The 129166-nt window shown below is 60.4% G+C and overlaps 14 protein-coding genes and 1 pseudogene across 40 annotated transcripts in view; 6 read left to right on the forward strand and 9 right to left on the reverse strand.

Annotated features, from left to right (window-relative positions):
- Nucleotides 1–1335: 1335 nt before the first annotated feature.
- On the reverse strand, nucleotides 1336–16337 carry UBE2J2 (ubiquitin conjugating enzyme E2 J2). Of its 3 annotated transcripts, none has more exons than XM_027060775.2 (7): nucleotides 16178–16337; nucleotides 11587–11717; nucleotides 9215–9255; nucleotides 4152–4254; nucleotides 3928–4066; nucleotides 3500–3580; nucleotides 1336–2940 (listed from the first exon to the last, which is right to left on the reverse strand). In XM_027060775.2, the coding sequence occupies exons 2-7, from the start codon at nucleotides 11715–11717 to the stop codon at nucleotides 2656–2658; spliced, it is 780 nt and encodes a 259-aa protein (XP_026916576.1). In that variant the 5' UTR covers nucleotides 16178–16337; the 3' UTR covers nucleotides 1336–2655. The 3 variants fall into 3 exon arrangements, with proteins under 3 accessions (XP_026916576.1, XP_026916580.1, XP_026916579.1); XM_027060779.2 differs by lacking the exon at nucleotides 16178–16337 and adding an exon at nucleotides 16020–16160; XM_027060778.2 differs by lacking the exon at nucleotides 16178–16337 and adding an exon at nucleotides 15866–16013.
- Nucleotides 16338–19654: 3317 nt separating this feature from the next.
- SCNN1D (sodium channel epithelial 1 subunit delta) lies at nucleotides 19655–35540 on the forward strand. Of its 2 annotated transcripts, XM_027060763.2 has the most exons (16): nucleotides 19655–21730; nucleotides 23563–23939; nucleotides 24458–24665; nucleotides 24775–24965; nucleotides 25138–25226; nucleotides 25302–25465; nucleotides 25565–25663; nucleotides 25942–26059; nucleotides 26477–26555; nucleotides 26641–26698; nucleotides 26811–26938; nucleotides 27052–27127; nucleotides 27246–32316; nucleotides 32901–34505; nucleotides 34727–34907; nucleotides 35004–35540. In XM_027060763.2, the coding sequence occupies exons 1-13, from the start codon at nucleotides 21695–21697 to the stop codon at nucleotides 27546–27548; spliced, it is 1926 nt and encodes a 641-aa protein (XP_026916564.2). In that variant the 5' UTR covers nucleotides 19655–21694; the 3' UTR covers nucleotides 27549–32316; nucleotides 32901–34505; nucleotides 34727–34907; nucleotides 35004–35540. The 2 variants fall into 2 exon arrangements, with proteins under 2 accessions (XP_026916564.2, XP_053061232.1); XM_053205257.1 differs by having other exon boundaries at nucleotides 25138–25465.
- Nucleotides 29898–44547, reverse strand: ACAP3 (ArfGAP with coiled-coil, ankyrin repeat and PH domains 3). 2 transcript variants are annotated; one of them, XM_027060758.2, is made up of 24 exons: nucleotides 43780–44547; nucleotides 40076–40133; nucleotides 39259–39378; nucleotides 38996–39049; nucleotides 37807–37865; nucleotides 36883–37066; nucleotides 36361–36405; nucleotides 36133–36228; nucleotides 35974–36048; nucleotides 35019–35030; nucleotides 34300–34412; nucleotides 34160–34211; nucleotides 33813–33913; nucleotides 33624–33735; nucleotides 33117–33325; nucleotides 32967–33036; nucleotides 32739–32833; nucleotides 32452–32654; nucleotides 32199–32303; nucleotides 30995–31093; nucleotides 30649–30869; nucleotides 30379–30488; nucleotides 30166–30276; nucleotides 29898–30045 (listed from the first exon to the last, which is right to left on the reverse strand). In XM_027060758.2, exons 1-24 carry the CDS (start codon nucleotides 43824–43826, stop codon nucleotides 29898–29900), a joined length of 2499 nt encoding a protein of 832 aa, XP_026916559.1. In that variant the 5' UTR covers nucleotides 43827–44547. The 2 variants fall into 2 exon arrangements, with proteins under 2 accessions (XP_026916559.1, XP_026916556.1); XM_027060755.2 differs by having other exon boundaries at nucleotides 32199–32306.
- Nucleotides 44533–47804, forward strand: PUSL1 (pseudouridine synthase like 1). The gene is given in 9 exon segments (XM_027060772.2): nucleotides 44533–44745; nucleotides 44919–44976; nucleotides 45114–45301; nucleotides 45470–45619; nucleotides 45708–45878; nucleotides 46689–46740; nucleotides 46822–46984; nucleotides 47114–47176; nucleotides 47179–47804. Coding segments are annotated over 9 exon segments (1086 nt in total). The 5' UTR covers nucleotides 44533–44674; the 3' UTR covers nucleotides 47349–47804.
- Nucleotides 47711–60382, reverse strand: INTS11 (integrator complex subunit 11). Its single transcript, XM_027060768.2, has 17 exons — nucleotides 60200–60382; nucleotides 57217–57314; nucleotides 56605–56678; nucleotides 55132–55360; nucleotides 51782–51880; nucleotides 51664–51698; nucleotides 51278–51416; nucleotides 50696–50760; nucleotides 50213–50402; nucleotides 49804–49887; nucleotides 49313–49402; nucleotides 49044–49206; nucleotides 48746–48853; nucleotides 48597–48658; nucleotides 48382–48524; nucleotides 48174–48303; nucleotides 47711–48046 (listed from the first exon to the last, which is right to left on the reverse strand). Exons 1-17 carry the CDS (start codon nucleotides 60225–60227, stop codon nucleotides 47981–47983), a joined length of 1803 nt encoding a protein of 600 aa, XP_026916569.1. The 5' UTR covers nucleotides 60228–60382; the 3' UTR covers nucleotides 47711–47980.
- LOC106988770 (40S ribosomal protein S23-like) lies at nucleotides 53768–55141 on the forward strand (annotated as a pseudogene).
- Nucleotides 60383–60460: 78 nt separating the features above from the next.
- CPTP (ceramide-1-phosphate transfer protein) lies at nucleotides 60461–64710 on the forward strand. Of its 6 annotated transcripts, none has more exons than XM_027060749.2 (3): nucleotides 60461–60595; nucleotides 62628–62784; nucleotides 63038–64710. In XM_027060749.2, the coding sequence occupies exons 2-3, from the start codon at nucleotides 62663–62665 to the stop codon at nucleotides 63558–63560; spliced, it is 645 nt and encodes a 214-aa protein (XP_026916550.1). In that variant the 5' UTR covers nucleotides 60461–60595; nucleotides 62628–62662; the 3' UTR covers nucleotides 63561–64710. The 6 variants fall into 6 exon arrangements, with proteins under 6 accessions (XP_026916550.1, XP_026916551.1, XP_053061259.1 ...); XM_027060750.2 differs by having other exon boundaries at nucleotides 60474–60595; nucleotides 62650–62784; XM_053205284.1 differs by having other exon boundaries at nucleotides 60491–62327.
- A 139-nt stretch (nucleotides 64711–64849) lies between these two features.
- On the forward strand, nucleotides 64850–70475 carry TAS1R3 (taste 1 receptor member 3). 2 transcript variants are annotated; one of them, XM_027060743.2, is made up of 6 exons: nucleotides 66180–66538; nucleotides 66643–66943; nucleotides 67040–67819; nucleotides 67939–68142; nucleotides 68298–68418; nucleotides 68565–70475. In XM_027060743.2, the coding sequence occupies exons 1-6, from the start codon at nucleotides 66354–66356 to the stop codon at nucleotides 69551–69553; spliced, it is 2580 nt and encodes an 859-aa protein (XP_026916544.2). In that variant the 5' UTR covers nucleotides 66180–66353; the 3' UTR covers nucleotides 69554–70475. The 2 variants fall into 2 exon arrangements, with proteins under 2 accessions (XP_026916543.2, XP_026916544.2); XM_027060742.2 differs by having other exon boundaries at nucleotides 64850–67819; nucleotides 68301–68418.
- Nucleotides 70437–82263, reverse strand: DVL1 (dishevelled segment polarity protein 1). Of its 3 annotated transcripts, XM_027060746.2 has the most exons (16): nucleotides 81985–82263; nucleotides 77262–77331; nucleotides 76998–77119; nucleotides 76656–76759; nucleotides 76273–76411; nucleotides 75570–75663; nucleotides 75419–75488; nucleotides 75009–75148; nucleotides 74851–74927; nucleotides 74705–74772; nucleotides 74388–74540; nucleotides 73559–73690; nucleotides 73308–73475; nucleotides 73023–73229; nucleotides 72318–72357; nucleotides 71650–71788 (listed from the first exon to the last, which is right to left on the reverse strand). In XM_027060746.2, the coding sequence occupies exons 1-15, from the start codon at nucleotides 82152–82154 to the stop codon at nucleotides 72347–72349; spliced, it is 1725 nt and encodes a 574-aa protein (XP_026916547.1). In that variant the 5' UTR covers nucleotides 82155–82263; the 3' UTR covers nucleotides 71650–71788; nucleotides 72318–72346. The 3 variants fall into 3 exon arrangements, with proteins under 3 accessions (XP_026916546.1, XP_026916545.1, XP_026916547.1); XM_027060745.2 differs by lacking the exon at nucleotides 72318–72357 and having other exon boundaries at nucleotides 70437–71788; nucleotides 74463–74540; nucleotides 81985–82261; XM_027060744.2 differs by lacking the exon at nucleotides 72318–72357 and having other exon boundaries at nucleotides 70437–71788; nucleotides 81985–82261.
- Nucleotides 82264–85478: 3215 nt separating this feature from the next.
- MXRA8 (matrix remodeling associated 8) lies at nucleotides 85479–89804 on the reverse strand. 2 transcript variants are annotated; one of them, XM_027060739.2, is made up of 10 exons: nucleotides 89670–89804; nucleotides 88475–88498; nucleotides 88081–88386; nucleotides 87884–87985; nucleotides 87333–87803; nucleotides 86994–87152; nucleotides 86795–86834; nucleotides 86623–86699; nucleotides 86429–86509; nucleotides 85479–86290 (listed from the first exon to the last, which is right to left on the reverse strand). In XM_027060739.2, the coding sequence occupies exons 1-10, from the start codon at nucleotides 89716–89718 to the stop codon at nucleotides 86265–86267; spliced, it is 1335 nt and encodes a 444-aa protein (XP_026916540.1). In that variant the 5' UTR covers nucleotides 89719–89804; the 3' UTR covers nucleotides 85479–86264. The 2 variants fall into 2 exon arrangements, with proteins under 2 accessions (XP_026916540.1, XP_026916541.1); XM_027060740.2 differs by lacking the exon at nucleotides 86429–86509.
- On the forward strand, nucleotides 88386–95050 carry LOC113599605 (pre-mRNA 3' end processing protein WDR33-like). The gene is made up of 2 exons (XM_053205302.1): nucleotides 88386–92380; nucleotides 94703–95050. The coding sequence occupies exon 1, from the start codon at nucleotides 88882–88884 to the stop codon at nucleotides 89803–89805; it is 924 nt and encodes a 307-aa protein (XP_053061277.1). The 5' UTR covers nucleotides 88386–88881; the 3' UTR covers nucleotides 89806–92380; nucleotides 94703–95050.
- An 8497-nt stretch (nucleotides 95051–103547) lies between these two features.
- On the reverse strand, nucleotides 103548–105260 carry AURKAIP1 (aurora kinase A interacting protein 1). Of its 3 annotated transcripts, none has more exons than XM_027060738.2 (4): nucleotides 105156–105260; nucleotides 104585–104674; nucleotides 103813–104258; nucleotides 103548–103714 (listed from the first exon to the last, which is right to left on the reverse strand). In XM_027060738.2, exons 2-4 carry the CDS (start codon nucleotides 104634–104636, stop codon nucleotides 103613–103615), a joined length of 600 nt encoding a protein of 199 aa, XP_026916539.1. In that variant the 5' UTR covers nucleotides 104637–104674; nucleotides 105156–105260; the 3' UTR covers nucleotides 103548–103612. The 3 variants fall into 3 exon arrangements, with proteins under 3 accessions (XP_026916539.1, XP_026916537.1, XP_026916538.1); XM_027060736.2 differs by having other exon boundaries at nucleotides 105077–105229; XM_027060737.1 differs by lacking the exon at nucleotides 105156–105260 and adding an exon at nucleotides 104916–105070.
- Nucleotides 105261–106837: 1577 nt separating this feature from the next.
- On the reverse strand, nucleotides 106838–116018 carry CCNL2 (cyclin L2). 7 transcript variants are annotated; one of them, XM_027060735.2, is made up of 11 exons: nucleotides 115663–116015; nucleotides 115243–115317; nucleotides 114869–114978; nucleotides 113945–114065; nucleotides 112906–112970; nucleotides 110331–110430; nucleotides 110023–110127; nucleotides 109797–109938; nucleotides 108181–108289; nucleotides 108015–108107; nucleotides 106838–107854 (listed from the first exon to the last, which is right to left on the reverse strand). In XM_027060735.2, exons 1-11 carry the CDS (start codon nucleotides 115966–115968, stop codon nucleotides 107500–107502), a joined length of 1581 nt encoding a protein of 526 aa, XP_026916536.2. In that variant the 5' UTR covers nucleotides 115969–116015; the 3' UTR covers nucleotides 106838–107499. The 7 variants fall into 7 exon arrangements, 6 of the variants coding, with proteins under 6 accessions (XP_026916536.2, XP_026916535.2, XP_053061301.1 ...); XM_027060734.2 differs by having other exon boundaries at nucleotides 108181–108292; XM_053205326.1 differs by lacking the exons at nucleotides 113945–114065; nucleotides 114869–114978; nucleotides 115243–115317; nucleotides 115663–116015 and adding an exon at nucleotides 110841–112315 and having other exon boundaries at nucleotides 108181–108292; nucleotides 112906–113858.
- Nucleotides 116019–118846: 2828 nt separating this feature from the next.
- MRPL20 (mitochondrial ribosomal protein L20) lies at nucleotides 118847–124090 on the reverse strand. The gene is made up of 4 exons (XM_027060733.2): nucleotides 123930–124090; nucleotides 123730–123840; nucleotides 120634–120711; nucleotides 118847–119242 (listed from the first exon to the last, which is right to left on the reverse strand). Exons 1-4 carry the CDS (start codon nucleotides 124014–124016, stop codon nucleotides 119069–119071), a joined length of 450 nt encoding a protein of 149 aa, XP_026916534.1. The 5' UTR covers nucleotides 124017–124090; the 3' UTR covers nucleotides 118847–119068.
- A 555-nt stretch (nucleotides 124091–124645) lies between these two features.
- Nucleotides 124646–129166, reverse strand: part of ANKRD65 (ankyrin repeat domain 65) — a 6286-nt gene continuing 1765 nt past the window's right edge. For 2 of the 6 annotated variants that reach the window (XM_053205357.1, XM_053205355.1), the window contains 4 exons: nucleotides 129022–129121; nucleotides 128644–128864; nucleotides 127967–128501; nucleotides 124646–127474 (listed from right to left, as the gene is read on the reverse strand). In XM_053205357.1, coding sequence (XP_053061332.1) covers nucleotides 127034–127474; nucleotides 127967–128501; nucleotides 128644–128864; nucleotides 129022–129075 — 1251 coding nt within the window. In that variant the 5' untranslated portion in view covers nucleotides 129076–129121 and the 3' untranslated portion in view covers nucleotides 124646–127033. Of the gene's footprint in view, nucleotides 127475–127966; nucleotides 128502–128643; nucleotides 128865–128986; nucleotides 129122–129166 lie in introns of all 6 variants that reach the window. The other 4 variants (XM_053205361.1, XM_053205370.1, XM_053205363.1 and 1 more) reach the window with 3 other exon arrangements.

Genomic DNA, 129166 nt, shown 5'->3' on the forward strand with positions numbered 1-129166 from the left:
GAACAAGCAGGAAGCAGGAGCCACTTCCTCGGCCCACTGGTCCAGCAGTCTCGGCCAAGTCATGCTCTGCGGGAGGTCACTGCCCCCTTAGACTTGGGTCCAGTGTCAGGGAACCAGCTCTCTGCTTTCAGTGCCCCCTCCCCCACATCCCACGGGTCCTCCCAGGGCCCAGCGCCCCCAGTGAGCACGGGGGCTGCCGGGAACCACCAAAGGGACCCTGCTCTCCAGCGTCCACGCCTCCCTGCCGCAGACATCAACTGCCTGCACAGGGGAGGCTCAGGCCAGCTGCCACACAGCCACAGCCCAGATGCTGGGTGCCGTCCCTACAGCGGGCTGCCTGAAGTCATGCCCTTGGCACCGGGAGGGCCACTCCAGCCTCAGCCCAGACCTGTCGGCTGCCTGGGAAGTTTCTCGGGGGAGAAATAAATGTCGGGTATGCCCTTCTCTGGGACCACAGGGCACACCTCCGGGACTGTTTCACCGGCGTCCATACAGGACCAGTTTTCTGGGGGGCTTCTCCCCCTGGATCCAGAGACTTCACAGCACGGCTTACACTCAGGGGTTCAGCCGGGCCAGCTGGGGAAGCACACGTCCAAAGGGTGGCCTAAGGGGGTCCAACTGCCCTCCACCGGGGACCCCACACAAGAACGAGGGGCCAGCGATTCCTCCGAGAGGGAGCGACACGTGTAGCCCCACAGGACCAGTTCATCTTTGTTTCTTATTGTTTTTTTATTTATTTGAAGCAATCTCTACACCCAACGTGGGACTCAAACTCACAACCCCAAGATTAAGAGTCGCACGTTCTTCCGACTGAGCCAGCCCAAGTGCATCTTTTATCTCGGGTCACTTCAGACAGCACACCGCCTCGGACCCTTGGTGAAGGCTCTGTACTGCACGGATCTACCTCTACTGCTGACAAAGGGTTTTTGATAGTTGAGATTTCGCATACAGCAAAGAAATAACCCGCGTCGAGTAAAATGTTTGCTAAGCCATCTACCTCCTCAAAAACCTCAGGAAACACTAAGTGTTTGATCAGATGCCCACCTCCACAGACGCACCCTTGAGCCAGGTGTGGACAGAGGGCGAGGCCCAGCATCCAGCACAGCAGAGCCTCGCCACTGCCCAGCACCGCCCACGCAGGGACCCAGGCCCAGCAGCATTGCCACCAGGGCCCGCGGTTATTCCTGGGGCACCACCGAGCTGCAGGTGCGGCAGCTCCAGCCCCCCCACCCCTCACAGGCCCAACCGCTGGCCTGCCCATGGGCCAGCGGCTAGCCTGGCACCAGGCTGAGACGGACTTGCGTTTCCGCCAACAGAGACTCAAACGGCACAAAATTTAGGAACAAAGATATAATGAAAGATTTTTTTTCACACGAGTGGGTTAAATACACACAAGTGGTAAATTATAGGGCAATTTTAAATAAACTGATCAAAACCCAAAGTCGAAGATGTACAAGCACGTGGCTGCACCTGAAGCCCCCTCTGGCCTCTGGAGTGAAATCACAGCACCTCAGCCCATGACTCACAGACACAGTGCTTCCAAATAACGTGCAAGGGAAACGATCAAGCAGGCGCTTAACGGAAGACATCAGTGACCCAGGGAGCCTGCTTAACCCCACCAGCCCCGCCCGCAACTCAGGGCAGTCCTCCCGGGGCAGCCTTCACCTCCTCTTGATGCCCAGTTGCGTGTGGTCTTCTAGGGGAAGAGCCCACACCGGACAGGGAGCAGCTGTGAAAAGGAACACAGGAGCCTATCTTCAGGGTACACCCAAGATCTGGGCCAAGTGTGAGGGGAGCCTGTCAGGTGCAGAACTCCATGGGGCTGCTGGGGTCAGAGGAAATGTCCTGTGGGTACCAAAGGTCACCCCTGCAGTAGCCAGGAACCTGGAGGTGGCAGTGGGGAGCCCAGCCTGGCATAGGTGTGGAGGAAAGGGGGTGGGGGGGGGTAAAGTGAAAGCAGCCTTCGGGACCGCAGAGGCTAGGGTGGCTCTTTGGACAAAGGACGCCACCTTGTGGTCAGACATCAAGCAGATGTGGAATTTCAACTTCAGCAAAACAAGAACCCACTTTCCTAGGAAGGATTGTTTCTTTCCAAGAGAATGCAAACACGTTTCAAAGGCTGAGGCCAAACCCCCACGTCTCCTGGACCCCCATCCGTGGCCGTCCTTGGCCAGCCCCTGGGCCCCCTGGCCAGGCCCCTGGGCCCTCTGGCCAGGCACAGCTGTGGGAACTGCTCCTGCCTGGTGAGCCAGGGCTCCACTGGACCAAGAATTGCACGCAGAGTATTTGCTAATCGAGTTTTGTATTTTTAAGTGACCAAATCTAGTAAAATGAAAAACAGGTTTACTAAAACAGGTCCGAAAGACGATACAGGAGATTAAGCTATAAAACCAAAGCATGAGGTCCCTCCTCGACACCCAAGCTCCATGGTTCCCAACAGACCCCAGGGCGAGGACAGGGAGCGGAGAATCTTGCACCTCCTCTAAATCCAAATTACACGCTTTGGTTTTTGTTTTCCTTTTAAAGGTTTTTAAAAAGCTAACCCCAGAAGTCAGGCAGGTCCACCCTGCGCCTGGCGGCACGTCCAGCCAGCCCATGGTGAGCTCGGGCGCGGTGCCCTCGGTTCAACCACCTCTGCCGGCTGTGGCGCGGGGCTCACTCCTGCGCTATGCTTCTCAGCACGTACTTGACCGTGTAGGCGAAGGCTGCAAACCCAACTATAACAAACAAGTTCGCCAGGGCGCCGCCCAGGAGTCCGTGGTGCCGGTTGGCCTGCTGGAGGCCCGCGAGGTGCGGCCCGGCCCCCGGCGCGTGCCCGTTGAGGAGCTGAAGCCCATTCTGACCGTGGTGTGTTTCCCCGTCTGGAACCACGTCTGGTAAGGGGAGAGCCTGGGGTCGGCTACTGAGTTCGTCTTGAGCTTTCTGTTTTTGTTTTATTTCCTAAGATAAAAACAGAAAGGAACAAGGCTTGGTCGAAATAAACTGCTTCCTTTAGGACAAGGGAGGGTCCTAAGATCCACCACAAAGATCCTGCCTGGGAGGCCAGTGGTCACCGGCCCGACACTCACCCTCGGAAGCGGGAGGCGCTCTTAACTCTGTTTAACAGATGAGGGGACCCAGGGACTCGTCAAAAACACCAAGCCTGCGCCGCTCAGGGCCTAGACTGAGCAGGTCCAAGCGACACAGAATCACTGTGGCCTCGACCTGGGTGCGGCCTACCCTGCTCCAGAGCAAAGATGAGGGTTCATGCCAGCCCCTCTTGGCAGGCCCTTCCCCACAGCCCAGCAGCCCACCCGAGGAGCCCTGCGCCCTGAGGAGGGGGGCAGGGCTGCACCTGCCAGTCAGCACCTACAGGTGCGTGTGAGAACAGGCGCCCTGTGTGCTGTGCGTGTGCAGCAAAGGGACACACAGCAGCACAGTTCTCTCTCCGGAAGAATCAAGTCTGGAAGCGCTCCTGGCGAGGGCATCGCAAAACGGACCGCCAGCATCTGTGCCTTACCTCCACGACTTCAGGGAATAATTCACAGAAGACTTTGTCTTTTAAATTAAACACTAAACTTTGTGCCGCCAGCTGTCTTTTCTAGGAAGAAACAGAAGAGAAATATCAGCCTGAAGATTAATTTCAACTCTTTCACATTCTACACGCATTTTATCCTCAAAAGCTGTTGTCTTCGTGTTGCTGAAAGCACTCGATAAACTTGCCGTTCACCACAAACTAATTCAGCCTCATCAAGGCTTATTCGTCTTTCACTATCATCAATTAACGCCATGAAACTTAGTTCCCACTTAGACGATAAGAAAATAAAGACCACTCGACAAGGACCAGACACCGTGCTGTCCCTGGAGGGAAGCCCGGCCTGCTCTTCCCACTGCCGAGGACATGAGCGGGAGCCCCCCAACATGCGAGCCGTGCTCTCCACCCCTCACCGTGAAGTCCGACGTCTCTATACTGCCCAGGGTGGGGCCCTTCTCCACCATGAAGCTAAGGAGCCCAGTCAGGATGGTGGAGACGGACCAGGCCGGGTTCCACGTGTCTGGGTGGAAATCCGTGATCGAAAGACACAGCCTGCAAGACAGGGACCCACTCAACAGAGCACACACACTCGTCATGACCACATTCACACTTGAGAAGCACGGCAGAAATGCCTTACCTTGTATTGCACTTGAATCTTCCATTGGGTGTTATCATATAAATACTAGGAGGTTTAAAAGGAAATTCTCTGGGAAAAACTAGTTTTCCATGGTAATAGCCACCTATAGCAAAACAGAGAAAGAGCCTTGTCACAGTCTACAGTGCACCCCCTGTGGGGGCAGCCCCAGGCACCAAGCTCCGCTCCAGCCCTCAGGCTGGTGCCACGACCCTCAGTCTCCCACTCTGCCCCCACCCTGCCAGTGCCGCCCCCCTCATCCCGGGCCCAGCGGCTGACCACCCCCGGAACACGAGCATCTTACTGGCAGTCTCACTGGGGGCTCATGACCACAAATCAAGAGTGGCCCTTGCCCCACATGCACAACCCTGCTCACCCTTCCCGGGCCCCCTGTCACTGAGAACAGAGCCTCAGAGGAAAAGCCATACCCAGCTCCTCACTGGGTCCTCTCGCCCACCCCTGAGCAGGTCGGCTGAGGTCACCCCTATTCCAGACCCCTCTCCCGCACTCCTGGTCTCTCCTTCTCCACCGAATGACACCCTGCAGCAACCAACTGCCATCATGTGATTCTCCCATCTCAGAAAAACAAAAACCAGGGGCGCCTGGGTGGCTCAGCCGGTTAAGCATCTGACTCCAGCCCAGGTCACGATATCACAGTTCGTGGGCCTGAGCCCTGCAACGGGCTCTGTGCTGACAATGTGGAGCCTGCATGGGATTCTCCGTCTCCCCCTGTCCCTGCCTCTCCCCAACTCGTGCTGGGTCTTTGTCTCTCACAAATGAATGTTTAAAAAAAAAACAACACACCTGACCCCACCTCACTCCCCCTCCTGCCAGCCGCTCACCCTCCTTTATGTAAAACCCCTTGAGAGCTACATCCAGGTCCACCCTGCCGAGGTTCCTGCCCCCACCGCGGTCCCCCAAATCCGACACGGAGATCAGCAGAGCCCGCCCCGTACCTCACAACCACGCCCCCTGCCTCCTTGGGCACCACCCCACCTTGGCTCCCCACTCCCGTCCCACTGCCCCGAGCACTGGCCGCTGGCTCCTCTGGTGCCCTCCCTGACCCCTCACACTTCTGGGTCCTCAGGCTCACGTGACACGGGGATATCTCCAACTGGCACCTGCACCTGGCCGTCTGGGGCTCCTCCCACCACTGCTGACCCACGGGCCGACCATCCGGGCGACACTGCCCGGACAGGTCCAAGACACAATACTCATTTCCCTCGAACAGCAACTCCACCCTCTTAGCCGCTCACACCAAAATCTGGGAGGCCCCGCTGCCTCCCTGCCCCCACCCACCGCCATCACCTCACACCTCCTCCACCAGCAAGCCCTGTTGGCCACGCCTCCAAACCGATCCAAACTGCTCACTTGGGATGACCTCGCGGGCCTCAAGGCTCTCGCCCCTGCCCACTCGGCTCCCGGTCCCACGGGCTACCTCACCTCACACCCTTCTCTCGGGGCTGCACCTGGGGGCCTACTGGAAACGCAAAGCCCCGGGCCCAATGCAGGCAGGCGACACGGGACATGACTTGACCGGACACCCAGTGATGCGCGTGCACGTGCGTGCTTGCGCAGCGAGGCTTCAGGAATGCCGCCCTGTCCTCCACCCGGGCCCCCTGCCGTCCCCAGCACCCTGGGTGGGGCCCCACCTCAAGGACCGGGACGCACCACACACGTCTGCTCTCACGCCACTCGGGTCGGGCCTCCCCACGTCTCGTACGGGTCGTAGCGCCCCGGCCGCCTCACGTGAGTGCCGTCTCCCACTCCAAGCTCTGCCAGGACCGGAGGGATGACGTGAGCGAGTGTCCCCCGTGAGGCCGACTCAACAGCCAGACGGGCCCCCGAGCGAGAAACTAGCACTATGAACGACACTCGAGGCACAGTCAGCCGAAATAGCTGAGAAAAGCCCAACTGGCAAATAAGCAAGAGATACCAACAGGTGCTTTTCTCAAGAGGAAGCAGGCTCGGCCGACGTGCACTTGGAGCTGGCCGCTCAGGAAACGGCTCCGTCCGCAGCGCAGCGGAGGGCAGGTGGGCAGGAGGATGCGGCCTCGCGGCGAGCCCGTGAACGTCAACACCCACACTGACCCGGCAGCCCCGCCTCCTGCGTCCACCCGAGAGACGCCAGGTGAAAGCCGGCCAACGCCTGCTACCCTCCGAGGGAAGGGCTCGCTCGGCAGGAGCCGCGCAGAGAGGCAACCGCACAGGGAGCAGACGGCTGCCGCGCAAACGCACGCAACCCCCACGGCCAGACGTGCAACGTCAAGCGTACGAGATGAAGTCCGGGAGGGTCTGTGGGGGAGGCTCATCCTGAGAGGTAAGGAGGCAAAGCAGGGGACGTGGGAGGGCGGAGCCTCACCCAGAGGTCAAGCCCTTGGGGAGTGCAGAGAAGAAGCGCACGCACCCCCACGCCAGCAGCTCCCACATCCTTCATTCCAAGCGTCCACAGGCAGACGAGCGACGAGCACAGCCCTGACCGAGCCCTGGGGGCGGAAACCCCAGAGAGCACGGTGGCCCCGGAGAGAGGCCAGGGAGGACGGTGCCCGGGAAGGGACGATGTTGCACCAAGCACCTCCTCCACTGAACTGCTTCTGCAACTCCGTTGCAACAACAACAAAAGATCCGTGGGCCACCGCGGTGCCAAGCAGCTCCTGGGTTCTCTGTTCCACTGACCCGCATTTCCCTCCACACTCGGCTCACCAAAGCTCAGGCATCTCAAAGCCAGGCAGACTGACTCCTCCCACTCTGTTCTTGTTTCAACTGCTCTGGGTCCTCTGCCTTTCCGTGTACGTTTTACAATAAAAATCTCAGAATAAATTTGTGTACGTCTACAAAAAACTGTGCCAGGACTTTGACAGGATCGGGTAAAATCCACAGATCGATTCAGGGAGAATCCTCAGCAACGCCTGTACCAGCGGAAAGCCACTTCTGAACCGTCAGGATCGGTGCACCTGGAATCTGCCAGCAGTAGCGTGGGCGCAGAGCCCAGAGCAAGGACAGGGTCGGTGCTCAACCAATGCTGAGCCGAACGGACATGGCCAGGGTGCAGGGCCATGAGAGACTGAGAAGGAGGGGTCGGAACATCCAGAAGCCAGAGAAGGAGCAAGTGTGGAGGAAGGAGCCCACACCATCAAAGTCCACAGAACCCCAGACACCGAGGCCGGAGAGCCATCCCTCGGATTGACAATTCAGGGGGCCCCTCATCGACCCTGAGGAGAATGGTCAGCAGAAGGCAGGGCTACAGAGTGCGGCCCTGAGCGCAAGAGAGGATGGGCAGCAGGGGAAGAGACAGGAGCAGGTGCTGAGGGGCAAGAGGGAGGCAGGCAGTGGAGGGAGAGAAGGCTAAGGACGGGCAGGGAAAGAAGAAAGAAGGGGAAGGAGGAACAGCAGGAAAAGCTGGTCTCTGAGGAGACAGCCTGAAGGCCATGACCAGCAGGGAGATACACAGGGCAGGACCACACATAAAGAAGCCCTGGTGACAGGGTTGGGTCTGGGAGTTGGGGGGGGGGGGGGGGGTGGTCTCCTGCGGTCCCAAGCCCTGCAGCCTCCACTCAGGGCCTGCCCTTTCCTCCCCCTGCCACCTCCACCCCTGTCCAGGTTCACTTCCAGCAGCAACAGGCCTGGTTACAAAATTACTAAATGTTCACAATTTATTGGAAAAATATTAAAACTATTAAAAAAAAAACCTTAAAATCCCACTTGTGAGAAAAAAAAATGCTCATTCCTAGTTTGTTAGAAACACACATGTATTTAACAAGTATTTTTTTTTAATGTTTATTCTTTTTGAGAGAAGGAAAGATGGAGTGCAAGTGGGGAAAGGGCAGAGAGAGAGGGAGACACAGAATCTGAAGCAGCTCCAGGCTCTGAGTTGTCAGCACAGAGCCCGACATGGGGCTCAAACTCACGGACCGTGAGATCATGACCTGAGCCGAAGTCGGACGCCCAACCGACTGAGCCACCCAGGCGCCTCCTTAACAGGCATTTTAATTATGACCTGTCCAGGCTGCCCTGAAGCCCATCTGCTGCTGCTTTTCTAGGAACCCCACCACAAGCCCATCAAGCCCACACCCCGCTGCTGGACACTCGGGCGGCCCCCAGTGTGACACTACACCCACCCTACAGAAAGGCTTCTGCACCTGTTTCCCCAGGACACGTCTTCCCAGAACAGAGACTCCTGTGTCAAAGGAGAGTCCTCATAAGGCTGGTGACACACATGCCAAACCACCTTCAAGAGAGCCAGGCCAGTTCCACTCTTAACCACCCACCCACACCCACAGCTTTCCCCTCATGGTCCAGAGCAGTGGGTCTCGAATGTGCTTCTCCAGCAGCCGGACTCTTTTCCAGTGAAATCTTACGCAAAACCCCCATGTGGAAGCAGATGCCACTCAAAGTGAGGACCCAGTGGCTGGGGAGCTGAAGGTACAGCCCGGCCACAGCTCTGCCCTGGGCTTGCCCCACCACGGCTCATCCCTCGACCTGGCCTAAACCCTGGGGCTGGTGCCAGGCTCCCTGTGGGCCCCCGACCCGCTGACTGAAAAATCCCAGGTCTACTTTGTAAATGACACCAGAGGACACTGGGCAGCATCACCAGGTCAGCCCCGGCATAACAAGGAGAGCAGGGGTGCCCGGCTGTGCCAGGGCAGACCCTGCACCCTCCCCGTGAGCCTCGGGGCCCCATCCACACGAAGGGGCTACCATGTGGCTCAGAGGGCTCGGCAGAGTGAGTGCTCGACAACCACGGCTTTCTTTCCCTACAACATTCGTGCGGGTCTGAACGCAGCAGGAGAAAATGGCTGCACTGCACGGCTTACCCGGTCTGTCTTCCGGCTCTGGCCCCACTCACGTCAGAGGCTGGGTACCCTCTGAGACCCACAGAAAGCCCCTGAAGACTAAACCGCTTTAGGGTCTGAAGCAACGAGGACAGACTCCAAGCAAGTGCAATGTTACTAATGGACATGCAGACTAGAGCGTGAGTCACAGACACGGAGTGCTTGACAGGAGAGGTCTGTTCAGAAGACAAAAAGGTCTCTTGTTCCCCTCGCTCAGATTGAAGACTGACTTACCTTCATAAGGAGTCATCTCTGGGCCTCGGACCACATAGTGCCTGAGGGAGAGAGGAAAATGAGCTGGCTTTAGGGACGGCAAACACTCCGAGTTCTGAGTCCCTCCGCGGCTGGGGTGTGGGGTCCAGCCGAAACCAGACGTGCGAACATCCCAGGTGAACTTGTGCTGTGGTCTACGGCACTCCTAACGGGGTCTTAGGAACTGTGTCTTTCACGTCCTCCACAAAGTACTTTCGTGCCTGCGACACCTAAGAAACTAACACTCTCTAACCATGAAAGTCCAGTAACAAATTTTCAAATGCTAATTTCACACGCATTCTTGAGATGTACTTAGAAACTTGCACTTCTCAGTGTGCCCAAATATCACGAAGTAGGCCAAGCGGGGAACGGCTGGTGACATGAGGTGGCTCTGTGTCCCCCAGTGTTGATGTTCTAGAAGAAGCAGACGTGTGACCTCAGAGCAGCTGGCCTCACGCAGGAGAACAGGGATAGCCTGTAACTGTCACTGAAGTCCTCACACAGAGCCCAAGCCCAGGTGGACCCACGTGCTTCAGACCACGAGCGGCGGCACTCACAGATTCCACTCTCCCATGCAAATAAGGAGCTTCGGCCGCACGTCAAGAGGTGCGTGGACTTAAGCATTTTCAAATATAAGAGAAAAGCACGAAAGAGAACGCAGAGCCAATCAGACACAGCTGTTAGCACGTCACTAAGCATCCCTTCGGAAACCCCTCTTCCCACAAATGCCACTTGAACATCGTGGATGAAACACATGCCAGCTGATATGTTTTACTCCACAAACACTGCCATCCTGTGTTGGGGGACCAGGAACAAGCCTCAGACCTTAAGCACGTGACACACCCAGGAACGTGGCCTTAATTTGTCACTGCTCCCAATTCCGGGGTCCAGTTTGGCAACACTGGGTAGGGGCAGCGAGCAAGAGCAGAGAGCCCAGCGGCCTGAGTGGCCAAGCAGCACAGCACTCGGGGGACACCCCCAGCAGGTGATAGAGCCCAGCCAGCAGGCCGGACACGACTGTCCCCAGCCAGTCTGGGAACTGGATTCCAGAGTGGGGAGAGGGGCTCACCACCCTGATGCAACATAAACTGTTTATGCCAACGATACAACATGGATCGTGCTAGAAGGAAGGCAGCCTCCCTGCTAGGGGTCTGGAACACTGGGAGGTGCCGGGCAGAGGCACATGACCTGCTCCAACTGGCAATCTTGCGTCCTGGGTCTCTGATAGGCTTCCCTGGGGGACAGCACCTCATGTGTGTGGTCACAGCAGGGCTGGGAGGGGCTCGTGTCGGTCTCCTATGGACTCCGACTCCAGCGCACTGTCTGTCCCTTTGCTAATTTTGCTGGTTTTCCATGGAAACAAACCTCAGCGATCGATCCTCCTTGTGAATGACTGAACCTGGAGATCTGAACTCACAGGCAGAGAGGCTCCCCAAACAACGAGGACGACCCTGCGACTGCTGTGGGAGCTGTCCCTCCATCTGCCAATTCAGGGGGCCGGGGAAGCTCTGTTGTAACCCCAAAGCCTCAGTCCCGTGCGGCCCTTTTCACCCTGAAAACCCTCCCTCACCTGCCAGAGCAGCCCCTCCTCCCCAAGCTGAGGAAGGTAGATCCAGAACCCGTGAACACCTGTCCAAACACCTGTCCAATCTAAAAAACAGCTTTTAACTCAGTTAAATTCCTTTTCTCTGGACAAAATACCCTTCACACAGAAAATGCTTACTATCTCAACCCTACACTTTACTTCCCACAGAACCGATAAATCTGGTAAGGGCAGCATTTCCGTAGAAGCACGTAACCTCCTAAGGCCACACCTGAGCACAGCCTGAAAGTCACTATATAACAAGTGTGCGTGAGGCTCAGAGCCTGTTACGTCAGCCAGGGCTACCAAGCACTTGCCCCAGCCAGCGCCAGGAACCCAAGCATCAGGGCCCCTGACCCTCTGTTACAAACTCTCTAAGACAGGACAGGCCACTCTACAGCACCAAGATGCAAAGAGCAAAAGGAGAGTCTAGAAATGCAACTTCTCCACCAACAGCCGTGAGACCTATGACGTGCCCCAAAGCCTCCCCTATGGATCCCACAGACCCACCTGAGAGGCGCTCCCCAGCGTGCTCTCTCCAGACCCAGGGGACAGAGGTCAAGGAAGACCCCATGGTAGCCCCAGCCACCGCCCATCAGGAAGACAACCAGGCCTCATCCGTAGGCCTCAGCCTGCCCGCGTCTGAAAGCGGTACAGACAGATGCACCCTTCCCAATGCCACAACAGACAGGAGCACCAGGGCCTCCCCATCAAGTGAGCAGAGAACCCAGGTGACAGTCGGCGTGGGGTGAATGGTCACGTGGAGCCTTACCATTCAAGGATATTGGAAGGGAGGGGCTCAGCACAGATGTAAGGCACCGGGTCCTTCTTAATGCGAAGATAGTCCTGTTTCAGCCTCTGGGTCGCTGTCGTCGGAGCTCTTTTATTGCTGCTGCTGCTCATCTAGGGAAAGCAAACGTCTGTTTCCAAAGAACGACAGACACGCCCTGCCTCCTCAGCCACAGACAGCTTCAACGGTCCCACGAGGTTAAGCCCAGCCACCCAGAAGCCAGGCCTGCGGGCTGTCCTGACTTGCCGCCCACCCCCACACCAGCAGGACTCGACGAGTCTCCTTGGGGGTCTGCCCCCCACAACCTTCGTTTATGTGACACCAGGTCAAAGATAAAAAAATGAAACAAAACCAAAGCCCCGCTTCCGTCCTCAAAGAACCTACCCGGGAGAAAGACCTCGAATTTAAAGGGTCCTAAGGACCGGTGTGCTGAGGCCAGCATGGCCTGGTGCTCCTGCGCTCTGTGCTAATGAAATGTTTACACCACAGAAATCAGGATGCACCCCAAACCAGCCCCCAACAAAAGCCTGTTGTTAAACATTTTCCAACATATCTACTACTGCTCAAAAGTCGATGGGAGGACGGGGGACCTGGGTGGCTCAGTCGGTTAAGCATCTGACCCTTGATTCGTCTCAGGTCATGATCCCACAGTGTGAGCCCCACTTAGGATTCTCTCTCTCTGTGTTGTGTGCCCCTCCCCCACCTGCATGAGTGCTGTCTCACAAAATTACTTTAAAAAAAAGTAACTAAAAAACAAAATGGATGGGAGGAACAGGGGAGACTGGAGAAAGATGGGGGGCCCTGAAAGTCTGACATTCACACTGGGAAGAGGCAAAAGGAGCACCCTCCTGATCAGAGCTAAGGACACGGGTAGAGGCTTCAGACAGCATCACGGGTCCAGGGAAGGGCACTGGGCCACTGTGTAAGGAGCCACAGCACAGTCAATGGTGGCTGACAAGGCTGACCAGGGAGGCAAGGCCACGCAGCCAATAGCACTGCAGAAAGTTTTTAGGTCCAAGTCTTAAGAGAGACCAGATTTTCTGTTGGATCACTTGGGACAGGTTAGCAGAGCTTGAAGGGGACAGCATGAGACAGATGAGATGGCACGGGAGGGACTGGACAGCACTGAAGGCTGAGGACCAGGAGTGAGGTCGCAGCCATCATTCAAGAGAAGAAACGGCCTGGCTCAGGGGATGGGGGGGTGGAGCCTGGGACACCTCAGTGATGCTCGGAGGCAGAGGGGAGCGATGGTGAGAGAGAAGACAGAGCTCCCCACCCTCACAGGCATTGGAGCAGCTCAGCCTGATGTGCTCTGCATGCAGAACTTTCCCCTAAGACAGCAAGGCAAAAAAGTTCTGCTGCTAAAAATAAAGTGTGAAAGCTGCCAGTCTAAAATATGATAGAGACAGAGGACACATGGGGGTATGCGGGAATGGGAAGGGACAGCAGCTTCCAGGCTAGAGTGGTGGCAGATCGAAGCCATGCCTGTCCTGCTCTCCTCCACGCCACTGACGCTGCCACTCAGCCATCTCAGGCCATCTTGCCAGCACACTGGACATCAGCGGCCAGGATCTCGACCCTGACCTCCAGCCTGCACAAACCTGAAGTCACTCTCCGCCCCCCATCATCTCCACCTCAGGGCCTTTGCTTGCTCATTTCCCTGGCAACAGCCACAGCTCCTTCCGATCCGTCAGGTCAGAGGTCTCTGGACTCCTGCCCCTTTGCTGGCTCGATTCCCCTCAGAGCACTAAACCCACTGCACTACAGCCGGGGCTTGGTGTGCTTCCCACACCCCAGGGCCTGCAGAGTGGTCCTCCTGCACACGTCATTGCCCACCCTTTCCTCCTGTTCCCACTCCACTCACCCTAATGCAGGGTCGTACTACCTCTCCCATCAAGCACCACCAGACTCGCCACTGGCCCCCAGCTTCCATTCTCCCCTTTTCAGTGCACCCCGTACACTTAAATCAGATTAACTTTCTCCACCCACAATTCTGATCATAGCATTTCAAGATCTCCCCACAGCCAAACAGACAAACTACAACACCTCCCCCTTCCTGCCAAGCCCCCCACAAAGAAGCCCAACGAGCCCTCCTAGCGTGTGACTCCCAACCCCCTCCTCACCCTAACCCTACGGCTGTCTCTCAGCCTGGTCTCTACTGGCAGAAAACCCACCTGTGCCCTTCCTGGCCTAGCTCAAAAGCTAAGTCCCTCAAGAGCCTCCCTCATTTCCCTAGTCAAATGCCCCCACAGGCCTCCCTGCGACCCAGCTCCACACCACACAGGTGCCCTCCAGGCGCCAGCAGGAGCAGGAGCAGGAGCAGGCTGCAGACAGCCTGGGAAGGGAGTGCTCTCCCGCGCAGCACTGCCCCCAAGCTCCTGGCCAAGCCAAAGGGGCCAGGTGGCTCACCTCACCGGAAGCAGAACCGCCACACCGGACTTGTTGGGTGTCTTTTACATGTTCACCCTATGGCTCAGCCGGTTGAGCGTCCGACTTCCACTCAGGTCAGGATCTCGCAGTTTGTGAGTTCGAGCCCCGTGTCGGGCTCTGTGCTGACAGCTCAGAGCCTGGAGCCTGTTTCAGATTCTGTGTCTCCCTCTCTCTGCCCCTTCCCCGCTCATGCTCTGTCTCTGTCTCTCAAAAATGAATAAACATTAAAAAATTTTTTTAAATGTTCACCCTAAAATTAACACTCTGTAATACACAAAAAATTCCCTGGGCAATTCAAACACCACCGTGTTTGTGCGTAATTATGTGGCAAGGCTGGGTGCTTAATGAAGCTTACAGGACAGACACACAAAATAAATAGATCCTGCCGGGTCAGTCACAAACTTTTCGCTCATTCTTGCTCTCAAAGGTATCAACTTTTTTTTAAGTTTATTTATTGTTGAGAGAAAGAAAAAGCACAAGTGCAGGAGGGGCAGAGAGAGGTGGAGAGAGAGAGAGAATCCCCAGCAGGCCCCACACTGTCAGCGCAGAGCCCGATGCGGGGCTTGAACCCACAAACTGAAAGATCATGACCTGAGCCAAAGTCGGGCGCTTAAGCACCCAGATGCCCCTCAAAAGCATATTCTTTAAAGTCTCATTTATGACTCAACTACTCAGTTCAGGACAAAGAAAAAGTTCCCTGAGGACCCCTCCTTCGCCCCACTCAGTGCCCTCAGGGGCCCCTCTGGTCTACGGCACCTGCACAGACCCGTGAAGCAGGTCTCAGGTTCCCTGCAAATCCCCACAGATGGGGAACATGAAAAGCGTTATGCTGGAAGAAAAAGGGTGCAGCATGAAAACAAATGTCAGGAGTGAAGTGTCAGCACACGGGAGGTAAGGGAGCGCTGCCTGGACCAACGCCCGGCAGGCCGCGAGTCCCGCCAGCCTCACACGGACACACCTGTCATCTGCCCAGCACCCAAACACCCTGCTCCTCTCTTCTCCGCACCTCTCTCCCACTCTGAGTAAGCGTAATTCAGGTGACAAAGTGGCATGAGACCTTGGCCTGACCGACCAGATGGGCACGTGACACTCCCAAGCCCGAGCCTTTCACGGAAGTCTCTCCTTTCTCCACCAGGATTGCTTCACAGGCTGGATAGGGGCCCAGGGCCGGTGGAGACAGTCCCACTACCACTCAGGCACCTGCCACACAGGTCAACACTTCAGAAAACAGCAGACTGCTGACCGCAAGCCCGAGGCACCATGCCCGAAGTCTACACAGCAAGTGTTCCAATGATGCTCCTTTCTACTAAAGCCAGATTACACCAAGTCTCACTGACCTGGAACAAACACAGTACCCACCTGGCCCATCGCTGCGCTGTGTTCTCACGCGCTTAGTAGCTCTACTCCCACCAGGCTTTACCCCTCTTTGGCTGTTCCATGCCTGGGCCCAGAAAGTGGCTGGGAACTGGACTTGAATTAAATACAGACCAGCTAGGTGGCATCCAGTGAAAAAGGAGCTACAAGTTCACGTCTCTTGAAGCTGAGAGGGTGCAGGTAACCGGCAGAGGTGGAAAGTGGGCCGGCATAGACGAGGAACTGGCCCAGGGCCCAACGTGAGCGCTAGTCGGCAAGGCCCACGGTGGAGCCAGCCGACTGGAGCTTCCCAGTCTTACGGCCTGAATTTTCTCTCAGCTACTACCCCAAGAGGCATAACCCTAAGGACACTCATTCCTGCTGGAATTTACGAAACAGTTTGGGTACTGATTACGAGTGAAGCGGCGGGCTCGATGGCAGCCACCCCAACACCAATTCCCAGGATACATTTACAAACCAAGATCTATGCCGGCTAGTTCTGGAGGTGCCCGCAAGCGTGCCACTAACAGGAGGGCCTTCCGTGGGAGCCCCAGCCGTGAGGCCAACCAAATCCCCAAGCTGGCCGCAGGACCACCCCGGCCCGGAGCCCCGGGCGCCCCGCCGTAACCGACCTCAGGTTCCGCGCACGGAAGCTCCAGGCCCGGGCCCCTCGAGCGGCAGATCGAACGGCGACAAGCCTCGCGGCGGCCCCGTACCCTCCGCGCGGGCCGGTTCCAGCGGGGCGGACGCGCGGCCGAAGCCCCGGTTCAGGCCCGCGCCGCTCGCTCACCTCTCCCCGTCGCCGCGCGTGGGCCGCCGCCGCGCTCAGGCTCGCCGTGGTCGAGACCGGAGCAGGGAAGGAAGAGCGTGGCCCGCGCCGGAGAGCCTCACCGCGCCGGGAGCGAGCCCACCGCACCGCTGCAGCGCCTCCGCCACCGCCACCGCCGCCGCCGCCGCCTAAGCTTGCAAGATGGCCGTTCACGGGGCGGGCGGGGGAACTGTGCTCACACCCACTTCCGATTCCGGTGCGCCGTGCCCCGGGGTGGCCGCTCTAGCCGGCCGGGCGGACCTCGCCTGCGTCTCGCTGCCGCCTCGCGGCCCGCAAGGGAGAGAGCGTCGGCGCGTGCGCACTAGCGGGCAGCTCCTTGGGGCGGGGGCCGCGGGACGGTGGGCGCATGCGCTTCGGCGGGCAGCTCCGGGCGGTCGGACCTCCGGTGTCTCCGCTGATCTGGTCAGGCCGCCAAGGCCCTCCTGGGCATCTTTCCGCTACAGCGTTGTCGGCGGGCGGCCCCAGGGGTTGTCAGCGGCCGCAGGGGTCCCGGATCCCCTCACTCTGCACACTACCTCCCCATGAACCCTGGCCGAGAGCGGGGCGCGCCAATCCCAGGAAGACAGACAAGCTCCGTCAAAGGGTGTCTCCGGAGGTGCCGGCATGAACTCCGCCTTGAGTTCACTGGGACCCCGACCCTCCCACCATGCTACCCTCCACGGAATGGGAGCAATCCGGCCTGGGGAGCGCAGTCCTTGTGCCCACTTAACAGGAGAGAGCTGGAGGCGCTAGAATCCTCCGGCCCCATCAGTAACTGAACCTGCCCAGGGCCCCTGAGAGTCACGTCCTGAATCTCCTTGTCTGGCCACCAGTGAGGCATGGGGATGGGGAGCACTGCCAGAACCTGGGCCAGGTGGGGTCTGCCATGGGCAAGCCTGTCCAGCCCCTGCCTATGGGGAGAGCTGGCGTCATAAAAATAGTTTCACTGTTTCCCCAACTGAATTTTCCACCCAGCCCATGAATGGGGTCATTATGCAACAGTGGACACTGCACTGAGGCTTGCTTTCTGCTCCCACAGTCCCTCCCTGGCCCTGGGGGGGCGGGGGGGGGGGGAGGCAGAGCCTGGCCACTGTGAGTATGCCTGAAGCAGTTAGGTGCAGCTGCTGCTCCCAGGGCCAGCATCAAAAGGGTCCTGATTGCAGAGGCCTGGGGCTGGCCCTCTCTGCTCCTCAAGAGTGCCGTGGGGAAGGCTTGGAGGGACGTGAGCACACAGGAGGTAGGAGAGTTGGTGTCTGAACGCGGGGTGGGCTGGGCAGCTGAGTAAGCCAGCATACGTACTCCTACTGCCCTCCCTGGAGAGAAAACCCGGGACAGGGCCAAGCGGGGGCTCGGGTATCCACTCACAGGTTGTTTCGGGGAAGTGCTGCATATCGACTATGAGGCAGGTGGTAATCATCAGCCTGGACAGGTCTGGAAACCACGTGCCGGACTGCATGGCTCTGTGGGACAACGCTGGTGTTCCAAACCCTTCACCAAGCCCCTGAGTGCCTCTTGGTACAGGCCACAAGTCAGCGAGGTGACTGATCACACAACCATTAACAGATGCCAGCAGAGGGCAGGCAGCCATGCTTACCCTTGACCCTGGCCCACCCGGGGCATCTCAGGCAGGATCTGGCCCCAGGCCCTGGGCAGAACCCAGAAGGAGTGCCCATCGTCCCCCAGTCTGCTGCCAGGTGAGTCGACCCGTGGGAATCCAGCCTGCTTCCGCTTTCTACCACGTCACCCAGTCCTGGCCTGCCTGCCTGGTGGGGAGGCTGGCAGTTTCTGGAGCTTGGCCTCCTGCTGCGACACTGCGCATCGTGCCTGTGCCTTCACTCCTCTGCCTCCTCCGAGAGCTCTGCCGTCCCCACGCAGGGCGGACCCAGCTCTTTTTAGCACATGGAAAGTTATGTAAGGGAGGCTACCCCAGGGCACCTGGGGTTCAAGCACAGGTGTGTCTGGCATGCACCCACGCGCACCTGCAGAGCATAGGCAGTGGCGGTATGGGCCTGGGTCCTCGGGCAGGTAGAGGCACTCTCCTGCCTCAGTTGGTCCCTGTGTAAAGTGGGGGAGCCAGTGGGGTTGCATCTTGATGGAAAAGCTCAGCTCAGAACCCCCCAGCATCAGTCCCAACCTCCTGATCACCAAGCACCCTTGAGTCACACCTGAGGAAGAAGGTTCCTGAGACAGATGTGGCCACCAGGTCCTGCCAAGACCCTCGCCCACCGGCCCCACCTATGCTGCCCTCCGGGCCAACAAGGCCCACGCTGCCCAGGCCTCTGGCCGTAGAGCTGGTGGCCTCAGCAGTCAGGCAGGAGTGGGCAGCTAGGCTGGCAGTTAACGACAACTGAGACCTTCTCAAACCCCAAAGCCACCCTTCTGGAGAAGAAGCTGGAGCTAACCTTCCTGCCAGACTTCCTTCCAACCACTGCCACTTCCGCCAATGGCCAAGCTGCAGGGAGAAGATGGCCATGCTCACTCCTGAGCATCTTGGGTCCAGGATCCATGCTCCGTCTCAGAAGAGCTGCCAGGAAGCCAAGAGGGTTAGAGCCAAGAAAACACTCCCCCCCCCCCCCCCCCCCCACCACCACCACCACCACCACCACCACCACCACCACCACCACCGGTTGCCACCCCCGCCCCAGGGCAGGACCTGAGGGTCTCAGTTGCATGTGACCAGTAGGGGACCATGGGACCAGGGCTCAAGAGAGGGTACCAAAGAGCCAGCCTGGAGGTGACCAGGCAGGAAGTGTGCACACCCCACCCCTTCCAGTGGGAACACTGGGCAGACCCTGAGCTCCACCCACCCCCAACTGCCCGGAGGCACCTCAGGGAGCCCCCTCTGTGCTGGCCAGAGCCTCTGCTTAACACTGTGGTCAGTGCTTCGGGGAGTGAGGGGACTCTGCATTTGCACCGGGAAGGCCCCTCACCCTCCTGGAAGCAGGTGGGCCAGCCCCCAGGCCCAGGGAGGATGACCCCCACCCGCCCATGCCCACCGGGAATCCAGCACACATACAGAGGCCGTGGGCTCAACTTCACTTCTGTCACACCAGAATCTCCTAGGACCGACTCTGAGCTGCCCGAGGGTAGGGCCACCCACAGAGGAATGAGCTGAGCCTGGGGGCCCCATGCAACACCAGCACCGACAGTGTCCAGGAGAGCCCCAGCCTGGACGGGGACTCCTTGGCACCCCTAGACCCAGCCTCAGTGGAGGCTGGCTCTCAAAGTCCTGATGGGGGGTGTACTCCAGGTGGGGCCAGCATCCTACTGTCCCGCGGAGAGGGTGGAGTGCGTGGGGCCTCTGAGGCGTCCACACATCCCTTCAACACACAGCTATAGAGGAGTGACCGCATGGGCCCACACTGTGCCAGGGGCTGGGGACGCCCTGCCTGGCCCCAGCCCTCAATCCTGCTCCTCGGGGGGCCAGTGAGGCTGGGGAGGCAGGAGAAGGGATGTGCCCGGAAGAGAGGCGGGGCTGCTGGCCTCACGGCCACTAGATGCAGTCTCTGTGTCCTCTCTGGCCTCTCAGAGGTGGGCTCTGGGGTGGCCTCCTCCCCTCCCCACTGGTTGCTGAGCCTTGGCCCTGGCACCTTCTGCTGGCCCCTTGGCAGTCCTCAAGGTGTTTCCCCAGGAGGAGGGAAGGAAGGTTTGTGCCTTCTGCCTGGATGAGCTCAGGGCACTGAGCTTCCTCGGGGCACTCGACTCGAGTCCTTCAGGGCACTGGGCATCGATCGGCACAGGCGTGCCTCTGTCCCTGGCCAGGGCTCTGTCTCCCACAGGAACGCAGGGGCTCCCTCCGAGCTCCCTCCACGCTGCCCTTGGCTGGCAGGGACTCTGGCCAGACCTGAGCCAGGGCCTCCAGGGCCGTCCTTCCTGGAGGCTCGTTTCTTCAGCCTCCTGAGCCACAGGTTACCCCTGTTCTCATTCCAGAGCACCTGGGACCTTCCCGTGCTGCTAGGAGGCCTCCCGCAGGACAGTGTGTGCCCCACCCCCTTGGTAACATCGCCTACCCCATGAAGGGAAATTGCTTGCATGGTGGCAGAGGCCTGAGACACCCCAGGCCCGTGCTGAGGTTAGGGGCTATGATGCTTGGGGAGGGACCAGTGATATCAGCTGGTCCCACCTCTGAGCCTTGTGCAGGAAGAGGAAACAAAGGCCCATTCTGCACTTGAGGAAATGGGCTCAGAGAGGTTGAGTAATTTGGGCAAAGCCCCACAGTAAGTGACAGAGATGTGATTTGTACCCACACCCGCGTGAGTCCAAGGCCTGCTCTCCCCAGGCGTGAAGGCATGACTTCCCTCTCTAGGCATCACCAGTGGCCATCTGCCTCCTTCCAAAGCCACAAGGCTGATGACCCCACCCCTCCTCAGAGCCCAGGCGTCCCAGCAGGGCCTATTGGAAGTGGGGCTCCCTCCTTCATCCCCGCCGAGGGCCTCAGCACCCATTGGGGGCAGGGTGTAGAGCCTGTCCTGGGGAGGGGGCAGTGGGGCCTGAGCTACGCCCTCAAACCCGGGATCAGGCTGAGGATCTGGTCGCTTGGGACGGTGAGGCCTCTGGGTCATCCTGGGGACATGCTAGACGCCCCCTCCCCCCAGCTGGGCCAGAGGGGTGGGGTGTCCTGGGTTGTCCTGCCTCTGGTGCACCGTCCGGCCTCACACAACGACAATGAGGCCAAGGACTTCAACCCCCCCCCAGACCGTGTGATTTGGCCTTGAGTGTGGTGTGTGTTGTCAGCATGTGGTCTCAGCGCATATGTGGCCAAGACACGTGGTGTCTCATCTTCGTGGGAGGCGTGTTGTCTTAGCATGTGGTGTGGTCAGCGGTGGCCATGTTATATGGTAGGAAGGATGAACTGTGTGCCACAGGCCACCAGGTGCTATCTCCACACGCAGGCCCTGGGTTGTTCCCACAATTAGAGCCTGTCCCGGCAGCTGGGCGGCTGGCCCTAGACACCTGAGTTCTGGGAGCGGAGGCCCCTGCCCAGTGCCCCTTGGCCACAAATACCTGTAGTCGGTGCTCGCAGTGTGAGCCAGGCAGGCGGTGGGGAGCAGGCACCCCTCCCGGGCCCGTCAGGAGGCAAGCGGGCAGACAGGCGAGGGGCCAGGGCACTGCAGGGTCTGCTGGGAGTCAGGTGTCTGACCCAAGAGAGATCTGAGCATCAGGAGCTGGGGGAGGGGAAGGTCTGCTCAGAGAGAGGCAGGGCAGCCATCCAGGGGGGGCTCCTCTCCCTCCAAGAGCCCTTTACCCCTAGGCCTGGCGCCCAAGGCTCTGGGCAAGAAAGGCTCACCCAGGGGGAGGACCCCCATCCCTGCCCTCATGGCTTCCCCTTCCAGGTCCAGAGTGGGTGTGCCTGCCCCTGCCAGCCAGGCCCCTCCCCGCCTCACCCCACACCCAGCCAGCCTGTTATAAATAGGAGGCTGCCTGGCCAGTGTCGGGCCACATCCCACTTTGCCTTGTTACCCACTACAGCGTTGTCATCAGGCCACCCACCACGGGAGAATGGAGGCACCTGCACAGGAAGGCTCCAGCTTCAAGGTACCCAGGGGCACCTGATGTGCCCATGCCGGGGCAGGGAGGGAAGGTCTTCTCTGGGGGTCTCTCTAGCCTGAAGTGGAGGGCGCTGTGTCCCACGTGTCACCTGGAGCACCAGCATGCACAAGGGGCGAGAGATGAGGGTCGTGTAGTCCCCACTGAGGGCTTGGTGCGTGTGACAGGAGAACGTGTATTTGCACACACACGTGCGTGTGCAAGTGTGTCCGAAGGGGCCGTCGCCCCTGCTCCTGCTGTGTCTGGCTCGAGGCTTCTCGGATCCCGAGTGCCCACGTTCACCCCAGTGCATCCGGGGCCCTCTTCCCAGGTGGCTGGACCCTGCCCCTATCTCAGGAAGCCCTGGGGGCTCTCACTGGTCCTCCAGATCCCCATCTTCAGGGCTTCCCCTTTTCCTGCCCTGATAGCCCCAGCTGGGGCAAAAGGGGGCTGGTCTGGGCTACATGTGTGGGGGAGGGTAAACATGGTTCCTGGATTCAGAGAGAACCTTCTGGAGCTCCTCTTGCCTAACCTATAACACACTGCTGAGGCTCCTACCTCACCCGTGAAGGCCCGCTCTGATCATGGGGGACACGCATGTAAGCGGAGCTCTGTGCATGTGAGAGCCACCATTAGCACCCTGTGCCGGTACCTGCTCCTGGCCAGGCACGAGGGAGGCCCGCAAACCTGAAGCTGGGAAGGGAGGCCAACCTACCCGCACCTGTACCTATGGCCCTGCGAAGCCGTACCTACAGCCTGCTCCAACATGCAGGTTCCCGGAGCTCACGGGAGCAGCCTGTTTGGGTGTACCGGGCCGGGCGTGTGCTGGCAGATGCTTATCCGCTGCCCCTGGCTCAGCCCCCTCCCCAGGTGCCTCAGGAGGGGGCCAGAGCTCAGGAGGCCATACCCTGGGTGCAAGAAGGCCTAGTGATTCAGATCAAGATGCGGACAATGTGGAGAGTCCACCGGAAGCCCATGCGGTGACTCAGCACATGTTCAGGGCTCACAGGCCTGGCCTAATCAGGGTCCCACGTCCCTGTGTGCCGGAGGAACTGGGGGTCTGGGGGCCCTGGTCTGTGGCTCTCCTTCTCTGGGGCCCTCAGGTCCCCACCACTGGCTGGCCCACTGACCCCTGCCTGCTCTTCCTGAAGCCCAAGGTCCACAAACAGGGCTTCGCTGGGGACACAACTTGGTAGATGACGCCTTGCCGTGGGCCCACGGCACTGAGCGACACTCAGGCCTGACCCTTGGCCCAGACGTGGCCGAGCAGCCTGCTTCTGTCCGTCCCAATCAAATGTGGCCGTACTGGCCACTGAGGGTTGGTAGAGGCCGTTGGGGCCCAGAATTTGGTCTTTCCAGGGCCCCAGACTTTCCACATTGGCTCTGGGCCAAGGACACAACCCAGACAAACAGGCCACCTGGCCTGCCCCTCCCCCAGAGGCCCCTGCCCCACTTGGGGGACAGTAGCAGAGACCCACCCAGCCTCAAGCCAGCCTGCAAACAGTTTCAGGCAGGGCTTAGACACCATACCCTCCACTGTCCCCATCCCCACCAGCCAGACCCAGCTCTGGCTGCGATGAGGCATGCCTGAGGAGGCCGCCTGGTGCCTGGCCAGGGGTTGGGGGGGGAAGGCTGCAGGACTGGTCCCGAGCCTCTGATAGGGACCTCTTTCAAGCATCAGCAGGCTGGGCTGTGCCATAGGCGGCCGAGGGACACAACTGTCCCTAGAGTTCCCGGGGACAGAGAATGGAAGTCCTCCCAACCTGGGGTGAGGAGGCCTGAGTGGGAGTCAGGCCAGGCACCAGGCAGGGGCCACACCAAAGCTTGCTTCTTGGGCGCAGGCAGGAGCTATGGCCCAGGCATCCGGTGGCTCCCCAGAGTCCCATGATGCCCAGCTGCCACCGCCACCTCAGCCCGAGGACGAGGAGGGGCAAGGGGAGGGGCTCGTGGAGCTGCACACCTCCTTCCGGGAGCTGTTCACCTTCTTCTGCACCAACGCCACCATCCATGGCGCCATCCGCCTCGTCTGCTCCAGCCAGAACCGCCTCAAGACGGCATCCTGGGGGCTGCTGTTCCTGGGTGCCCTGGGTGCACTCGACTGGCAGTTTGGGCTCCTCTTTGAGCAGTACTGGAGCTACCCGGTCATCATGACCGTGTCCGTGCACTCGGAGCGAAAGCTCTTCCCGTCGGTCACTCTGTGTGACATGAACCCACACAGGTGAGGGTTCCTGACTCCTCACCTCTGCAGCCCGCGGGTGTCTCCCCAGGCGTGGTCACAGTGGAAGCTCCACTGGCTCAGGAACCCTGAGCCTCTGGTTGGGGAGTGGGGGGTGGGACGGGTACCAGACAAGGAAGAGCCAGTTGGAGCTTGCAGTGGTCAGTGTCACCCAGACACCCAGGTGCTGGGCCGCCTGGAGCAAGGGTTCGGGTCGGGGGGTACCGGAGAAGAGAGCAGGATAACATTCCAGGTGGGGAGGCAGAGGGGGCAAAGAGGGGGGGAGCAGTGGCTGTGCCGGAAGGTTGGTGGAGTGCACACCACGGGCTCCAGGCCAGGCTGGGGGCGGGGGGGGGGGGGGTGCTGACCTCACTCTGCAGCCCAGTTTGAAGCTCAGGCTTCCCGAGGATGGGGCGAGGCCGCTGTCCCCAGCGGTATCCCGTGACTGATGCGGGGGACTTTAGGGGGTGGCCCTGGCTCAGCTCACCCCTCTCCCTCACCCTGACCTCTCCACCCGCCAGGCCGAGCTCAGTCCGCCACCATCTGCAGGCACTCGATCGGTTCGCCCGGGAGAACATCCGCTCTCTCTACAAATTCAACTTCAGCGAGGACGGGGATGTCCCCTTTGCCGACGACCAGGGCCCACGGCCTGCCTTCTACCTGGACCACAGCGTCCGTCTGCAGAGGCTGAGCCACCCAGGTGGCCAGAGCAGAGTGGGTTTCAGACTGGTGAGTGTCCCTAGGCCTGAAAGGTCCTGGCAAGCCGTCATTCTGCAGGGCTCTGCATTGGGCGTGGGCAGGCAGGGAGGCTGTGCTGTGCTGACCCCATGCCCCTCAGTGTAACAGCACAGGCGGAGACTGCTTCTACCGGGCCTTCTCGTCAGGTGTGACAGCCGCCCAAGAATGGTACCGCTTCCACTACGTGAGCATCTTGGCCCTGCTGCCCGCTGCCCACGAGGACAGCCACCAGAGCCACGGTGGCCACTTTGTCTTCTCTTGCCAATTCGACGGCCGGGACTGCCAGGCCCGGTGAGTAGGGGTGGGGCGGGCGGGTGGCTGCTCCCCTCACTCCACCCTGCAGATATGGGTGCCACCCCTGAGTTTCCTCCAGAGATGACGCAGGTCAGAGTCCCTCAGGCCACATGCAGTGGGGTCATGGGTCAGAGGAGGGTGCTGGTCTGAGTGTGGCTCCCGGCTCCAGGCACTTCCAGACATTCCACCACCCCACCTATGGCAGCTGCTATACCTTCAATGGTGTCTGGGCTGCGCAGCGCCCAGGCATCACCCATGGTGAGTGCCAGCCGCAGGCGGAGTGGGGGAGAAGGCATCCTGGCCAGCCTGGCCTCACCCCGCTTCTTCCCCCAGGAATCAGCCTGGTCCTCAGGACTGAGCAGCAGGACCACCTCCCGCTGCTGTCCACGGAGGCTGGCATCAAAGTCATGATTCATGAACGTGACCACACACCTTTCCTGGAGCACCAGGGTTTCAGCATCCGGCCAGGGACCGAGACCACCATCGGCATCCGAGAGGTGGGTGCGCCCCGTCCCCCCACTCCCCACTTGCCTGCCCAACCCTGGGGCCTCAAGGGCCGGGACAAGAGTGGGACTGTAGCGTTCTCCCTCCCCCAGGACGAGGTGCGCCGGCTGGGGAGCCCCTATAGTCACTGCACCCACGGTGTGGAGGGTGTGGGTGGGCAGCTGCTGTACAATGCCTCCTATACCCTGCAGGTGAGTCTGGGGCCATGGGGTGGGAGGAAGGGAGCGTCTCAGGGAGGACCCAGGGGAGGCCGGGGGAGAGGACGGTCAGGAGAGGAAGTTGGGGGGGGGGGGGACGAAATAGGGAGAGGCGGGGAGGGCTGGGGGAAGGGGGGAGGGGGTGATGGAGGAAGGCCCAGGGAAGGCAGGTGCGCTGCTGAGAAGGAGCTGAGCCAGGACCTCCTGCACGCTCTGGCGGAGGGATGGTTGCCTCTGGAACCTTCAGCCCGTGTCCCCTGCTGTCCCCCCAGGCCTGCCTGGTATCCTGTTTCCAGCAGCTCATGGTGGAGACCTGCTCCTGCGGCTACTACTTCTACCCTCTGCCGGCAGGGGCCCAGTACTGCAGCTACTCCCGGCACCCAGCCTGGGGTGAGACCCGCCCCGCCCCGTTCCGCCCCGCCCCGCTCGCGCCCGCCCCGCCCCATTCCGCTCCGTTCCGCCTTGCCCCCTCCGTCCCGCCCTGCCCGCTCCTCCCCCACACCCGCCCGTTCCACTCCGCCCCGTTCCGCCCCGCCCCGTTCCGCCCCGCCCGCTCGCGTCCGCCCCGCCCCGTTCCGCCCTGCCCGCTCCTCCCCGCCCCACTCCGCCCTGCCCCGCCCAGTCCGTTCCACCCCGCCCCTTTCCGCCCGCTCCGCCACGCCCCCTCCGCCACGCCCCCCTCCGCCACGCCCTCCCCTGGGGGTGGAAGGAGGTCAGGCCTGGTCAACCTAGAAAGCTCTCCTCCACGCCACCCTGGGTCGGGGTGATGGGTTCATCTGTGACACCCCCCCCCCCCCACCTCTGCAGGCCACTGCTTCTACCGCCTCTACAGGGACCTGGGGACACACCGACTTCCTTGTGCCTCCCGCTGCCCCAGGTCCTGCAGGTGAGTGGCAAGTGTTGGGGTTCAGGGTCAGGGGTCACTGCCATAGCACGACAGCAGGAGTGTTATGGGGATCTGCCTCTCCTAGGGAGTCTTCCTACAAGCTCTCTGCCGGGACCTCGAGGTGGCCTTCCTCCAAGTCAGCTGTGAGTCCGCTGAAGGGGTGGGGTGAGGGGCTGACAAGCTGGTGGGCCTCACAGGTCCCAAAGAGCCCACCCTGGACCAGGCTGTACCCCTGCTCTTACCCCTGCCCCACAGCACCCTGAGGGCTGGGAGGAGCAGTGGCCACAACGAGGCTTCTGTGTGCAGGACTGGATCCTGGCTGTGCTGGGCAAGCCAGGCCGCAGGAGCTCAAGCCAGAGCAAGAGCCCAAGCCCAAGCCTCAGGTGGGTGCACTCCTCCTCCTCCAGAGGTCTCGCCCGGGCCCCTCCCCCTGACAGCCTTGCCCTTCTGGGCCCCAAGGAGGAGCCCTGCCCCTCACACCTGTGCCTTGCCCCAGGAGCAACATGGCCAAGGTGAACATCTTCTACCAGGAGCTCAACTACCGAACAGTGGAGGAGACACCCGTTTACTCGGTGAGCCAGCCAGGAACCAAGAGCTGTGGTGGGGGCAGGACCAGCCCTGGTCAGACCCCCTGGGGCCCGGCCATGGCGCAGCCCTGTGCACCTGCTCACAGCCCACTGATGCCTGCAGGTGCCCGAGCTGCTCTCAGCCATGGGCAGCCTCTGGAGCCTGTGGTTCGGCTCATCTGTCCTCTCTGTCCTGGAGCTGTTGGAGCTGCTGCTCGATGCCGTAGCCCTCACACTGCTACTGGGCTGCCGCCGGCTCCGCAGAACTCAGGGGTCCCAGACAGGGGCAGCCACAGTGGCATCCCACGCCAAGCCGGAGGCCAGCCAGTTGCCCACTGACTGCAGGAACGATGTTAATCATTTGGGGGGCCCTGCTGGCCTCTTCTCCCATGCCGCTTCTGGGAGCTGTGGCAGGAATCTTTGCTGAAGAGTTAGGCCAAGTGAGAGCCCCAGCCTCCTGACACCTGAACCAGTCTGAGCTTGTTCTGACCCTGAGGAATATGGGAGCGGTGGGCTCTCCTGGCTGCCCAGAGTGAACCAGACCAGCCCCACGGAGCCACCACCAGGCACCCAAGCCAAGCCCAGGGCCCAGGAAAGCAGCAGCACGGAGCCCACAGGCAGGCAGGCAGGCACCAGGGTGCCCAGCCCATTGGGCCCTCTCATCAGCCCAGTGGTGGCCCAGGGGTGGCCTCACTCAAGGAGGCCCAGGCAGGGGGGAGGGGAGTGTCCCCACCACTCTGGATCCCTGCGTCTAGTCTGTACGTACCCGTGAGTGTGTGCATGCAAGGGGGTGGGGGGTACCTCCACATGGGAGTGTGCCTGTGTTTGGTGTCACTGTCATGTAAAAACGTACGTGTGCTTCTGAGTGTGCCAACATATCTGTCTACACCTATGTGTAGGTGTGTGCGGGCATCAGGCAGAGCCTTCCTTAACTCAGGACAGGTGGAAGGAAGGGTAGGGCCAGGCCAAGGTAACCTTGGTGACCTTGGGCTGCTTTGTAATAAAACTTGTGATCTCACCTGGTGGCCGAGTGTGTGCACCTCCCCAGTCACCCTTCCTGAGTAAGCTGGAACCCCCAGGCTGCACCACCACACCCCTCAGAGCCACAGACATGCTGTGGGGGTCAGGGGGCAGGAGGGCAGCTGTGCCCACAGCTAGCTTGCAGAGCCAGGGCTTGCCCAGGAGACAAGACCAGACCCAGATCACCCCCACCGCTTTGCATCCACTCCTACTCCCTGCAGGGGCCACAGTCCAGGCCAGAGAAAGGCGGAGGGCCCAGGGAATGGGGCCTGTTGGTGTTGGGAGTCGGTTTCCATCAAAGAGGCCACAGGTCCCCAGCAGGTCCCCAGCAGGCAGAGGCTGGGTTCTGACTTACTGTGTCCTTTGGGGGCACTGGTGCTACCCCACTCAGGGCCACCCCTTGGAGAAGGCAGGTGACCCGGAGACACCCCCTCCCCAGCTGAGACAGAGTGGAGTGAGGCGGGTGAGCCAATGACAGGCAGGGGTGCAAGCAGCAGTTTATTAACTGTGATCTGGAGCAGGGGGCGGGTCCTGCCAGCCCGAGGCCCTGATGCAGGTGGTGGGGTGGGAGGTGGGGGCAGAGCTCAAGCAGGGAGAAAGGAGGGAGTTAATTCTGCTCTGTAGGGGTCACGGCCAACAGGCAAGGGAGATGGGAGGGCACTTAGTCAGCACCCACCTTGCCGCCAATGGAGCCTCCCTGGACAGTTTTTGCATAGTGACCGGCCAACTGGCCTTGGCCTGACCAAGGATGTAAGTTGGGGAGAGGCCCAGCCACTGCCCCAGGGCTCCAGGAAAGGGGAATGCAGAGTGAACACCTTGGTGGGCCCTGGGGAGTGAGCTGAGGGACCCCTGGGCCCATCCAAGGGCCCAGCTAGAGGAGCGAGGCAGGTGAGGGGCAGAACAGAGCTGCAGGAGCCCCCCCCCCCCCCAGCAGCAGGCAGAGCCGGGCCCGTCCAGGTGGCCCTCAAGAGTCCACAGAGAAAAGACACAAGACAAAGTGAGAAAGAGATCGTTGTAGAAAATCCGCTCGGTCTGTGACAAAGAATGTCAGGTGCAGGGGCGGAAAGTGCCAAAGTCCTTTATGCACCGGCTCTGGGCCAAGCGCCTCTGGAGGAGGCAGAGACAGGTCTTGGGCTGCCCAGGACTGGGGCCTGCGTGGCCAGCCACATGGCCTCGGGACGCCCGCGTCCAGCCAGGGCTGAGGCCCCAGGCCACAGCCCACCCCCCCCCCCCCAGCACCCGAGAAGCCCAGCCTGGATGCCGGTCACTAAGTGAGGTACACGGGTTGATTCCCTGGATGGGCTGTCCCCTTCTGCCCTTGAAAGGCGCTGGTGGCCAGCCACCAGCCCCAAGGCCTAGCAGAGGGGCTCTGGGGGTGTGTAGGAGGGACCCAACTAGCAGGTCAGTGTTCCATGGCAGTAAAGGTGGGGGCACGAGGTGACACCGGCCCCAGAGCGGGGGAGGGAGGGTGGTTCTGAGGGGCACAAGGTGACACGGGGCCTTGAGAGTGGTTTGTGACATGAGCGACCCGGGCTCCCGAGGAAGGGGCCACCTGAAGACGGAGGGTCCCCGGGTGCGGCGAGGGGCATCAAATGATGCAGCACCTCCCAGGGGGAAACGTGGGGCTTCAGAAGACCCCGTGCTGGGGTCCCTCTCACGGCCCTGGGGGTCGGGCAGCTCCCGGGAGGGCAGAGCAGGCAGCTGGGGCTCCAGGGAATGGCCGGGGCGTCCCGGGCAGGGCAGGGGCCTGGCCGCCCTAGCTCTCCTCCAGGTGGAGGCTGATGAACTCCTGGATGCACCTGCGGTACTGGAGCTCCGTGGGGCTGCTGCCCGCCAGGGGGCCCGGCTGGCCCGGGGGCGCCTCCGCCTCTCGCATCTCCTCAGCCATGCGGGCCAGCCGGAGCCTGGGGGAGGCGCGGCGGCGTGAGGTGTGGAGGGGCGGGGAGGGCGAGAGCGGGACGCGCTCCTTCCCCCAGAGCCCCCAGCCTTCGCGCCCCACCCCCGACGGCCCCGTCAGCGCTCACAAAGTGACGATGTCCGCGTTTGCCTCCTGGATCGCGATGCTCAGTGGGTCCTGCTGCTTGTGGTCCAAGGCGTGCTGGTCGGCCCCCCGCTTCAAGAACAGGCAGACCTGACTGAAGAAGGGTGGAGGGGACGGGTCGGGGCTGGCCAGGGGCGGGAGGAGGTGGCTCCAGCCCCCCTTCCCTGGGCGGGCAGGAGGGGCGCCAGAGACTCACCCCGTGCGTCCCAGGAGTGTGGCATGGTGCAGCGGCGCCCTGCCCCGGCTGTCTCTTTGGTTCACATCTGCTCCGTTTTGCAGAAGGAATTCACAGACAATCAAGGAGCCCTGGGGAGCCGAGTACAGTCAGGTTAAGCTGAGGAAATGGCTCCTCTCTGATCTGGGGGGGGGCGGGGCACGGGCACAAGGGGCCCTTGTGTGGGCGCCAGAAGAAAGCGGGCTCTGAAGATGCACCTGTGCCCTGTGCCACCCCCCTGCGCCTGCTCACCCCCAGCACAGCCTGCACCAAAGGCGTCTTGCCCTCGTCCTCCGCGTCGGCCCAGTTGACCTCTGCCCCGTGCGCCAGCGCCATGGCCAGCGCTCGGAGGTCTCGGGTTCGCGCCGCTCGGTGCGCCAGTAGACCAGGGTGCAGCTCGCGCACGTCCGCCAGGCCCCAGGACTCTGCTTCTCCATCCGCCTCCCCGCTGGACTCCTCTGACTCTGCACCCTCTACGGGGAGAGGTGCTGCGGTCAGGGGCTGTGACCAGGCCAGGGGTGCGGCTGGGGAGGGCCGGGGCGGGGACGGGGGGGGGGGGGGGGGTGGGGTGGGGAGGGGGGGGAGGGGGCACACCCACCCTCCTCAGTGACGCTGTCCACAACAGAGCCTCCGCCAAAGGCTAGAACGTCAGAGCTGCCATCAGAGCTGCCTCCTAAGCCACTGTCGCTGCTCAGACCTGCGGGGTCCGGGGACAGAGGGGGTCCTTAGAGCTCCTGACTCCAGCTGGAGCCCTGTGGGAAGGCTGGAAGCCCCATCCATCCTCCAGGGACAGGATCTGCTGCCACGAGGGGAGGGGAGCCCTGCCTAGGATGGGGGGTGGGGTGGGGAGGGGAGAAAACCAAGGAAGGGCTCAAAGGAGCCAAAGTAACGCATCAGAGAGCACAACTCCAGGGGAAGCCACCCCCCACCCCCCAGCAGGTCAGCCCTGGCAGGATGGATGGGCGGAAGCATGACCATGCACAGAGGATATTCAGCCCTGTCTGTGCTGAGTGCACCCTGGGAGGTCACTGTGCAGCAAGGGGTCTTTGCCAAGCCCTGGGACACCCCCACCTCCTCTCCCCCTCCCCAACTATGCTGAGTGAAATCTCAGCTGGCTTACCCAAGGGCAGCCCCAGGCTTAGGAATGGTGAGGCAGCGCCCTCTGCCGCCTGAGGGCACGCTCTTGTCACCCCCAGCACCCCTGTCTGTTCTTGGCCTGGGTCCACGCCTTCTGCCTACACTGCCCAGAAAGGCTCTACAAGTGCTCCAGACTACTGGGTGCTGGTAAATCGTTAACAGGAAGCCCTTGGCGGGAAACCCTGCTTGTAGCATGTGGCCCCCAACTCCAAGAGGGGCTGGGAAGGGTGCACAGTTCTCTCACGGGCTGGCTCCAGCACACAGCTGTCCAGGCCCCCAGCATGCACATGCGCGCGCGCACACACACACGTACCTATATGCCTATGCGCACATCCAGCCACACGCCCACATACACTCCAATGTGCGCACCGCGCACACAATTCATACACATCACTCTCGAGGATCAGGACCTTGGTCTCCAAGTGGGTGGCCAAGTAACCCCAGACCCTTGAGATGCTATCTCAACCTTATCCCTGCTTGACCCCTAAATTCTCCCCAGCCCCAGCCCATTCCTTCCTGCAAAAAACGCCTGTCCCTCTGGTCTCCGAGCACATGGCTAAGGCTGTCCACACTCATCCACCTCAAGATGAGCATGCCTGGCCCTGCTCTGCTGGCCTCACTGAGGGGAGTCGGGTGACAGGGGCCAGGGCCCTCACGGCACTTACTCCGTGGACCGGCTGCAGCAGCTCCAGCATCGAAGTAGGAGAAGAGGGAGTCCAGCTCATCCGGGCAGAAGAGAGAGTCCCTCCGGAACTTGCGCTCCACAGCACCTGCTGCGGGGAGGTGGGGAGACTGAGACCCAAGGCGAGGTGGGGTGCCCAAGTCATGCTGGTAGTCCCTGCCTCCCTCCTCCTCCCTGCTGGAGCCCGTCCCCAACTCTGCGTGGGCACATGAGCTAAGGGAGCAGCCTGCTGGCACCTGAGGACAGAGCAGCCACAGAGGGCAGGATGGGCTCCAGCCGGACCTTGCGGCGGGCAGCAGGGACCCGGGGGGAGCTGTGGTGGCGCTGGCACTTTTGCGCCCTCCAGGGCCGGGGGACGTCCCGGGCTGGTGCCGACGGTGGCTTCCGCAGGAACTTCTTTTCCACATACTTGTCCTTGATCCAGGCCTCCTTGTCCTGCCTGCACCAGGGATGGCCGTGAGGCTGCACCGCGTGGGTGGGGGCTGACCTGGCCCCGTCTAGGCTGCCCCCCACCCAACCTCACCTAGGGCTGCTGGCTGTGGGCTTCCTGCCACCTGGCCCCTCACACTGAGCCTCGTAGATCTGGTTCACGGTGCTGTTTCCAAGCTCACACATCAGCTAGCAGGAGAAGGGGTGTGCAGCATCAGCCCCAGGTCACGCCCCTCCTTCTCACCCCCACCCCCAGGCTTGCAGACCCGGCTCCTGCAGCCACCACCCCCTGCCAACGGTCTGAGGTGGCCTCCATACATACCTTCAGCAGCTCTGGCTCCCATGAGTCCAGGGTCAGGGACCGCACCTTGGAGCAGTGGACACCCAGGCTCCTGGGAGGTGAGGAGGCAGGGGTGAGTCAGGGCGTGGCTCTACCCCAGCACCTCAGCCCCTGCCCACCCAGTGGGCGCACCTGTGGATGCCAGAGCACTCGATGCAGAGCAGCACCCCCAGGTTGATGCTGGCCCAGCGGGGATCCGGCTGGCCACAGTCCCCACACTGGCTATTGCCAGCCACGTTCTGCACACGCTGCAGCACGCTCTCGCCCTTGACGCTGCGCTCCCGCGAGTCCGTAGCAGAGTCGATGCTGCTCGTGGACGGAGACGCCGTGCGGTCCAGCCTCTGGGGATGGTGTGAGGGGCCACTCAGCCTTCAGGAGTTCCAGCCTCGATCACCCCGGTGGGCCCCCTCTCCCCCGCCACCCAGAGATGCCGGCACAGGCTAGGACGCCTGAAGCGTAAGCCTGCGTGTCCGTGTGTGCACGCATACTCACACGCACGTACACACGACGCGCACACCTACGTGTGCATGAGCACGTGCTCACACTCACATGCACGCTTGCATGCAGCCTGCAGGGGCTGCCTCTCTGCAGCATGCAGGCACGTGTGCACACACGTGGAGGGTCCCGAGAGGGCCGCACCTCACTGTAGCAGCTGTCCGGGCTCTCCCGGTAGGCAGAGGCGATGCTGGCCTGCACAGCTTGAACCCAGGCCTGCCGCAGCTTCTCTGAGTCGGCCTGCAGCATGCAGCTCCTAGGGGAAGGGGACCATCAGGCCGGGTGGGCGGAAGGGCTCCCTCCCCCACCCCACCCCGGGTTGGGCCTCCTCACTTGGTGGGTGACACGACCTCAAAACAGAACCTCCGTTCGATGTCCTCACATGGCTTCACGGAGCACAGACGGAGGTCATCCACCACCACGGTGAGCACGTCCTGCGGGCAGCACCACCAGGGCCCTTGCGCTCAGCACGCAGGCCTGGCCCTGCACTGACCACCCATTTATCGTTCCATTTTAGAGACACAGACCATCTGAGACCCAGGTGGTCTCTGCCCTCGGGCGGCCCATTCAGGCTCAGTGTCCTCAACCCTGTGCAACCCCCGCCGCCCAGCCCACCCCGGGGTCCAGGCGGGGAGGGGCCCGGCTGTCACTGACCCAGCCCCAGCAGCCCTGAAGCGCACCTTGAGTTTCTTCTGGTAGACCAGCTGGCTGTTCTGGATGGAGAACCAGCGCCTGGGCAGGTGGATGGGCCAGGAGGGGGTCAGGCAGGGCCAGTCCCCTGTCTAACCCCACAGACCCCCTGAGCAGGCCCCTCCCTCACCGGTTCCACGTCTTGAAGGCATTACTGGCCCTCTTGAAGAGGTAGCCCTCCATCACCACACCGCTGGGCGCGTCCACATCAAACTCCACTTTGGGCTCATCGTAGGAGAAGTCCTGGGGGTGGTTGGAGCCCAGCCCCCAGTGAGTGCCCGGCCTGGCTGCGAGGACACTGCTGCCCTGCCAGGCTCCCCCAGAGCCAACGCTGAGGTGGGGCACTCCTCTGACCCCAGCACGGACCTTCACCCTGAAACCCCACTGAGGGCAGACGCCTCACACTACAGCTGAGGGCCCCAGCCCACACCCCCAGCCTTGTGGGGCCAGCGGGCTCTGAGATCAGGAAGGAAGCTTCCTGCCCCCATCCTGAGTCCCCCATTCATGTTGCCAGCTGGGCCTGCTCCAGCCAGCCTGACAGAGAGCTCCATTCACAGAGACTGAGGAGACACTGGGCGTTGTCCTGTGTGTCCGGCGGCAGGAGAGGAGGCCCGGCCACCTGCTCCCCTGGCTGAGTGGGGGCAGAAAGGGACAGCTGCTGCTGTTCCCGCGGGGGATGCAGTCCAGCTCAGCCCAAGTCCCCGCTGGTGCCAGCCGCCGCTGCATGCTCGCAGCAAAGTGAGGTGTCCTTGGTGCTGAAGCTCTGCAGGGCGGGGGAGGGCAGAGGCCCCGCCCTGCCTGCTCAACTGCTCCCCCCCCCATTCCCTCCCCCAGGGCACTCCCACTCACCTGCAGCAGCGTCTGAGGGGGCCAGGAGCAGGAGGGGGTGCAAAGAGGGAGAGAGAGCCGATGAGTGGGCTCCCAGTGGTCTGGGAACAGTCACTCCTACCTGCAGCCCACCTCTACCCTGGGGCTGTCTGGGCAAGAGCCAGCAACTGAGGCCTCAGAGACCACCACTGGCCTCAAAGGAAGGAAACCCCGGGTCCCCGCTCTAGCCCCAGCCCCAGCATCTGGAACCCGGATGGGCTGGCTCCCCTGCCCACCCAGGCCTGGCCTCTAAGTGACCCCTAAGTGACCGATGCCCCTTCTACTCTGCCGTTTGAGGCTCCTAAGAATGGAGACCTCTCTGAAGAGAGTGGGCAGCTCAGTCAGCTCAGTCGTTAAGCATCCGACTTCAGCTCAGGTCATGATCTCACGGGTTCGTGAGTTCAAGCCCTGTGTCAGGTTCTGTGCTGGCAGCTCGGAGCCTGGAGCCTGCCTCGGATTCTGTGTCTCCCTCTCTCTGCCCCTCCCCCACTCGTGCTCTGTCTCTATCTCTCAAAAATAAATAAACGTTATGGGGCGCCTGGGTGGCGCAGTCGGTTAAGCGTCCGACTTCAGCCAGGTCACGATCTCGCGGTCCGTGAGTTCGAGCCCCGCGTCGGGCTCTGGGCTGATGGCTCAGAGCCTGGAGCCTGTTTCCGATTCTGTGTCTCCCTCTCTCTCTGCCCCTCCCCCGTTCATGCTCTGTCTCTCTCTGTCCCAAAAATAAATAAACGTTTAAAAATAAATAAATAAATAAATAAATAAACAAACAAACAAATAAATAAATGTTAAAAAAAATTAAAAAAAAAAAAAAACAGAGACCTCTCCTTCTGAGCACACATTTGTAAGCGAAGCAGCGTGGGCAGGCCTGGGGGAGAGGGGTACTGGCTTCTTGGGGTCCCCCTTCCATGCACGGAGGTCAGGGGGTGCAGGGCCTCACCCGCTGCTGGATGGCAGCATGCTTTCGCTCCATCTCACGCTTTTCCACTGCCGAGTCGATCACCAGCTGGTCTAGCTGTGGGGGAGGGGCACCAGGGAGGGGCATGAACATTCTTCCTGAGACCCGGGTCTTGGGTCTCGCCCCACCCCGCGGGCTCACCTCGGCTGCCAGCTTCTTCATGTAGGGGTCCAGCTGGTGCAGCAGGCTATAGCCCTGCTGGAAGAAGCTGTGCTGGGCGTGCATGAAGGACAGCATCTGTAGGCAGGGGCGGGGGGGCACAGGTGGGACCAAGCCCCCAGGGGCCCAGCAGGTGCACTCACATCCCCTGCACCTCACGGCCTGTACTCAAGGCCAATGCCCCCCCACCCCTACCAACCAGTCACTCACAGAATCCAAGATCTCAAACTTCTTCTTGGCCTGGAGTACGTTGATCTGCAAGGGGAGGGGTGAACGGGTGAAGGGTGTCAGGGACGAGGCAGCCCATGGACTGTCCCTTACCGCAGAGTCCTCTCAGGCTTGCTTGTGGTTCCCTGAGACCCCCAGCTCATCTTCAGCTCCCTGCACTTGTGCCAGCCTCACCCTCCCGTGGTCAAGGAGTCCCTCCCCACGTCAGGACCGTGGGTTCCTCCCACGGGCAAAGCCAGAAATTCTCAGACCTGCTCCCAGGCCTTCCAAGGCCCCCTCCGCAAGATCTTCAAGGCCTCAGCCCCACCCCTGTCCCCGGCCCACCCTTGCCTGGGCACCCCGCCACCCTGTCCGTTCCCAAGATCTGGCACCTCGGGTTTTCTGGAGGCAGAGGGGCCCCTCCGAGCAACAGCTCTGTCTGTCTGTCTGTCTGTCTGTCTGTCGGAATACAGAGCGGCCTCCACCCCCTTCCAGGCCACAACTGCTCTGTGCCCAGCCGCTAACCTGGAGCACATAGTCTAGTGCCAGGTGACGGAAACACTTCCGGGTGAGGGTCAAGGCACCTGTGGCCTCCTCCACCTCGTGGGGCCGGTGCCGTGGGGCCTGGGCATTCCTCACGAGGGACAGCTCCATGTCCTCCCGAACTTTGTCAAACTGTTTCTTGGTCTCCTTGAATTTCCGCACGTCCCTGAGGGCCAGCAGGTGTCAGGCCAGGGTCTTGGGAGGGGTGCATGTAGGATCTCCCACGTCCGTGAAATGCTCTCCCTCTACTTGTGCCCACTCTGTGCCCCCAGGCAGGGCCTCCCTTCCCCACCTGCCAGTCCCAGCACCCCATGCCCCCCCCGCTACGGCTCTCCTCCTCCTCCTCCTTCTCTCCCCTCCCCTATTCTCCTCCTCCTCTTCCTCCTCTCCCACCAGGGCCCGTCCCATGATCCAGGGCCTCCCCCTGCCCTTTATCACCTCACTCCCAGGACCAGTCCAGCCTAGGGAGACCCTCTGCCTCACCCTGGACCCCAGACTCAAACTCAGATTCAATTCTACAACTTCACCTGGGGGTGCCACAGGCACCCCAACCGCACATGAGGCATAGAGGTCAGGCCTCAGTGCAGCCCCCACCCCTCCCACAACCTTAATGCCTTCCATAGCCCACCCTCACTCCTTGCCTGAGGCCCTCCTGGCTACCCTGTGTGCACCTTGACCCCTCACCCTGCCCTCCAGGCACTGTTTCCTTGACCCCAGGCCTGTCCTGCCTCCAAGCCTTGGCTCCTGCCGAGTCCCCCACCCACAGTCTTGAAGGCAGGCCCCAGGATCCCCCCTCCCAATCAGGCGTAGCTGTACCTGCTCCCTGTGCTACCACAGGTGCCACCACCAGCCCCTCCCAGGGCCAGCAGAGGCCAGGCCTCCCACAGGGCTCTGGGGGCCACTCACTCTTTGACGAAGTTGTGCAGTTGCTGCCGCACAGACCTCTGGGCCTGGTCAAACAGGATCTGTGGGCCAAGGTGGGGGCGGTGGGGTTAGGGCTCCAGGGACCAAGCCCCTGTCACTGCAGATGAGGACCAGGGAAAGCCCCGCCCAGCCCTGCTTGGGCTCCAGCTGTTTGCCCCCCCAGAGCCAGCCTCACAGGGTCCAGGGGACTGGGCGTGGCCCCAGGCCTGGGTTGATGCCCAGAGGCCACAGCTGTGCCCACCTGCCCATCTCCCCCACTGGGCTCTCAGCCAGACTAGAGACCAGAGCACCACCCCATGCCAACTCAGGGCAGGCATACACAAGACACGGCCTCCCGGCCCTGGGAGGCCACCTCAAGGATGGCCAGGCCTACAGGAGAAAGAACAGGATTAGAGCCCAGAGCTTCCAAGGGACTCGACCTAGGAACAGGTCAGGGGTCCCTACAGCGCTGACCAGACCCATAGTCAGATCCCTCCCAACATGGGAGGAGGGCTGGGCCCTAAATGGGAACAGACAGACTGACAGACAGTGCAGAATGAGCTATCCTGAGCTGGTTTATTTCTAAACTTCCCCTGCGGGGGTGGGGCTCCTTGTTTAGTCTGGGATCTGGTTCCCAAGCCAGGGTCTGACCACCCACATGTGCCTTGGGCCCTATTCTGTGTGTCCTGTGCTGGGGGCTCTGAGGGGCTTGAGGTCACCAGACCCAGCCTGGGTAGCAATGAGATTGGCAGTTAACCAGGGGACGTGGGGTCAGCCTAGGAGATACTTCTGCCGCCTGGCCAGAGACCCCTGCTCAACTGGGGGACCCTGGACCAGCCTCTGAGACCCCATTGCCCTCAGGCCTCGACTATGCTGCCACCTCCTCCCACCCCCCAGGATCCAAATAACCTCCCCACTGCCTGGCCTCACCTGGGACACAGCAGAGCACCTCAGTGATGTTCCCCCCACCCCCACAGACTGGAAGAATAGGAATGTGGCTTCCCAGCAGCCCGCCAGCTCAGCTCCCTCTGAGCCAGCTGACAGCCGTTCCAGGCTGGGCGGGGCCTGCGGGGAGCCGGCGGGGGGGGGGGGGGGGGGGGGGGGGGAGGGAGGGGGCGCCTGGGATGGGAAGCCAGAGGGATGTGCCCTTGGACAGGCCCCCATACATCACCGCACTGTGGCCAGGGCTTACCATGTGGTAGTTGACCATCTCCTGCAGGCTGTCTCCAAACCTCTGCAGACATTCCTAGGGGGAGGAGGGGCAGGGGAGACCCCTTGCTCAGATGAGACAGCTGTGTTCCCAGGGTGGCTGGCACCTCCACCCACAGGTATCCGAGCCGCCAACCCCTGCGGCCCAGCACAGATGCCCACCTGTTCCCAGGGCCTGGGCACAGTCAAGGGGCTGCCTGCCTGTGCCACCCCTGTCTAGAGGTCAGAGATCAGCCGCCCCCTCACCGAGATGACGGTGTCGCCCTGGCACTGCTGGGACAGGTCTCGAACACCACTCACGAAGAGCCTGTTGGTCGTGACATAGGCCTTGCCAGCCTCGATCATGCCACTGCACAGCTTGACCAGCTACGGATGACGGAAGGAGCCACATTCTCATGGCCTGCAAGGGGCGGCCCTCGCCTCCTCCAAGAGATCAGGCCACAGAGGCGGGAGCCCCCCAGGGCCCATCGGGGCCCGGGACGCAGCCGTGCGAGCCAGCCCTCCCTGTGACCCACCTGGAGCCGGGAGGGCAGCAAGGTGGCGGGTGGGTCTTGGCTCCAGAGCAGAAGGCTGGAGCAGGACAGCGAAGCCCAGACTGGGGAACCCAGGGCCCAGGTGGGCATGTGGTCCTAGCCAGGGGGCTGGCAGGACCAGCCAGTGAGGGTGCTCAGGGATGCTACCCCTCCCTCCTCCCTCTTCTCCTCCCCTGCCCCTGCCCTCGGGCCCCCAACCCAGCCACTCAATAGCACCCTCCCCACCCCGTCCCTAGTAACAATCCCCACCCCTCGCCCAAAAGATGGCAGAGGGGGACTCACCAAGGCCTACCCCCTCTTGACAGGAGACACACGTGTGCCGCACGCGCCCCCTGGGACAGGTATGATAGGTAGGGTACAGCCGGGGAGAACGAGGCACAAACCCAGAGGGAGGGGCCGAGCCCTGATCACACACGCACACAGACACACACACTCATACACGAGCCTGTGTGTGAGCCAGGTCAGGGCCAGGCACGGGGGCAGAGAGAGCAGCCCAGGACCCTCCATTCACCCCTGGGCCCCGCCTTCACCTTGTCTAGTTTTGCCTCGATCTCCACCACGTCTGTTTCCACCTCGTCAATAGTAGCCCTGCAACAGGAACACAGGTGGCTGCAGGCCCGCCAAGCCACAGCGTCCCCAGCCCCACGCACCTCTCTGTGAGGGTCTGCAGTGAGAAGGGGCCACTCGGCTTAGGCCACCCGCTCCCCTCAGCCCACTCGCTGTCCTACGCTCCTCAGACATGCAGGAAATAGAAGCTGGCAAAGGCCGATGCCCCCTGGGCAGAGGGTGTGGGACTGGGACCCAGGTCCAGCTGACTCCAGAGCCGCCCAGCACCCACCACCACTCCCATCAGAGAGAGGCCCAGTCGGCTATGATGGCGGCTGGCTGCTGTGGCCCCAGGGAGAGAAGGTCATCAAGTCCCTGAGGACAGAAAGAGGGGCTGCTGGTCACCCTCCTGGCCCGGCCACTCCAGGGCTGAATTGACCCCAGATCCCACCTAGGTCCTATGGAGCCTGGGGCCAGCCAGTCTCAGGGCGCGTAAGCATGGGCCAGCTAGCTGCTCTCTCCGGTCCCGGCAGATTATGAGACCCCAGAATAACTGTTGGACGGGTGCCCCCTGACTCCTCCAACCTCAGAATACCAAACAGCACAGTCTGCTCAAAGGGAGTGGTGGGTCAGGCCTCAGAGGAGCCCACTCCCACCGGGACAGCCTTACAATGGGGCTGCCTCAGGGAGGGAAGAGTTAACGAATGACATCACCAGAGAAGCCACAGACGGGAGAATCCCCGGAAGGCAAGGCAGATGGATCTGGCACGTGACCCCTCCCCGTGTTCTGGGAACAGGAAACAGGGAAAGAGGGCCAGGATCCTGGCGCCCCCCCCAACCCACTCAGCTGGTGAACTGGGCCCATCTGGCCTCCAGGGGATGAAGGACAACGGAGAATCAGGGCCGGGGCTGACAACAGGGCCAGAGGTGAGAGGCAGAGCTCCAGGGACAGGTCTTAGGTCAGGGTCAGGCAGAGCAAAGGCCATCCAGGTCTAGTGTCCCCCCCCTCACCCCCCCCCCCGCTGCCCTCATGGCCAGCCGGGGGGGGGGGGGGGGGCGCTGTGTTCCAGTGTTTCCCAGTCCCTCACATGCCTACAATTTGGAGTTGTGGGGAGGGTGCCAGGCAGCCCCAGCCAGCGACTTTGGAAGTTCCCCACCGCACTCACTCACTCCCTGGCTGGACACGGGCTCCTCTCTGAGCGCCATCCCTTCCAGTGGGGCTAAGGGGACTCTGAGTTCCAGAGAAGGTACGAGACACGCACCGGGAGTGGATGCTGCAGCAGGAACCCTGGCTGCCCCAACTGTCCTGAGCCGCTGCACAGAGAGCTGCTGCCCTTGGGCAAGGCCGGTGGAGGGTGGGGGGTCCCCCACAAGGGTGGGGCTGCACCAGATGCTGATGAGTGTGCTCATGGGAGGCAAGTGGGTGCTCAGCAGAGAGCAAAGCACCAGCACCCTGTCCTGGGAGCCCTGGCCCCCAAGGACCCGAGACCTCCTTTCCTGTCCACCCCCTCCAGGATTTCTTCAGCAGCTTGTATGACAAGGAGGAGGGTGAGGCAGGCTCTCCCACCAAAGCCATGACTCAGCGCCTGAAGCCCCACCCAGGGGAGGGGGCACTAAGAACTAGGGGGCTGCGCCTCCAGGCCTGTCTGGAAGAGTCTGGACTCTCCCACGTGCATCCCAAGGCTGTGGGGCTCTCCCGAGGCCAAGAGCATGTAGGCACGGTCCTTCTTCCCAGGTCTGAAGCCACCTGGCCTCACATCACTGGCCACAGCCTCCCACCCAGCCCCACTCTGGCTCATCTCAGGCCTGCCACTGGAAGTCCCTGTGGGGGAGGAGACAGTGGACCCCCAAGAGAACCTCAACGCCCTGTTAAATCACAGCCCAACCGCCAAACCAACACGGTGTAGCTTCTACGATCCAAGGTTCAGATGAATCTCCTCAGCCCCCCTCCCAGGCCCAGCTGGGCACTTTCCAGGGGTAGCCCCTCCCTGCCAGAGGAAGCATGGCAAAACCCAGGCAGCCACTGCACCCACTGTGTGCCACAGTGGTGGCAGACCAAGCTAGTGGGAGGGAAGGCCAGGAGGTGAATGGGATGCCAGTGCCCCCAGTCCGACAAGGCAAGGTGGGCCTGGACCCCTCCACTCCGGGGGAGAAGGACCATGAGGTTTCTGAGCAAGCGGGGGGCGGGGGGGGGGGGTGGTGGTGAGGCTAGCGTGCCTCAGCCAGGACCAAGACCCTGGCTATGTCTCCCCCTACAGCCTGGGTCCTGGAGGGCAGTGGGTGGTGGTGGGGGCCCACGACTGTAGGTGCCTGAGCTGCTCACACCCCCTCCCTCAACCAGTCAGCAACAGAAGATGGGTGAACGCAGAGGATCCCCCAGCCCCTCTGCCTGGGGCCCCTTCCTGGACCAACCCCTGACTCCTCATCCGTAGCCTCCCCAAGCCTTTGTGACTCTCTGTCCCTGTGTGATGGTTGTGCAAGGGACACAGGGGGAAGAGCACCAGGGCTGAGGCTCACCAGTCCGTCCACACACAGGTCCTCATGCCAGCACACCTAAGACCCAGCAGGCACACACACGCATGACCAAGGACACATGTACACAGAAGCATGGTAGAAACACTCACGTGCAATCAAATGTGCATGCAGGCAGTGACACAGAGTACACACACACACACTCAAATATGTATACACGATACACACAGATGTACAGATACATATGCCTACTGTCAGAATACACGTGTGTTTAGTGCCAGAACTCATATGTGCGTGATAAACACATAGTACGTGTATACATCCGTGTACATATCCACACAGAGAGGTTACAAAGTGACACGTGCACACGCACTCACGCAGGCACGCACCTATCCCTGGTCTGCATGTACACATCAAACATGCCAGCCCAGGGGTGCGGCCCACCCACACATTCACGTCCAGGATCTGGCACCTCAAGGGAGGGTCCAGAGGAGCAGAGCTCACGCACATGCACCAGAACACAAGCATATGCACCTGCCACACAGAGGGTGCTTCGTGGTGCACGTGGGTGAGCCCACCTGCACTACCAGGAAGGACTAAACAGACAAGCCCAGGGCTGGGTACAGGGCAGGACCCCCACCCGAAAATCCCACCCAGTCTGCTCAGCCTAGGGCCCACACCTCCAGGCCCCTAGGTCACCCCTGCCAAGCAGCCAGCCCTAGACTGAAGCGTGGCTCCTGCTGCCTGACCCCCATGCACTGCTTTGGGCACACGGACCAAGACACATTCCAGGGACTAACGCTCCTGGCACCCAGGCCACCCCGGCCAGGGAAGGACCGCAGGGCCAGGAGGGCCTCAGCCCCGTGCAGGTGGCCAGCTCGATGGTGCAGACACAAAGCGGGGGTGGACACTCCCACGGAAAGGTGGCTGTACCGGCGGCCACCCCACCCCCACGCGCGCACTCTCCGCGCGAGGTGACCGGCACAAGGGGCATCTTTTGTTCAAGGCCTTTGGGCCCGGGGCTGCGGGCTTTGTCCGAGGAGGGGTCCTCCAGCTCCCGCGCCCCCCCACCCCCGGCTCCCGTGCCCCGGCTCAAAGGCGGCAACGACGCCCCCCTCCCCCCGCCCCGTGCGCCCACCCACGGCGACCCCGGGTGCCCCGAGGGGGCGGCGACCCCCGCCGACCACAAAGGGCCGCACCGCCCCTGGGGGCGCACCTGAAGCGCGGCGAGTCCTTGATGCACTCCTCGAACTCCACCGTCATGGCTGCGGCGGTGCGCGGCGCTCACTGACACGAGGACCGCTGAGCCCCGAGCGGCATCCCCGGCCGGCCCGCTCGCTCCTCCGTCAGCCGGCCCGCCCGCGCCGCGCTCGGCGCCCGCCCGCCCCGGAATGAGGCCGCCGCGCCGCCGCCCCGCCCCGCCTGTCACCGCCGGGGAATGTCGCCAAAGTCCGCCGCCCGCGCGCGCCGCCGGCTGTCACGGCTGGGGAGCGTCGCCAATGTTCGCCGCCCGCGCTCGCCTCCCGCTGTCACTGCCGGGGAGCGTCGCCAAACTCCCCTCCCTGAGGCCACGGCCACGCCTGGCTCCGGCCCGGACGCCCCGTCGTCCTGCCGCCCCGTTCCCAGGCCACCGCGGGCTGGGAAGAGGGTCGGGCCCAGCGACAGTCGCCGGTCCGCGAGGGGCGGGGAGGGCGCGGGACTGCCCGCTCCAGCGAGGCGGCCGTTACGCAAGTCGGGGCGTTTGCGAAAACCGCTTGCGCGGATCGTGGGCACGGACCCACTCCAGGACGGTGGGAAGTGGGTGAGCGGGCGAGAGGACGGATGAAAGAGCGCCCGTCCGCGGGAGCCCCTCCCTGGTGCCACTGTCCGAATCCGATCCACGCGCTCCTCAGCCCGCTGGCACTTTGCACCCGCTCCCTAAGTCCGGCCGCTCCCCTGCTCTGGCCTTCGGCGGCCTTGGGGCGAGCGAGTGCCTTGCAGGGAGGAAAGCTAAGGCGCAGGCGCAGCCGGGGGGCGTGGCCAGGCTGCTTCCGTGCGCGCGCGCAGGGCACACACGCGGATGTGCTCAGCCTGGCCCTTCTCGACCGGCTCTGGCTCTGCCGACTCCAGCCATGGGCCCTGCCGCAGGCTCGGTGAGGGCGCGCTACCTCGTGTACTTCCAGTACTTGGGCACGGAGTTCAAGTACGTCTTCAGGACCTCCCATCCATGCCCGCGGCCCCCAAGTGTATCCCGGCATCCTAGGTGGGGCCGGGGAGGTGGCGGGGGAGCTAATTTAGTACTCGACGCCTGGGAAGGGAACGGGCTTGTGCGGGGCGGGCCTCCGTCAGCTAACCTGAGCCCGCCTCTGCCCGCAGCGGGGTCGCGGCCATCAGGGGCTCCCAGCGCGCCATCGGGGTCCAGAACTACCTGGAGGTGAGCTCCGCCGGTCACCCCCTCAGAATGGAAAGAGGGAGACCCGGGGAATGGGCAGATGAGAGCCCCCGGGTCTCTTGGGCTCCGGCCTTCGCCCTGCGCTGCCCACCCCGCCCCAGGCGGCTCTGTCCTCGCAGGAGGCTGCAAAGAGGCTGAATTCGGTGGTGCCGGTCAAGTTCACCATCTCCAGCCGCACGGATGCTGGAGTCCACGCGCTGAGCAACGCCGCTCACCTAGACGTCCAGCGCCGCTCAGGCCAGCCCCCCTTCTCCCCCGAGGTCCTGGCTGAAGCTCTCAATGCCCACCTGAGGCACCCGGCCATCCGGTGAGCACCTGTCTGCTGTCTCCAAACTGGCCCGCTGTGGGTGGAGACCACGAGTCAGGAAGGACTTGGTGTCTGCACAGAACTTGGGAATGATGGAGATACCAAGGGGTCACTTGGGTCCGTGGGTGCATAGGGGTCATTCTGGTATGCCTGATCGTGCTCCCACAGGGTACTGCAGGCCTTCCGAGTACCCATTGACTTCCATGCCCGCCATGCTGCCACATCCAGGACCTACCTGTACCGCCTGGCCACCGGCTGCCACCGGCCCGATCAGCTGTCTGTGTTTGAACGAAACCGATGCTGGGCACTACGGGCAGGGTGAGCGTGGATGTGAGGGAGCACGAGAGGGTTGCCAGGCACACCTGGCTGGCTACTCCCTCCTGACCACTCACCTGTCTCCCTGCAGCTGCTTGGATGTAGAGGCCATGCAGGAGGCTGCCCAGCACCTTCTAGGGACACATGACTTCAGTGCCTTCCAGTCATCTGGCAGCCCAGCCACGAGCTCAGTGCGCACATTGCGCCGAGCTTCTGTGTCCCCTGACCTAGGCAGCCCCTTTGTCCTCCCCCAGGAGAACAGGTAATGAAAGGCACCTTGCACACTGGCCAGAGGCTGGGGGAGCTGGATTTAGATTTAGCACCTTCCTTGCTGAGGGTGGTGCAGGACACAGCTGGAGTTGGGTGCCCATCAGCAACCTCACAGGGGAGATGCTAGTCAGCTAAGTGGCATGGCCCCAACAACCATGAACCTACAGCTGTGCCCTCCCCGCCCTGGGCTGGGGTCCTGCCACACTGGGAACAGAGAATGCTTTCTCCAAGGGCTCCCAGCCCTGTCCAGCCACGGCTCATGGACTAGTAGATGGATCTTGGCAGCTGCTGAAAACACTTTGCTGGAAGAGGAGCACCAGGCCAGTGGTCCCAGCGCTACCTGGCAGGCGGTTGGTTCCACTGTTCCTGGGGCCTCTGGCCAGATGTCAGCTGTCGGCTTCCCAAACCTTCTCAGTCTGAGCCTGCACTGAAGGGAGGAGGAACTTCTGCATGATCAGCTGAAGAACCCCTACCCTGGGCCTTGGGTTTCTGGTAGAGGAGTTGGTCATGCTCACCTCCCTGCCCCAGAGCTGCCCTAGGACCTGTGCCTCAGCAGCACCTCCACCTGAGAGCCCTGTCCCCACTGCCTAGGCCTCTCAGAAGGCTCTGCAGCCCCTCCCGTTCAGAAGGTCTCTCCCAGCAGCTTCACTTGAGGGCAGGGTGGCCAATGGAAGCCCCTAGGGTGGAAGAGAGAGTGGAAACCAGTCTTTCCTAGCTCCCTCCCCCTGCCCCCCTCCTCTGGGGCCACAGTGCAGACTGGGGGTTGTCCTGGCCCAGGTGTCACAGGTGCCTCTATCTCTAGGTTGCAGTTCTGGAACCTGGAGTTTGAGAGCCAGTCCTTTCTGTACAGACAGGTGGGTTTTGCCTGGGCCTCCAGGGATGGGGGCGGACCCGAGGAGCTGGGTCACTATGGCAGTCTTGGCCTCGGATTGCAGGTTCGGAGAATGACAGCTGTGCTGGTGGCTGTGGGGCTGGGAGCTCTGATGCCCGCTCAGGTGAAGGTGATTTTGGAAAGCCGGGACCCCCTCGGCAGACACCAGACACGTGTGGCCCCGGCCCACGGCTTATTCCTCAAGTCAGTGCAGTACGGGAGTCTCGGTAAGGGTAGACAGCCTGGAAAAGTCCCTGCATGCACCCCAATGACTGAGCCCCTCCCAAGGTGGGGTGCTTGATGGGAGGAGGGGCTCCTGGTAGCAGCACAGCTGCAGCTCTCCTCTGTCCTAACAGGTGGGAATCCAGCCTGTGTTCAGCAGGAAAGCCAGGGCCCTGGAGGCAAGGAAGCCCCAACCAGGTTGGACAAAAAGTCTCCAGCTGCTCCCAAGAGCAGGCAGCCTGGAGTGAGGGGTCTCCTTCCCCTGGGCCCTTAGACCCAAGCCATACTCCTCACCCGGCCCCTGCGATCAAGTTCCCAGTAGGGAGGGAGGCTGAGGGGGCTCGCCTTAGGGAGCGGGGAGGGCCTTGACAGGCAGAGGCTCTGCAGCCCAGAGGAAGCTGTGGCCTGGACAGGCACAGCCCCTGTAGAAAACCTCCTGTGCCCTGCAGGATTCACCACATGGGAGGCACAGATAATCCCCAGATGCCCAGCTGAGATCAGGGCAGCTGTGACATACTAGGCCCTGCCACTGGACCCTGCCCAGCTCTGCATGCCATGGAGCAGCAGGGACCAGCACTTGCCCATCCGGAGCCACAGCAGGCTTCCTGCCTCCCACTGGCCCGTACCTTCCAGAAGTCCCCACCTTCCTGGGTACCCCGGTCTGCCCCAGGTGGGCTGCTCTGGGTAGACCACAGGAAAAAGGTCTGGGCATCAAGAAGGGAACACCCATGTGGTCTTTGGTTCTCTTTTTACTGGACAAAATACTTCAGGAGCAACCACCCATCTCTTGGGGGCTCAGGAATAGAAATAAAGGGTGATGAAGTCCCCAGGCCTATTTCTTTCCTCAGCGAGAACTGGCCAATCACGTAGGCACATAATGCTGGTTGTGTCCTCACAGACAAGTGCTGTGACCAGCCGTGGGCTCCACATCCAGGGACACAGGGAAGACCTGAGGCACAGACATGGCTCTAGAGGGAAGCCTAGGGCCCTCTGGCTGGTGATCAGCTGGCGGCCTGGGGTAGGCCCTTCTTGAGCAGTGACGTGAGGTGACTTCCCAGCTCTTCATCCTGTAGCCAGATGCAAGAGGGGGCAGTCATCTCACCTCCCCTGACCACCATACCTGGGCAGAGCAAGGTGATGGGGTAACCCCGCCTATCCTGACCTGCCGGCTACAGGGCCCTGGAGGCCACTCACCTGGTAGGTCCAGGAGACCAACAGCACCTTGGTGCCTGGGTCCTCGGAGTGGGCCGCGGCTTGGATAAGGATGGACTCCACGGTCACGGACCCGTCGGGAAGGTGCTGCACGCAGTGCTCCTTGAGGACGCTGTGGGGAAACACTGTGAGACCTGCCTCGTACCCCTCTTCTTACCCGCCCCAGGGCCGGGAAGGGTCGGGTACCCACCTCTTCAGGTGGCTGTAGACGCGCACGGCTGTCTCCTGCTCCTTGCGAGGGTCGTGCAGATGGACACGGCAGGTGAAGCGCAGCTGGTGCTCGGCGAGACCCAGCTCCTTGAGGGCCTGCTCTGAGGACACCAGCCGGAAGTTCTGCGGGACAGGGGCAGGTCAGGGGGCATGGAGCGCCCCGCCCCCGCCGTGCCCCCGCCCACGCGCACTCACACTGTCTTTCATGATCAGAGTGCCATGCAGGAGCCGGGGCTTTTTGGCATCAGGGAGAAGCCCTGTGGAGAAAGGGGCGAGGACGGGAGCTGCCATCGGGTCCACCCGCTGAGCCGCTCCCCTGCCCTGCCCTGCCCTGCCCTGCGTACCCTGTGCCATCTCCCGCTTCAGCAGCCCCAGCGAGATGCCTACAGGGATGCTGGGGCTTGTGGGCAGTGTCACCGTCTCACCGTTGGCTGGCATGTAGCAGCTGACCCCTGGGCCGGAGGGGGAGGGGCAGAAAGCTTGTCAGGATCAGCTGGCTCTGCCCATGCTGACCCCACGGGCAGCCCGCGCCCCCCATTCCTCCCACATCCCGTGGCAGCCCACACCCCCCTGTGCCCCCCCAAGCCCTCCCCACACATCCCGTGGCAGCCCGCGCCCCCCCACCCCCCACCCCCAACCTACGGAACTCCTGCTCAATCTTCTGCTTCAGGAACTCCATCTTCTTGGCCTCCCCATGCACCAGCAGCACGCTCTCAGGCTCCGCCTGGCCCACCAGCTGCATGATACCCTTGGCATCGGCATGGGCACTGAAGGACATGTACTCCACCTGCATCTTGACCTCCAGCTGCAGAATCACAGTGCGCACAGGCCCTTACCACAAGCAAAGGCTCAGAGGGCTCCCAAGCGAGCCAAGGTGGGGCCCGTGGAGCTATCAGGAAGTGGGGACTCACCACCTGCCGCCCCTCCATCTCCAGCTTGCGTTGCCCACTGAGGATCTTATGGCCCACGGTTCCCTGCACGCAGTAGCCAGGCATGATGACCTGTGGGGCAGTGAGGCGTGGAGCCGGTGGCCACCCTGCAGATGACACCAATCCCCCCCCCCCCCCATTCCTGCCTCGGGCTTCCTCTCTGTCTCTCCACCCCACCCCTGCTGCCTGTCTAAACCTGAACCTTTGATGGCCCCTTCCCCTTGCCAGCAGTTCCCCATCCCAGGCCTGAGTAGCACGTCAGCTACGGAAGCCAGAAGGCTTTACTGCCCGATGCAGAGAGGCCGACACACAGCAAGGGTGGGAGCTGCCTGGGTCAGACACAGGGCCCTGGGATACTGAGCCCCGTCCTGACAACAGCAGTGCCCCCAAGCCGGGTGGAGCCCCTGCTCCCCCACCTCTGCCCAACCTCATAGGCCCTCCTGGGAGCTACACCTGGAGCCCAGATCCCTCACCATGTTCTTCTCATTCCCTGCCCACTTCCGGAAGATCTGCAGGGACTGGCCGGCATGCAGCATGCCTGGTGTGGCAAAAACAACCTGCAGGGCAGGCAGGGGACAGTCAGGGCAGTGGACACCCACCTGCCAAAGAACCAGCCCTGGACACGAGTCCAGCCCCTCCTCTGCCCTCAAGAGTCTTTGACCCTGCACCCACCACCGGCCCCATCTTCTGACCACCCCCCCATCTTTCCCTCAGCACAGTGCACCCCACTCCCTGAGGGAGACCTGCAGGCAGGGACCACTCACACGTCCCAGACACGGAGAAGGTGCACACATGTAGACAGCCAACGCTGGCTGCCTTGGCCCAACTTGGCTACCATGGGCACAGGACAGCCATCCCCACCCCTCCTGGCCAGGGCCTCACCATCGGACCCGGGTTGTCAGCAAATGCTCGGTCGAAAGCCTTGATGTGCTTAAACTCAAACATGTTCCTCTGGACAAAGGTCTTCCGGATCTTCTGGTTGGTCCAGGTTATGAAGAGCTTGTAGTAGTGGTTGGCCTTCTCCGTGAGGCCCGTGGAAAAGTAGATGGGGGCCTTCAGGTTCATGCGCTCCCTGCGGACCGTGCCAGGGCCACGGTGGAGGAGCTGCCGGGGCAGGGCTAGCCCGCGTCCCCCTCACACCCCAGCCCAGGCTGCATCCGTGAAGGAATCACCCCCTGCCCGCTCCCTCCTATACATCCAGGTCCCACAGAGGGGACGTAGGCACGTGACTGGGGGGCCCGGTACAGGCAGGCGCCCCAACAGACGTCAGGTACCCTGACTATACTCTGCCTAGAGCTGGACACGGACATGCCGCTGGCACCCACGCAAGCCAGGGCTCCCAGAAACCGACTGGCTACCACCTACCAGAAGGTCTCCAGCAGGATGCAGAGCTCCTGAGCGCGGCCCAGCGCAAACACAGGGATCAGCACCTGCAGGGGAAGGGCAAAGCTGGCTCAGGCAGGAACCCCTGGCCATGCTGCCCACCCAAGTTAAAGCCACCTCTGATCACAGTGGGCAGGCGGTGGTTCCCTGTGGCTGCCTTCTCAGGAAGCGGCTACTATAAACACTGGCCCTGCTGGCAGCTCTGATGGCCAGGGCCTGCATCCACTGAGAGGGCATGGCCAGGTATCCCCGAGAGTCAGAGGCCCTTTGCAGGCCACAGGTAAGGCCCCCGCGCTCTGCCCTCAAGTCCTGCTCCCAGCCACAGTACATCCCAAACTGACTGCGTGGATGCTCTGGCCAGCCCTGGGCTGGGATCTGAGATAAGGGATGAATAAGAACCCCCGTGGTCTTCAGGGAAGTTTTTCTTCCTAATGCTCAGAACACATTCCTCCCCGCATGCCCAGAACACATGGCACCCGTCCCCTGACATGCCAGAGGTGGCGAAGGACCGTGTAGCACGGTCGGGGTGGGCACAAGGCCCAGAGCCCCGCCTGCACCAGCTACCTTCCCGCCACGCTCCACAGCCTCGTGGACCTTCTTCAGGAAGTCTCGCTCCCGGCAGCGCTTGGAGTCCCGGATGGTCGTGGCATATGTAGACTCTGTGATGAGTAGGTTGGGGCGGCATTTGTCAATCCAGGCAGCTCTATGACAGAGGTGGGCGTGGGCCAAGGTAGACAATCCACATGGCTGCAAGGCTAGACTTCAAGGCTTAGGAGCAAAAAAACGGACCCCAGCCATAGCCTCCCTTGACCCTCTGACAAGCAGGAGGAAGAGACTCTGCCACGCACAAAGGACACATGGTGGACGCTGAAGGCACCCAGCACACCCCTGTACATTACTGTACTCCTAAGGGGTCCACACAGGAAGAAACAAACACATAGCCTACTCACCCCAAATGCCGGTCCGGGGTCATATTATAATCACCCTGGCAAAGAATGTGGCAATAAGGCAGGTGCCTCCTCTCCCCGGCCAGGCAGTCCCTCCTGTGCCCCAGGTGCTTCCACTGACCGTGTAGACCACAGACTCTGAGCCCACTTTAATCTGGAACATGGCTGCCCCCAGCACGTGGCCTGCATAGTAGGCCTTGATTTCGAGCTCATCATCCACCTACAGAGAAGAGGCCTCAACTCAGGTCTGCAGGCTATGCTGGGTTGAAGACGATGGCAAAGGGGCCAGGGAGGTGGACACTGGGGAGGCAGAGGGCAGAAGGGAACATGGTTCTCATCACGTTTCATCATGTTTCATCATTTCCTGTTTCTCACACACAACGTCCAGTTCTCAACCAAGAGCAACCAGACATAAGAGACGAGACACCACCACAGAAAGCAAAACAACAGTCTAGAGAAGCAGACTCAGAGCTCCTAGAGTTTTCAGACATGGACTTTAAGAGGGCTGTGACTAACACATTCAGAGACATAAAAAGGACCCAGGATGTTGACCAAAAAACTAGAAACCTTTTTTTTTTTAATGTTTATTTTTGAAGGGAGAACAAGCAGGGGAGGGGCAAAGAGAGAGGGGGACAGAGGATCTGAAGCAGGCTCCATGCTTCAGCAGAGAGCCCAACAACGGGCTTGAACCCACAGACCATGAGATCATGACCTGAGCTGAAGTCAGATGCTCAAACAACTGAGCCACCCAGGCACCCCCTAGAAATCATTTTAAAAAGTGGAAATCTAAACCAAAAATCATAATAACTCAAAGAATTCAATGTATGAATTTAACAGCACATTGCATATAATCAGAGTACTAATGCGCTAAAATATATAGAAAACACTATCTAGCACGAAGCACAGAAAGACAAAAGCGTCAGGGAAGGTCTGAAGTGAGAGGCCTAACATTCTGCCATCTGGAGCCCTGGGCTGGAGGAGAGCAACAGGCAGGAGTAACACTGGAAGAACCTGATGAAAGACATCAGGTCACAGATCCAAGAGGCTCCACACCTGGGCAGATTCAATGAGAACAGAACAACATTCAGGCCCATCGTAGCATCCAAAAATCCACCCCCCCAAAATCCAAAGAGAAGAACACAACCCTACAAGCAGTCTAAGATTAAAGATGCTCTTCCAAACAGTGAATAGAAAGACACATCCAAAGTACCAAGAAAAAAATGACAGCCAAACTAGAATTCCACACGTAATGAAAAAAGTCCTTCAGGAATGAGGGTGAAGCAGACCCATCTGCAAACAAATAAAAGAGATTCGTGGGGGTGCCTGGGGCCTCAGTTAGTTGAGCATCCAACTCTTGATTTCGGCTCAGGTCATGATCCCAGGTCGTGGGACTGAGCCCCATGTTGGGCTCTGCACTGAGCATGAAGCCTGCTTAAGATTCTCTTTCTCTTTCTCTTTCTTTCTCTTTCTCTCTCTCCCCCACGACCTCTAAAAAAATTTTTAAAATAGAAACAAAAATAAGAATAAATAGAATTCATTACCCACCGATCCACACTGGTGTTCTCTAGCAGGAAGACAAATTAGAAAGTGAACAACACAAGAAGTAGAAACGGTAAACACAGAGAAGACTTTGTCGGAATTAGTCAAGAAGTCCTGCTGAGTTTCCTGTGTACCGAGCAAATCAAAGTCAAGGCGAACGGCAGCCTAAGTCAGGGAAGGGACAAGCAGATTTACGACATTCTGAGAGCTTTCCAATACATAGAGGCGAAAGCTCCAAGTACCTTAGAGCGTTGTCACAAATGCGTTTTGTAGCCTCTACCACTACGAGAATGAGAAGAGCATGAAGTTACTAACCAAATAAAAGAGAAGCAGAAATTTTAAAAAATTAATCCGAAAAAGGCAATAATGGAAAGAAGAAACACAGAACAGACAAGTCAAATAGGAAGCAAATGGTAAGAAGGTAGAGCTAAGCTCAAAGTTATTAAATGTGGAGTCCAAACGCTCCATCTGGACAGGTTATCAAGCTAGATTTTTTAAAAAGAAAAGAAAAAAAAAAGGGAAGAAAGAAAGAAAAAGAAAGAAACCAACACCTCTTTTGCTCAGGCCCATGGTGCCGGCAAGACAGGCTAGTGTCAGTCCTCACACTGCCAGGATGCTCCCCAGCCACAGACAAGATTAGAAGCAGCAAAGCCAACAGGACAAGGAGGCCCATGGGGCCTGAAGGCCAACCCTTGTGGAGGCGCTTCCCATGCACACGGAATGTGCTGGAAAAAGTAGGGGTTGAAACCAGACAGCCAAATTCTGCCATCAGGAAGTGTATCAGGGTCCAGCTGATCAAGAACGACAAAAGAAATCTCAGCCTTTGTACCCAATGATGGCTGTTTGAATTTTATTGAGGAAAATTATGAAGTTCTGGTTGCTGGATTTGGTCACAAAGGTCATGCTGTCGGTGACACTCCTGGAGTTCGCTTGAAGGTTTTGTCAAAGTAGTCAATGTCTCTCCTTTGGCCTGACACAAAGGCAAAATGGAAAGACCAAGATCCTCAATTTGATGATGAACACATGACAGTAGGAAATTTTCATACACAAACAAAAGCAAAAACAAATTACATGCCACTTAAAAGAGCTACATTTAAAACATGATGCAGGGGCGCCTGCATGGCGCAGTCGGTTAAGTGTCTGACCCTTGATTTCGGCTCAGGTCACGATCTCACAGTTCATGACATTGGGCTCTATGCTGCCAGCACACAGCCTGCTTGGGATTCTCTCTCTCTCTCTGCCCCTCCCCACACACACATGCGCGCTGTCTTTCTCTTTCTCAAAATAAATAAACTTAAAAAATAAAAACAAATTAAAAAAAACATCTGAAACGTGTTGTAGTAAAGTTGAAAATAAAGCAATGGAAAAAGCCATGCCATGCAAACAGTAACCAAAGGTGGGAAAGGCAGGGATGGTGTAATGTTACCAGAAACACAGACTTTAAGGTAAGAAGCGTTATTAAAGATAAATACACATATTTGTATTGACGAGAGGTTCAACCAGAAGGATAAAACAACCCAAAATATATAGACATCTAATAACAAGCGAAACCCACTGACTCTAAGGAGAAACAGACAAATCTACAATCCTTGTGCTAAGTTTTACCCAATTTGATTGCATTTGCCTGCTTAAAACCTTAACCTTCCTCCGTGACCCACATATGACACTTACCGAGACAAAGCCCAAGCTCCACAGCTAGTACTGGGTGCCCTCCAGGGCTTGCCCATCTCACTGTCCGGTCTCCACCTTCTTACATGTGTTCAGACGCACGGCTGGGTGAGCAGCAGAAGCTCTGTGCACTTGATGGGCACTCTAGCGCCCCCCTCCCACCCTGAATCTGGGCTGGGTCCCTACATGCTTGCCCGCTGCTGCCTCCTAGTGGCCCCACAGTATCAGACAGAGAGTGGGATGGGGGTCTGTTAGGACCCTGACCTGGACCGTCTGGTGGAGGTGGACAGCTACCACCTTTTTCATACAGTCTTTGATCATCTGGGAGGTAAAGAAGTTGGCCTCGCCCTTCTTGTCCACGGCAATCTTGCGGTAGTCCTCCAGCAGGATGGGGCAGATGGCCTGGGTGGGGTGGGTCATGTAGATGGGCCCGTCGTAGCCCACCATCTCGCTGAAGTAGGGGAGTGCCCCACAGTGGTCCAGGTGGAAGTGGCTGGGGGTGCAACATAGATCAGCCCAGGGCCACTGCTCCCCGAGCAAGCCCGCCCCCACAGCCCCTCCACACCAGGGCCCCACCGTGTGTCAGATGTCATCCTAAGTACTGCAGAGTAGGAGGCAGCAAACAGATGACAACTGCTACCTTCCTGGAACCTACAATCTAAGTGTCTGGTAAAGCAGTGAGCATTAAAGAGGTAATACTTGCATCAGAGGTGTACGTTTTCTACAGTCAAATAGAAAGTAGCTGAGAAGGGGACAGGGCATCAGGAGAGCTGCCCTCTCCGGCAGATGGATGGAAAGACCCCATGGCATGTGAGCCAGGCCAGGAAGGCACTGGGGCAGAGGGAACAGAGTGCTGTGGGTCCACAAACAGAGCAAACCGCTACATCAAGCCCATGTCCAAGAAGGGACTGAGTCCACAGGAGCCTCACAGCAGCTGAGGATGAGGCCGCCTTGGGCCACCAGGTCCCTGGCTTGCAAGGTGCGGGGAGAAGACCAGCAGGAGGCTGCTCTGGTCATCTGGCCACATGGCAAAGTTGAAGGTCAGGAAAAGGGCTGGACCCACAAACTGTGGGCTGTCTGGGTGGAGTGTGAGGAAGAGGAGGAAAGCAGGAGCTCCATTCAGTCAGGCTGGGGAGTTCAACCGTCACCAGAGAAGAGCTGGACCATGAGACTAGAGATCAGGGGCAGGGTGGATAAGGATGTATGGGAAGGTCTGAGGACTGAGGACGAGCAGGGAGGGTGTAGTCACCGCTGCCAAATGCTGTTGAAAGGCTGAGTGAGGAAGTCTGAGAAGCAGCCCAGGGGTTCAAGGTGAAATGTGCCATCTTTGCATTGGGGGCAGTGGCCTTCCTGCCACGGGCTATTGCCCTAACACAACCTCATCTTCTTGGGGCACCTGGGGCTCTCATCCATGACACTCAGGGGCAGAGCCAATAGGCACCCACAGCACAGAGCGCCCCTTGCCTCCACAGGGCTGATCAAAGCCTGTCAAGGGGCAACCATGAACACCTATAAGCTCACGCAGACACAGCCTCCAGGACCACCGTTCAGAGGTGGAGAGGGCCAGCCCTGGGGGTGAGTCACATAGGCAACCTGGAACAGAACCTGGGCCCGCAACACCCCACAGCCTGCAGCCTCCACGGGCCCCGGGGGCTCTCCTGGGCCCACTAGGACCCCCGAAGTGGGGTTAGATGTGAGCTGACATCACACTATGACCAGCAGCCTATGGGCACTCACCTGATGATCACACAGTCCAGGAAGTCGGTCAGCCGGCCATTGCGGGTGATGTACGAGAAATCAGGGAAGCGCCTCTGAGAAGCCAAGAAAAAGGGTCAGAACGCAGCTGCCCTGGGTCTGCAGGTGATGGAAGTGGCGGGCAGCCAGCACTCCAGGGAGCGACTCCCAGGAGTGGGGAATAAAGGCACAGGCTGAGCCTGGGCACTAATACCCCCACCCTGGCAGGCCACACCAGGACCATCGACTGTTCACAGCCTCTGAAAACCCAGGGAGGGGTCAAACCGCCAGAACCAGTAACCAAGCCAGAAGCCCTGCCTGGGAAGCACTGAGCTGCCCCACATGACCCTGCAGGAGCCCGCGAGCCCCTGCTCTGGTACAGATCAACGCTTCCACGCAGGGTACCCCACCTGTCAAGTGGTGGGGCCCGGGGCTGCCAGGGAAGGCAGTGACCCCAGACCCACCTGCCTCCTACCACTGCCCACTTGCCCAAACTGTCCCTACTCTATGGGTCAGAGCCTGAGGCTCTAAAGCCTGGGATCCTACTGAGAACAGCAACAAGGAACAGGTAGCGTGAGGTCCCTCCAGGGACCTCCACCTCCCCTCAGGACTCACGTCGTCATTGAAGCCCATGTGCATTCCGCAGTCCAGCATGACATTCTTGCCCCCGATGGAGACCAGGATGCAGCTTCGGCCCACATCCTGGCCAGCTCCTGAACGGGAAGGCGGGATGAGGTGCTGCCACCCCCTTCCCACTTCCCCCATGTCCGTTTCCCTGCTGCTGCAAGTGATGGCCCCAGCCGCCTGCCTCAGGCCTCCAGTGGGTGCTCTGGGTCCCCGGCCCTGCAGAACCCTCAGTGGGTTGGGGAAACTAGATCCCCCACGGCTGCTGTGTGGACAAAGGGTGAGGCAAGAAGCACCGTCACCTCCACACACAGGCCAGGGAGATGTGCAGGGAAGGGACAAAGGGCCAAGCGAGTTCCAGCCCATGTGCCCTCCCCTACTGCACCTCCGAGCCTCAGGCCCTGCCACTACCACCTAGGTCAGAGAAAACGCCCCTCACCTCTCGAGGGAGCAGCCTACCTGCTGCCGCTGACCTCAACCGTCAAAGGCCAGGGGATGTGCAACAGGTGCTGGACCGTGGTCCTGGCACTTAATAGGGGCAAGCTGATGCTCCACGAGGCCTCGCCACCCCTCGTGAAACCTCAACTGGGGTGACATCTGAGCTGTGGGGACCCTCCCCCAGGGCCTACTCCCAGAAGGCATCAAGCGCCTCCAGGCGGTGCCACTGCAGAGGGACACTGTGCAGTAGCTTTAGCCCAGCCATGGGGAGACAGGGCCCCAGCTGTCCAGCAATGACCAGCTACAGTGGCCTCAGTGCAGATGCCCCATCACTGCACCCCCTCAAGACATTCCCAGTCCAGACTTAACCTGAGTCCTATCCATGTTCTTGACTTCGAGTCCTACCAGCTGCTCCAGCCCCAGCAGGACACATCCCAGCAATCTCTTCTGGCCATGTGTCATCTCCTCTGGGGTCTGGAGGCCCAGGAAGAAAGGGACATACCCTTGCATGATGTCACCAAATGACCTGCTTTCTATCCTGATCCTATAAGCCTCCCTCTACCAGCCACGCAAACCTTCCATTAACACCACACACACGAGGGTGACCAGGCCATGGCTCAGAGCAGGACCCTGGCTGGTCCTTGAGAAGCTTCAGTCACCCATGACAATAGTAGGCGATCCTAGCCAAGAGCTCAGCCACAGGCCTTGTCCTGAAGGTCTCTCAAAGGCCTGCTCCTGACCCATCAGGACGATGGCAGTGTCTCAGCTGTCTGCCCACTGCTACATCTTCAGCCCTAAAGCTGTGCCCAGAGGCCCTCCAAACATTTGTGACAGGGGAAAGGGGAGGGCTGCCTCTCTTTACAGAGGACGTGAAATCACAGAAGTCATAGGATCAGTCCACAGGCACATGGCTCCTAAGCACAGGGCCAGGGACGGTTTCTGGACTCCAGAGCTCAGCTCTGAGACACTGGCCACCTGCTCCCACCAGGACCCACAACAATCCTGGGGAGCAAGGATGGAGGCCTGAACTGGGCAGGAAGATGGGGAACAGTCGACGGCACACAAAAAGAGGCAGGACTCCAGAGAAAATAAAAGAGACGCCATGTCCGCAGAAGCTTATGTTCTAGGGCAAACAGACGATAACCACATAGATCAGACGCACTGAGTGCGTCATGGAGAAGATTAAGGCAGAGAAGGGAACCCAAAAACTTCCAGAACCATACCCGGTAAGTCCTCCACAAAATGACTTCTGAGTAGTGTGCAGAGGGACAGCCAGGATGGGAGGGGCAGCTGTGCAAAGGCTGTGTGGTAGGACAGCCTTTGGGACTCTCCGTATCTGACCAGAGAGCCCATGAGGTACAAACCGGCAAAGGAAAACAAGAGAAATAGTTCTGCTTTGACGGTGCTACGGCCTTGGGAGCACATCCAGGTGCAGATCTGGGGTAACAAAAGCAGTAGAAAGAACTGCTTTCTTTCAAGGAGAACAGGGGACAAATCGTGAAGGGGCAGGCTGGAAGGAGGGTCCCGCAGAGGCCCGTGGAAGGGAGCCAAAGGCAGGGAAGAGTGTGGGTCACAGCAGCCAGAGGGGGCCCTGTGCCAACAGCTGCCAGAGTCTGTAGGAGTGACCTGTATGGCAGCAAAGAGATGTGTACTCTGACCTGGCAGGTGAGGGGCAGGGACCTTCATTGTGACTGTCAACAGCTCAGGGTCCACACAAAGGACTGGGTGGGCTGTTTTGAGGAAGAGCTCCACCATGAGAAAGGATATGCAGCTGCGTGGAACATCTGTGCAGGAAAACGCTCCCCACACACAACCCAGTGTAGGAGGCAGGTTCTGGAACAGCAGAGCAGGAGTGCTGGAAGGATGCCCAGAGACACCTACAGGGTTGGCCACCAAAATGATAACCCAGTTGTTTCTGGGACTCTGGATTCCCAGTGATCTTTCATCCTTCACAGTGTTCTGCACTGTCTGGGCTTTTAAAAGTGTCCGTTTATATCTTTTACAAAATTCAAAGCTTTTTTTTTTCTCTTTTTAGCGTCGCAGGGATCATGTAAGACAAGGGCTGAACTGAGAGTGAATGGCTGTATTGGGTAAACGGGAAGCTGCAGGTAACGGGTGCGAGACGATGGAGGAGGCGAAAGGAAGCAGAGGCAGGGAGGAAAGGCGACCTAAAGCATCAGTCCATGTGGACAAAAGCTGGCGCAGCGATGATGGAGACCCTGTGCCTCTACGGTGACGGCGTCCGGAGGGCAGGCCCCAGGAGAAGGTGCAGAGACAGTCTGCTCAGGCCTGCTTTTCACCGTGAAGAAAGCTGGGGACGCAGCGGGCCGGGACCCGACCCCAAAACCGTCCCTCCGGTGCTCCTCCGAGCTTCTCCACACAGGGCCTGAGCCGGGAGCGGGAGCCGGCCCGAGGCCTCCGAGGACGACAGCTGTGGCCTCTGGGAACCTGGCCGGCCCTCTGCGCCCCCGCGGCTCGTCCCCACACCACCGCCCGGCCCCGCGACCGCGAGGCCGGCCGAGCGCGCCTCACTCACCCAGGGGAGTGACCCTGATCTCGGGCATGCTGTCGGACGGGCTCCCAGGCCCCGTCGCCTCTGCGCTCACCGAGCCAGCGGGACCACTTCGACGACGAAATCCCGGACCCAGGACCTCCGCCGCGCGCCACAACCCACGACACCGCACCGCGCAGGCGCGATCCCAACGGCGCCAGCTTCCGGTGCGCCCGCCGGAAACGCCGGCCCACGCGTTGAGCCTCGGGATTGGGCAAGCGGCAACCAATCCCGGACGGCAGGGCGGTGGTCGGGGGCGGGGCGGCGGGTCCCGCGGCGCGGCGGCGGCGGCGGTGCAGGTGAAGGACGGCGGCGCAGGTGTGCGGAGGGCGGCGGGCTCGGGCCTGAGGCAGGGGAGCAGATACCAACCGAACTGGACAGGTGGGCCTGGGCATCGCCAAGGGGCTAGACGCGGGAGGGGGTGGCCGAACACTCGGCTTCCACGCCTCCCTGGACGCTGGGCTCTTGCTCAATCCTTGGGCCTCAGCTGGAGCTGGACCCGCCTAGGACTGGGGCCCCACTCTGCCCGAGCCCCGGGTCCGAGCCCGGCGCCACCTGGAGCTCCCGAGTCCCGGGTCCCAGCCCGGTGCCACCTGGAGCTCCCTTCCCGAACGAGACTTAGAAAGCTTCCTGAACAGGGCCTCGCTCCTGCCGGCTGGGCCTGGGGTGCCAGGGTGAGTGCCCCCTTCTCCTGTGGGGACCTTCAGCCTGCTTCAGCCATGGAGCTGGGGTGCTCAGGCAGCTCTCCTGCCGAGACTTGATCTTGGGGCAGTGAGCTGACCCTGGGGAAGCCTTGGCCGTGCCCTGCATCACCTCCTCAGAGCTGGCAGGCTGCCTGCCCCGGCTGCACAGCCAATGTCCTTCCTGTTTCCAAGCTCTGAAGGGTTCCCAGCAGATCCTCTTGGCTGCTGGCTCAGGTTCTGGACAGGAAGGCCAGGCCCACAGGATGTCTGGTGGCCAGGAACGTAGCCCTGAAGGCTTCATAGACCATCTGCTCAGTGGACAGAAGACAGGCCCTGAGAGAGGGGAGGGGCGTGCCGGAAGTCTCCAGAGCACCATTTTCCTGAGGTCAGGCACAGCTGTCCCCCACACCTGAAGACAGGGTGAGCTCATCTCTGGGGGCTCTGCCCAATGCCAAGCACATGGCCCAACCCATGGGGCCTCCAGGGCCTCAGCAGCCACGAGACCCCAACAGATGCTCTTGGCAGCCTGGGTGGCAGACAGGGCAGGGCGTGCTGGCCCATTTCCCCAGAAATGAAGGACCAAGTCTTAAGACATTGAGTTACCTGCCCCCAGAGTGGAAGATAGAACCTGCAAGGGCACCCAGGGCACCTAGCCCTGGCTAGGGTTCTTGCCACAGCTTGGGCAGCCTCCCTCCCTCCCTCAAAGAGAAGCCCTGCAGAGCTTCCAGCACTAGGGACCGGGAACCCCCAGGCCCAGTGGGGTGAGGGCTCATCCTGGATGGTGAGGTGCAGCTGAGTTCCCAGGGACCGTCAAAGCCCAACTGCAGTGCTGACCCTGGGTGCCCAGGACAGCAGAGGCTGGGTTGTCCAGTGGCACCCACTCAGTATGTGGGCACTTGAATGTTTATGGAGTGACTGCGTTAACGTGAGCAGAATCTAGGGCAGAACTCTGGCCTGGGGCACTTCCGGAAGGTTCCCTGTGGCTGTCTTCAGAGTGTAGAAGGACCTTTGACCCAGCTGCCTTTCCGTGTGGGACCTGTACAGTTCCAGTAGGAAAAGATTGGTGTCTGTCTGTCCGGCAGTGCTGACTCTGTAGCCTCTGCTCTGGCTTTCAGGACGCAGCAGTGAGCAAGGAAGGACTCAACCCACCTGGCCACCCTTCATGGCCCTCCTCCTCACTCTACTGTCTCTTTTTCCATAGTACTCATCTTTTTTTGCTCACCGTGTTGGAATTTTCTGGTTTTGTTTCTGTCTGACAACCTCCCCAAGAATGTTGCCCTGATAGGCAGGGCTATTTGTCTCATGGGGCGTCCAAGTGCCTGGGAGAGCAATTGGCTCTGGGCAGGGACTCAGCTGGTGTTTCTGCAACTGGCAAAAACAGGTGCTCTGGTGAGAGACAAGCAAGAAATGAGCAGGAACACAGGCTGCAGGTGAGATCGGCACAGCGATGGTGCAAGCCAAGTGACACGACAGGGCCACGCTGACATCTGTGGGCACGTGTTCCGGGCAAAGGGCAGCTTCAGGTCACTGAGTTCAAGCTTGTGGCCCAAGCAGAGTGAAGCAGGCTCCAGGGGAGAAGGGGCCTGGCTGGGGGATGGATCCCACTCCGGGCCTTCTTGCGGGGGTGGGGGGGCAGTGGGATCCCAGCTGTTGCTTTCTGCCCCTCCCCCCACCCTGAAGTAATGACTCAGGGAGCAAGCTGACTCACAGGGACACAACTCCCCCGCCAGCCTGGCTCCCTGTGTGTTTCAGTGTGTGTTGGAAAATGGGCGACCTGGAGTCGGACTTCAACCTGAAAGTTGTCTTAGTCAGTTTCAAGCAGTGTCTCAACGAGAAGGAGGAGGTGCTGCTGGATCACTACCTCGCTGGCTGGAGGGGGCTGGTCAGGTACATTCGGGGGCACTGCCCTGTGGGCCCCCACACAAAGGTGGGGCCTTTCTGGCCACACTTCCCGCATGCTATGCTATGCACTGTGCACACCAGGCTCCTGCCTGCCTGGAACTGGTCAGCCGTTCTCGTTCGCCACCTGGCTGGCAGCACCGAACCTTACCACGCCTGCTGGCACGTGGACATGTACCCCAGGAGGTGGGGGGAAGTCTCCCCTGCACCCTGGGCTGAGCTCCTGCTTCCCCTCGAGCAGGTTCCTGAACAGCCTGGGTGCCATCTTCTCCTTCATCTCTAAGGATGTCACCACAAAGCTACAGATCATGGAGCGTCTGTGCAGTGGCCCACAGCAGGAGCACTACAGCAGCCTGCAGTCCATGATGGCCTACGAGGTGGGCAACCGGCTGGTGGACCTCGAGCGTCGTTCCCAGCACCCCGACTCAGGCTGCCGGACGGTGCTCCGGCTGCACCGCGCCCTGCGCTGGCTACAGCTCTTCCTGGAAGGTCTGCGCACCAGCCCCGAGGACGCGCGTACTGCCGTGCTCTGCACCGACTCCTACAACGCCTCTCTGGCTGCCTACCACCCCTGGATCATCCGCCGGGCCGTCACCGTGGCCTTCTGTACGTTGCCCACACGCAAGGTCTTCCTGGAGGCCATGAACGTGGGGTCCCCAGAGCAGGCCGTGGAAATGCTGGGCGAGGCCCTGCCCTTCATTGAGCGTGTCTACGATGTCTCCCAGAAACTCTACACTGAGCATTCCCTGCTGAACCTGCCCTGAGGGCCAGCGGGTGAGGTGGGGCATGTTTCTCCTTTCCAGAGCTGGGCTGGGGCAGCCAGAACCCATCAGGCCCACCATGGAGATTTGTGGGTGCCCCAGGAATGGGAAATACGATTTCCCCTGCCAGCTGAGCTACGGTCCCAGCATAGCCCACTCGGGCTGAGCTTCTGGGCTGCAGCATGGGGGCTGTGACAGAGAAGGCAAGCCCTGGCCATCGCTCCTCCTTGTTGTCTTGCTCTGCCCAAGGGCACCTTGGCTTCACCCTCAACCAGGTTATACATGTGCAACCAGGCCTTGCCCGGATGGGTAAAGTGCCGAAGGCGGGGAGGGTAAGGGCAGTATCCGTGTTCATGCGAAACCCTGAAAAGCTGCCCCCTGCCTGTGAGCCAAGTGTGTGAAATGGGGCGAAGTCACAGGTCCCCACAGTGCAGAGACTTCATCCTGCTTGCCAGCAAACTCACCCAGCAGGTGCTTCTCTGTCCCTGGCCCATCTCGGTGTCAGGCCCTGGGTGCAGTGCCTAGGTCCAGGTGCCCGGGCCCCTCCACACGGGGTTGGCTGTCCCCAGGACAGGGATGGAACCCCTGGGCAGCAGTGGACAGGCTCTCTCCCTGTCCCTCACCTCCTTGTTAGCCAGGGTCCCACATGTCCTCAGCAGCAACATGCAGGAGCCAAAGCCCTGAGCGGAGGCCTGCCCTGCCTCTAGTTCTGCACACTTATCAGCTGCCCCCTGCAGCCACCCTGTCATTCAGGTGCTCCCCCAGGCAGCTGCCTGTGAGTCTGCACAGCACAACTCCAAAGCTCTAGAGAGCCCATGACTCTGCTGGTCCAGTTCTGGCCTCTCCCTCCCCATCATCCAACAAGATGCTGCATTCCATCCTCCCCGTCCCTACAGAGCTCAGGAGACCCGGGATGATATGGCACACGGAGAGAGCCTGGACCCTTTTGCCCAGCTGACAGGCCAGCCGTCACCAGACACTTGGGGGCCTAGCGTCTCCTACTGGCTCTTCACTGTGAGCTCAGGGCCCTCAATGCCGAGGGGACCGTATCCACCATACGGAGATGTGCGTAAGTGTGAACTTGCAGAGACCCTGGGAAAATGTAATACGGGTGATGGATTTTCAAACATCAATAAATTCCCCTTCTGGAGCAGGTGGTACGCTCCAGGATGGGGGCTATTTGCTGCGTCAAGCACTAGCTTACTGAAGGGGAGGCGTGGGGGCTTAGGCCCCACTGCCAGGCTCACAGGGCAGCGGCAACCATGGGGACACGTGGCATGTCTCGGCCAGCAGGGGGCAGGGACATGCTGCCCGTCTGTCCTTGCGCAGGCTTTAGCTTGCCCCCCACCCCGAGCCCCCGCTGAGGTCCACATTATCCCCATTTTGTAGTTGAGAAAACAATCACACAAGGGCCTGGGTTGGAAGGGCAGGTCTGAGGCCAACTACACAGCTTGTAAGGAGAATGTGGAAGGGGAGCCGCCTTGTGCCACACGGTGGTTGGGACGGAAAGAGAACATGTATCAGACCCGAACAGCGGTGTCCCGTGCCACCTCCAGGTCTGCTGCTTCACCCTGTCCAGCGCTACCCTAGACCCAGTAGGGACCGCAGCACCGTGTGGTGCCAGAGCCTGCGAGGACAGCCTGGGGTCCACGAGGACCAGAGAGCCAGTGCTGCACGTATGTGCACACATGTGCATGCAAATGTTCAGGTGCCACGCACTGCATACGTGTCATGCGTTTGTGTGTGTGGTGTGTGCAGGTACAGTGCATCAAGTGTGTGTTCTGCACATGTGTGCACGTCCCGAGAGCACCATGCAGCGGGGGCCCTCCCCACAGGCAGCAAAGACCAGATCCCAGACCACCTCCTATAAACATCTGCCAGGCCCCAGCCAGGGCGGGGTCCACCTGGAGCTCTCCCACTCCACTCCAGGGGCGTCTGCAGCCTCCCCCAGTTCTTCTGGGTGCCTAATGGGCACATCCACCCCTGAGCCTGGTGTCAGGTCCCCAGGCGCCCAGAGGCTAAGTAGGAATGCTGGCAATCCACTGAGGCTCCCCTGCACACACCTGGTGCTGACCCAGCTTCAGAGGCCCATTTGGTTATGGCCTTTCCTCCCTCATTTGCATGCACTGTCCTGCAGGCCCAGCTGTGACCTTTGTCCCCAGAGGGAGGCACCTGCTGTGTCAAGAGCCTAGGCTCGGTGTGGGCACAGCCAGGCTCAGGGGCCCCAAAGTTTCCAGGCCTCAGACACTTAGCAGGGCAACAGCCCAGACCTTCCAGTTGCACTGTTCCCACCTTGGGGCCCTCCCCACCCCAGCCCCAGGGTGGAGACCAAGCTGGCGGGCTGGTCTGTCCCCTGAGGCTGCAGATGGAGTTCCCCACCCCTGGCTGCTAACAGCCCTCTCCAGGGCTGGAGACCGGTGTTTCTGTACCTACTCCTCGGGGCACTGGCACCTCCTACAGGCAGCTGAAGACCCCAGGACCCTCTCCCAGAGACATCCTGAGTGTTCTCCCTCCCTTCCAGGAATGGGGTGGGTGCAGAGCGGTTTGGGCACAGGCAGGTAACAAGATCATGGTCCGTGGTTGGTCAGCCAGGGAGCCTGGTTGTGACATCAGGATCAAAGAGTCCAGAAAGTTGCAAACCTACTGGGCAGGGAATCAAGGGTGTCTCCAGGGGCCCCCCGGGCTCAGCAGGTGCAGACAGGTGAGGACTTTGCTAAGCAAATTCCCTGCACACACCCTACCCCACTTCATCATATCTGGGGCCCCCACCCCGTTCTCTCATTTGCCATCCCTGCCATGCTCGGCCTCGCTCTCCTGGGCCTCACGGCTCTCTTGGACCATGGGGAGGGCGCAACGTCGTGCTTGTCACAGCAGCTCAGGATGCAGGGGGACTATGTGCTGGGTGGGCTCTTCCCTCTGGGCTCTGCCGAGGGTACAGGTCTTGGCGACAGGCTGCAGCCCAATGCTACCATGTGCACCAGGTAGGAATGCAGGGGGTGGGGAGCGAGGCTGGGAGTGGCTCAGGTTGGGGGTGCTCCTGAGTGGGGATGAGGTGTCGGCCACCCGCAGCCCTGTGTGGCCCCAGGTTCTCGTCTCTGGGCCTGCTCTGGGCACTGGCCGTGAAGATGGCGGTGGAGGAGATCAACAACGGGTCTGCCCTGCTGCCCGGGCTACACCTGGGCTATGACCTCTTTGACACGTGTTCAGAGCCCATGGTGGCCATGAAGCCCAGCCTCATGTTCATGGCCAAAGCAGGCAGCTGCAGCATTGCCGCCTACTGCAATTACACACAGTACCAGCCCCGCGTGCTGGCCGTCATCGGGCCCCACTCGTCCGAGCTCGCCCTCGTCACCGGCAAGTTCTTCAGCTTCTTCCTTGTGCCTCAGGTGCGCCCCCCCCCCCACCTCTCCCGGTGCCACCCACCCCCACTGGCCCTGCCCACCGGGGCCCCCACATCAGGAGGTGCGTCCCGGCCACTGCAGGTCAGCTACGGCGCCAGCACCGACCGGCTGAGCAACCGGGAGATCTTCCCGTCCTTCTTCCGCACAGTGCCCAGCGACCGAGTGCAGGTGGCGGCCATGGTGGAGCTGCTGCAGGAGCTCGGCTGGAACTGGGTGGCGGCGGTGGGTAGTGACGACGAGTATGGCCGGCAGGGCCTGAGCCTCTTCTCCGGCCTGGCCAACGCCAGGGGCATCTGCATCGCGCATGAGGGCCTGGTGCCACTGCCACCAGGCAGCCTGCGGCTGGGCGCCCTACAGGGCCTGCTGCGCCAGGTGAACCAGAGCAGCGTGCAGGTGGTGGTGCTGTTCTCCTCCGCCCACGCGGCCCGCACCCTCTTCAGCTACAGCATCCGCTGCAAGCTCTCACCCAAGGTGTGGGTGGCCAGTGAGGCCTGGCTGACCTCAGACCTGGTCATGACGCTGCCCGGCATGCCTGGGGTGGGCACCGTGCTGGGCTTCCTGCAGCAGGGCGCCCCGATGCCGGAGTTCCCATCCTACGTGCGGACCCGCCTGGCCCTGGCCGCTGACCCTGCCTTCTGCGCCTCGCTGGACGCTGAACAGCCAGGCCTGGAGGAGCACGTGGTGGGGCCACGCTGCCCCCAATGTGACCACGTCACGCTAGAGAACCTATCTGCGGGGCTGCTGCACCACCAGACCTTCGCTGCCTACGCGGCTGTGTATGGCGTGGCCCAGGCCCTTCACCACACACTGCGCTGCAATGCCTCGGGCTGCCCCAGGCGGGAGCCTGTGCGGCCCTGGCAGGTAAGGCCGAGGAGCCCCCACCCTCCCGAGAGCGGGGAATTTCAGTGGGGAATCTGGGCTGGCGGCAGCTCTGGCCGGCCTGGCCCGGCCCCACCCACCTGCTCCAACGCACCCGTCAGCTCCTAGAGAACATGTACAATGTGAGCTTCCGTGCTCGCGGCCTGGCACTGCAGTTCGACGCCAGCGGGAACGTGAACGTGGATTACGACCTGAAACTGTGGGTGTGGCAGGACCCGACGCCCGAGCTGCGCACCGTAGGCACCTTCAAGGGCCGCCTGGAGCTCTGGCGCTCTCAGATGTGCTGGCACACGCCGGGGAAGCAGGTGAGCACTGGGTGGCCGGTCCCCAGCTGCACAGCAGCTTTCCCCTCAGCCGGGAGAGAGCTCTGACCCTGCCTGGGGCGCAGTGGGGGACCGTCCACAGGTCCGGGCGGGTGCACCAAGCTGAGCACAGCCCGAGCCCCGAGGCCCTATGCCAGCAGCCCGTGTCCCAGTGCTCCCGGCAGTGCAAGGAGGGCCAGGTGCGCCGCGTGAAGGGCTTCCACTCTTGCTGTTACGACTGCGTGGACTGCAAGGCGGGCAGTTATCAGCGCAACCCAGGTGAGCACCTCCCTGAGGCTGAGCAGGGGCGGGGACCCACACGGTCTCACGTCCTGGCTCCAAGTCCAACTCTGAGGCCACGGCAGGTGGGAGTGTGGTGGTAGAGCCTGTCCCCCCAGTGCCCCCTCTCTCCTCCCACACCACAGATGACCTCCTCTGCACCCAGTGTGACCAGGACCAGTGGTCCCCAGACCGGAGCACACGCTGCTTCCCCCGCAAGCCCATGTTCCTGGCATGGGGGGAGCCAGCTGTGCTGCTACTGCTCGCGCTGCTGGCTCTGGCACTGGGCCTGGCGCTGGCGGCCCTGGGGCTCTTCCTTTGGCACTCGGACAGCCCGCTGGTTCAGGCCTCAGGTGGGCCACGGGCCTGCTTTGGCCTGGCCTGCCTGGGCCTGGTCTGCCTCAGTGTCCTCCTGTTCCCTGGCCAGCCAGGCCCTGCCAGCTGCCTGGCCCAGCAGCCACTGTTCCACCTCCCACTCACTGGCTGCCTGAGCACGCTTTTCCTGCAAGCGGCCGAGATATTTGTGGGGTCGGAGCTGCCACCAAGCTGGGCTGAGAAGATGCGTGGCCGCCTGCGGGGGCCCTGGGCCTGGCTGGTGGTGCTGCTTGCTATGCTGGCAGAAGCCGCATGGTGTGCCTGGTACCTGGTAGCCTTCCCGCCAGAGGTGGTGACGGACTGGCGGGTACTGCCCACAGAGGCGCTGGTGCACTGCCACGTGCACTCCTGGATCAGCTTCGGCCTGGTGCATGCCACTAACGCCATGCTGGCCTTCCTCTGCTTCCTGGGCACTTTCCTGGTGCAGAGCCGGCCAGGCCGCTACGATGGTGCCCGCGGCCTCACCTTTGCCATGCTGGCCTACTTCATCACCTGGATCTCCTTTGTGCCCCTCTTTGCCAATGTGCACGTGGCCTACCAGCCTGCCGTGCAGATGGGCGCCATCCTCCTCTGTGCCCTGGGTATCCTAGCCACCTTCCACCTGCCCAAGTGCTACCTGCTGCTGCAGCGGCCGGAGCTCAACACCCCTGAGTTCTTCCTGGAAGACAATGCCAGAGCACAGGGCAGCAGTTGGGGGCAGGGGAGGGGAGAATCGGGGCAAAAACAAGTGACACCTGATCCAGTGACCTCACCGCAGTGAGCCTACTAGACTTAGTTGAGATGCCCCCAAACTGAGTTCTTATGAAGCAACCCAGACAGTACCTCAACTGCTGAGACCACCCCCAGTTCTAGATCTTGACAGCAGGCTGACCGCTGACCTGGATGCCACAATGATCCTTGGGCCTGCAGCACTCAGGAAGGTCCTCAGCACCCACCTGGGGCCCCAGAGAGACTCTGCCCCTGTCCCAGACAAGCCCTGGTCAGGACCTACCCAGGTGATCCAGCCTTACTGTTCCAGAATAAAGCCAACAAAAGTTTCCTCGGGGCTCCTTAGCTCAGGCCAAGAGCTCAGGAAGGCCCCTAGCCAGACCACTTGAAGGCCAAGCTGGGCATTACTTGCCTGGCCAGGCCCAGCCTGGAGACCCCAGCCAGCATCCCCTCCAAGCATCACAGGGGTGGGAGGTTGGTGGGTGGTGGTCAGCTGTGCTGATTCCTCCGCAGAGGCACGTGACAGACCGTGGTTCCCAGAGTGGTGCAGGAATAGTGAGCAGGGCAGAAGCCCACTTAGTGGGGGAGGGAGACATCCAAACCCTTCCCCTCCCTGGCCCAACCCAAGCGGGTAAAATGGGGTCAGCCGCCACCAGCACCGTGGACAGAGCCCAGGCAGGGTGGTGGTGGGACTCAGCACCAAGGCCAGCACCCACAACGAAGACCCCTGGAGCCGGGAGGCAGCACCACGGACAGAAGACCAGCCACCGGGACTCTGCTGGCAGCCAGCACCGGGGACAGAGCCTTGTGGCTGACCGGGAACCCAGAGCGCAGCACCTGGCCAGTCCTGGGTCAGCTCTTAGCCAGGCCCTGAGGAGGCTGGACAAGTCTTCTAAGGTACCCCAGCAGGAGAGAAGAGACAGTCCACACGTCAGTCCCATAAAATTAAATGCTTTTTAGTCTTTAAAATAGCATTTACACAGAAGCAGCTCTATTAACTATCTGGACGGACACTCTGACTTGATACAGTATCTACAGCGCAGATGTGTGCAGGCCAGAAACGCCAGGAAGGAAGCGGCGTGAGTGGGTGGGCAGTCACCTGAGGACAGCAAGGAAGGGTGGGCTGCCTACCCCCTCTCCCCCAGACCCTGCCCCTGCAGCAGCTGCGTGCATCTGTGCCCTCTGCCCCTCAGGGTCACATCCCCACCACTGCTAGCTCAAACACATGCCTCTCCTGTCTGTCTCTCCCTCACCAACCCTCCCACTTTCAGACACAACCTGTGTCCCTGCATTCAGTCTGAGTCCCGGGGGCAGGGGGGCAGCTGACCTGGCCACCACCTTCCCCAGGGCACACAGGCCAGACAATAAATAAATAAATTAGATCCCTATCCTGGGCATCCACAGAAGAGCCTGGGGGCTCTGATTCCACCTTTGAGGGGTCCGACCCAGCCCAGGAGAGAGTGGTGGGGCCTGTGTCCTGGGCAAACAGGGGGCCCAGGGCCAGCAGCTACTTCTCAGCTTAGTCTGAAGCCCTGTGCATGGCTCTGTGGGCAAGTGGGAGTCCCAGAGGCACTCCAAGGGCACCGGGAGGTGGAGGACCCTCACCAGGGTCTGCATGGACACAAGCCGCTCTGAACAGCAATGTGCAGGCCACCGAGTCCAGATCGTGGTGGTCTGGGCTGCCCTCCGCCCATCCCCCCAGCCTGCTCCCACTCTCTGTCCAGGCCTGGGCCCTAAGACATGGCCCCTTGTGTGCCCCAGAGCACAGGCTGGCTTGAGGCAGGACAGCCACCAATAAGGCAAGCCCACACAAGCTCCAGGGGCAGTGCCCGTGCAGGAACAGCCAGGACCACCAGCTCCCCCACCATGGGGCCCAGCTGAAGGCACTCTCTCCTCGGTCACATGATGTCAACAAAAAATTCACAGGGGTTTCCCATGGCCTTCTGGAAGGACTGGCGGCTGCCCGTCAGCTCTGGGGGAACAGCAGCCAGCTCCCGGACAGGTGGCCCCCCAGGCGGCCCCCCCACCGCCGAGTATGCCTTTGTCAGGGGGTACAGTGGGGGGAGGCCCGGGGCGGCAGCCGAGGCCTGACTGTGTGGGCTGCTGCCCCGGCTGAGCTGACTAGCCGGACGCTCCCTCCAGCCGCTGCCAGCGACCCCACTCGGTGCTGCATGGTCCGACTCGCTGCCACTGCCTCCGGCTCCAGCCGCCCGGCGCTCCTTCTCGCGGCCCAGTGCCCGCCGGCTGCTGCCGCCGGCGCTCCGGGTGGACCCACTGCTTTTGCTTCCTGGAGTCAAGGAGTGGAGGGAGGAACGAGATGGCGTGAGGCCGTGCCACTCCCAGGACAACCGGGCGTTGCCAGGGCAACCAGGGGCAGAGCCTGGTGGTCTCAAGCAGGGTGGGTGGGAGGGGGGCAGCCATGCAGACAGGAGGGCAGGGCTGACCCCACTCAGAGAAGCCAGAGCAGCTGCAGCAGCACGGGGCGGGGGGGGGGGGCAGTGGGGATGGGGGGGGGGGCGCAGGGCGAGCGGCGGCAGGCAGGGACACTCCGGGGCCAGCACAGTGCCTCCTCTCACCCCAATGCCTGACCTTGCAGCTGAGGACCTGAGGCACCAGTGAGGCCCTGTGTGCCTGGTGCTCCCATCGGCCATCCTGGGCCCCCCCCACACAAAGACCCGCCTTCCGTCCAGCCCCAAGGCCCTGGCCAGCTACTCAGCTCAGCCCCCGTCCTGGGCTCCCAGGAAGAGCGGGGAGCCTGAGAAGGCCAGCTGGCTGGGAACATGCCGAGAGGGACGCCGGGCAGGACCCTGGCTTACCGGCCCGGAGGGTCCACTCCGCTAGTCCTTCAGTCTAAGGCTTGCTCAGCACAAAGCAAGGGATAGCATGAGTCACACAGCAGGCCCAGCCCGGTCACCCTTCCCGCCCACAGGGGCATGCCGCCACCAGCTGGGCCTGTCCAGGGTCCACAGGCACCCAACACAGCTTCCCCTTGGGCACCACTGCCCTCTGACTTGCTCTCCTCTCTCTCCCACCCCTTTCTGGGTCTACTGGGCTGGCTGCCTGACCTCTCTCTCCTGGTCTCAGCGACACAGACAGCCTCAGGCCACTCCTCCAACAAGCCCCTCCTCAGCTTTCCACACATCCCAGAGTAGATGCGCAGTTGTCTGTGAAAGTGTCCCCTCTGGCTCCCTGCTGGGCTGCAGGTGCCGCAGCGAGGGTGGGGGAGGTCTGTCCTCCACTGTGTCCCAGGGCCCCTCCACCGCCCTTTTCCGCGTCATCTCCCGGCCTTTTGCTTCTGCCACACCTGGACCACCAGCCCCTCCCACACCCACACAACCACCGAAGTCTGCAGGGTTCGCCCCGTCCCCCTCAGCCACTCACCCCTTCCAGAAGGAGCACGCCCAGGGCCTCAACACAGAGCAGGCAGGAGCACACAGGGCGGGGGGGGGGGGGGGGTGGGCACATAGGGCAGAGCCAGGCGGCAGGGACAGCAGGGAGCCAGGCGCCAGGCAGGCTCTCACCTTCACTCTGCTGACTCCCAGCACTGCCGCTGCCATAGCTGAAGCCAGGGTCCTGGTATGCAGGTGGGAAGCAGGGCGGGGGGCCCGGGTACTGGTAGGGGTAGCCCTGACCCAGGGGCCAGGGGGCAGCTGGATGGGGCAGCGGGGCCAGCGTGTCCTGATCCGAGGCCCCACTGGAACCACTGTTGAGGTTCAGGGCTGCGAGATCTGGCAGGAAGGGAGGGTGGCTGAGGGCGGGGTGGGCAGGCCCTCTGGGGACCCCCTGCCCCGCAGCCCCTCACTCACTGCTGCACAGGTCCCCGAAGACGTAGTAGCACTGCTCCGAGAAGGTGATCTTGTTCACCGTGTGCCGCAGGAAGCCACGCTTCAGCATGCTGCTGGCGTACTTGCGGGCCTCGCGCCGTTCCTTGAAGCCCTCCACGTGCGTGTACAGCCAGTCCACCACGTCCGCCCCTGGCCCGCGGCACGTGTCAGGGCACGGAGCCTGGGGGCGCTGACCCTGCCCACCCGGAGCCAGCCCAGCGGGGACCCCTCACCGATGACGGCATTGGCGATGGTGATCTTGAGCCACATGCGGTCTCGGATCTCCAGGCCCGAGTCTGGCAGCTTCATGACACGCACCACAGCACCCATGTCACTCTTCACCGTCAGCGGCGCCTCCTCCAGCTCTGCAAGGCAGAGCCCCCCCTTCAGCCCCGAGCAGCTGAGGGCAGGGGGAGGGCTTGGGGTGGACCCCGGGCCCTGCTGCTGCACCCGTCTCAGAGACCGGGCCCCGCGTAGGGTCTCTGGTCCCAGAGCCCAGATGGCAAGGCTGTCTCGTGACTGTGGGGCCCACGCCCACCACAGGATGGGCCCTCCCAGGGGCGGGGAGCAGGCGTGGGCCGGGGAGATTGAATCTCTTGTCTCCTGCCCCTGCAGATGCTTCATCGGGATCTTGGGCCCAAACCAAGGTGGAGCCACCCCCGCCCTGCAGGTCAGATCCCCAAGAAGAGAGATCAGGCCTCTCCCCACCACCACCCCCCTCCCGCCACTCCTCCGCTAGCTCAGGGCTGTTAGTCATGTCAGCTGCAAGAAAGCAGGCGGGGGGTCACACACATGGGGGACAGGCCACTCCCCCGGTCCCCGCCGAGGCAGAGCCCTGGGCAGGGACCACAGGGCTGTCCTGGTCCTCTGGGCACCTTTCCACCCACCACGCAGGCAGCAAACTGGAAGGAGGGTGCGCACGAGGGCACACACGGGTCAGACACACGTGTCGGCAGCGTCCATCCGTACGTGTGCCCTGCGCCTGACTGTGCTGGGTGGGCACTTAGGACAGGTCCCCCACCCGGGTGCCTCAGGTCCCTGCTCTCCTGAGCTGCCACTTACGCGGAGCACCGGGCACAGAGCTGGTTAGTGAGGAGGAGCTGGTACGCGTGACGGCGCTGGAGCAGGGGCTCGTACCATAGCGGGGCAGGGCTCCGGTCAGCGCCGCCGTGTGGGACAGCCAGGCGGCAGGGTCGATGGGCCGAACCGGGTCAGCTGGGTGGCCACCGTGTGGTAACGCATGTGGTAACGGACAGATGGACAAACGGACGGGCGGATGGTAGGACACACAATGGAGCACGGGGGCACAGAGGAAAGGACCTTCAGGCTGGGCGAGCGCCCTCATCCCCCTCCCCTGTCAGCCCTGAGGGGTCACTTACCCCTCGGGATGGTGAAGTAGCTCCGGGGGGTTGGGTCCCAGCACTTGGCCACCGTGAGGCTGATGGGCCTGTGGGGTGGGGCAGGTCACACGGGGAACGCCCCGTGCGGGCCCCCCAATACACCACCTGCCCACCCCGCGCCTCACCCCGTCTGGGACACGATCTCCCGCAGCACCCGCACAGCGTCATCGTTGCTCATGCTCTCGAAATTGATGTCATTCACCTGGGGGGCAGGGAGGGGTTCAGCGCGGTGGGCTGGGGGTGCCGGCCTCTTGGCCCCCCAGCAGCTCCCGCAGCCCCGCACCTGCAACAGCATGTCCCCGGGCTCAATGCGGCCGTCGGCAGCCACGGCCCCGCCCTTCATGATGGAGCCGATATAGATGCCGCCGTCTCCCCGGTCGTTGCTCTGCCCCACGATACTGATGCCTAGGAAGTGGTGCCTCTCTGCAGGGGCGAGGGGTGAGCAAGTGTCTGCTGAGGGGGCCCGGCCCAGCCAGGCGCCCCGCACCCCACTGGGGAGGCCCCACGGTCTGCTGAGGGGGCCCGGCCCACCCAGGCGCCCCGCACCCCACTGGGGAGGCCCCACGGTCTGCTGAGGGGGCCCGGCCCACCCAGGCGCCCCGCACCCCACTGGGGAGGCCCCACGGTCTGCTGAGGGTCCCGGCCCACCCAGGCGCCCCGCACCCCACTGGGGAGGCCCCACGGAGCCCTCACCCATGTTGAGCGTGACGGTGATGATGTTCAGGGACATAGTAGAGTCCGTGATGCTGCTAAAGGAAGAGGCCTGTGGAGGGGCACGAGTGAGGGGGTGCAGGTGGGGGCTTCTGAAGGGCAGACCCCCACCCAGCGCCTGGCTGCCACCTACACGGTCCGTCTGCCGCAGGCGCTGCTTCCGCCGCCGGCGCTTGTGCTTCCGGATGAGCCGGGAGGAGGTGCTCTGCTCCGTGGAGCTGCTCAGTCTGGGGGGGCATGAAGGTCAGGGGCCAGGCCACAGGCTGCAGGGCTGAGGCAGGTGGGGAGAACAGGGCGCCCCCCAACACACACACGCAGGGAGTGGAGGTGATGGGCGTTGTCCCCCCCGCCCCCCGGCCCCGACCAGGCCGACTGTGGGAGACACGGGGCTGAGGTACAGTTTGCTCAGGAGAAGGCTCAGCTTCTGGTTGTGCACACATGACACGTACACACCCCACACCTGCACGGAGTACTTCTCTCAGGACAGACGGAGACACAGACGCTGAGCCAGCACATTCGTGCACGTACACCTGTAACACACCCACTCGACACACACACCCATTCACGTACACATGCCCGTGCAATCAAGCACACGTCCAGGGTCACACACACCCATGCACACGCACGCGCGCACACACACACACACACACACCTGTAAACACCTGCACACCCATGTAGAATGTGGCCATGCACACACACACCCGTTCACACACATAGGCCCATGCCCATACGTGCGCACCCATTACACACCTACGCACACGTGCCCCCCCACACCACGCCCACGTGTGCATACACCTATAGCACACCCGTGCACACCTGCATGCACACCCACGCACCGGCTTGTGTTGTCATCCTCGTCTGAGTCGATGAAACTACTGGACTCAAGCTCACTGCTCAGCACGGTGGACGCGCTGTCGGCGGGCAGCCCCAGCTCTCGCCGCCGGTCCCCCCTCGGGTGCCCATTGGTCCGGGCAGCTGCGGGGAAAGCCAGTAGGGGAGCTGGCCGTGGGGTCCCGTGTTGCCTCGAGCACCAGCTGAACTAGGAGCTGGCCAGGTGGCTGTGGGACTGCTGGGGGGCGGGATCACCAGGGTCCTGTGCAGACGGGCCTAGGACCTCCACCCGGGGTCCCCTACTGGTTGGGGGCAGTAACTGGGAGCAGGCAGGGACATGGGGGTGCACCATAGGGGCCCAGGGGCGTCCGCCATGTGGCCCTGTTACCCTCTTCACGGTTCCGGCGTCGGGCTCTCTCCCGCCGGTGGCTGACCATGGACTCCGTGCCAGTGTCGTTGTCCATGCAATCACGGCTGCTCGCTACATTGGGGCTGTGCCCACAAGAGGGGGTGGGCCAGGGCAGGCTGTACCTTGGACGCCCTCCCAGCTCCTTGCCCCTTCTCCCACCCGCCCACCTACCTAGATCGGGCCTCTCTGCCCACCCCGCATCCGCTGACCAGTTTCTACTGCCCGTGGGTCCCTGGTCAGCTGCCCCTCCTCCCGAAAGGCCTGGCCGGCAGCAGGCCCCTCAGCACCACCAGCCTCAGCCCCCCCGCCCACAGTCCTTACTGGAAAGAAGGGGGCCGGGAATCCCCAATGCCGCCCGTCCTCTCAAGAGGCGGGGGCAGGTCTGTATGGCCATCAGTGCTCTGAGACCCTGCGTCTGAGTGCGCGCCCTCAGCCAGGACCAGCTGTGGAGGAGAGCGATGGCTCAGGGACGCCCCCCCGCCTGCGGGCCCACCCCCCACCCCCACCCCCACCCCCGCCACGGGCTCACCCAAGCCCAGCCCCCACCGTAGCCTAGCAGCCTCTGCCAACATCCCACGGACTCACCCAAGAGACCACGCGGCCGTTGAAGCAGGGCAGCTTGGCGTTATCATCAGAGATCTCCTCCTTTACCACCCTGTGGGCAGACATGGCCGTGAGGCCACCTGCACCAGGGCCTGCTCACACCAGCGGACTCCGGAGGTAAGACCTCCCCACACTCTTGTCCAGGGTGCGTGCCGGCCCAGGGCGCACAGCCCCACGCCCAGATGTCAGTCTGTGGATGCTGCTGCCCAACATGTTCCCTTCCTGGGGACCCCTCCCAGGGCCCGGGTCAGAGAAAGGTCCAAACTCCCGACCCTCTACCAGCAGGGGGTCATCTCCTACAGCCCCCTATAATGCAAGCATTAATCTTGCTTTGTGTTGTGTGCCCCGCGCAGTGTGGATCCGTGAGGGTGGGGCTCTGTCTGGCTTTTCCCCTCCACCTCCCCTCCCCCAACCCCAGCCCCAACCCAGAACAGGGCCTGTTCACAGCAGGCCTCCATACAGATGTGAGGACAGTCAGTCAGACCACACGGACACAGGGAGGTAGAGATGGGTGGCAGACAGGCCTGTACACGCACACGGAGGGCAGGCCACAGCCCTCCTGACCCATCTAACTGGCCAAGGAGACAGAAGCAGACCCCCCGACTCACTGCAACAGCCCAACCCAAGGACTGAAACACAGCCAGGCACAAGGCTTTGGGGCCCACCGTGGAGTCTCAGCCCCAGAGGTCAGCAAGCCCCAGCAGCCACGATGCCCTGCAATCAGCCCCCGGCCTATGTTTCAATGCCACACTTGCTCAGGGGGGTTTAGGGGTGGGGAAGGTACCCAGGCAGGACACAGAGGACACTGGGAGGGAAGCGTACAATGCTGTGGTCAGACACAGGTTTGCGAGGGGGGCGGGGTGTCAGGTCTCAGATTCAGAGGGCCAAGGAGAACAGCAGCCCGCACAGATCACAGGGGCAGCTGGGGAGGGGCGGTGGGGCAGAGCAGGCAGTGGTTACGGCCCAGACGCACCCCCAGGGATGAGGGCAGGCAGGGTCAGGCCTACAGCAGGAGGCACCCCTACGCCCTACCCCCCTGGAGCCCAACCCTGCCCAACACAGAGAGATTTCCACACCCAGGACTTGGGCCCAGTGGAGAAACAGGAGCCAGAACGGGCAGGAAGCAGCCTTGTGACCTGCTGAGCCCGGACACCTGGTCTCTGCTAGTCCTGGGCAGCAACAGGTGGCAGGAGGTCCCCACAGAGCTGGCACCGCACACTCCCCTCAGGGAGCAAGGCCCAAGTCCACCACCCACCACCCAGGCCTCAGAAGACAAAAGACACAAGGCCAGCCTGGGCGGGATGGGGCACCCGGCCAGGGTCAGCCACACACGCAACGATTAGGTGGACACCCCAATGGGAGAAGGCCCCACGTCTGCCGCCCCAACTTACGACTGCACCACAGCCCTATGGAGTTGGGCTTCCAGGGGAGGCCGTGACCCAGCCCCGGACTCAGCAGAGGCCACGTAAGAGGGTGTCACCACAGCAAGACCTGAGGTGGCCTAGGGACACCTGGGGCTCTGCCAGCCGCAGCCAGCAGACAAAGCCCTGGAGCAAGCCCTCCTGGGAGCCCAGCAGGCGGAGAGCACAGTCTCTGAGTGAGGGCAGCGACAGAGACTTGGGAGGGACCTGATTCCTGTCTCACAGCCCAGGTGGCCCAGCCTTTCCTGCCATTCCCAAGCCCCCGCCCTTTCTGACTCACCCCCCCCCCGCCCCAGCAGGCAGATGGGTGCCCCAGCCCCCACACCACAGGGCCTGCCTGGCTCCCCCAGGGGCAGACGCGCCAGAAGCACCCTAGGTCTCTACTGCTCACCTGGCCAGGGCCTAGAGATGACCAATCAGCCAGGGTTGTCCCTGACCCCTGTACAGACGCCCCACCCCCAGGGCCCAGAGTCCCTGCTTCCCTGGCCCCCCTCAGCCTGTCCTCCAACCAGCACGACAGAGCATCCTGCCTTCCACCTGAGGCCTGGGGCACTGGGGGATACCACAGTCCCCCACCCAGCTAGGCCAAGACAGCCAGGCTGGGGGAAGGGGCACCAGAGCCCCCAGGACAAGGGCGCGAGTGCTTTCCCCAGGATACACGATGCTGCCCACCACTGGCCAGCACGATCTCTGGGTGCTCCAGGGCAGAGACAAGGGTAGGAGAGGCCTCAGTGGAGCTGGGGGAAATGCCTCCAAGCAATTCTGGGGCTCCCTCCTGGGCCGGGCCTCACCATGTGGAAGAGCAGGCCTCAGGAGGAGTCTCCACCGACCCTCAGGGGTGGCCATCCAGGGGCACCCCCATTGGCATCACGCCCCCAACCTCAGAATTCCTGGCGAGATCCCGGTTAACCTCAAACTTGTGGCTGTCCGGCCCCGCCTGCCGCCCCCGCAGACTCGCCCTGGCAAGGAATCTTTGCAGAGCAGGGCCCTTGGAACCGGGCACAGACACAGGCCCAAGGGGACCCCCGGGGCCCTTGGAACCGGGCACAGACACAGGCCCAGGGGAACCCCCAGGGCTCCCAGAGGCCACAGCATGCCACAGGCCAGCCCTTCCCAGTGGGCTACCCACAAATGTGTCCCCAGAGGCACAGGGTCCCCTCAACCAGACCTCCCCACCATGGAGCGGGAGGCTGCAGAGCAAACTAGACACAACCGGGGAGACCTCCAAGAGTCCCCCTCCTGCACCCACGAGTCAGGGATCCTCAGCTCCCACCTTGCTTTCACCTGCCCCCCACCACCACCTCTTGATCCTAGAGCTCCCCCAAGCTCAGCTCTGCAGATTCCAGGGCCAGAGGGCCCCGGTCCTCTACACCCTGGACTCTCCCGACACCACTAAGGCACTGACCCCAGATGGACCAGCTGTGGAGGGCAGAGTGGGCATTCACCCAGGCAATCTGGGTCAGGCCCAGCCCCCATCCCCTGCCCCACAGCCCTCACACGGCCCACAGGCAGGTGGCTCCAGCGACCGGAGCTCCTGGCCCAGAGATGGAGAGGCCAGGGCCACCGCCAGGCAGACGAACTAAGTGCCAAGCCCAGCCAGGCCTGGAATCAGCAAGGCAGCCCTGGTGGCAAGGGCACTTCAACGTGTGCCTCACCATCTAAAAGCTAGGCCCAGACCCCTCCCTGAACCATGGCTCACCAAAGCCAAAGCTTGGCACCTCTGGGCCAGCCCACCATAGGCCCAGAGACCTTCCCCAGCTCTGCTGGGTCAGAATGGCTGTGACCTGCATGGGAAAAGTGGGACGTGGGCTCAGGACTCCCCACCCACCTGGCCAAAAATGGGAGTGGGACCCGGCCCAGAGCAGGTGGACATGGCCACAGCTCAGACTCCCCTTTCCCTTACTAGGTGTCCAGCTGTGGCCAGGAACATGAGGCTCTGGGAACTCAGGCCCTGGCCCACAGTGGGAAGGAAGGTTGGGGCAGGAGGCTCACCAGGGTGTTCCTCACAGCCCCTGATTCCAGGCTACCCCTCGCATGGTAGGGCCGCTGCCCCAGCCCAGCCAGGACTGCTAAGAACACGCCCTCACTCTCTGCCTCTCGCCAGTGGTGGTGGTGCCCAAGAGAGTCTAGTTGTCCAAATGTACCTCAGGCCCCCTGAGAACTGCAGAATGGCCCCAGCGTGACCTGCCCTGGGGCTATCCAGTATTCATGCAAACCAGAGAATCCAGGAAATGGCCTCAATGTCAAAGTCCCGAGACACAGTCGCACACAAGGACACAGGCTGCCTGAGGGCGGCCAGGCCCACCTGCTTAGCCCATGAGGCCTCTGAATACCCCACCCCCAGCACTACTGAGCTGGGGACTCAGGTTACCCATGGCTGTGCTAGGTCAGGCCTCGGATAGAGCTTCAAGTGGACAGCCAGCCTCCTGCTTACAGTTCCAGAAGCCCAGCCCAGTGCAAGCGGGAAGTCCCCTCAGCCAAGACAACCACCACTAAGGCTGGACATGGGGACACCGACCCAGAGGCTGCCTGGAGTCAGCAGATGGCCTAGGCTGCTCCCAGGAACCCAAATACTATGTGGCTCAACAGGGATAGAGACCCAACAAACGGCAACACTCAGGCAGGGGCAGGTGGAGTGACAATCCAGGGTCCCCAGTGACCCTTGATCTCTGCTCTATCCTCAGGACCCTGGAGAAGGGGTCCAGAGAGAGGCTGCCTTGAGCCTCTGGAAACCTCTGCAGACCCCAACAGACATATCTGTGTCTGTCCCAGAGTACCTCATTTCCCCCATGCTAACTACAGAAGACCTACTGGGCAGCTGGGATACTGCCCCTCTCCTTCTCCCCCCACCCCTCCACTCCTGTGACCCCGGGGCCCCATGAATCACAAGCCCTCCAGGCCAGCTCTAAGCACCTGCCTTCCACGGAAGGGGGGCAGTGGGATCCTGAGTCTGACAAGTGCCAAGGTAGGACGTCAGCTCACTCTGGGCCACGGACCTTGACCACCTGAAAGTCAAACACACTCAGGCACACAGGCCCAGGTCCAGAGTGGGGGCAGAAACGAGGACCCTCTCCCGCACACTGGGCAGCACTCTCAGGCTCCTGGACAGGCAGTCGGGGACAATCATTCGTTCCCAGCTCAGGCCACAGACAGATGGGACTCACGGCAACCCCAGGGAGCGGAGGCACTGCCCCAGTCACAGCCCCAAGATTCCCCAAGGCCCTGCCCCGGTGCGGACAGGTGCGGACACCCGTCCTGGCGCACAGGCCCCACGGCCCACTGACCCGAAGTCCTGGTCCATGGACTTGAAGAAGAATTTGTAAGCGTGCACGGGCCGGTTGCTGAGCACATTCTTGAAGTCGGCCAGAGTGACGCGCTCGGGCGCCACGGGCAGCTTGACCAGGTACGGCGTCTCCTCCTCATCCATGTGATAGATGATCTTGGTCTCCGCCATGGCGCGGCGGCGGCGGCGCGGGGCCCGCGCGGCGCTCCCGGCCCGGCCCGGGGCTCGGACGCCGCCGCCTCGCCGCTGCCGGCCTGCGCCCCGCCTGCCCGCCCGCCCGCTCCGGGCCCGGCCGCTACCAGGCCCCCAGCGCCCCGCCCGGCCGCCCCAGCCCCACCCGCCCCGCCGGCCCCGGCTCTCCTCGCGCCCCGGCTGCTGCCCCGCGGCCCGCGGCCGCCCATCCGCCCCGGCCCGGGGACGCAGGCAGGGAGGGCGTGCGAGGCCCGGCCGCGTCCGTGCGCCCCGCCGCCGCCGCCGCCGCCGCCGCCCCCTCGGGCCGCGCAGTTAAAGGGACCGCCGGCCCCGGGCTGAGCGCGCCCGCCGGGGGGCGCCCGAGAGCGGGCGGGGCCTGACGTCACCCGGCCGCCCGCGGCGCGGGGCGGGGCAGGGCTGCGCACGCGCGGAAGGGCGGGAGGGCGGAGCGCACGCGCGTGGGCAGTGGCGGGGCGGAGGTGGCACCGCCCTCGCGGCTGTCGTGGGCCACGGGTCCCTGGCCCGGCACGAGGGGACGTCCACAATGTGCTCGGGTCTCACCCCACGCTGGGCCTAGGGTCTCGGTCCGTGGGCGGACAGGGGGGCGTCCCCCGGAGGGAGGCGGCTGGGGACCCTCGACGTGCAACCCAGCTGTCAGAAAGGAGACCCCGCCCCAGGCAACGCCAAGCCCCTGGCCAGGGCTCCCTGGGTCCACTGCGGAACACAGAAGTGTGGCTGGGCCGGGGTTCGGGTCCTCCGCCCCCTCGCGAGGTCTCCCAGGGTCCTCAGGTGCTCAAAATCATATCGGCGGGAACCACGGGAAGCTGGGGATACTTCGGGCCGGGCCGTGAGCCGAAGACAGCCCGGTCTCTGCTCCCCCGCGCCCACTCCGGGCTCTCGCGCCCTCTGCCGGGTCCCACGGAGGCCCTGAGAAACACGGGCCAAGTGCATGCAGGTGCTGGCGTGAAGGCGGGAGTGCTCGCGTGAACACGTGTATGTGCTGCTGACAGCAACAGCAGAGGTCAGCGGAGGTCAGCGTGGGCAGCGGTGCACTCGCGCGTGTGCATAGAGGTACCCAGGCAAGGTGCTTCTGGTAGCAGGTGAAGAGATCCCCCGACCCCCACTCCTGCATCTGCGGATCCAACCAGCCTGGGGTCCTCTGTGAACCACGGGAGACCCAGAGCAGTGCCTCTCGGGTTGTGGAGGGTACAACCACACGCTGCTCCAACTGGAGGTAAAGGATCTCCCGCGCCTCCCCCCCCCACCCCCACCCCGCGTCCCTCCCAGGAGGACAACTTGAGGCCACTAGAGGGAGTCCCACATTGGCCAGAGTGAGGAACAGGATAGTCCCCAGGACAGGACCCAAGAGTGATGTTGAGGGGGATGCCCCTCCTGGTGTGTCCCCAGCACTTCCCCTGAAGCTGGCTGGAGCTTGGGTTCTGCCATCTGCCTAGTCATGGCTGTCCTTGGAGGGCGGACCAGCACAGGAGAAAGCCCATCAGTCCACCACTGACTGGCGGGGCCAGACTGAAGAAGGTAAGTCCCTGAGCCCAGGCTGGGGACCACCCCTGGGTCAGCCTGGGCCAAGGGTGCTGACCTCCATTCTCCTGCGCTCTGACAGGGAGAGCAGGCAGGGATCTGTGAGGTTGACCTCCACTTAACAAAGCCTGTGCTTTCTCCCCTTGGGGCTCCGTTTCCCCAGAGGTAATCTGAGGATACTGGGCAGTATGGCCTTGGATGAAGGGTCTGCCATGGCTCTCTGCTGGGTGTCTAGGGAAGGAGGAAGATAGTCCCCACCTGAGAGCTCACTAGTGGCCCAGCATCTCGCGGGCCGGATATAAATGACTGCTAGTCACGTACATGCAGGGGGTCTGATGCCCCATCCGCGCTTTGGCCCCCCCAAGCCTTTCTTTCTCACCAGACTGCCCAAGTCATAGGACACTGGTAGCTGGAGGCTAGAGACAATACCAGAGTGGATTCTGATGTGGTCAGGCTGGCGCACAGCAAGGAAGGGTGAGTCTGTGGTCAGAGCAGTGCAGCTACTGTGGGGCTAGGGGTCACTAGGCTGAGAGGGAGGCCCACTATCAAGCAAGCCACAGCCCCTTGGCCCAGCCTCGCTCCCTGCCTCTGCCACTGTGGGACCCTTGCAGGTGTGTGGTGAGAAAACAGCCATTCTGAGGTGCTGTCTAGGCATTTACAGCAAGACAAGCCTGCTCACACTGAGTCCAGACACTTAGCTAAGAACCCAAGCTTAGGGTGTCCACCACAAACGCCTGCCTCGTGTTTCCCTAGGTACCTTTTAAACTGGCCGTTCAGAATTGAGCCTACAAAAAATTAGTGACCCCTGCCCCAGGCACGTTATAAGTAATGGGCGTATGGCACCCTGCAGTCTCTCTTCTGCTCTCTCCTGATCTGGGATAGAAAACTGCCCTCCCCCTGCTCACTGCACCCCTGTTCTAGGATCTGTAAGTAACAAATCTTTTGACTTCCTTTGTGTGAGTGTACTGAAACTGTGCCTTCCCCAAAGCAGCCCTGGGGTTTTCACGTCCCCAGAGTGGGAGCTCAGATGCCGAGTTACCTGCGGACTCCGTGTGGGTGGCTTGTGCACCCTAACGTAGACAGTCATAAACTGCACATGTTTATTTAAGAGAGAGCGCGTGCGCAAGTGAGTGAGGAGAGAGAGAGAATCCCACGAGGGGCAGAGAGAAGCGGGGCTCGTTATCACCCAAGGTGGGGCCCAAACTCACAAACCATGAGATCATGACCTGAGCCAAAGTCAGATGCTTAACCTACTGAGCCACCCAGGCGCCCTAAGCTGCATGTTACTGACACACGACCTCCGGTTTCCAGCCCTTGCTGCCCTGGGAGGGTTTTAGAGGAGGGGGGCATGTTTGGAGAAACACAGTCCTCTTCCTCCTGCAGCCCCCTCCCCTCCCCCTCACAAGTGTCCTACCTTTGGTGCCCACTCCTGCTTCCCCCCTCTTTACCCTCACACATCGAATCCCATTTTGGCCTCTGCTTTCTCAGAGGGCTGTCCCCTGAGCGCATCCTGGCTCTCCACCTCCGTGTCCAAATAAACTCTCAGAAGAGAACTGAAATTCCTTCACGACCGACCAGGAATAGTGCCATAGGATTGACCTTGATGTGGCTCTTCCCAGGGTACCTGGACTCAGACCTTCCACTCAAAGAAATGGGCAGTGACAGCAGGGCTTCAGATGAAGGAAAGCATTTTGAGGTTCCCAAAGCCCAGACTCTGCCCCCGGGACATAAAGCAGGAGCCACAGAGGCATGCATACCAGGGCCGAGTCTAAAAATCATGTGGTCTTTATTGTGATGATGGCAGTTTCCTAGGAGGAGCAAACGTGGGGTGTTGGGAGTGGCAACACAAGCCACTCTAGAACCATCTTTACCCTTCCCCTGTCCTCAGCCAAAACAGGCCGAAGGAGGTCCCAGCCCCAGACTCCAGCCCAGGGAGGGGCTATGGGAGTGGGGTCAGGGTCAAAAGTCACACGGAGCCCAGTGACTGTCAAGGCAATTTGGGCGGAAGGCAGAGAAGGGGCCCCTGCGCAGCCCCAAGTACCCCAACACAGAGCAGAGGGGAATTAGCCTGGGGCCTGGAGTGTGCAATCCTCAGATCCCAGCCTTAAGGTCCCCCTAGAAAGGGGTGAAGGAGGGGTGGGGGTGCTAGTCCTGAGGCTGATCTGAGCACCGAGCCCCAGCCCACAGCGCCAGAGGCCAGGAGAGCCCAAAGGGTTGGTGAACATCAGTGGGGTCTGGGCTGTGCCTGGGGGCGGGGGGGGGGGGGGGAGGTGGGGGGCAGGACCACCAGTGGGTATGGGAGCCAATAGGCACCTGAGGGCTGCTGCATGGAGCAGAGTCCCAGAGAGCCCCCTGCTGCTTGTGGGGATTAGGACAGCTCCTGGGAGAGGAGTCCGGAGGCAGCCTTGCTCTGTGCCAGTCGAGGCCAAGTTCCAGAACAGCGGGACCAGCCGCTGAAGGGTGTAGGGTGAGCCACATGAGGGTCAGGAGGTCATCCTCCAAGACAGGAGTCGGCAGGGCTGCTGGCCCAGCCAGGAGCCCAGGGTCACCTTATTTGCAGTACTCCTTCCTGAACTCTGGAAGCAAGGGGGACAGGTGGGGTAAACACAAGGCAGACATCCAGCAGGACCGCCCAGGGACTCCTGCCCCCCCCCCCAGGGGGGGGGGTGTTGGCTAGTGAGCACCCTCCCAGCCCCGCCCTCCCAGCCACTCACCTTTGTCCAAGTCAATGTACTTGGCGGGCAGTGGGCTGTGGGCCAGCTCAGCCCTCTCCTTCAGGATGTTGTTTTTGTAATCTGGTGTAGGCAAAGAGCAGGCTGAGCCTCCTCGCCCCGCCCCCCGCGGGGCTGTGCTTCCCCTAGCCCAGGCCTGGAGCCACAGTCGGTCTTGGTTCTGGGGCCCCCCTCACCTAGTTGGATATCCTCACTCCTGTAAAGAGCCTGGTCTCCTGTGGCCACAGCAAACTCTGCCATGTTCACATCCTTCCTGGAGGTGCGAGGGTGGTGGGTGGTTAGAGCAGGCGGTGGGGTGGAGGGGGGGCGGGGTTCTGGTCCCCAGGAGAGCCTGGAGGGGACACTCACCCCTTTGGCTTCCCTGACTTCTTGTCCGAGTATTCGTAGCCTGGGGAGGGAGACTCGAGTTGGGTGCCGTCTCGCCCCCTCCCCAGCTCCCTATGCCCTGAGGGGCGTTCCCATCCCCGCCGCACCCCACATCCCGCTTCTGGTCGGGAAAGGCTTGCTGGCTCTGGCCTCACCCCTGCGCCGGAGAGCCCCAGCTCACCTCCGCGGCGGCGCTGGCGGGTGGCCAGGATGACGGCGATGAACAGCAGAATGAAGAGGAGCAGCGTGGCCAGCACGTAGCCCAGCTGCTGGAAGAAGTGGGCCCGGCCCTCGGGGACGATGACGTTGATGACGCTGCGGCCGCGCACCAGCGTGGGATCTGCACGGGGCCGTACGGGGAAGGCGTCAGGGAGCGCGCGGCATGACCCGCCGAGCGTGCACCGGGTCCGGGTCCCGGGAAGGGACAGCCGGCCGCGGCCCACGGGGGGGCGGGGGGGGGGGGCTCCCCTCGCCAGACACCCAGGGCCCGGGGTTGGGTCGGGGAGGGGCCACGCGGCACCTGGGCCAGGGGCACCGCTGTGGCTGGAACCGTTGCCCGGCGAGTCCCGCGGGGGCGGCTCAGCGACCGGCTCGGTGACCGTCAGGTGGAAGATGCGGCGCTCGTGCAGGCCGCAGTAGTGGTGGTGCAGGTGGCAGGAGTAGGTGCCCTCGTCGGCGGGCTCCAGCGGCTCGATGCGCAGCGAGAAGTCGCCGCGCGCGAAGGCGTCCGCCCCCACCGCCACGCGGTCGCGCAGGAAGGGCGGCGCGTAGGCGCGGCGCTCACCCGAGGCGTACAGGTCCAGCAGGCGGTCGGCGCGGTCGTGCGGCACCCCGGGCGGCTGCCGGTCCCAGTGCACCACCTGCTGCGCCTCCTCCAGGTGCCGGTCGGTCCACACGTGCGCCCGGTTCACGCAGGTCAGCAGCGCGGGCGCGCCGCGCTCCACCACCAGCACCTCCTTCTCGCCGTCCCAGTGCGCGCCGGCCGCCCGGGCTGGGGGTGCAGGTGCGGGTCAGCGCGCGCGGGCGGGGAGGGGGCCGGCGGGGGGCGCGGGCGGGGGCGGGCGCACTCACGGTTGTCCGTGACCTGGAGGCGTATGGCCAGGGTCTCGTACAGGTGGCAGTAATGGTGGTGCAGGTTGCAGGTGTACAGCCCCTCGTCGGCCTCCTCCACCGCTGCGGACCCGAGAGAAAACCCAGCGGTGGGGTGCGCGGCCGGCCCGCGCCCCCGCGGCCCCTGCGGCCCCCGCCGCGCGCCCCAGGCTCCTTACCGCGGATGAGCAGCGAGAAATTGCCGTCGTGGAAGGCGGAGAGCGGCAGCAGGAGGCGGCCGCGGTCGCGCGGCTCGTACACGCGCTGCTCGCCCGCGGAGTACATGTCTACGAGCCGGCGGGCGGGGCCGCCGCCCGGGCCGCCGCTGAGGTCCCAGTGGACCACGCGCTGGCGGTCGTGCAGCCGGTCCTGGGTCCACACCATTCTCGGGCTCTGGCAGCGCAGCACCGCCAGGGCGCCGGCCGCCCAGCTCACGGTGGACTCGGACACCACGGAGCTGGCGGCTGGCGCGGGCCCTGAGGGCACTGGTGGGGAGGAGGAGTCAGGGGGAGGGGAGGACCCGAGGGGATGGTATAGGGTGGGTCTGGCACGAGGGAGGGGGCGGTCACTAACCTGAGGACAGAAGCACAGCAGAGCCTAGAAGAAGAGGAGAGTCACACTGGGGGAGGGGGAGCGCAACCTGAACCTTTACACCCCCCCCCCCCCCCCCCCCGTCATCCACCCTGCCCAGGGCCGTCACACTTGGATCCCTGCGTCCCTCTATAGTCCCTGCGAGGTGGGTATTAATGAACACCTGCCTCACAGGTGGGGATAAAGTCAGGAGAGCCAGGCCAAGTGGGCGGAGGGGGGTCTCCTTTAGCCCCGCATGACGGAGGCACCCCTCCCACGGCCCCCCCACCCAGTCCTCACAGCCAGCTCCCTGGGCTGCGGCACAGCACTTGCCCTTCTGGGGCTGGACGGTGGGGCCGGCTCTGGAGTGTGTGTGTGTGTGTGTGTGTGGCCAACAGCCCCCCACAGGAATGGTGGCCACTGTCACCATCACTGCAGCAAGGCCCCCAGAGCGCCAAAGCCTGATACCCAAGCTGGTTTGGGGCGGGGGAGGGGGCTCCTGCACGTTCATATCCCACGTGGTAGGTGCACCTGCCGAGGGCCATGCCACACGAGCCCTTGAGGGTTCTCAGACAGCTGGGAGCCCTGCCCCGCACCCAGTTCTCAGGGTCGGAGCCCCCTCAGCCTTTCCGAAGGGCAGAGGTCCAAAGCACGAGCGGCTGGACCGTCCGCACCCCACCAGCAAGTTCCTGCTCCAGAGATGGGCTGAGCGCCCGGGACCAGGAGGAATGTGCCGGGTCAGCAGGCCAGCCCAGGAGGCGGGCTCAGGGGGCCTGGGAGCCGGGGGGGGGTCTGGAACAGACCCTGTGAGCCGCACCACTCCCAGGCCCCCCGAGTCCCCAGCGTACTCCTTTTCTGGCCACTGGGAGAAGTGCAGACCTGAGGAGCTTCCTGGAAGAGTGGGGTGCAGGAGGGACCCCAGCGAGAGGCGCCCACCACCTCAGCCTCTGGCTCCTAATCCGTGTGAGGGAAAGTTCTGGTGGAGATCCAACATAAATCCTCACACCCTCCTGGGTCCTGGGGGCCCTTATCCTGGCGAGCTACTCCCTCGAGGCCCCCCAGACCAGCCCCTTCCCGGCAGGGTGGGAGTGTCCCACCCCTCTGCACTCAAGCTCAGACCGGAGGCTTTGCCCAGAATGGAAACTCCCGAAGACCCGCCTGTGCTCCCACTCCGGACCCTCGCCCACCCCGCACTCACTCTGCAGAAGCAACAGTTCCCAGAGCAGGACTTGAGACCGCAGCTCCATGGCGCCCGCCTGGCCCGCCTGCCTGGCTTTGTCTCACTTCTGCTCCAACTCTCCAGAAAAACAGCCCGGCCCCCTCCCCCTCCTTAGCACCCGCCATGACATCACGGAGCCCTGGGCCGGGTCGACAGTCTGCAGACCGCCCCCTCTGGCTCTAGCTGGCCCCTAGTCTTCCCCGAATCCTGGTCTGGCCTGGTGGGGAGGGGTAGGAGCATGGTCACTGTGTCCGACAAGGTGAGGGGAATCCGAGCAGCCATCCGGCCTGGGGATGGCTCAGGCCCTGGGAGGATGGGGGGGGCAGTAGCCCAGCCCTTAGAGGGGCAGGAGGGCTGAGGGCATGGCCCTAATGCTGTGGGGGCGGCTGTGACATAAGAGGCCCTTCTGGGGCTGCTGCAGAGCTGGGGTTCTGGGGCATACTTCACCTCCCTTCCACCTCTGTAGGCGGACCCTGGCCCAGGGGGTTCCCCTACATGGACAGCCTGGCCGTCCCCTCCGCGCCTGCTGTGTCGTTCCAGGCATCCTGGAGCTTGGGGACCCCCAAGGAGCCCCAGCTACCAGACCCACAGCTCTTCCCCTTAGCCTCCCGGGGGGTGGGGGCGCTGCACATATTCACCCGTAAACCGAAGAGAACAGGAACACCAGCCCAGGAGCTTCAGGACAGCACAGTGGGCCCTGCTCTTGGTCAGTCATCTCTACCACCCAGAGGAGCCTGCCAGGGCATGAGGGTGGGGACCCTGAGCACTGAGCGCCCAGCGTTTGAGCAGCCCCTCCCCCCTGGCCTGGACACCCCCTGCCCCCCCCCCCATCTGCCCACCATCATGGGCAGATCTTGGTGTCCCTGAAACCAAACCCTGGCGAAGATGCTCCCTGGAGCACTTCCTCCTTGCCCAGAGTGTGGGGGGGGGGGGGTGGTGGTGGTGCTGGGAGCCTGCCCCCCGGAAAGCACAAATTTGAAGCTCTGGGAAAAATTACCAAGTAACGTAAACAAATGCAAAATAACAGAGCACACACTGTGTACCAAACCCACTCTTTCTAGTTAAGCAAACCTCAAAAAGGAAAAAAAGGAAGAAAAAATCCAAACAACCGCAAAAACTCCACAGTGCATTTTTTAGACTGCCCATTTGAATAGAATTATGGTCACGGGCATCAGTTCCTGGTGGCTGGCATCTCACCCTTGAACCCTGTCCTGGTCCCCAAGTCCTCAGAGTAGCAAGAAACCCAGCCCAACCAGACTCTTAGGCTCCAGGTCAGCGGGGGAGACTGCCACTGCCATGGAGGGAGTGAGGGCTACGACAAGGGGGACCAGCCACGAGGGTGTGAAGAGGGCCCCCCCAACCCAGACCTAATGAACCCATTTCCTCAGCAAGACCCAGGCCCTGGGGGGGGGGGGGATGTTGGAGCCCCTTTTCCAAACTGGAATCAGAGCTTGTCCTGGCCCCAGCCCCTCCCTGGGCCTTTCATTCTGGAAAAACAAGCCCGCCTGGCTGGCCTCGAGGCCTGGCCTCTCCTCCTGTTTTTTTAACTGGTTTATATTAGTTGGTGACCTCCCTTCTCTGGGCCCCGCCCATGTCTCTCCATCTCTGTCCCCCATTCCCGCCTCTGTCTGCCGGGCTGCCTCTCCCCCACGGAGGGAAGATGTCCAGGCAGTGCTGGAGGGAGACAGAAATGGCCCAGGGCTGGTCCCTCTGTCTGGGAGGGGACAAGGGGGTAGGGGGCAGCTCCAGCCCTGAGCCGGGAGCCTGTGGGCGCCCTCCTGTTCCCAACAGGTTCCCTGGCCTCAGGCCCTGCACACTGAGGTCCAGCGGGGCCCTCGAGGTCTGGACTCAGCCCTCAGCTCGGCCCAAGTGTAGAAGTCTGAGGGGGCCGCCCCTGGGGGGAAGCTGACCCCCCACGCACCCTGGGCAAGAAGGGACAGAGGCAGTGGAGGGCTGCAAACCCCTTTCCCTGCCCTCTCTGCTTGAGGCCAGCAAAACCAAAGTGAGGGGCAAAGGGCCGCTGCCCACCCCTCCACCCCCGCTCTTGGCAGGAAATAGCCACAGATGAGAGCAGAGAGCCAGCAGGCCACGTGCCCCTCCCCCAGCAGAGGCTTGAGGCCTCCTGCTCCTTCACGAGTGCCTGTGGGTTGTTCATTTCCCGGTGTCGCCCGCACTCCGTTTTCCCTTGGGAAGGGAACCGACCAGGACAAAACAAACCCACGGACATCACCTTGGTCCCACCCTGAACTCTGGCCAATCCCCCAGCCAGCCCAGAGGCCCAGACCCACCGCCCCTCTCCTCGGAGGCGTGGCTGGACGAGGCCGGGGTCAGTCACTCGGCCTGACAGACTCAGCTTCTGCCTCTTCCTCCCGAGGACTCAGACATTCCAGGCAGCCAGGCTCACTGGGAGGAGAAACCACAGGCACTCAGAGACGCCACCAGCCACAACCAGACACAGAGACACGTGCTCACACCCACCAATAATGTCACGCAACAAATATTTGCTGAGCGCCTACTGTGTGCCAGGGCACTGCGAGTTGCTGGAGGGAGGCAGACGGACGGCAGGTCCACCCACTGACAAATAAGGTTGTTTTCATCTCTGGGGGAAGTGCTGTCTGGAGACAAAAACGGGGCAGGGTCTTCCTCCGTGGGACTGACTGGGATGGCCTCTGATGGAGGGACACCCACAGGTAAATGTCCTTCCAGGCGGGCGGCGCCTGGGGAACCACCTCCCAGGGGAGAGAGCAGCGCCTCGCGCAGGGAGGTCCGTGAGGGCTACAGTGTGGCTCTCGTGGGGGGGCCCGCAGGGTCTAAGTGAGGAGGGTGTGGTCCAGACGGCTCAGGGCTGGGAGGATTGGCGTGAACACACAAGGAAAACAGCCCTGCCGGGGCTAGGTGGTGTGCCGAGCTGTGAGGTTCGGTCCCCCCGTGTCCTGTCTCCCTCAGCGTGGGCAGGAGCGGCGACAAGGCTGGAAGAGTCCTTTGCACCCACGTGACAACATGCTGGGATGTCACTGTCTGCCGGTCGCCATCACGGCCGGCCGGCGCGTGAAAGGGCCCTTGGAGGGGACCGCGGGGCTGCCCCCAGGCAACCAGCCGAGAAGAAAATGGACCTCAGGCCTGCAGCGCCCCCGGAATGAGCGCGGGGGAGGACGCCGAGGGCCCAGAAGCCACGTATCCGGGCGTGTGGGCCACGGGAGCTGTGTGACGAGTCTCCCGTGCCACGCCGCTAACCTGTGGCCGTGCGCGGTACAGCACTGGACGGCCAAGGCAGCAGGCTCCCGGCACAGAGCGGGGGCGGGGCCTACGGCAGCACGAGGCACAAGTTTCACAAGGAAAAGCAACTGGTGTCCAGTCTGGGACTGGCCGCTGGCCGCAGGGATGGTGCGGGCAGACCCCAAGGCTGCTCGGGAGCTGCGTCCACGTGTGAGCGACACAAGCTCTCCCAACGCCACGGCCAGCCTCTGCCGGTTCTGACCAGCTCCGGGGAGGGGCCGCTTGCATGTGTGCTGGTCCCTCCCCCCGAGGCGCAGCGGTTTGCCACACGGTCACGTCTCACGCCACGAGGGAGGCAGTAGACTCGCACAGCCTGGGCGCGTCCCTCAGGAGAGCCGGTGACCCCGAGGAACAGACCGTGAGCTGCCTTCTCGTGAGGACCGCGGGCCGGATGGCCCGCCAAGACGGGGCTGGGACATCGTCCAGGCATCGAGACACCGTGATCTGAAAATACAGACAAACTATGGAAATACAGAAACCTGGCTTCAGGGACCAACCAACGCTTTCGTCCCGAGAAAACGTCAAGCGACCAGGACCACAGATTTTACTAGTCACGGTCGGCCCCCCGATCAGCGGTTTCCTGGCGTGGCATCGTTAGTGGGGTGCTGTCCTCGCTTGGCTTCCTCAGTCTGTGGCGGCCCTGCCAACCAGCCGATGATGCGCAGGAGCCTATTTATTCTATGGTTTGTAAGCCTCGGGCTCCTGGGCCACGTCCGTAAACGGCGTCTCCTGTCGTGCTGGGATCGTTTCTGTACTGTCCTCACAGGCCATCAGTTTTGAAGCCAGGAACCAAGAACCGATGATCTGGTTCTAGCGGATTCCGCCTGCGGCGCCTCTGACTGTGGGGGTGACCTCCGCCTGCGAGATCCCCATGTCCCCCCACATCTCCAGCGAGCCGGGAAGGGACGCTCTGTCCTTGGGGACGGCTGGGCGGGCAGGCTGCGGAGCGGCCTCCGGGCCAGCGTCCTGAGAGGCCCCACGGAGCGTTGCTCCCGCACGCAGTGCGTGTCCCGGCTCCTCGAGGACATGGTTGCTTCCCGTGCCCAACCAAGGGCAATAAATCTGCCTTTAAATGTGACATGGCCACCACCATCCCGTCCCCCAGGACAGGCCGTGGGACCACGCACGCGAGCCCCGTGCACATCTCCGCTCTGCACTGGGTGTCAGGCTCTCCCGTGTGTCCGGCTGGGCTGGGTGGGCCGGTGGCGTCGTGCCCACGACGCACGGTCCCTCGGCCATCCTGAAGCCTTGACTTGACCACAGCAATCTTCCTGGAGTGCTCTCAACAGGGACACCGGCGCCCGCCTCCCTCTGCATTGCCCGCCGTGGGCTCCGCAGCCTGGGGGGCTCCCATCACTGCGTGTGCCCAGCACCCCGACCTGCACCCACAGCCGGGGCTGCCGCTCACTCTGCTTCGTCATGGGGACCTGGGACTAAGCTGAATGTGTTCCCAGGCCGTCTGCTTTGAGCTTCGGTGCGGACCAGCCTGACACTGAAAGGAGAGGCCCCAAAGAGGCTGAGTCTGGATGAGAGGGATGCTCTTCCTCAACCAGAGAGGAAGCAACTGGTGCGGAGGGGCCCCAGAGCCCTGATGTGGCCCCCGGGGACAGCGTGGCACGTGTCCCCGGCTGTGGTCATATGACAGCTTGTCCAAGGAGTCTGTTTCCTACGGCATCGCCAGCCAAGAGTCCCTGAAACAGCCTGTCATAAACGGGCCCTCTTGATCTTTCTTGCAGAAAAATCCGTGTCGGATTTGCAGTTGGCAGCAGGGAAGTATGAGGAGAGCAGGAAGCATCGCAGCTGACGGGGCGGCCGGCGCATCCGAAGGTCAGAGAGCGGAGCCCGTCTTCAGCTGTAACATACCTTCCAAGGATTTGATCGACAATCACTCTGAGAGCAAGAACCCATGACGAGCTTGGAGGGCACGAGAAACTGCCAGGGGCTTTCTGCTCACCTCACGGGGTCCTAATTGTCACTGACGGGCAAGGGCACCAAAACACGCTTACCGTGCGGGTCCTACCCGTGGGCGTGAACATGCGACGTTGCTCAAACGTAGCAATAATGATGGCATTCCTTTTTTTTTTTTTTTAATTTTTAAATCTATTTATTTATTTTTATTTTTATTTTTTTTAATGTTTTATTTTTGAGAAAGAGAAAGACAGAGCATGAGCAGGGGAGGGGCAGCGAGAGAGAGACACAGAATCCGAAGCAGGCTCCAGGCTCTGAGCTGTCGGTGCAGAGCCTGACGCGGGGCTCGAACCCACGAACCGTGAGATCATGACCTGAGCCCAAGTCGGACACTTAACCGACGGAGCCGCCCAGGCGCCCCATTTTCTCTTTATTATGTACACACTTTCTCAGTTTAACAACATTCATTTACCTTTGTGTGAGTGCACGTACACAAACATTTATATCGTAGATAACATATTTAACCTGTCAGCTTCAGGTTATCTGCGCTCAAGTGCGTATGCAACACAGCACAAATACCACATTGACTTTACCATCCAAAGAACACATAATGCGAAAAGAACAAATGTTTTTATATCGTGATCACTATTTCTGTAGTCTCGATCTTTGGGAATTCCAATATATATCCAGATATTTCTTATAGCCTTTGATGCATAACAAACCACCTTAAAACTACAACATGAGGCTGAGTAGGGGGCCCAGGGGATTTCTTAAGAGCAAGAGAGCCCTGCTGTACGTTACCGTGATGGTGCATAAGTGACACTGTGTGTTTACCGAAACCCAAGGAACCACACAGTTCTCAGTGAACCTCAAGACAGACACATTTTTAAAAACTCGTTTAGGAAGTTGGGAGAATCAGAAAGTGACAGAAACAAGCAAGCAAAGGACATTAGGAGTGAAAGGAGCTCAGTGGAGGGGGTGGGGAGTGGAGGAGGAGGGGTGGAGGTGGGGGAGGGGAGGGGGAGGAGAGCAGAGGGGGAGGGGAGGGGAGGGACTGGGGGTGGGCAGCGCTGGCCTAAGTTAAGGTAAGAGTCTGCACTACCACATGAGAGGAAGTGCACACAGCCCCGCCCTCGAGCCGACAGAGCTGTCCCCTGCGGGTTAGGGTCAGGGTTACCCGTTCCGATGTGTACAATGAGGCAAGCGGGTGGTGGCGGCCAGTGGCGGCCGGGTCCGTCACTACTTGGGGGTTAAGGAAGGAGAGGAGGCTACAATGAGCCGTGTGGCCGTGGATTACTGCCGGGAGACGCCTGTATCAGCTCATGTCCCGAGCGGTGTGCACACAGGTGCATATGTGAAGCATAGAGCTGTGTCTACACGTGGGTCAGTACACATACTCGCATTTTCTAGCTCTGCATTCGGGAGGCAGCAAGCCCACCCCTTAGATCCTGGTCCCTAAGACCATTTTCCAACAAAGGAATCGGGGTTCCTTGAAGAAATGGCTTATTTTAGGACTGGGGGAGGAAATACACGAGATAAGCCTGGAGAACCCGTGGTGCCAAAAAGCAAGCAAGTGCTAACGAACAAACAAGAATGATGGGGTGTGTCAAAGGGCACGGGAGCCAAAGCTGGGACCGGTGCGGCAAGAAAGTCAGTCAAGTTTGTTGCATCGTCATCCAAATAGAAAGACAACATCCCCGCGTCCATGCTGATTTATTTTTTTAATTTTTTTTTTAACGTTTATTTATTTTTGAGACAGAGAGAGACAGAGCATGAACGGGGGAGGGTCAGAGAGAGAGGGAGACACAGAATCTGAAACAGGCTCCAGGCTCCGAGCTGTCGGCCCAGAGCCCGACGCGGGGCCTGAACTCACGGACCGTGAGATCATGACCTGAGCCGAAGTCGGCCGCTTAACTGACTGAGCCACCCAGGCGCCCCCATGCTGATTAAATAAAGGCAGGCGAGTCCCAGATCATTTATGCGGCCAAAGCAGAAAGTAGCTTGCAGGGGCCCAGCCCTCACCACACGGCGTGGTGCGGGAGGGATCTGGCCTGTGTCCGTGATCTTCTGCTCACGATTCTGCGGGTCAGGAATTCCGGCAGGACAGCTTGTCTGCCCCACGTGGCGCTGGGTGGGATGGTGCGACCGGGGCTGGAGGGTCCAGACGGCTTCATTCTGGCACCTGGGGCCTCAGAGGGGGCATCAGCTGGATCTTCTCTCCACGGGGCCCCTTCTCTCCGCTCACCTGGTTCTCAGCAACCTAGCCCAGGCCTCCTTCCACTGACGGAAGCTGCCGGGCCCCCAAGGCCCAAGCTCGGCAGCTTCCACGCTGGGGCCAGAGCAGGTCACGCGGAGGGAGGCAGACGCCACTTTCAGTAGAACGAGCAGCAGAGTCACGATGCCCAGCAGCATGTGTGCAGGGAAGGGGACACTGTTGTGACATCGTCAAAGATAATATACCACGGGATGTGAGAGATACGTGGCATAATGAAGTGCAAATAATTCAGAGCACTGGCGTTTACAAGACATGTTTAATGATAGAGAGCACTTATTTTCATAGGATATAAACATACATAAGTACGTTTACATGACCTTAAATAAATAACAAGTTTTATTTATTTTGAGAAAGAGAGAGAGAGAGAGCAGGGGAGGGGCAAAGAGAGAGACACACACAGAATCCGAAGCAGGTTCCAGGCTCCAAGCTGTCAGCACAGAGCCCAACTCAGGGCTCGAACTCACAGACCTTGAGATCATGACCTGAGCCGAAGTTGGCCACTTAAACCAACTGAGCCACCCAGGCACCCCCCGGACATACTTATAATGAAAATTATTTGGGGGGGCCTGGGTGGCTCAGTCGGCTAAGCGTCCGACTCCTGATTTCAGCTCAGGTCATGACCTCGCGGGTTTGTGAGTTTGAGCCCTGCATCGGGCTCTGCGCTGATAACGGGGAGCCTGCTTGGGATTCTCTGTCCCCGCTCTCTCTGCCCCTCCTTCACTCTCTCTCTCTCAAAATTAAAAAAAAAAAAAAATCTAAAAGCCACCAATTTGAAGTTATGACAAAAAATACCAAAAGAATCATCTAAGGGGCTACAGTGGTCTCCGGGCAGATGGTGTGGTAGTTTCCAAAAGCATCGTTGAACTATTGAACTACTCAGGCACATACGAGCATAACCTCCGTAAAAATATTTTAAAATTAAATTTTAGAGTCAGGCAGACTGGCAGCTGGGTCATGGATGCTTCTTCACCACCTGTAGGCAAGTTGACCCCTGTACTTGGGTCCTCGGAAAACAGGCGCATCACGGGTCTGCTGTGAAAGGAAGTCACTCCCGTCAAGAACCAGCACAACACCTGTGGTGCAGGGAATCCACTCGCGTGCCAATTCTTACCACTCGTTTTTATGTATTTTTACCTTTCTTAATGTTTTGTTAGAGAGAGAGAGAAGGAGGGAGGGAGCACAATCGGGGGAGGGGCAGAGAGCGAAGGAGAAAGAATTCAAAGCAGACTCCACACTGTCAGCACAAAGCCATTCGTGGGGCCCAAACCCACGAACCGTGAGATCGTGACTTGAGCCAAAGTCAGACACTCAACCGACTAAGTCACCCAGGCGCCCCCTACTAATTTTTTAAAAAACATGATCCCTACTGTATGATCTATCTCCCACGCACCCTCAGAAGGACGTGGTCCAGGAGAAGGGAGGAAACCTGGAAAGAGGGGAACGTGGCGTCCCCGAAGGGGTCCCAGACAGAGGCGCCAGGGGGTGGCTCCATGTGAACAATTCCTTGAGGGCTTTGGGCCAAACTGAGACTTTAGGTAAATAGAAAAACACGCAAAAACAAAACCGGACAAGAAATAGCGGCACGAGAAAGGACACGTGATCTTGCCGAGTCGAGGGGCCGCGGGAGTGCTGGGAGGCTGGGTCGCAGCCGCACCGGGAGGCGCAGGAATGCAGGGCCGTGGGTGCCCTTCCGTGATGGCCTCAGGGCGGGTGAGGCAGTGGGCGCCGCTTTGTCCTCAGCTTGGTACAACAGCTTCACCCGCAGCTACAATCTTACTGGGTTGTGGGTGTTGGGGTGGCCGTGACACAGGGCGGAGCAGCCAGCGGGACAGAGTTAATTCTTCAAGGGAGGAGAGGGGCCGGACGTCAAGCGAAATGTTGGCTCCGAGCTTCTGTAGGGCTGGGTCTTTTAAGGGGTTTTAAGGGTGTGAGAAAGTTGCCTGGCTGCGCCCTTGGGGTGTGTGTGGAGGGGGCCGACTCCGGTCCAGAGGACAGTAAGAGATGGCAGTTTTCTCCAGGGGCTGTGTCCTGGGCGGTGTCCTTCTCCAGGGTCTATGTCCTGTGCTATGTCTTCCAGGGGCTCTGTCCTGGGCAGTGTCCAAGATGTGGGCTGTGGCCCAGCAGGAGAAAAATATGTTTTGCAGGGGCGCCTGGGTGGCTCAGTTGGTTGATCATCTGACTCTTGATTTCGACTCAGGTCATGATCCCAGGGTCGTGGGGATTGAACCCCACACTGGGCTCCATGCCAAGCGTGGAGCCTGCTTAAGATTCTCTCCCCCGCCCCCCCGCCTCTGCCCCTCTCACCAGCGCTCTCTCTCAAATAAAATTAAAACAAAAATGTTTTGTAGTTGGGGTCTGTTTTCTGAGAACGCAGAGCATCGCGACCTGGAGAAACCCAGTTAGGGCCAAGTACAGACAACCGTCAGTTTTGTCTGTAAGCTTGACTGGGGAGGGGGCTTTGAATAGACCCCTTTCAGCTGAAAAGCTAAAGAATAAAATTCAACTGTAAATACAAAATAATAAAACCAACAAGACCGGTCAACGTGAATGGGCTCCTCTTGGAGGAGGGGAGGGGCCCAGAGCCCGTCCGACCCGGCCCCCCCTGGTCTGGGCGCAGAGGACCCAGTGGTTGCCTGACCCCCCTCAGCTGGCACAGGTGGTGGACAGGAGGCCCCCGTCCATGAGACGGTCTTGCTGGCCTCGGGGACCCCCTTCCACCCGCAGCAGACCTTGGGCTGCTGGGCTCTGCTTGTCCTGCACCGCACGTCATCTGCGGCAGGGTGAGGCCAGCCTGGGGGGCAAGGATGTGGGGCGCGGAGTGCCGGGTCCCAGGGCACTCACCCGTGTCCAGCTGTAGCTGACCCGTGTTCCCGAATCTGCCGGGCCGACGCACCCTCCACAAGATGCAGGCATTATGAATGCCACCTGGTGACCCCGCTCGACCCTGGTCTTGGCCACGTTCTAGAGGTTGCACCCGGCCTGAGGCCTCCCCTCCCCTCCCCTCAGCCTCGGCCTCAGGGAGCCCTGACAGCCCTGTGGCTGCCCCCCACGCTCCCAGAGCCACTCCCCTGCCCGTGGCTCATCTGGGAGTCGTGTTCAGGGCTTCCTTCCCCTGCACATCCGGGAGTGGTCCTCAACACACGCAGGCATAGAGGCCCCCCTCACCCTCCGAGAAACCCAAGCCTCAGGATGCTGCTCGGACTCCACCCCCGGAAGTGGCCAAGTCCCAGCCTCCCTGGACTCTAGGCCCGGCTCTAGCATTTAGCCCTTGCATGACCCAATGCCCTGGGGCAGTTTCCTCATTCAAATGGCCCTGTGAGGCTGAGGCCAGCAGTGGACAGAATTTGATGGGGGCACGGGCTGGCCTCTGGGTGCCAAGCCGGGTGGTGGGAGTTGTCACCCTCTGGCCCCCACCTGAGGCCAACTCCACACCCAGGTCTGGACTCCTTGGCCCCATCCCAGGGGCCATAGCTCCAGAACCCTTTACGAGCTTTTCCCAAAACTCGGCCCCCCAGAGGAATGTTCCCTCCCACCCCTGTCCACCTGGGTTCCAGAGACCTTCCTAGCAAGCTCAGCTGACCATAGCCAGGCCAGGGAACAGGCCTCGCTCTCAGCCTGTCACCCTCACCAGTCTGCATACTCCTCGTGGGCAGCGGGGAGTACAGCCATTCCCAGCTCAGGGCCCCTGCACGTACGCACGCTGTCTCCTGTGCATCTGCTGTGAACGGGCCACAACCAGCGCTCCCGGGACCCAGCATCCAGCCTCAGCATCCTCCCCCAGGGCCTGAGCCTACCTCAGGCTCCTTCCTTGGCCCACCGTGTAGGCAGGAACACCCAGGCAAGAAGACACCGGCCGTGCCCCAGACATGGAGCAGCAGAGTGACAAGGCACAAGGGATGAGTTCAGAGATGCCTCCACATTGGGCCCAAGAGGCAGGGCCCCGGCGAGGGCCTAAGAACACCGCCAGTAGCTCTGGCCCTGGCCTCTGGCCAGAACCCAAGCCCTAGGCAGTGCTGGGAGAGGCTGGAGTGAGGGACAGGGGGGGTATTCTGCCACGCCCATCTGCCTCTGCCCTTCTGCAGGGTGGAGGTGCCCGGGGCCAGCAGGGAGGAGTTGCACATCCCGCAGGCTGGGGCAGGGTGGAGGCCCCACGGGGAAGAGGGAAGGGGCAGAGTCTCTTATAGTCTGGGAGGAACTGCAAAGATAAAAATAAAATCACCAAAATTGCCTCCTGAGGCCGCGGTCGGGGCCCAAAGAGGTCTGAGCCACGGGCAGGAGGGGTTGTGCACATGTGCAGCCCAGGCAGTGGCAGGGAGAGAAGGGAGCAGCGGCTGGGGGCGGGGCTCACGAGGGAACCCAAAGGCATGAGTGACACCTGGAGCGGAGGTCTCAACCACAGTCCCACTGATGTTTTACTCTCCAGCAGGGGCTGCCCCATGCGCTCACTTAACAGCTTTCCCGGCCCCTGCCCCCTGCTGTCAGTACCCCACGCATGGGACAACCAGGTGTGGCCAGGTGCCCTACCTCCAGGGGAGCCCCCCAGCTGGCACCCGCCGCAGGTGGAAGAGGTAGGAGCAGGTGCCCCGGGTGCCGGGGCCCTGTGGTGCTCTGCCAGCTGCCGGCCTCCAGGAGCCTGGGTCTGTGGCTTCCTGCACGGGCCAGCCAGTCACACGTCCTGGAACCACTGCCCAGCCAAGCTCCTGACAGGGGCTTTGTCTCCAGATGGCAGATCAACTTAGTATCCCGGTGCCGCTCTCACCGGCCGGGGAGGAGCGGGGTAAACCGCAGGGCAGCTACCGCGACTGGGTGACCCAAGATCCGTGAGCACAGCAGCTGCTTGGCAGCCATGGGCACGGGCCAAGGGCACCACTGGCAAGCAGAGGCCCTGCTGGGAGACTGGGCGGATTGGAGCCCAGACTTGGCACTAACAGGGCATGGTCCCCTCCACCCCAGAAGGCTCCACCGCTGCGTCCTGGCACCTCTGACTGCCCCCCACACCCCCAACATGGGGAAACCGAGACCCAGGAAGGATGCCTGTGATCCTAGCTGGGAGCCTTTCAGGGCCCCCCTGGGCCCTCAGGTGACTGGGCCGGGAGGGTGCTCTGGCTGCCCTGGTCTCAGCCCCGACCCCTGGGGGCTGCCAGGAGCCCGAATGCGGAAGCAGGCCTGTACCCTCAATTGTGTAAGGTCCCCTCCAGATCACGGCCAGCTTCACCCTTCTCATCACCCACGATACACAGCAGCTCCGCGAGCCGTCTCCCCTGACGGACAGAGACCTGGACAGGCCCAGCTGTTACCTGGCTGGCTGGCCGGCACGCACAGGGCAGGGGCCCACCTGGCTCGCTGAGACAACGTGGGGTGAGAAACACAATGCGGTCTGTTCCATCCCAGAGAAACTGCCGGGTAACCCACGCTCAAGCCCTCCCCGAGAGGTGCGCAATTTGCTGAGAACTCAAGCCCGGCCCCAGACACGTTTCTGGAACAAGGCGAGGAGTCCCTACAGCCCCGGTGAGAAGTGGCGTCGCCCTCCACAGGGTGGTGGGGATGGGGGGAGGACACCAGCCACCAGGGAGCGGGGCAGATGCTGAGAACCAGCCTCACCCGCATCCGTGGCACTCCGGCCGGGCCCCCCTGCCTGCAGCCCAGCCCTCGCCAAGCCTGGACGCAGGGGCCCACAGGCTGCTCCGGGTCCCCCCCACCCGCTGTCGGAGATCATATGACCCTCCGCACCCAGGAGGACCCTGCAACCACTGGGGGCCACCGGCTCACGCTAACAGCACCCTGTCCTCAGTGAGCCCCAACCCTCGGCCTGCCAGAGCACCCGCCTCCAACCATCCTTTCTTCATCAGCCCCCACTCAGGGTCCCGTGAGGTGCAGAGCCACGGAGCCCAAAGGAGACGAGGGGTCCCCAGCCCTAGCTGAGCAGGACAGCTCGGAGAGCCACTTGAGGCCCAGGCCTGTGGGACCTGCAGGGGACCAAGCTCCATCTCTGGGGACGCGGCCTGGGCCCCTCCCCCAGTCTTCCCAGTGAGGCCCTCCCTGCCCCGCCTTGCAACCCAACCACACCCCACTCCGTCTGGACACTCCCCGCCCCCCAGCATTGTCCGTTGGTACTCTTGCCGTCGGTGTGTCCAGTAAGAGTCGGCCTCCCCCACTGAAACAGCCTTAAGGGCGGGGCTGGGCCTCTGCTCACGGCTGTTCTGGCAGCAATCGTTCCTAGGCAGGGGAGGCTGTCATTCCTGCAGGCTTGGCACCAGGAAGGGCCCTCGCCGGGAAGGAGCCACCAGTCTGCACCCTGGGGCCCTTGTGCCTCCCGCAAAACCAGAGGCTGGCACCAGCATCGAACCTAAGACAGGTCGCACTAGGCAGAAGAGGGTCCAGGGCAGTCGGGGACAGCCGCGTTCTCTGAACGTTTATTACAATGGGTCATCAGCGGTAACGGGTGGGGGGAGGAGCACTCGAGTCATTTGCTCTTCAGGTAGATCTTGGGGGTCTGCCAGCCTGCAGGGGCTTCCTTCAAGCCTGCCTTCAGCCAGATGCGCCTCAGGTCTCTCTCGAACTTGATCTGCAAAGGCACAGGGGAGGGACCACTGACTGGTTTGTGGCACAGTCACGCATTCTCAGCCTCCTTGCCGGGCCCTAGGCTGAGAGGCCCACACTCACCTGCTTCCGTTTCAGGCGCCCTTCCCGGACCTTCCGCCGCAGGAACCGGGTCCTTTTGACCAGTTTGCGGTACTTGTGGTGATTCATCTTCCGCCGGCGGATCTTCAGCACATTTTTGCACTGCATCCGGGGTGCGTCCCAGGCCCCCACATCCCCCTGCTCAGCCCGTTCCCCCACTTGGCTAGGCGGACACTCATAGAGTCGGGCTGGAGCCACGGTCGCTGGGCCTCCAGCAGCTAGTCTGGGTAGGAGGTAGTGGGCGGTCAGCCAGCTCTCCAGGGGACTGACGGACATCTTTCTGGGGACCAGCATCTCCTCAAGCTCCAGCTGGAGCCCCCTGCCAGGGATGGAGGCAACTCCGCTTGGGCCTGTTGGCTGTGTGCTGTAGCAGGGCCGACAGGCACACCTGCCTAGCACCCCTGAGACGGGCCAGGGCCGACCGCAACCTGCAGGAAACAAGATGGCACAGTTACCACTCAAGCAGCCACACTAGACCTGAGCACGGCCAATCCCGCCTCACCGATTGGGCAGCAGAACTGTCATCACAGACTAGGATGGCCTAGTATGCCCAGTGGAACTCCTGCTGGCTGTGCTCAGGCCCAGACTTCCCCTTTTTTGTTACTTGGATGTTCACAAGGGAGTCTGTGTGGCCAGGCCCCGGCCTCAAGCTGGTGAGGCTCTGCAGGTGGGGCAGTTGGGACTACCTAGCCTCACATTCCTAATCCAGGTGTGTATCCTGCCCATCTGCCCTGCCCCCCACGGGGCCGCTTACCTGCCCGAGGAACAGCCCTAAGCAGCTGAGAAGTCAGGCGCACCAGGAACATGGTCTGTGGGTGGTGGCGGCCCCAGGTGCTCAGGGTGGCTGGAATATAGGTAGGTGAGCGTGGAGGTCACGCGGGAGTGGCCGGGAGGCGCCGGCAGCGGCCCCGGTCAGACCAGGACTCCCGGCACCCTCATCACCCTCTCCCACGATGAGGATGCCACTTCAAACAGGGCTCACTCCCTCAAACAGCCAGCCTGGGGCACAAACCCCGCTCCGCAGCTGCACGACTCTGGGCAGTCACCGACTCTCCCCGAGCCTCCGCTTCACCCCAGGGACCCACCAAGGGGGCGGAGTCGACGCTCGGAGGCACGGAAGCCGCGCGTCCCAGGCCCCGAGGCGGCGGTCCCCGTCCGGCCCCAGCCTCACCCGACCGCGACCCCCCCGCAGCCGAGGGCTCGCGCCGAGCCTCCCCACACCTAACCCGGGTGGACTGAAACTAACCACTCTGCCGCCGAGTTTGGGCACTTCCGGTCCGTCCCTAAACCGGCCCCCAGCCCCGCATGCAGCCGCCGGGCCGTACCCACTCCCAGCGCCCCCTGGCGGCGTCACGGCGTCCCGCTCCGCGTCGGCCCAGGTCCGGCCGGGCCCAGAAGGCAGAGGTTTCCGGCCAGAGGAGCGGCCTGCCCCGCCCACAGCCCGCAGGCTCCGCCCTTCTCACGTTGGCGAAAAACCACATTTCCCACAATCCCAAGGGATGCCCTGTGCGCCGGCCTGGCCCGACCGCTTTAGTTCCGGATTTACTTCCGCTTTACTTCCGGATGAGCCGGCGGCCCGGCATCGAGGGCGGGCGGAAGTGGCGTTGGCCCGGCGGCGGAAAGAGTTCTCTGGACGACGGAAGTGACCCACTGGGGTTGTAAGCGAAGGGCCCCGGCCCCTCCTCCGTGGCCTGGGGAGTGGTCTCGCAGGGGGAGAGGGCGGGCGCCGTGCCGGGTGCTGGGGCAGAGCCGGGGCGCCCGGTCCGCCAGGACTCCGGCGGGGCTGCGGTCCCAGCAGCCTCCTCTGCCCACGAAACTGGATCAGTGAAGGCGGCCGTGCCTCTTAACGCGGGAGAGCACGACGCCTTTTGCTTAGGGGGATACGTATTTTTTCCTTTTTGAAAGCCGACTCCCCTCCTGTGCCGTGGGAAGAAAAGTTAGAAACTTTAGTTCTTGCCGAAAACCGAAAGCAGCCTCCGTGGATTGGGTTCCGCCGCGCCTCGGGGTAGGGGGCTGCCGGGGTTCCGTTGTTCTCACTGAGGTTGGCAAGGATGGACAGGATCCCCATAGTGAACCTTCAGGGGGCCAGGTAGGAGAGGGGCACGGGGAGGGGGGGTGGCCCTCGGAGTCCCTGGATCTGCTCCGAAGTTTGCCCCTGCAGAAGGAGCTCCCAGCGGGTCTCTGCAGGAAGCGGCCAGGCCGGGTCATCCCCCTGCCCCAACCTGGCGAAGCACTGAGTGGAGGAGAGGCCAGCGGATGGCAGAAACAGGCCCAGTTCCGTGACAGCGGCGGCCAGAGGTGTCACGCGGGTTCCCAAGTAGGAAGGTCTATTGACATACCCCCACGCACCCGCAGTGTGCCTCACTCCAGCTGCACAGCCTCCTCAGGCATTCACGATTTGGTCATCAGGGCGAGCCTCCAGGACCCTAGGTGCTGACCCTGCCACCTCCACAGCTCCTGGACTTGCCTGACTTGCGGGCACCTTTCTCCAGGGCCAGTGACACTAGGATGGCCATGTCCAGTTGCCTCACACCCACCCGGAGGTCCTGGTTTGGGAAGATGCTGGGACTAGGACAAGCCCCCAACAGCCCTCCCCATCCTTCCGGTCAGGCAAGACTGGGAAACAACCCCAAGACCTTCCCTGCTCACCAAACCCCTGTTCTGCGGGACACCCCCCAGGTCTGATGCTCCAAGTGCCTGCCTGGTTGCCACCAGCCTGACGCACACAAGCTGACCCTCCAGAGCAAGAGGACTCCAGAAGCATTTTGTTCTTTTCCAACCTTCCCTTTTTGGCCCCCAAGGAAGCAGCCTTTGTCAGAGCAGAGATGGCTCAGGTTCATGACCAGCCTTCCAGGGAAGACCAGCTGCACAGGAGCTCAACACGAAATGCAACACCGGAATGAGATCAGAGCCGGCAGCACAGACACACCACGAGGACGGTGCCGCAGGCTGTGCACGGGGACAAGCAAGCAGAATGACAAACTACACGTTCTTCAGCGTCCAAATGTCCTGAGTAGAGAGAATTGTTTATTTAACCACGTAAAATGCATATATAGGAAACTTCTCTATTTAGGAGCTGGTGGCCTGCACTCAGCATCGCACAGATAAAAATATACGACTTTCAACACAGATCTAAATACCTTCACATTTTAAAAATCCGAATTCTCTACACAAGTTTTAAGCTGACGGAATTCAAGTTCTGAGTTTTCATATATAGCTTTAACTTGTATTAAACACGTTTATTTACAAGGTGGATAGAGAATAAGGGGCTATTAAGGCCATTTTCTCATTGTGAAACGCTGCAAAATATGTACATAAGTACAACCTAATATAGGCAAAGATTCTAATAGTCATTTTCTTGGTTTAACGTAATTCAGTATCGGTACGGGAGTAAAGACACAGCCTGTCGTTAGCACCAAGCCACACCACCAGGACGTCCACATCCAGCGGCCACGGGGCTGCTGCTGAGGTGGGCCCTGTGCCGGCACAGCTGTGTGCCGTGCCCAGGCCGGCCTAAAGGGCACCTCGCCGGCCTCTGGATTCCATCTCCAAACTCATCACAAGGTCCAAAGTCAACAGCCACTTCCAAAAAGAGTCTCACCACAGGGCCAGTCACACCGGGGTGTGCACACCAAGGGTCAAAGGGCAGCGCTCCGGGAGCCCCACGCCTCACCTCCGATGCCTGCTGTGCCCAGGGTGATCCCGCTCGTAGCGATGGCCTGTTCGCTCATAAGACCGAGAACGCTCCCTTCGCTGATCTCTATAGTAATGACTTTTCTTCTTGTATTTCCCAGAATTATCTGGTCGCTCCCGTGAGCGGCTTCGAGAGCGAGAGGAGCTCCGGCTCCGGGACTTGTGTGGCTTCTGGGCGGGGTACTTGCAGTCCTTAGACTTCCGATAGCTCCTTACCTTGGAGCCTTTGTAGGGAGCACCTCTGTGCGCCTGTCTCGGTGGGGAGTCACTCCTGCTCCGTGAGCGGCTCTGCGACTTGGACCCGCCAGACGTGGAGCCACTGTCACTTTTCCTGTTAGGAAGGACACCACCAAGCAGATGACCACTTGCCCCAACCACCTCAGGGTCAGGAGTGACTTTCCCGAGGGGCAGCCACACCCCCTCTAGCCACCCTGGGGAAAACACCACCCTTGCCAGGTGCAGGTCCTGGATGGGCCCTGCGCAGCACATACCTCCTCTTAGGAGAAGCAGATCGTGACGGGGACCTCGAGTAGCTCTGCTCACGACTCCCGCTCCGGCTTCGGCTCCCTCGCCCCTTTGGCAAGCTGAGGACACAGGGAGAGCAGTTACAGACCTGAAGTCCTTCCGGCCGACCCCAACAGCCTGCTGGGTACTCACCCGTTCACCGGGCTGTCAGCCTTGGCTTTCTTCATGCCCTCCATCTTCCTCTTGGCGTTCTTCACAGACAGGGGGGAAGGCTTGTTTCCTTTACCTTCTTTGGGGGATTCTGCTAGAAAGAATCAAGAAGTTTCTTATCAGAGAGGGGCACCTGGGGAGCTCGATCGGTTAAGCGTCAGACTTCGGCTCAGGTTATGATCTCGTGCTTCAGGAGTTCCAGCCCAGCGTCGGACTCTGTGACGTCAGCTTGGAGCCTGGATCCTGCTTCGGATTCTGTGTCTCCCTCTCTCTCTGCCCCTCCCCCACTCACACTCTTTCTCTCTCTCAAAAATAAACATAAAAAAAAATTTAAGGGGCACCTGGGTGCCTCAGTCAGTTAAGAGTCCGACTGGCTCAGGTCATGATCTCACACGTCATGGGTTCGAGCCCCACGTCAGCCTCTGTACTGACAGATCGGAGCCTGGAGCCTGCTTCAGGTCCTCCGTCCCCCTGTCTCACTGCCCCTCCCCCACGCTTGTGTGTCTCTGTGCCCCTCTCTCAAAAAATAAACTTAAAAACAAAGTTTCTTATCAGAAAACCGTTCTAACAAGAAGCACACTAGCAGAGCAAGACAACACCACTTCTGTGGGACTTGTGGAGACTCCCCGTTCCCGGCCTGGGACTCAGAACCTAAACACGCACCTGAAAGATACAGAAAGGCCACCTGTCTCACTTGACTTTCCTCAGGGACTAGGGATGTGCAGCATGCTTAACTCTAGGCCCCGACAACAGAATCTGCTGCTCCAGATTTATGCTGTTTTCATCAAGAGAGTAGCTAACTAGGTGGGCTGGATAAACAAATGCATTTTGGAAAGCCTGCCCACGTCTCTTGCTAATAAAAACGTAAGGAAGGAAGGCGCCTGGCTGGCTTAGTTGGTGGAACGTGCAGCTCTTGATCTTGGGGTTTCAATTTCAAATTCCACGTCGGGTGTAGAGATTACTTCAAAATAAAATCTTAGGGGCACCCGGATGCCTCAGCTGGTTAAGCATCTCACTCTTGATTTTGGCTCAGATTATGATCTCACAGTTTGTGAGTTTGAGCCCCACATCGGACTCTGCACTGACAGCCCAGTCTGCTTGGGATTCTCTCTCTCTGCCTCTCCCCAGCTCACACACACAAACTCTCAAAATGTATCAATAAACATTTAAAAATCAATTAGGGGTGCCTGAGTGGCTCAGTCGGTTGAGCGTCCAGCTTCGGCTCAGGTCATGAGTTTGAGCCCCACGTCAGGCTCTGTGCTGACAGCTCGGAGTCTGGAGCCTGCTTTGGATGTTATGTCTCCCTCTCTCTCTGCCCCTTCCCCGCTCACACTCTCTCTCACTCTCAAAAAATAATAAACATTTAAAAAAATACTAAAAATAAAAAGTAAACATTAAAAAATTACGTTTAATAAAACAAATTAAATCTTAAAAAGAAGACATACAAGCAACGAAAACTCCTTTAGGAGCACCCCTCTCATTTCAAAGATCACCAAACATCTGCTGGGGACCCTGGTGCCTACAGACTGCTCAGGCCAGCAGCAGACACAGTTCTAAGAAATCTGGAGGAAAGGAGGGCCACACACCCCAACACTCACCCAGCTTGGGGGCAGGTGAGAACCCTGAAGTGCTGTCCAGGACCTGGGTGCCAGCAGGCAGCAAGCCCTTGGCCTGTGCCTTGGCCTCTTCGATGGCGTGCCTTCTCTTCTCCACTTCGCTTTCAAGGTGTGTCAGATCAACCTATGAGAGTCAAACTCCATTTACTCAGAACCAGATACCTCTAGTCAAACACAAATGCGTATGTTACATGGAAAAATATAGAACCTTTTTCCGGGTATAAAGCTGCAGGATTTTTAAGCAGATTTCTTGAATTTCTTCTTCAGTTGCTCCAAACAAAAGAAACCAATGGGGACGATTGGGCAAAGGGATCTGTAAACACAAATAGCATCACTGTCAATACTTTTCTTCGTGGCCAATCAGATTCTTAGGGCAAGAAAATACAAGCCTGCCGGTCACCGAGACATGCTTTCTATTGGCACTGATGAGCATAATCTGAAGGACGCTACATAGAAGTTTACTGGAGACTGGAGAAAGAATCACACGGGGATCCCCTGTGGTGGCACAACACTGACCTCCAGTGTCCGGGCAGCAAGATAAATGCAGGCGCAGGCGATGCTCTCAGGCTGGAACCTCACGAAGACGTCTGTGCGAAGGCTGTCGTTCATGTAATTCCTGAAAACCAAAGGCAGGAGGAACTGCAACGCCCCGGGCACCCCCAGGATACCCGTGTGCGCCGTCTACACAAGATCACTACTCTACGCAGTCTACTCCTAGGCTTAGAGCTACACACAGTCCTGTGAGGCTCAGGATTCCTGGAGAGACATCCTAGCTGGGTTTTGTTGAGTACAGGATAGGAAAACAGGGAAATTACTGGAAAAAAATCTAAAAAGCTGGCTGAATGTCAGACAACCCGTGTTGCTATGAAAGAGAACCGACTTTAACTTTCCTTTTCCCTCAACTTCTGGCTGCTCTCGTGCAAAGCACAATGCCTCAGAGAAAAAAGGTCTACTGTAGTGGTTGAAATGTACTTGATGAAAGGAATCTAAATGCTCAAAATCCATAGTGCAGAGAAACATGCAAACTCAAATGAATGGGCTGAGCAGGCAGCCTGCGAGGGCTCTTCGGAGACAAGCCGTCCTCTCGTGTCCCTTTTCCTTGAAGAGGCGCTCAGGGTCTGGCCCTTCTCGTTCCGTGACGGAGTCCACTTGGAAAGGGAAAACACCCTTGGGTGCATGGGAACATCATGCAGAGGAAGACTCAATGCCCAAAGGGAAGTCCTCTTCTCAGGCTTATCAAAGAACCGTTTCCAAATTGTCCCATTTCAATAAGGAGTCTTAAAATGAACATTCATAAAATCAGACAAAAGCAACAAAACACTACAAGTTTCATCATAATCAATACATTTAAAAAACACTGTACTTTAGAAGAAATAAAAATACAAAACATTTGCATTTTTAATAAGCTTAAGGGTTTTAAAATTGGCTACATTTCAACATTTTCTTTTAGATCTGTTTCTCTAAAATAGACCAAAATCAGATCTCATATTAATTTCATCAATACTGCAAAAACAACAGATGAATTCCAAGAGAAGACAGTCAACTAGATCATACATTTACTGCTCCTAACGTATCCCACTACGGCGAGCCTTAAGATCAGGCCACACCCACAGGGGAGCCAAGTCAGGCTGCCGGATTTGACTGATACCCCCCACCCCCCCACCCCCCAATATCTCTGCCCTAAACCCTGGCGAAGGGGACACACAGACCCGCTCCCGATTTCTCAGTGATACAGTCAACAAACGCCAGCTAGTGGCCCCTGGCTCTGGAAGCCCTTGCTCCAGGCACCAAGAGGTAATGGAGGAAAAACCCATGTGATGGCACCAAGGCCGTAGGTCTCAGAGCAATTCAACTGAACAGTTCAAACACTTCATCAACATAACCATCAGTAACTTTTTTGGTTCTAATAAATGTTCAGTACTCAAACAGTGAGAACATTAATCTACTAACTTTTAAATCCTAAAAACAAAACAAATGAAGTCCCTGAAACGTGTATTTTAACTTATTGTACATCTAAGTTACAATATAAAAAGTGTCCATGAAATAATGTAAAGATGCACACCTTTTACTAAAACGTGTCAATACTCAGCTGCTGAAAAGAGCAACTTTAGGACTTCCAGGAATAATGACATAATCCCACTCTGAAGTCTGAATTCCCATCAGCCAATTCTTACGGCTTTCCGTAGAAACAATTTGTAAGAGAAAGGTACTGCATCTTTATTGCACAAGAACAGCAGTTTTAAAGGGACAAAATTCAAGTCAAGACAGTTAACTCTAATCGATACAATTACCAAAGCACGACAGAGGATTACAAGAAGCACAACCGGCAGAGAACCACAGCAGCAGTCGGCCAGCACTATACTATCGAGAGCATACCACCGTCTAGAGCCGGCCTTCGGCGGAGAGCCTGCACTGGACTGGCTGAGGACGGCCGCTGTCCCTGCACCAAAGCGCTTGGACAGTAGAGGAGAAGTCTTAGTCACTTACCCTCAGAGGCTACCCTTTGATTGAAAGAGTACAGAAAAGAAAAGTCAAAATGGGTTCTCTATTAGAGATGCCATAGCACCAGACAATTCAGGCAGCAAAAATATGACCCTTACAGACTTAACTCGGTGGAAAAAATTCACAAAGCACCCAGCACTGACTGTTACCCTGGGCTTCATTTCTAGCACATATGCATCGTTAAAACCGGTCCCCCGAAAAACTTTATCCTAACCCTCTCTCTCCCCGTAAGATCCTCTCTAACGAGAGGCAGTTGGAAGCAATTTCACAGGAGATACAGGACCACTACATCGACGTTGGCACCGATGTGGGAAAGATCGTGGTGTGCCAAGTCAACCGCCCCCAAAGGGAAGCCCAGTAAGTGCTGTCCCGGAGGGTCGGGGGAGGGTATGGGCCACCTTACCGTTACACCAGTGCCTGATATATTGGGGAGGCTGACTGGAATTTACACAGCAGGAACACTGGGCACTCAGACAACTCCAGCCCACAATCAAGTCATGGGACCGACTACCCACTGCCCAAGTGCCTCAAATCAACATATTCCTGCACTGCCCTTGCTGGTCTCATAAAACAAGGAAAGTAAACTCACCATGAGGTCTGGACCAGGTGCTGGTTACGCTCACACTCTAACACCTGAAGGTACATAACGATTATCTGGAAGATACAGGTCAGGCAGTTATTACCAAGAACGCTGAGAAGCCAGAATCCAGATCTTGAGAGCGTCCATGCAGCAAACATGAGCCTCATGCTAGATCCCAGGGGTGGCTCCTGGTCAAATGCCCGGTGCACAGTTTGGCTGGAGGGGAGTTTTTGCTGACAGGCCCCGCTACCTGCTGTCGAACCCAGGCAGCACAAAAGCACGTGAGGACCAGGCTGCTCCCACAGCAGAGGCGGCCTCATTTTTCATGGCCATCACAAGGCTGATTCTCATTCTCATCTTCGACATAGTTTCCACCAGTGAGATCAGCTTGTCCTAAACATCTCTGCACCCTAGTCACCAACTTACACAAGACACGGTGTGAAAAAAAAGTTCTAAAAACTACGGTAACTTATCAAGAATTTGAATGAATGCCAGAAAGTCAAACAAGCAAGAGAGAGAAGATACGAAGACATGCACCAAAAAAAAAGGGAATAAAAGCAAAGATGCAAATTGCAGTCTTTTTTTTTTTTTTTTAAGAAACTTGTGTGCGTGTCACATAAAAGTTCCCCTGGTGCCGTATGGCAGCCACGCTCCTTGGCGGACATGCGCCACAGCGTTGCTTTAGCTCATTTCCAAACAGAGGGTTCAGAATCCTTCCAATGCCCCCAAAAGAGGAAATAAGGCTATCACTAAAGCAACTTCAGAAAATTAGTTGTCGGGAAAGAAAAACATAAACTGACAGATTCCATTTTTAGAAGTTCATCGCTCTCTGTGAAAACTCAAACTTAACGCCATTTCCAGAACTCTCAAACACGGACCACTAAAATTAACGGTATGAGAAGACTAACAAGTAACCGTTCTGACGTTTTAGATAGAAACTGGAAAACCACATCAGGGATACATTTAGTCCTCTTCAGAGTTTTCGACCTTGGTGAGAACGGAGCAGTGGCTCAGGTGGGCTCACGTGGCAGCAGGGCCACATACCCACCTTGTGAGGGTGCTTCACGTGGACACAGAAACCCAGCTCTTTGAGAACTCGTCTTTCTGCCTTTATAATCTGATTCTTTAAGTTAACGTAATCTTGGTCCAACAGCAGAGGCACAGGCTTCCTACACAGACAAAGCACATGTCCACGTAAGGGTCAAAGACAACAGTCCCTCGAACCCCGATGACCGCCAACCGGTGAAAGTCTACTACACACGCCACACCATACACGTGGCCTAGGAAGCTCGCTTAGTCTCCTTAACACAAGCAGAGGATCTTCCACAAACCCCGGCGCTAAACGTACTCTTTTCCTTACACGACCAGCCCAAGACGCACAACGAGCACTGAGCGGAAGATTTCGAGACCTCATCACACAAGCACGTCACCCGGCTCAGGACCCAAGTGTCGTGCGTTGTAGACGAAATGGAAAACCGACAACCACAGACGTAGACCGTTTAAACAGCCAGCGGCTGCGCTTTCCAAAGGACTTGCGTCAGCCTGAGGAGCACAGTCTGGGTCGTCCGGGCGGTGGTGCTCAACCGGGGGGCAATTCTGCTATCCCGGGGCCAGGTCAGGAGACCCGGTTTGGCCGTCACGACTGAGAGAGAGGTCGGGGATGCTGCTAAACACCCTGCCACCCACAGGACGGTCCTCGCGACAAAGCACCATCCGGCCCATGAGGGCAGCAGTGCGGAGACGGAGAACACGGCTCCAGAGCGTTTGAGAGACTGGCGTGGGCACACCGGAGGCCAGGGTCCCGCAACCGTAGCCACAGCGCCCTGCCCTTCTTGCCGCGGCTCCTTCGCTCAGGAACAGCACCCGGTGCGGACTTCCTGGGCCGCAGGCCCTGTCCCGGGCGCAGCTTAGCACCCCACACCCAGACACCTTCGCGCAGCCTAACGGTGAACACGAGCAGACCAACGCTTACTTTTTCTCTCTCAGGTGCCGAAGACGATGAAACACATTGATGACGTCCCGTATCCGTCTCGGAGCCTCTTCTATCTTGGAAGCCAGGTGAACACAAGCCATCGACACGTGCTGGAAGGTGAGCATCGCACACACAGGTGGGTTCCTTCCACCGAGACCCTCCGCTGCCTCAACAGCGCGGCAGAGCAGCGAGCGGGGGCACCCCCGCAAGGGCCGCTTCCAAGAGGCCACTCGAGTCCCGGGGGCTCCCCAACCCCTCACGTACAGCACCCCGGCCAGAAGGCAGGTTCTCGCTCCTCTGAGCAACCCGCCAACAGCAGCCCAGGTTTTCCCTCGGTGGATTTCCGCGGGAAAGACACCGGGGAGCGCGCTTACCTCCATGGAATGCTTCACAAAGGACTTGGTATAAAAAAATCGCTGGAACAACACCTGCCCTGTAGCCATAGCCACCTGGAATAGAGAAGAGTTCCCCTCACTTCTAAAGCCACGACCCAAGGCTTTCGCAGCGCAGTCCCCTGGTTTCGGGCGACGGACACAGGAGCAGGCACTAAGCCGTGTCCCCAGTCCGCACAGGCTCTTCGCGCCCCGCTGCCTCGCCTCCCTCATCGCCCCTGACGGACGGCAGCGCTGAGACGCGGGGCCGGGATCGGCGCGGAGCCCGGGGCCCCTGCGGGGACGAGGAGGGGTCGGGGGTCGGCGCCAGGCCCGGCTCCGCCGCCAACAAAGGGCCCGACGGCCTCCCCCGGAGCCGGCGCGGCGGTTACCTCGGCCTGAGGCTCGAGGCCGCGCCCTCACCTGCGGCAAGCGGAGCAGGATGCCGGCCGCCTGGATGAGCTCGCAGCCCACCACGCGGAGGTCGGTCTCTGTGTCGGTGTCGAGGCCACTCGACATGGACGGCGTGAAGCGGAGCTTGTCGTCAGGCAGGAGGCAGTTCTCCAAGGTGATGAGCACCCCGGAGTACAGCCGGTCCCCGATCAACATCCCCTGCGACCCGGGGGCTGCGTTCCCCGACCCCGGGGCGCAGACCGCTGCCGCGGTGGCAGCCGGCCCCGGAGTCCCAGCCGCGACCGTCGTCGCCGCCGCCGCCGCCGCCGCCGCCATTTTGTGCCGCTGACTCCCCTTCGGGCTCCTTCCCGGCAGGGCGGCTCCTCGCGACGATCCACAGCCACGACTGCCCCGCCCCCTCCGCGTGCCATTGGTTCGTTCGGCGGGAGGCCCGGCGCTGCCTTGCCGCGATTGGCTGGGCAATCTACCCGTCAGCGTCGCGACAGACGTCGACGCCGGAACCCCGCGAGGGCGGGGGCGGGCTCGTTACCCAGGGGACCCCGCGGCGCCCGGGTGAGACCAGGGTCTGCGGCCCGACCCGGAAGTAGTACTGGCGGTGCCCTGCCCGGCGAGTCCGAACCTTCGGCACAAAGCCTTGGCAGCTCGTGGGGCTCCCGCTGCAGCCCCAGGGCTTCTTGGGGGGGCGGGGTCCGGCCTACCCTGAGAGATTCTGCGCGCGGTAGGTCGACCCCGCGCCGGACCGGCGGGGCGCGGCACCTTTGCGTGAGGGCGCGTGCGGGGGCGTGGCGGCTTTCTTTCCGCCGGGATTGCGTCCCGAGAGCCGGGCTGCCCGGGGCGTGGGAGCAGGGCCCGCGGAGGCCTCCGGTGGCCGGTCGACGGGATGAAGAGATTGGTGCGCGTGCTGGTGAGTTGTCTCCAGCCCGCGCCCGCAGCCATGGGGTGCGGTTTGCCGGAGTTGATACGTGACAGCTGGCGTGGTCGTTATCCTTGGGGTGCAGATGTTGCCACCAGATTCCTGAAATTCTTGCCTTCCAAACGGGGGCCACGGGAAAAGTAACTGTAAACGTTGAATTCGATGTTTCTGCGGAGCATGGGAAAAGGCCTTAGTTCTTCCCGGGATCGGGGGAAAGAGAGCCAGGGTGGATGGCCCCCGGAGGGTGGGAGGGAGCTTGGACTTTATTTTCCGGTGGGGGGCCTTCGAAGGGGTTTGTGCATTTGTGAACCCCTCTTGATCCTGAACCTCCGTTTCCTCATCAGTTACTCCTAGCTCTCTCAGGGTTTTTATCTTTTTTTCTTTTTCTTTTTTTTAACGTCATCTGACAGCAGTACTGCTATCGTATCTGTACCAGAGGAGTAACCAGAGGAGTAACAAATGATTTGTACCGAAACTTTTACCAGGAGTAGTGCGAGAACCCACGTGAGGATGCTGGGAAAGCCTGGGTGAGGGGCAGCTGGGGTGGGGCAGGTGCAGACACTGCCCTCGCCTTAAACTGCTCAAACCCAGAGGCCACCATTGGCTTTCACGCCTGGTGATAACTTGATTTTGCAACTCAAACAGTGCCAACCAAGATCCAGCCTTTTTCTCATCTCACCCCTACCTCATGTTGGCAGCTCCAGAATGTCCTCACACTGTTCAGGAAAGGAGGAATTTTTTCTTGTCTGGAAACTCCAGGAAACAGCTTGTTTCCCTTTGGCACTGCCTGGGTGATTTTTCCATCCCCTAAGTAGTGGCCAGAAACGAAGGAAAAGCTGATGGCTCTAGCCAGTCAGAGCCAGGCCATGCACCCAGGCTTACATGAGGGGAAACCGGGATCCTGTTGCTGGGGGGAGAGTGGGTGCTGGGGGCCGCCCACGGCTGTTTACCACACACCCATGCTCCTTTATTGAGATGCAAAAGCAAAGGCAGGCAGCTCTGAGGCAGCAGCTCACTGCACACGCAGCTCAGCCCCACACACCAAAGGGCCCTGTGTGTCCTCCACCCTGCTGTCTATTCAAAACCCACTTACTGACTAGTGCACATTGAGCACCCTGGGTGCAAGAGACCGTGAACAACTCAGCCCTGCACTCCAAATGGTCCAGTGGCCTTCATTAGACACCAAGAGCCAGGAGGAGGGGCCTGTTAGGCCAGTACAGTAACTGAAGCCAGAAGAAATGCTGGCCTGTAGTTAAGATGAAGTAAAGTGGACAGATTGAGGAGATCGCCAGGTGGTAGGCGGTCAGGACTTGATTGGTTCTCTGTGGGTCTGGAGGTGGGTGCTGAGTCCACAGGAACCCGGAAGGACTTTCAGGGGACTACTAGCAAAGGATGGAGGGCTCATCATGGGAACATTAGGAGTGGGGGCAAGGTGGGTGCCCAGTCTGGGTAGGCAGGTGTACATTGCCAGGTAAATGCAGACAGCCGCTGCTACTGTGGGCCTGAAGAACTCCCCTGGGCTGGAGCGTGTGGGAGGGTGAGGCAGAGGGCAAAGGGAGACTGCGTGGGAAGAGGGGAGGGAGTCCATGGTCCTTGGGGGTCAAGTGCTGACTGTATGTGTTGGATTTTGGTTCCTGATGGCTTTGGTGAGAGCTGCCTAGGCCTGATGGGCCGACTGTAGACCCAGTGGCAGGAAGCAAGAGGTGGAGACGAGAGCTGGCCAAGAGGGGAATGTGAAATACACGCAAGAGAGGCTGAGGGTGGCCTCTGCTCACCAAGAGGGTAACCGGAGGGACCTGGGCCTGAGCAGGGAGGCAGATACACCTGCGAGGCAGCAGTCAGCAGTGGACGGACATAAGGGACATGCAGAGTTAGAGCTGCGGTGAGTTCTTCCTCATCAAGGTAGCTGGCATGTTGGGAACCTGTTCTGGGCTTGACTTTGTGCTTAGGGAGAGCCACCCAGCTTGCTGCTCTTACTGGGCTGGAGAGTGAGGAAGCAAGCAGGGAAATTGAAACTGGCACTCAAGGTGGCCCAAGAGCTGAGCACCATGGTCCCTGCTGGAAACTGAAGACAAGGGGAGGGCTGGAAGGGTAGAAGACAAGGTTAAGCCTGGACAGGGTCAGAGTGGGGTTTTGAGGCTTGAGTTCTGAACAGACTACCCACAGGAGATCTCAGGCTCCAAGAGGAAGCACAGGCTCAGTTGAACCCCTCAACCTGGCAGTCTCCCACGGGGCACCCAGAGCACGTATGCTTATACCAGAGAACACAACTCAGAACACTGAACACCACACCACACAAGCTTTATTTATCTGTCTCAATGAGGGAAGAAGGGGCCTTACACGCCTTTTACTAAAATGCAAATTAATATAATTGCTGATCACACACTGTTGACAAGTAGTTTTTAGCTCCTATTTTAGCTGCTGTGATCATCGGGGAAAAACCTTTTCCTAAGACACTCCGCTGCAAAGAGCATGCAGAAAGCATGCACGTCGGAATCCCGCTCAGCAATCCTGCACCACTCTGGAAAATACGCCTTCGGGCTCTTTCCCATCCCCCAGGGCAGCAGCAAATCCTTCCTGTCGCCTCCTTTTGGCCAAAGCAGCCAAAGATTTAAAAGTCTTTGGTTCGTAGATGGCTAGATCCGCGAGCACTTTCCTGTTGAGCTCCACCTGGCACTGGGAAGAAAATCAAATCCTGTGTCAGCATCGGAAATGTGTTTCAGTGAAAAGCAGCAAGACTGAATGCAGCTGAGAGTCCTATGGTCTCTGCTGCTAAGCACATCCTGCATGGCTCCAGGGCGGCCTCTGTCCTGGGACACATGGTCTGTTTGAGGAGGTGGAGAGCACAGGGCCAATCCTATCAAAGCAGGATGCTGGAGGATAAATGTGGACTAGGACAGGGGAAGGCATCGCTGCAAGAGGTGATGTACGTGGACAAGAATGCTGGCACCCAGTCCTGGTGCCAGCCATGGAGTTAAGAACCTTGTTTAGGCGGGCACCTGGGTGACTGAGCGTCCAACTTCAGCTCAGGTCATGATCCCATAGTTCGTGAGTTCTAGCCCTGCACTGGGCTTACTGCTGTCAGCGAGGGGCTAGCTTCAGATCCTCTGTCCCCCTCTTTCTCTGCCCCTTCCTTCGCTCACACTCCCTTTCAAAAATTAAAAAACAGAAACCAAACTAATAAAAACCTTGTTTAGGGTCAACGGCCATCACCCAGACAGAGCTATGACTGCTGGCCTGGGGTAGCCCTTTAAGTCAGCTTCAAAGAGGATATCACAATTCTCATTCTACGATGAAATGAGACACAGAGAAGTACATGAGATGGGAGCACGGAGTCAGGAACAAAACCAGGCATTCTCAATTCCCACCTATCGGGTAAAACTGCAGGTGACTTCTGAAAACTGACGAACTTGAAGAGCAAAAGAAAGGATAATCCTGCGGATCAACCCAACTATGCAGGGGTGGCTCCTCCGATACCTGGGCCTTGTGTGCCTTGGGCATAGTCCGTCCTGAGCCTTAGCTCCTTGTCAGTAAAATGGGGATGTCACACATGAGGATCCTTGCAAAGTACCAAAGGCAGGGCGTGCTACGCGCTAGACGCACAACACCCAAACCCCTTTAAAAAAAAAAATTAAATGCAAACAAAAGGAGAGGGATTAGCATAATCACTAGATTCAACAATTACCAAGATTTTGTGACACATGTTTAATCTCTCCTGCCCAAGACCACCACCCTACTGTTTCACACCAGGAGTTTCAAATTCATCTGCTTCCTCATCGGAAATCTTTCAGTGTAAAACTCTGAAGTCACACTTTAAAGTAAAGCCAAGCTTTCTGCTTCTTCTCTTGATGGGTAAACATGAGGGCTCATATCCTGGTACCACCTGCCCTACTTCCAGTTCTGCTACCAGCCAGGCAAAGACGACGCCATTGTGAGGAGTCCCTAAACTTGCCAAAACTCCAACCTGAGAACTCGGCAGGGGGCTGACACTCTGCTGCCCGTTGTACTGGACCACACCAGTTGGGCCACTTTCTGTAGATCTCAACAGACCATATCCTCAACCATACCTTAATTAAATTGACAATGAATGCTGGGTACTTCAGGCCATGTTCCTGGGAGGCAGCTGTAATTCGATTAATCCAGAGCTGAAATAAGAAAACATCGAGATGCTTAAGAGCTAGTTGTCCAGGGGCGCCTGGGTGGCTCAGTCAGTTTGGTGTCTGACTTCGGCTCTAGTCATGATTTTGAGGTTTGTGGGTTCAAGTCCTGCATCAGGCTCTGTGCTGACAGCTCAGAGTCTGGAGCCTGCTTCAGATTCTGTCTCCTTCTCTCTACCCCTCCCCCACTCGCGCGCTCTCTGTCAAATGACTTTTTTTTTTTTAATTAAAAAAAGAACTAGTGGCATGTGGGTGGCTCAGGCAGTTAAGTGCCTGACTTCCTGGCAGGTCATGATCTCATGGTTCGTGAGTTCAAGCTCCGTGTCAGGTTCTGTGCTGACAGCTCAGATCCTGGAGGCTGCTTCAGATTCTGTGTCTCCCTCTCTCTCTGCCCCTCCCCTGCTCGCACTCTGTCTCTTTCTCAAAAATAATAAATAAACATTAAAACATTTTTTTAATAAAAATAAGATAAAAATTAAAAAAAAAAGAACTGGTTGTGCATTACCTCCACAACTCCCAGCAAAGGTTCTGAGTCAACTAAAAGTCAAAGTAAACTTTTTTTTGCAAAAGTAAATAGAAAAATTGCGGTGCCTGAGGGGCTCAGTCAGTTAGGCATCGGACTCTTGGTTTGGGCTCAGGTCATGATCTCACAGTACTCACAGTACATGAGTTCAAACCCCACGTCGGTCTTTGCGCTGATAGCAAGGAGCCTGTTTGGTATTCTCTCTCTCTCTCTGCCCCTCCCCTGCTTGTGCTCTCTCTCAAAAGAAGTAAACTTAAAAAAGATTAAAATAGAAAAGCAGTGCTTTCTATTCAGGCACACTGGGCTGTAGTACAGTCAGCCAGCAAAGGCTGATGCTCCTTGTTCAAATGCAAGATTCTAAGTGATAAAAAGAAAGTCCCACAGTATAAAGGGCTAATTCAATACACATTTTTAGGCCCCGAGAAGACAAAAATGAGCAAAAGATTCTGTGGCAGACACAGCTCAGTGTACAAAAGATACACACCGATGACTACAACAGCCACTGAGATCAGTGCTACCAGGGGGGATGAGAAGCCTGAGGTGAAAGCTTCACGGAGGGGGATGGAAAACGGTCTTGGGGGAGGGGCAGGGCTGGAGGGAGGGAGAAGCGTCACAGAGGACCCCCCTGGCAGGGAGCAGCAGGGTAGGTTCCAGGCACAGCAAAAGGTCTGAAAACTGCAGGGAAATCAAGGCTGCTTAGGTTCAGAATGATCTGGAAGGCAAGTCAGAGTGATGGGGAAGTTTCTGCATCAACAACAAACCTGGTCTGTTAAACAAGGGCTTGGATTGCGGGGCAACTGGGTGGCTCCTTCAGTGGAGCATGCAACTCTCAACCTTGGGGTTGTGAGTTTTAATCCCACGTTGGGTGTACCGATTATTCTAAAAATAAATCCTTTTTACCTTTGCTTTTGTTATTATTTTTTTAATCTTAAAAAGAGGGGGGACTAGATTCTTAAGGCATTCTTTACTCAATCTTAAGATGGTACTCAAGTCCATTTTCTTCTTTTACTTCAGTGGTTCTAAAGTTTGAACGTGCATCAGAATTATTAGAGGTTGTTAAAACAGATTTCTAGGCCCCACCTCCAGAGTTTCTGATTCAGTGGGTGCGGTGGGGCCTGCGAGTCTACACTGCTACCATGTTCCTATGTGAGGCTGCTGCGGTACCGGGCCCCCGCCCCACGAGGAGAACCCCTGCTCCCATGAGCAGCAACCTGGCCTGGCCAGATACCCACAAGGTCACAGGAAGCACCACCTTACCACTCTGAGAAAATAAAAGACACAAAGAACAGAGCGGGGATGCAGAGGCCACTCCTGCACACCAGGCCATCATGTGCAGGGATAGTCTATCATGCTGTGATCCTCACCTACAGTTAATGGGGCATTTCCGATTTTAAAGGGTCAGAATTCTCCCCTCTCCCCTATTCATTCAGGCAATATTTGCTAAGTGTTCGTGATCTAGGCGGGAGGTTACAGAATTCAAAAGAACACAAAGCTCCCTCCTAATACTTACATTTGGGGGCTGGGAGCAATAACCAATCAAGTCAAATTTGTGGTATATTGGATGCTAAGTGCAGGAGATTTAGGGACACCCACCGCAGGCAGTGAAGCGGGACCCAGGGCGCAGAAGAAACCAACCATAAGTGCAAACAGCCTGTGAGGAAGCAGGCTTGGCCGCCTCCAGATGCGCATGGGAAGCCAAGAGTGCCCCGGGGCGGGTGAGCCACACGGGGTGGCCAGGGACAAGGTCTCAGTAACCAAGTCGGCCTGGGGGCGACTTTCATTAGGGGTGTGGTGAGAAGCCACCACAGGGTTTTAAGCAGAGGAGAGATGGGAGCAGTAGAGACTACAATGGTGGCTGGTGGAAGGAGGGAGACGGACAAGGAGGCTTTGACACGGGCCCAAGTGGGAGTGGGTGGGGAGAAGGTGAGCTCCCGGACATCCCAGATTCGGTCCGTGGGGTGGCCAGAATTTGCCGGGTTTCGGACGTGGAGCGAGTGAGAGAAACAGGAACGCCTGGGGGGTGGGGCTCAGTCGGTTAAGCTTCCGACTTGGGCTCAGGTCATGATCTCCCGGTTCCGAGTTCGAGCCCCGCGTGGGGCTTTGTGCTGACAGCTCAGAGCCTGGAGCCTGCTTCGGATTCTGTTGTCTCCCCCTGTCTCTGTCCCTTCCCTGCTCACACTCTGTCTCTGTCTCAAAAATAAACATTAAAAAAGATCTGAAGCGAGAGAAACAGAAACGAGGAGACCGGCGGTGGTACTGAGGGCGGAGAAGTCATCCCCTAAGGCGGGATGGGGGTGGGGGCGGAGAGGGTCAGGACCCAGAGGCCTGTCTCGCTGGGTGCGAAATGGCTCTCAGACGGCGGAGAGTCCAGCCTCCTCCCTGCAGCGACCGGGGCTCTCCTGGCGCCACGAGGAAGGGTTGAGAGGGAGGGAGGGAGGGAGGGAGGGGCCGACCAAGCCTAGCCTCCCCGGGCCCGCGCTTACGGTCCTCATGTTCCGCTTCTTCAGTCTTCGCGCTTTCGTGCATTTCACAAACGCTCTGGTCACCGCTCTGACCGCCAGCCGGTAGCACCGATTCTTCCTTCCCCGAAAGTGCTGGGTGAAGAAACGGAAAAGGAGGCTGGTCAGCGCGCCCCGGGCCGGGAGGAGACGCGGCGGACGCGGGGCGTGCGCGGCCGACTCACCCGCGCGTGCTGCAGCACCTCCCGGACCCGCCAGTAGCGGTCAGTGAGGCGGCTCCGCAGCCACAGCGGCGCGCCGAGGAAGACCATGGCACCCACCGGCCGGCGCCCGCGCCCGGCCGCGCACGCGCCGCACCGCCCTCGGCGGAAGCGGTGGCCGCGCCCGAGCGCTTCCGGGTCGGAGGCCCGGAGGGGACTTCCGGGGCGCCGCGAGCGCTCCCAGAGCCCTGGCTCAGTTGGTGGAACATGTGACTCTTGATCTCATGGTCAGGAGTTTGGGCTGGGCCCCACGTTGGATGTAGAGATTAACTTAAAACTAAAAAAAAAAAAAAAAACCAATGTGGTGGGGGTGGGGCAAATGAGAATCCCAGGGATCCCTGAATCAAAGCGAGCAAATCAGAAGCAGGAGATGGAAGTTGGTGAGGATGTGTAGGACCTTGGTCATGTAAGGACTTTGATGTTCTGGCTACCATGCTGCATTTGGGATTCCTCACAGCATGGTGGCTTCAGGGCAGTCATTCCCTGCATGGTGGCTGAAGCACAACGTGGTGCGGATGCCTTATCGCCTTCTTGGCCCACCCTGTAGGGCCACACAGCATCATTTCAGCAGTACTCTGGCAGCTTGAATAGTCACAAAAGTTCACTCAACGTCAAGGGGCAGAGGCACTGACTCCAACTCTGGATGGTAGTGTTAATATTAAAAATAAAACGGTCAGTTTTACCAGCAAAAAAAAAAAAAAAAAAAAAAAAGGTTTATTTGAGAATAGAAGAAAATTACAATCGGGACAGGCAAACTACTGGAAAATCTGGAGCGACAACCACACGCGACTGGTTTCTAGAGGAAAGTGGCAGTTGGAGGAACTGTTGCAAACAAAAAGTCCACCGGAGTAAACTGAGAGTCTGAAGTATAATGGCTTCTCATTGGCTGAGCTGTTGCTGGGGAGATGAGAAAATCCTTTTTTCTTCAGCTGGGGTCATGAAGTAGCATCCACCTGCAGAGTCCCTCTCTTCTTGTTCGGTCAGCCAGTTGAGGAGGAGTGGGAGGTCTGAGAGCTCCCCTGACCGAACCTCCTAACTACATTTTAGTGAGGTTTTCTGTTATTAATTTTCGTGGGAGAAACATGGAAATCACATTGTAGAGAGAGTACGGGAGCTGGGTGAGGTTACTAGGGCATCTGAACGCGTCAATATGACACATTTGTTTTTCACACTCTGAAAGGTGAAGTCATTACGGGCATCATCCAACTTATTAAATGATCTCAGAGCTGCCGTTTTGCAAACAGACTGCAGGGAGACAAGGGCTCAAACAGGGAGACCAGTTAGGCTCGAAGCTGGCCTGGCTGGGGCAACATGACGTTCCAGGCGAGGCTTGGCCATGGTAGACACAGTGGAGGAGGTCAGAGGCAGTTGAGTGCCCAGTGTGCTCTGAGGGTAGAGCCCACAGGCTGTGCCGGCCAGCCGCGTGTAGGGCCATCCTGCACCTTTGAAAACCATCTTCACTGAGGATCCTGAAGACGTCCCTCCGGCCCCCCCCCCTTCCCCCCCTTCTCATCTCCTGGGTGTCTGCCCTCCTCACGTAGTAAAAAGCCTACCACCCACCCTCCACCCCAGGCCTAGGTCTCACTAGGAGTCATTGTTATTTCCGTCTCCCTGGCCCCCCATGTCCAACCTGCCAGCAAGTCCAGGGGGCTCTTCCCACAGAATCAGTCTGATGTTGAGGCTTATCCCACCCCCGCTAACATGCCACCATCTCACTGGTTTCCCTGTATCTTCCTTCCCCAGATACAATCCACTCTGTACATGGCAGGCTCCTGAGCAGATCAGACCACGTCGTATTCACACAAATTCCCTCAAGGCTTCCTGTTGCCCTAGATGTAAATCCAAACACTTCCATGGCAGGGGCACTAATTTGGGACAACTCTCACTTTCCAAAAATGAAATCTGTCCTATAAAGCTGTTCTCTCAGGGCGCCTGGGTGGCTCAGTCGGTTAAGCATCCGACTTCAGCTCAGGTCATGATCTCAATGTTCGTGGGTTCAAGCCCCACGTCAGGCTCTGTGCTGACAGCTTGGAGCCTGGAGACTGCTTCGGATTCTGTGTCTCCCTCTCTCTATGACCCTCCCCAGCTTGTGCACTCTCTCTCTCTCTCTCTCTCTCTCAAAAGTAAAACATTAAAAAAAGATTTTTTTTGAAAAAGATGTTCTCTCAGGAAAATTATAGTTTTAAATCGAACAATGGTGGTGATTTTTCTATGAGGATACAGAGGTGGAGAGTCAGAGACAAGCGTCCCTCTGTTTCAATTGTACCGCAGGAGTTTTAATTTATGGAGATGGCTGAGTGATGACAGGGAGAGGCTGATGCCATTGAAAGTACATTTCTTATTACCTGCATTTCCTGAGAGAAGAGGGCACACCGTGCCCTATAGGGCCGCAGAGAGAGGCACCAGTGTCGTCTGGAGGCAAAAGCGGAGCAAGGGGAAAGCTCCGGCCAGAGCCTTTATTGGGGTTCCCACAGGAAAGGCAAGGCAGGGCAAGGAAAGCAGTTTAGAATTGACTGGTTGGATAATCCCAGTGGTCGTTGGTGCATGGGGCCTGTCCCTAGTTGACAGGTACCTGACCCTAGATAATTTAGGACAGGGGGAATATCAACTGAGTGTGGAGAGAGGACAGCAGTTCTGAGTACAGGCTCGATCGCAGGGGAGATGGAAACAGCTGGGGCCATTAGTTCGGCCCTGTAATACATGGGTGCCAACAGACAAATATCGGATCTAACAAAACCCAGGAAGATAATCCCCATGTACAGAGCAGCTGAGAGTGACAACCCCGTGATGGACCCAGGGGACACTGTCAGGTTTTAGTCAAATCTGTTGCCACAACTCAGTCTCTCTGCTAACGAGTGCTGCAGGGGTGATGTGCCCCCTAGGGGGCAGTGGGGCAGTCCCAGGCCCATTACTGGAGCTCAAGCCACTGCCCCCCTTCTCTTCCAGGAACCTCTCAGCTGTCCTCCCCTCTGTCCAGGCAGGCAGTCTCGGCCCAGAAGAGAGGAGCCTGGCACACTCGGAAGGCTGTGGGAGCCTGGAGCCTTCTGCCCAGCTCAGGGCCTCTGGGGCTATGTGCCCCTCCCACTCCTACTCTCTGCAAAGGGTGAGCAGCGCCTGGGGCAGGCCCCCTCGGACACCAGGTCCCGGACCACCTCACCCCACTGTGTCCTCAAGGTGGGGCTAGCCCCTCGGCTCAGCAGGAGCTCTGCGGTGGGGCCGTGGCCGTGCTCCATGGCAAGGTGAAGGGGGGTCTTGTGGAGCCACCCAGCAGCATTGACCTGCGCTCCCCTGTCTAGGAGGTGGCTGGCAACCTCTGCATGGCCTCCGCGAGCGGCGTGGTGCAGTGGTGTGAGGCCCAGTGAGTCTCTAGCATCCAGCTCCGCTCCCCAGGCCGCTAGCAGCTGGACAGCAGGCAGGTGTCCACCAGCAGCAGCCCTGTGGAGTGCAGAGCGACTGTGCCTGTCCTTGAGGCTGGGATCTGCCCCACGGTCAAGCAGCACCTCCATGTCCTGGAAGAGGAGGGAAGGAGAGGACAGGGACTGGCCCAGGCAGGTGAGGGGCTGGGGCCACACAGCTTTTGTCTGACCCACACCTCATCTGGCCTCCCCGACCTAGCAGCCTCTTTCTCAATGCCGCTTCCCCGCTTGGTGAGAATGAGCCAGCACCTCTGCCGGTCTGAAGGGGCTCTACTCCAACACATCCACTTGGAACTTCTCAGCCAAAACCCAAGACTAAGCAGCCGGCTCCCCCCCTCCCCGCTGCCTAGGGACCCGCGGGACTCAAGCACACTCCTGGTGCTCAATACATACTCGTTGCTGCCGGTCACCAGAATAAAGTCCGAATGCCCTCCCCGCCCCCAGGCGTCCTCCCCGGGCTTCCGAGAGACACGCAGTCAAGGCTGCCTTCAGGGCCCCGGCCGCCCCTCCCGCCCTCCAGTCTCGCTCGGTCTGTCCGGGGGGCCCGCCTGTCCGCGCCCTCCCCGCAGCCGGGCCGGAACGTACCTGCGTGCGGCCCAGGCTCGCCGCGATGCCGAGCGCTGTGGCCCCCGCGCCGTCCCGGGCGTCCACCCGGGCCCCGCGCGCCAGGAGCAGGCGCAGCGCCGCCCCGCGCCCGGCCGCGGCCGCCACGAGCAGGGCGCCGTCCGGGCCCGCGCCGCCCGCCGCCAGCAGCAGCTCCAGCACCGGCAGCCGGCCGCCCGCGGCCGCCCAGTGCGCCGCCGTCCAGCCGCGCGCGTCCGCCGCCGCGGGGCCCGGGCCCGGCGCGCCCAACAGGCGCCCGGCCAGCAGCGTCCGGCCCAGCGCGGCGGCCCAGTGCAGCGGCGTGAGGCCGGCCCGCGAGCGCGCCGCGGCCGGGGCCCCGCGCTGCAGCAGCAGCTCCGCCACCCGCGAATGGCCGTGCCAGGCGGCCTCGTGCAGCGGGGTGCGCCCCGCGCGGTCGGCGGCTCCCACGGCGGCCCCGCGCTGCAGCAGCAGGCGCACCAGGGGCACGTGGCCGCGCAGCACGGCCAGGTGGAGCGGGGTCCTGCCTGCGCGGTCCCTGCGGGCGGCGAGGGTGGCGTGGACCAGGGCGGGCCTGCGGGTAGAGGCGCCCTTGCCGCCCCGCCTCCCTCGCTCAGTGAAGGGGCCCCTGCCACCTCCTCCACCCCGGTAAAGATTCTCGGAGCGGCCCCGGGGCTCACCTCTCCTCCACACTGGCCCCTTGACGCAGCAGCTTTGTCACCAGGCCCGGGTGACCCCTCCACACGGCTTGCAGCAGGCGCCCCCAGGCTTGTGGGGCGCTGGGCCCCTCTGTCTGGGCTCCCAGGGCCTCCTCTGAGCTCAGCTCCACCCACCGCAGTTCCCGCTCTGCCCCTGCCTCGGTCCGGTTCTGCTCCCCCGGCCGGGAGCTCCCGGAGTCCATCTGAGAAGAACAGGAATCCTTCACGGATACTGGAGGCCCCTGGCCAGCTCCAGCCCATATGTCCCCAGGCCAATATGAACTGCCGCACCCCCCCCCCCCATCTCCCCAGGGGACCGGGCTACCACTTAGCCTTCTTAAGAGTTCAGCTCCCAGTTACCCCTAGAGGGAGTCCTCCCTGGGGTCCTGTCCTCCAGCTGGATATCCCCTCCATGCAGTTCCTGGGCAAGCCACGCCCTGGAGGCCCTCTCCTGAATCTCCTGGCAGTGTGGAGGCGGGGGTGTCTGCTTCCAGAAGCTGGAGGG

Source organism: Acinonyx jubatus, chromosome C1 (genome assembly GCF_027475565.1).
Source record: "Acinonyx jubatus isolate Ajub_Pintada_27869175 chromosome C1, VMU_Ajub_asm_v1.0, whole genome shotgun sequence".
NCBI classification, from domain to species: Eukaryota; Metazoa; Chordata; class Mammalia; order Carnivora; family Felidae; genus Acinonyx; species Acinonyx jubatus.

Excerpts from the sequence above, each read along its gene's own strand:
- UBE2J2 (XM_027060775.2), bottom strand. The coding sequence starts at position 11,717 with ATGAGCAGCAGCAGCAATAAAAGAGCTCCGACGACAGCGACCCAGAGG. Across the intron at positions 4,067-4,151 it reads AGATTCAAGTGCAATACAAG|GCTGTGTCTTTCGATCACGG; the intron begins GTAAGGCATTTC and ends CCTGTCTTGCAG. Across the intron at positions 2,941-3,499 it reads TATTCCCTGAAGTCGTGGAG|GAAATAAAACAAAAACAGAA; the intron begins GTAAGGCACAGA and ends TTTTTATCTTAG.
- SCNN1D (XM_053205257.1), top strand. The coding sequence starts at position 21,695 with ATGGAGGCACCTGCACAGGAAGGCTCCAGCTTCAAG. Across the intron at positions 24,966-25,137 it reads GGCCGGGACTGCCAGGCCCG|GCACTTCCAGACATTCCACC; the intron begins GTGAGTAGGGGT and ends TCCCGGCTCCAG. Across the intron at positions 26,939-27,051 it reads AGCCCAAGCCCAAGCCTCAG|GAGCAACATGGCCAAGGTGA; the intron begins GTGGGTGCACTC and ends GCCTTGCCCCAG.
- ACAP3 (XM_027060755.2), bottom strand. The coding sequence starts at position 43,826 with ATGACGGTGGAGTTCGAGGAGTGCATCAAGGACTCGCCGCGCTTCAG. Across the intron at positions 37,866-38,995 it reads AGATGGTCAACTACCACATG|ATCCTGTTTGACCAGGCCCA; the intron begins GTAAGCCCTGGC and ends CTTGGCCCACAG. Across the intron at positions 30,870-30,994 it reads GGACAGCGTCACTGAGGAGG|AGGGTGCAGAGTCAGAGGAG; the intron begins GTGGGTGTGCCC and ends CTCTCCCCGTAG.
- INTS11 (XM_027060768.2), bottom strand. The coding sequence starts at position 60,227 with ATGCCCGAGATCAGGGTCACTCCCCTGG. Across the intron at positions 51,699-51,781 it reads CAGAGTCTGTGGTCTACACG|GGTGATTATAATATGACCCC; the intron begins GTCAGTGGAAGC and ends ATTCTTTGCCAG. Across the intron at positions 51,417-51,663 it reads ACCCCGGACCGGCATTTGGG|AGCTGCCTGGATTGACAAAT; the intron begins GTGAGTAGGCTA and ends CCTCTGTCATAG.
- CPTP (XM_027060749.2), top strand. The coding sequence starts at position 62,663 with ATGGGCGACCTGGAGTCGGACTTCAACCTGAAAGTTGTCTTAGTCAGT. Across the intron at positions 62,785-63,037 it reads GGCTGGAGGGGGCTGGTCAG|GTTCCTGAACAGCCTGGGTG; the intron begins GTACATTCGGGG and ends CCCCTCGAGCAG.
- TAS1R3 (XM_027060743.2), top strand. The coding sequence starts at position 66,354 with ATGCTCGGCCTCGCTCTCCTGGGCCTCACGGCTCTCTTGGACCATGGG. Across the intron at positions 66,944-67,039 it reads GCTTCTTCCTTGTGCCTCAG|GTCAGCTACGGCGCCAGCAC; the intron begins GTGCGCCCCCCC and ends CGGCCACTGCAG. Across the intron at positions 67,820-67,938 it reads AGCCTGTGCGGCCCTGGCAG|CTCCTAGAGAACATGTACAA; the intron begins GTAAGGCCGAGG and ends CGCACCCGTCAG.
- DVL1 (XM_027060744.2), bottom strand. The coding sequence starts at position 82,154 with ATGGCGGAGACCAAGATCATCTATCACATGGATGAGGAGGAGACGCCG. Across the intron at positions 77,332-81,984 it reads TCCATGGACCAGGACTTCGG|GGTGGTAAAGGAGGAGATCT; the intron begins GTCAGTGGGCCG and ends GTCTGCCCACAG. Across the intron at positions 75,489-75,569 it reads GCCTGCGGCAGACGGACCGT|GCCTCTTCCTTTAGCAGCAT; the intron begins GTAGGTGGCAGC and ends GCCCCTCCACAG.
- LOC113599605 (XM_053205302.1), top strand. The coding sequence starts at position 88,882 with ATGGTGGCCACTGTCACCATCACTGCAGCAAGGCCCCCAGAGCGCCAA.
- MXRA8 (XM_027060739.2), bottom strand. The coding sequence starts at position 89,718 with ATGGAGCTGCGGTCTCAAGTCCTGCTCTGGGAACTGTTGCTTCTGCAG. Across the intron at positions 86,835-86,993 it reads CCGCCAGCGCCGCCGCGGAG|GCTACGAATACTCGGACAAG; the intron begins GTGAGCTGGGGC and ends CTCCCTCCCCAG. Across the intron at positions 86,291-86,428 it reads GTACATTGACTTGGACAAAG|AGTTCAGGAAGGAGTACTGC; the intron begins GTGAGTGGCTGG and ends CCTTGCTTCCAG.
- AURKAIP1 (XM_027060738.2), bottom strand. The coding sequence starts at position 104,636 with ATGTTCCTGGTGCGCCTGACTTCTCAGCTGCTTAGGGCTGTTCCTCGG. Across the intron at positions 104,259-104,584 it reads TAGGGCTGTTCCTCGGGCAG|GTTGCGGTCGGCCCTGGCCC; the intron begins GTAAGCGGCCCC and ends TGTTTCCTGCAG. Across the intron at positions 103,715-103,812 it reads GGCGCCTGAAACGGAAGCAG|ATCAAGTTCGAGAGAGACCT; the intron begins GTGAGTGTGGGC and ends GTGCCTTTGCAG.
- CCNL2 (XM_027060734.2), bottom strand. The coding sequence starts at position 115,968 with ATGGCGGCGGCGGCGGCGGCGGCGGCGACGACGGTCGCGGCTGGGACT. Across the intron at positions 114,066-114,868 it reads CGGCACCTGAGAGAGAAAAA|GAAGCCTGTGCCTCTGCTGT; the intron begins GTAAGCGTTGGT and ends TTGTCTGTGTAG. Across the intron at positions 110,431-112,905 it reads CACCTGGTCCAGACCTCATG|GAATTACATGAACGACAGCC; the intron begins GTGAGTTTACTT and ends TTTGGTTTTCAG.
- MRPL20 (XM_027060733.2), bottom strand. The coding sequence starts at position 124,016 with ATGGTCTTCCTCGGCGCGCCGCTGTGGCTGCGGAGCCGCCTCACTGAC. Across the intron at positions 123,841-123,929 it reads AGGTGCTGCAGCACGCGCGG|CACTTTCGGGGAAGGAAGAA; the intron begins GTGAGTCGGCCG and ends TTCTTCACCCAG. Across the intron at positions 119,243-120,633 it reads TCATTGTCAATTTAATTAAG|TGCCAGGTGGAGCTCAACAG; the intron begins GTATGGTTGAGG and ends TTTTCTTCCCAG.